At 39.6% G+C, this 144179-nt stretch overlaps 3 protein-coding genes and 1 pseudogene across 3 annotated transcripts; 3 read left to right on the plus strand and 1 right to left on the minus strand.

The window, feature by feature from the left end:
• Positions 1-2273: 2273 nt before the first annotated feature.
• LOC120881622 (fibronectin type III domain containing protein 3C1-like) lies at positions 2274-68801 on the plus strand. The gene is made up of 28 exons (XM_040265316.1): positions 2274-2448; positions 12831-12932; positions 13944-14026; positions 16011-16130; positions 16429-16504; positions 20331-20407; positions 26613-26904; positions 27484-28344; positions 28864-28916; positions 29254-29396; positions 30925-30984; positions 31333-31471; positions 32005-32058; positions 32164-32285; positions 32370-32544; positions 33286-33372; positions 33599-33737; positions 34322-34390; positions 34796-34914; positions 35039-35144; positions 38278-38384; positions 38589-38702; positions 39705-39854; positions 52736-53010; positions 53378-53590; positions 54024-54190; positions 67212-67333; positions 67801-68801. The coding sequence occupies exons 1-28, from the start codon at positions 2274-2276 to the stop codon at positions 68137-68139; spliced, it is 4539 nt and encodes a 1512-aa protein (XP_040121250.1). The 3' UTR covers positions 68140-68801.
• Positions 68802-78845: 10044 nt separating this feature from the next.
• Positions 78846-89034, plus strand: TAF9B (TATA-box binding protein associated factor 9b). Its single transcript, XM_040265659.1, has 7 exons — positions 78846-78978; positions 79802-79883; positions 80510-80646; positions 80721-80855; positions 82653-82728; positions 84828-84938; positions 86254-89034. The coding sequence occupies exons 1-7, from the start codon at positions 78928-78930 to the stop codon at positions 86415-86417; spliced, it is 756 nt and encodes a 251-aa protein (XP_040121593.1). The 5' UTR covers positions 78846-78927; the 3' UTR covers positions 86418-89034.
• Positions 89035-92047: 3013 nt separating this feature from the next.
• Positions 92048-115022, minus strand: PGK1 (phosphoglycerate kinase 1). Its single transcript, XM_040265651.1, has 11 exons — positions 114813-115022; positions 108352-108402; positions 105599-105754; positions 105344-105488; positions 101816-101919; positions 101054-101173; positions 95069-95183; positions 94641-94820; positions 93282-93459; positions 92911-93009; positions 92048-92534 (listed from the first exon to the last, which is right to left on the minus strand). The coding sequence occupies exons 1-11, from the start codon at positions 114875-114877 to the stop codon at positions 92494-92496; spliced, it is 1254 nt and encodes a 417-aa protein (XP_040121585.1). The 5' UTR covers positions 114878-115022; the 3' UTR covers positions 92048-92493.
• A 14165-nt stretch (positions 115023-129187) lies between these two features.
• On the plus strand, positions 129188-129538 carry LOC120881947 (annotated as a pseudogene).
• The last annotated feature ends 14641 nt before the right edge of the window (positions 129539-144179 follow it).

Raw genomic sequence — 144179 nt, forward strand, 5'->3', positions numbered from 1 at the left:
GGGAAATTCGGAAAGAGATGGGAATACCAGACCACCTGACCTGCCTCTTGAGAAACCTATATGCAGGTCAGGAAGCAACAGTTAGAACTGGACATGGAACAACAGACTGGTTCGAAATAGGAAAAGGAGTACATCAAGGCTGTATATTGTCACCCTGCTTATTTAACTTATATGCAGAGTACATCATGAGAAACGCTGGACTGGAAGAAACACAAGCTGGAATCAAGATTGCCAGGAGAAATATCAATAACCTCAGATATGCAGAGGACACACCCTTATGGCAGAAAGTGAAGAGGAACTAAAAAGCCTCTTGAAAGTGAAAGAGGAGAGTGAAAAAGTTGGCTTAAAGCCCAACATTCAGAAAACGAAGATCATGGCATCTGGTCCCATCACTTCATGGGAAATAGATGGGGAAACAGTGGAAACAGTGTCAGACTTTATTTTTGGGGGCTCCAAAATCACTGCAGATGGTGACTGCAGCCATGAAATTAAAAGACACTTACTCCTTGGAAGAAAAGTTATGACCAACCTAGATAGCATATTGAAAAGCAGAGACATTACTTTCTCAACAAAGGTCCGTCTAGTCAAGGCTATGGCTTTTCTAGTGGTCATGTGTGGATGTGAGAGTTGAACTGTGAAGAAGGCTGAGCGCCGAAGAATTGATGCTTTTGAACTGTGGTGTTGGAGAGACTCTTGAGAGTCCCTTGGACTGCAAGGAGATCCAACCAGTCCATTCTGAAGGAGATCAGTCCTGGGTGTTCTTTGGAAGAAATGATGCTAAAGCTGAAACTCCAGTACTTTGGCCACCTCGTGTGAAGAGTTGACTCATTGGAAAAGATCTAATGCTGGGAGAGATGGAGGGCAGGAAGAGAAGGGGACGACAGAGGATGAGATGGCTGGATGGCATCACCAACTCGATGGACATTAGTTTGTGTGAACTCTGGGAGTTGGTGATGGACAGGGAGGCCTGGCCTGCTGCGATTCATGGGGGCACAAAGAGTCAGAGACAACTGAGCTACTGAACTGAACTGAAAGGCTTAGCACGCACCTGCCTGAGTCCTTCAAGAATACATCTGACACAATGACTCTGATCTTATCTTCCTTTAGCTGTGTTGTTGTCCCAATCTGGTTCTGTAATTTGGACCGCCTGATTTCCAGTGGGAGGGTGGTTATCTCATCCTCCCTCTTTCTTCCTGATTCATTACTAAGCCATTTATCTCCGTAGGCAACCGCTTTTCCCAAAACTCGACTTTTTGTGTCAGGAGCCAGCGTTTGTGCCAATATATACATCACATCTTTCTAAGTAAGGTCATAAAGCAGAGTAACACCTTTAAAAGCTCTAATATATTTTGGGGGATCTTCTAAATAGTCTCCCAGATCTTCCTTGATTCTTTGTATTTTTTGATAAGAAAAATGTTTATTAACTCTCATAGACTGATTATTTCTCTTAGTGGGTGCTTCATGAAGAAGCAACAGCCTGTGTGGCTGTTCCTCAGTCTCTCTGGCTGCTCTGCACATATGATCTCGGGGATAGATTGGAGAAATCTGTTTGTTTGTTTGTTTGTTTGTTTATCTCTTTGTCTCCTGTCCTCCATCTCATCTCTTACTTTAATGGTCTGGGTCTCTATTGAAACCAGAGTAGTCTGAGGTCGTACTGAGACAGGAGTTGTTTGGACCCCTACTTGGGCAGTTTGAATCTCAGTTTGGGTTTCCACTGAGACCAAGGCAATCCTTTTTTTTTTTTTTTTTGGTGGGGGGGGTGGTTCTGGCTTTTAGTTTGTTCAGTTGGGAGCCCCGGGTACAAGGGCAAAGTAGGACAGGAGGGAGCTGAAGGTGTCACACCCAAATCTGTACCCTTAGAACATAAGTCTGGCATATTTCACAGAGAGAAAAAGAGCAACACATATGTTACTTTTACCCATTTCCTATGTTTTCTACACAACCGGTCCAATTGTAAAACAGTATTATACTTAAGAGACCCCCCAACTGGCCACCATTCGCCATCTTCCAGTGGCTACCACGGCCATGTAGTATTACATAGGAAAACCAGGTGAGTCTTCTTTAAGCCCTGGGGATCAAATTTATCCCAGCTTTTCAGGATACAGTTCAAAGGAGTGAGGCTGAAATTGTTAGCTACCATCTGTAAGAGAGAAAAAAAAGCGACAAGCGCCATTTGTTTACCAGAGGTGTCCCTCCCTGTTTTAGATAGGGGTGTAGACAGACTTTACACCAAAGCTTTTCTTTTCTGGTCAGACTTAGTCTGTCTCTTACCGATGCAGGCATCATACTCATCCCTCCTGGTTTTATCACCAAGACAGGGTGGGGATGCACCAGGGGTAGACCTGATGGCATCCCTGACTGACGTCCAGCTCCTTACCATTAAAACCTTGTTTGTCTCTGATGCCACCCGGGGTGCAATCAGAGTAACCTTCCAGAATGCCTCTCATGGTAAGACCACTGAGGGAAACATTTGTCACCTGAGCGCCTGTGCATGACCCTGAGTATATTCTTGACCACAATAATACTGATACAAACATAAATCTGAGATGTTTCTTTCAAGCATCATCACATCAGTATAAGAGCCTCCTGTGGTCCACTAAGAGCCAGTGTTACCAAAGGAAAAAAAGAAACATTGTAGTTCCAATCTGAGTAACCTTTAACCTCAGAGATGCTCTTGGAGCTAGAGCTCCATCTAGCTTCTGAACTTTTGATTCCTAGCAAAGCTAGGCACTTCCTAACTACCAATCTAAGTTTGGGACCTAAGTCACAGTACACAGTAACACATAGATCACAAGTCCCTTGAAAGTCTATGATCTGATAGATTAGGTTAGTACTTCTAATTCCCAAGGAGTTATGAAATGGTCAAAGAGACCAAAAAGTTTGACTGAGAAAGGAGAGTTCTGTCCACACGCTTTGTCCATTTCTGGTCTGTCCCTGAAGGAGACGTTGGGTGCCTCTTGGCATTGCCAGGTTGGTATAAACCCCCGACAAGTTTTTGCCATAAGCCGTATGAGATCACTGTGGAACCGCAGAGCAGGGCTCCTCACTTGCTTTGCGCAGAGCATGTCATTCATTCACACAACCACACCATAGAGTTGGTAAAGTACAGCAGAAAACGTGTTCGCTAGGAGAACAAAGAACTAGAGCTCCAAGCATCCTTACCTTGTCCTGAAGGATCCTGGATGAGCCCCCAAGATGAAAGGTTGTTGCTGAACCACGAAATGATGCTGGGATTCTTGGCCTCTGGAGGACAGGAATTCAATCTGGGGCCAGAGACGAGGCTTAATAACTCAGAGCTTTTGTGTAATAAAGTTTTATTAAAGTATAAAGGAGATAGAGAAAGCTTCTGACATAGGCATCAGAAGGGGGCAGAAAGAGTACCCCCCTGTTAGTCTTCAGCTGGATGTTATATAGTCACTAGCAGTTTGTTAATGAAAGAAAGGGATGTCTTATAACTCAGAATGGCACCAGGCCCCTCATCCATAAGATGTATTTGGGGATAATCTTGGCACCAGACGAGTCATCCTGGGCCATAAAATGATTGACTTGAATCTTGTAGAAAGGCAGATTACTATACAAATAGTTTCGTTTACATAGATTAGGGGAACAATGTCTGACATACTGGTTTGTCAAGTAATTTCTGAGCCATTAGGTGCAAGTGACTTGAAGACATCAGTAAATACATAGTACACTAACATAGCTTAAGACAAACATTTCCATAAGAAAAATTCATTGGTTAACTCAAGGTTTGAGAATAGTTAACTTCAGATAGAATCAGGTGTCATTATGGCAACACAGTATTTTAAGAGAAACCTCCTTTTAAATTTAAGAGAGAGAAAAATGTCTGACGCTTGCAGCCTATTTCCTCTGTTTGGAGACCCCTGACCTTCCTGCCTGTTACCCTCTTAATATCAGGTGGCCAAAGTATTGGAGCATCAGCTTCAGCATCAGTCTTTCCAGTTAATATTCAGGGTTGATTTCCTTTAGGATTGACTGGGTAGATCTTGCAGTCCAAGGGACTCTCAAGAGCTTCCCCCAGCACCACAGTTGGAAAGCATCAATTCTTTGGCTTTCAGACTTCTTTATGGTCCAACTCTCACATCTGTACATGACTACTGGAAAAACCGTATCTTTGAATATGAATCTTTGTCTGTAAAGTGATGTTTCTGCTTTTTAATATGCTGTCAAGCTTTCTCATAGCTTTTCTTCCAAGGAGCAAGTGTCTTTTAATTTCATGGCTGTAGTCAATCTGCAGTGATTTTGGAGCCCAAGAAAATAAAGTCTCTCACTGTTTGCATTGTTTCCCCAACCATTTGTGATGGAGTGATGGGACCAGATGTCATGATCTTAGTTTTTTGAATGTTGAGTTTTAAGCCAGCTTTTTCACTCTCCTCTTTCACCTTCATCAAGAGGCTCTTTAGTTCCTCTTCACTTTCTGCCATAAGGGTGGTGTTATCTGCATATCTGAGGTTATTGATATTTCTCCCAGCAATCTTGATTCCAGCTTGTGCTTCTTCCAGCCCAGCATTTTGCATGATGTACTCTGCATATAAGTTAAATAAGCAGGGTGACGATATACAGCCTTGATGTATTCCTTTCCCAATTTTGAACCAGTCCATTGTAACATGTAGGGTTCTAACTGTTGCTTTGTGACCTGCATATGGGTTTCACAGGAGGCAGGTAAGGCCATCTGATATTCTCATCTCTTTAAGAATCTTCCACCATTTGGCATGATCCACACAGTCAAAGGCTTTAGCATAGTCAATGAAGCAGAAGTAGATGTTTTTCTGGAATTCCCTTGTTTTGTCTATGATCCAATGGATGTTGGCAACTTGATCTCTGGCTCTTCGGCTTTTTCTAAATCCACCCTGTACATCTGGAAGCTCTTGGTTCATATACTGTTGAAGCCTGGCTTGAAGGATTTTGAGCATTACCTTGATAGTGTGTGATAAGAGCACAATTGTGTGGTACTTTTAACAATCTTTGGCATTGCCTTCTTTGGGATTAAAATGAAAACTGACCTTGTCTAGTCTTGTGGCACTGCTAAATTTTCCAAATTCGCTTGCATAATGAGTGCAGCATTTTCACAGTTTCATTTTTAAGGATTTGAAAGAGGTCAGCTGCAATTCCATCACCTCAACTAGCTTTGTCCATAGTAATGCTTCCTAAGGCCCACTTGACTTCACACTCCAGAGTGTCTGGCTCTAAGTGAGGGACCACAACATTGTGTTTTCCTCAGTCATTAAGATCTTTTTTGTACAGTTCTTCTGTGTATTCTTGACACCTCTTTTCAATATCTTCTGCTTCTGTTAGGTCTATACCATTTCTGCCCTTTATTGTGTCCATCTTTGCATGAAATGGTCCCTTGGTACCTCTAATCTTGAAGAGCTCTCTAGTCTTTCCCATTCTATTGCATTCCTCTATTTCTTTGCATTGTTCACTGAAGAAGGCTTTCTTATCTCTCCTTGCTAGTCTTTGGAACTCTGCATTCAGAAGAATATATCTTTCCTTTTCTCCTTTGCCTTTTCCTTCTCTTCTTTTCTCAGTAGGCCTTTTTGTAAGGCCTCCTCAGATAACCATTTTGCCTTTTTGCATTTCTTTTTCTTGGGGATTGTTTTGCTAACCACCTCCTGTACAATGTTTTGAACCTCCATCATAGTTCTCTAGCACTCTGTCTTCCAGATCTAATCCTTTTCATCTATTTATCACTTCCACTGTATAATCATATGGGATTTTGTTTAGGTCATATCTGAATGGCCTCTATTTTCTTCAATTTAAGTCTGAATTTTTCAGTAAGTAGCTCATGAACTGAGCCAGTCAGCTCTAGGTCTTATTTTTGCTGACTGTTAGAGCATCTCAGCTGCAAAGAATATAATCAGTCTGACTTCCATATTGACCATCTGGTGATGTCCATTGTAGAGTCATCTCTTGTGTTATTAGAAGAGAGTGTTTGGTATGACCAGTGTGTTCTCTTGGCAAAACTCTGTTAGCCTTCACCCTGCTTCATTTTGTACTCTAAGGCCAAACTTGCCTGTTTCTCCAGGTATCTCTTGATTTCCTTGAATTTGCCAAGGCTAGATTTATGGCCCAGGATGTGGTCTATCCTGGAGACGGTTCTGCGTGCACTTGAGAAAAAGGTAAAATTCATTGTTTTGGGGTAAAATTCATTGTTTTGGGGTGAAATGTCCTACAGATATCAATTAGATCTAGCTGGCCTATTGTATCATTTAAAGTTTGTGTTTCCTTCTTGATTTCCTGTTTAGTTGATCTATCCATAGGTGTGAGTGGGGTATTAAAGTCTCCCAGTATTATTGTGTTATTGTTAATTTCCCCTTTCATACTTGTTAGCATTTGTCTTACATATTGCAGTGCTCCTATGTTGGGTGCATATATATTTATAATTGTTATATCTTCTTCTTGGATTGATCCTTTGATCATTATGTAGTGTCCTTCTTTATCTCTTTTCACAGCCTTTGTTTTAAAGTCTATTTTATCTGGTATGAGTATTACTACTCCTGCTTTCTTTTGGCCTCTATTTGCATGGAATATGTTTTCCCAGCCCTTCACTTTCAGTCTATAAGTGTCCCTTGTTTCGAGGTGGGTCTCCTGTAGGTAACATATATAGAGGTAGAGGTCTTTTTTTTTTTTTTTTTATCCATTCAGCCAGTCTGTGTCTTTTGGTTGGGGCATTGGGTACAGTAATCTGGGCTGTAGGTTATTTTCTTTCATCACTTTAAGTATATCTTGCCATTCCCTCCTGGCCTGAAGAGTTTCTATTTAAAGATCAGCTCTTATCCTTATGGGAATCCGCTTGTGTGTTATTTGTTGCTTTTCCCTTGCAGCTTTTAATATTTGTTCTTTGTGTTGATCTTTGTTAATTTGATTAATATGTGTCTTGGGGTGTTTTGCCTTGAGTTGGGATCTGCCCTGGTGGCTCAGAGATTAAACCCTCTGCCTGCAATGTGGGAGACCTGGGTTCGATCCCTGGATCTGAAAGATCCCCTGGAGAAGGAAATGGCAGCCCACTCCAGTATCTTGCCTGGAGAAGCCCATGGACGGCGGAGCCTGGTGGGCTACAGTCCATGCAGTCACAAAGAGTCAGAAACGACTGAGTGACTTGATTTCCTTTCTTTCTTTCTTTATCTTGTTTGGGACTCTCTGGGTTTCTTGGATTTGGGTGATTATTTCCTTCCCCGTTTTAGGGAAGTTTTCAACTATTATCTCCTCAAGTATTTTCTCATGTTCTTTCTTTTTGTCTTCTTCTGGGATTCCTATGATTCGAATGTTGGGGTGTTTAATATTGTCAGAGGTCTCTGAGATTGTCTTCATTTCTTTTAATTTGTTTTTCTATTTTCTTCTCTGTTTCATTTATTTTTACCATTCTATCTTCTACCTCACTTATCCTATCTTCTACCTCCATTATTCTACTGTTGATTCCCTCAAGTGCTTTTTATCTCATTTATTGCATTATTCATTATATATTGACTCTTTTTTATTTCTTCTAGGTCCTTGTTAAACCTTTCTTGCATCTTCTCAATCCTTGTCTCCAGGCTCTTTATCTGTAACTCCAGTTTGTTTTCAAGATTTTGGATCATTTTCACTGTCTTTAGTCAGAATTCTTTATCAGGTAGATTCCCTATCTCTTCCTCTTTTGTTTGGTTTGGTGGGCATTTATCTTGTTCTTTTACCTGATGGGTATTTCTCTGCCTTTCATCGTGTTTATATTGGTGTGTTTGGGGGTGGCCTTTCTGTATTCTGGCAGTTTGTGGAGTTCTCTTTATTGTGGAGTTTCCTCGCTGTGGGTGGGGTTGGATGGGTGGCTTGTCAAGATTTTCTGGTTAGGGAAGCTTGTGTCTGTGTTCTGGTGAGTGGAGCTGGATTTCTTCTTTCTGGACTGTAATGAAGTGTCCAGTAATGAATTATGAGATGTCAGTGGGTTTGGTGTGACTTTGGGCAGCCTGAATATTGAAGTTCAAGGCTAAATTCCTGTGTTGCTGGAGAATTTGCATGGTATGTCTTGCTCTGAAACTTGTTGGCTCTTTGGTGGTGCTTGGTTTCAGTGTAGGTATGTAGGCGTTTGATTAGCTCCTGTCAATTAATATTCCCTGGAGTCAGGAGTTCTCTGGTGTTCTCAGGTTTTGGACGTAAGCCTCCTTACTCTGGTTTTCAGTCTTATTCTTACAGTAGCCTCAAGACTTCTCCATCTATACAGCACTGTTGATAAAACATCTAGGTTAAAGATGAAAAGTTTCTCCACAGTAAGGGACACCCAGAGAGGTACACAGAATTACATGGAGAAGAGAAGAGGGAGGAGGGAGATAAAGGTGACCAGGATGAGGTGAGGTGGAATCAAAAAAGGAGAGAGCAAGCTAGCCAGTAATCAATTCCCAATGTACTCTCTACAGTCAGGAACACTCAGAGAGGTTCACAGAGTTACATAGAGAAGAGAAGAGGGAGGAAGGAGACAAAGGTGGCCAGGAGGATAAAGGGGGGAATCAAAAGGAGAGAGATCCAGCCAGTAATCAGTTTCCTAAGTGTTCTCCACCATCCAGAACACACACAGAGATTCACAGAGTTGGGTAAAGAAGAGAAGGGGGAGGGAGGAGATAGAGGCAACCTGGTGGAGGAAAAGGAGAGTCCAAAGTGGGAGGGAGCAGTCAAGCCAGTAATCTCACTCTCAAGTTGAAATAGGTACTGAAGATTGGATTCTTAAAGGTACAAAATTGATAACAAATATGAGAAAACAAAGATTAAAAATCTAGAGTAGAGGTTATAAAATATATATATGAATTTTCTTTAAAAAAATAGTCTTTTTTGCACAGTAATAGTACGTAATAAAAATGAAAATCAAAGGAGTAATAGAGGACTTAAAAATAGGTTTTTTAATTTAAAAAATGATAATAGTAAAAATATATCTAGGACTTCCTCTGGTGTTGTTGTGGAGAGTGTGGGGTCAGTTCATTTTAAGATAGTTCCTTGATCCAGCTTATACTTCTCAAGATCTATAGGCCCCTTCCTATGCAGTTGGTGCTAACTACAGGGTTTTAGTCTATTGCACCTGTCACTTCCAAGGAGGTTTCCTCTGTTTGTTTTAGCTTCTTCTGTTTGCTGATCTCTTCAGTGTCTAATTTCTGCCCTGATACAAGAGGGCGGTGGTGGATATTTCTTTAGGCTCACTTGTTCAGTCGTGTTGTGGGGAGGGAGGAACACTGCAAATAAATAACACTGGTGTATGCACGCAGTGTCTTCAACACACTGGGTTTGCCCCCACTCACGGCATGTGTGCTTTCCCTGTCTACACTGCTTAGGCTCTAGGTTGCTTTGCCAGGAACTGTCTGAGGCCAGTTCTGGGTTGTATGCACTTCCCAGGTCTATGCTGCTCAGAGTCAGGTACTCAGGTACTCCACAAAGGTGCAGACTCGGTTGGGCCTGTGTTTTGTGTCCTTCCCAGGTCCAAGCAGCTCAGGTGACCAGGAGTTTGGCGAGTGCAGTCACTGCGACTTATCGCTTCCCCCGTCCCTGCTGCTCAGTTTTCTGGGTGTACAACTGGCGCGCCTTCTCAGGTGTGCTGTGTGTCTCTTCTGGGGAGCTGATCTCTGTCTGAGACCCTCCCGGCAGATGTCAACCATCCATAATCCCAAGTCTTGGTTAGCAACAAAGCCTGCTTGCAGTTTGGTAGATGATGCCTCTCTGTGGCAGTGATTGCTCCCTTCTGGCTCTGGCTGCCCTCGCCTGCCTGTCTCAGGCAGGGGATGGGCCAGTCCACAGCCAGCTAGCTCTGCTCAGTCCTTTGCTCTGTGAGCAGGCCTGGTGGTGTCTTAGGTTGGGGCTTTTCATGGGATAGCTATCCCACAGTCTGGTTTGCTATCTCAAGTTAGTTCCCTCAGATTGCCCTTGGGGCATTCAGGCCCAGTTCTTACCCTAAGCAAGGCAGCCTGAGCCTTCCTGCCCAGTCCCCACTTGCTAGTGGCAGATACTGGTGTCTGCACTGTTTCTCTGCTGGGAGTTATTGTTGGGCACGTAATCTGTGGGTTTTAATTATTTATTTATTTTTCTTCCCGGTTATGTTGGTTTTAGAAAAGGCAGAGGAACCAGAGATCAAATTGCCAACATCCGCTGGATCATGGAAAAAGCAAGAGAGTTCCAGAAACATCTATTTCTACTTTATTGATTATGCCAAAGCCTTTGACTGTGTGGATCACAATAAACTGTGGAAAATTCTGAAAGAGATGGGAATACCAGACCACCTGACCTGCCTCTTGAGAAACCTATATGCAGGTCAGGAAGCAACAGTTAGAACTGGACATGGAACAACAGACTGGTTCCAAATAGGAAAAGGAGTACGTCAAGGCTGTATATTGTCACCCTGCTTATTTAACTTATATGCAGAGTACATCATGAGAAACGCTGGACTGGAAGAAACACAAGCTGGAATCAAGATTGCCGGGAGAAATATCAATCACCTCAGATATGCAGATGACACCACTCTTATGGCACAAAGTGAAGAGGAACTAAAAAGCCTCTTGATGAAAGTGAAAGAGGAGAGTGAAAAAGTTGGCTTAAAGCTCAACATTCAGAAAACGAAGATCATGGCATCTGATCCCATCACTCCATGGGAAATAGATGGGGAAACAGTGGAAACAGTGTCAGACTTTATTTTTGGGGGCTCCAAAATCATTGCAGATGGTGACTGCAGCCATGAAATTAAAAGACGCTTAATCCTTGGAAGAAAAGTTATGACCAACCTAGATAGCATATTGAAAAGCAGAGACATTACTTTCTCAACAAAGGTCTGTCTAGTCAAGGCTATGGTTTTTCCAGTGATCATGTATGGATGTAAGAGTTGGACTGTGAAGAAAGCTGAACGCCGAAGAATTGATGCTTTTGAACTCTGGTGTTGGAGGAGACTCTTGAGAGTCCCTTGGACTGCAAGGAGATCCAACCAGTCCATTCTGAAGGAGACCAGCCCTGGGATTTCTTTGGAAGGAATGATGCTGAAGCTGAAACTCCAGTACTTTGGCCACCTCATGCGAAGAGTTGACTCATTGGAAAAGACTCTGATGCTGGGAGGGATTGGAGGCAGGAGAAGAAAGGGACGACAGAGGATGAGATGGCTGGATGGCATCACTGACTCAATGGACGTGAATCTGAGTGAACTCCGGGAGTTGGTGATGGACAGGCAGGCCCGGCATGCTGCGATTCATGGGATCGCAAAGAGTCAGACACAACTGAGCAACTGAACTGAACTGATGTTGCTCTTTGAGATTCCAAGGCTCGCCACAGACTCGCCAGTGAGAGTGTTTCCTGGTGTTTGGAAACTTCTCTCTTTTTTAAGACTCCCTTCCTGGGACAAATCTCCATCCCTATCTCCTTGTCTCTCTTTTAATCTTTTATATTTTTTCCTACCTCCTTTTGAAGACAATGCACTGATTTTTGGGTGCCTGATGTCCTCTGCCAGCATTCAGAAGTTGTTTTGTGGAATTTACTCAGCGTTCATATGTTCTTTTGATGAATTTATGGGGGAGAAAATGGTCTCCCCGTCCTATTCCTCTGCAATCTTAGGACCGCCCCCACATTTAACTTTAAAATGAAACGATAATGACCAAAACATGAGGGGAAAGAACAAGAAGTTCTCCAAATGCTAAAAGTAAATGGATTCTTTATATATTAGAAATCATTTAACCTGTAAAACTGAAATACTTGAAACAATCTATCTAAATGGGGCATTTAATCATCTGTAACATTGACTTATTAACAAATAAGAATATTTAAAACATTTATACTTTAGGGAATCTAATTCCAATTAATTTTAGTTTCAAAGCAATTAAAACTCCCTTCTCAATTTTTACTGAGAGATAGTTATCTGTCTGCTTAGAATCTGTTAATGTATGGATGTTACCCAAGATTGACTCAATGGTTAAATTAATCCTAGGTCTAAGTTGGTGCACAGCTATAGCAAAGATAAAGAAGTGAATAACAAACTCTATTAATTTGACATACCATGGGCACCAATAATTGTAAGCTCTAGTGGAAATGAACAGTAAGGAATGGGAGGATATATATATATATATATATATATGTATATGTATATATATACATACATACACACACACATACACACACACATACACACACAAACACACACATAAATAGTTTGTTGCCAGTCTCCATTTTGTAAATGTCATTGTAGGTTGTTTTAAATCTTGATCAATCCCATCATTAAAATGGCCTAAAAAACAATTACTAGTCATGAATGAAACAAATTTTTGGCTATACATGTTGATGTATGGCAGAAACCAACACAATATTGTAAAAAAAAAATACCCTTCAATTAAAAATAAATAAATTGTTTTAAAAAGTCAAACCGATCCAGATTTTGACATGTTACATGAATACAATGATATCATAGCTAACATGAAAAAAAAAAACCAATAAATTAGTCTAAGGTGCTTTTCACAGTTGAGTAGTATTTAAAACATTAAGTTTGTAACTATTTCTTATAATCCTAAGCTAAGAGAATATATGCATTTTCCTGCTAGATGCATTCCATACTTCTTTAAATCTTTCATTTTTGAAAAGCTATATTCACAAGTAAAAAGTCTCCAAAGACTGCATTAAAAAAAAAAAAAAACTTGGTAGGAAATGATGTAAGCAGTGACTAGAATTATGACATAGTGAAAATTCTTTTGCATCAGTAGTTGCCACGGAGATGTAGAACCACAACAACACACTTCATTTGGAGACCTGCCTAGCTCCAAGAGGTTTCTTCTTGAGTATCCTCTTTCTCCACCTTCAAAAACATCATATTTTTCTTTCTGATTTTTGTCCAGGTGTATATGGACCCAAGGATCTGGACTGTTACACCATATTTTATCACTTGGTTCCATCTACACATGCAGTATTAGAACCTGGAAAGTATTCTAAGTTTAAAGGTTTGGATTTAAAGCTTTGAGCTATGTTTAAGATACTTGATTTTAGTATCTCAAACAGTTAAGATAAATATCTGTGGTCCTATCATTTTAAAAGGGATCTAGTTAATTTTTAAAGCCTTCTAAGCAATATGAAGTCTTATTTGGCAGTTATCATAGATTGGAAATTAACTGAACTTGATCTGAGTGAATCAAATGACCAATAACTTGTTTAAATCATTCTTCACACTGTAAAATGAAGCTATCTTGATTTAATGAGTGAAGAGTTAACACTCAAAGCTCTACTCTTAACTTTCTATTTTTTCATTTATGAAAACAAATGATTATTTTGAAACGTAGCCATAAAACAATTTCAGTTAAGTAAACATTTCTAGAGAGAAAAATTATTTGATGGATTTTCCTAGGAATATTTCATCAGGTTTTGTCATTTAAAATCACTCAGCCATTAGAAAGAATACATTTGAATCAGTTCTAACGAGGTGGATGAAACTGGAGCCTATTATACAGAGTGAAGTAAGCCAGAAAGAAAAACACCAATACAGTATATTAAGGAATATATATGGAATTTAGAAAGATGGTAATGATAACCCTATATGCGAGACAGCACAAGAGACAGATGTATAGAACAATCTTTTGGACTCTGTGGGAGAGGGAGAGGGTGGGGTGAATTGGAAGAATGGCATTGAAACATGTATAATATCATATATGAAATGAATCACCAGTCCAGGTTCGATGCATGATACTGGATGCTTGGGGCTGGTGTACTGAGATAACCCAGAGGGATGGTACAGGGAGGAAGGAGGGAGGGAGGTTCAGGATGGGGAACACGTGTATACCTGTGGTGGATTCATGTTGATGTATGGCAAAACCAATACAATATTGTAAAGTAATTAACCTCCAATTAAAATAAATAAATTTATATTAAAAAATAAAATCACTGTGATTTAATTTGATTAATCTAAGTTTTCACTCCCTTTTTAGAAACATCATTTTTGTGAAAGCCAAACTTTTTAGACATGACTGAACATGGGCTTGCATCTACTCTTACTGAAATGCCTCTTTTAACTCCACTGATCAACAGAGATCCTATACATCAGGTAAGGGTAGTTTTGCTTTTTTTTTTTTTCATTAAAACTGTTCAAATTTTTATTGAATTCAGTATTAGCTTTTATTTAGAAAAACTGTGTCACTTTTAATGATTGGTCACTTACTTTGTAAGTTTTTAGTCTTTTTATCAACATCTACTTATCTTCTTCTTAAAACTGCTTGAGTGACATTTAACCTCCTTTTGGGTGGATTTAGATTCTTTTGTAGCCTCCACTGGCAGGCTCAGAAGTCCTGGCAGTGTGTCTCAAAATTATACGGCCCAGAGTTTATTCTGTTGAATGATTTTAAATGACTCTAAAGTAGATTCAACTTCCTTCATACTCATTCATAGCTGTAAGTTCAACTTGCTAATATTTAACAGTATCATTTTGAGCAACAATGACATCTACCCACAGACTTGGTCTCTAGAAAGAAAGAGGGTGTGATTTAGATTTAGCATTTACCCATTTAAGATAATCTATTGAAGAAAAGTGTTATCTACATATGTAATCTAATTTCAGACTTAAATTTAAGAAAGTAAGGAAAACCACTACACCATTCAGGTATGACCTAAATCAAATCCCTCATGATTATACAGTGGAAGTGAGAAATAGATTTAAGGGACTAGATCTGATAGACAGAGTGCCTGATGAACTATGGACAGAGGTTCGTGACATTGTACAGGAGACAAGGATCAAGACCATCCCCAAGAAGAAGAAATGCAAAAAAAGCAAAATGGCTGTCTGAGGAGGCCTTACAAGTAGCTGTGAAAAGCAGAGAAGTGAAAAGCAAAGGGGAAAAGGAAAGATATATCCATTCGAATGCAGAGTTCCAAAGAATAGCAAGGAGAGATAAGAAAGCCCTCCTCAGTGACCAGTGCAAAGAAATAAAGGAAAACAATAGAATGGGAAAGACTAGAGATCTCTTCAAGAAAATTAGAGATACCAAGGGAACATTTCATGCAAAGATGGGCTCAGTAAAAGAGAGAAATGGTAGGGACCTAACAGAAGCAGAAGATATTGAGAAGAGATGGCAAGAATATACAGAAGAACTGTACAAGAAAGATCTTCACGACCTAGATAATCACAATGGTGTGATCACTCACCTAGAACCAGGCATCCTGGAATGTGAAGTCAAGTGGGCCTTAGGAAGCATCACTATGAACAAAGCTAGTGGAGGTGATGGAATTCTAGTTGAGCTATTTCAAATCCTAAAAGATGATGCTGTGAAAGTGCTGACTCAATATGTCAGCAAATTTGGAAAACTCAGCCGTGGCCACAAGACTGGAAAAGGTCAGTTTTCATTCCAATGCCAAAGAAGGGCAATGCCAAAGAATGCTCAAACTACCGCACAAATTCACTCATCTCACACACTAGCAAAGTAATGCTCAAAATTCTCCAATCCAGGCTTCAGAAATATGTGAACTGTGAACTTTCAGATGTTCAAGCTGATTTTAGAAAAGCCAGAGGAACCAGAGATCAAATTGCCAACATGCACTGGATCAAAAAAGCAAGAGAGCTCCAGAAAATTTTCTATTTCTGCTTTATTGACTATGCCAAAGCCTTTGTGTGGATCACAATAAATAGTGGAAAATTCTTCAAGAGATGGGAATACCAGACCACCTGACTTTGGCCACGTGATGGGAAGAACTGACTCACTGGAAAAGACCCTGATGCAGGGAAAGATTAAAGGCGGGAGGAGGAGGGGACGACAGAGGATAAGATGGTTGGATCACTGACCCAATGAACATGAGTTTGAGTAAACTCTGGGAGTTGGTGATGGACAGGGCAGCCTGGCGTGCTGTAGTCCATGGTGTCACAGAGATTCAGACATGACTGAGCGACTGAACTGAATGTGAAAAGGTCTCTGTTTTTCTTCAGAGTTTAAAAAAAAATGAGCAAATATTGTACTTCTAGCTTATCATTTTGACATCACCATGTCAAAAGCAGCCAGTATAAAAATGACCTTATTAAAATTAAAATTACTTTTTACTAGATGGAGAGTTATCTGGATACCACTGTTGGAACACAGTGTACTACTAATTATTCACAAATGATGACTCATCCCAAGAGATATACCAGATGGCCTTCTTGTCCTCAATACTGGGTACAACAAGTATGTCTGAATTTTTCCTTCAGATAAGTTTAGTTTTCTGTTTTTTATTTTTTTGCAGATTTTTTTTGAGGGGTGGAATTTGGTTCCTCCATCTCAATATACCTATTTCCTATTATCCTATTATATTAAGTTTTACTTGGGTGAGGGAGGACTTGCTCTTACTTAGTGCCTAGTTGTACTCTACTCCTTGAGCATTTTCGACCCCAATTAGTGATTTTGAATGTTTTTTCAAAAAGATAATGATGAATTTTTCATAGATTAATAGAAAATATGCCATTAAAGAATGGTTTATTTCTAGATTATATTGGTGCATGTTAACCCTGGGGAGATCCTCACCATCAAGTCCAATGATGGGAGCATTCAAAATATTCAAGGTCAGTAAAAGTATGTATGTTGTTTGATATCAAATAGAGGTGAATTTAAATATTGGTGTGAGATGATTTTACTAGTAATCTAATTCCCTAATATCCTTTTTTGCTTGAGCCATATTGAGTGATCTTAAGTTTATATACTCCTCATCAGTTCAGTTCAGTTCAGTTCAGTCGCTCAGACGTGTCCGACTCTTTGCAACCCCATGAATCACAGCACAGCGGGCCTCCCTGTCCATCACCAACTCCCAGAGTTCACTAAGACTCACGTCCATTGAGTCAGTGATGCCATCCAGCCATCTCATCTTCTGTCATCCCCTTCTCCTCCTGCCCCCAATCCCTCCCAGCATCAGAGTCTTTTCCAATGAGTCAACTCTTCGCATGAGGTGGCCAAAGTACTGGAGTTTCAGCTTTAGCATCATTCCCTCCAAAGAAATCCCAGGGCTAATCTCCTTCAGAATGGACTGGTTGGATCTCCTCATAGGAGCATAATATCAACAGAACAACCAGGATTCATCTTGCTAGTGTTACTACAAACCTTCATGTAAAGTATTTATAAAAATTAACAATTAATTGAAGAATTCCATTTGAAAAAGTCCAGATTTTGGAACTATTCAAAGCCTTTGACTGTGTGAACCACAATAAACTGTAGAAAATTCTGAAAGAGATGGGAATACCTGACCCCCCTGACCTGCCTCTTGAGAAACCTGTATGCAGGTCAGGAAGCAACAGTTATAACTGGACATGGAACAACAGACTGGTTCCAAATAGGAAAAGGAGTACATCAAGGTTGTATATTGTTACAAGTTGGAATCAAGATTGCCGGGAGAAATATCAATAACCTCAGATATGCAGATGACACCACTCTTATGGCACAAAGTGAAGAGGAACTAAAAAGCCTCTTGATGAAAAAGTTGGCTAAAGCTCAACATTCAGAAAACTAAGATCATGGCATCTGGCCCCATCACTTCATGGGAAATAGATGGGGAAACTGTGGAAACAGTGTCAGACTTTATTTTGGGGGGCTCCAAAATCACTGAGATCAGCCCTGGGATTTCTTTGGAAGGAATGATGCTAAAGCTGAAACTCCAGTACTTTGGCCACCTCATGTGAAGAGTTGACTCATTGGAAAAGACTCTGATGCTGGGAGGGATTGGGGGCAGGAGAAGAAAGGGATGACAGAGGATGAGATGGATGGATGGCATCACTGACTCGATGGACGTGAGTCTGAGTGAACTCCGGGAGTTGGTGATGGACAGAGAGGCCTGGCGTGCTGTGATTCGTGGGGTCACAAAGAGTCGGACACAACTGAGCAACTGAACTGAACTGAAAATCACTGCAGATGGTGATTGCAGCCATGAAATTAAAAGACACTTACTCCTTGGAAGGAAAGTTATGACCAACCTAGATAGCATATTGAAAAGCAGAGATATTACTTTGCCAACAAAGGTCCGTCTAGTCAAGGCTATGGTTTTTCCAGTGGTCATGTATGGATGTGAGAGTTGGACTATGAAGAAAGCTGAGCACCAAAGAATTGATGCTTTTGAACTGTGGTGTTGGAGAAGACTCTTGAGAGTCCCTTGGACTGCAAGGAGATCCAACCAGTCCATCTTAAAGGAGATCAGTCCTGGGTGTTCATTGGGAGGACTGATGCTGAAGCTGAAACTGCAATACTTTGGCCACCTCATGTGAAGAGTTGACTCATTGGAAAAGACTCTGATGCTGGGAGGGATTGGGGACAGGAGGAGAAGCGGACGACAGAGGATGAGAATGCTGGATGGCATCACCGACTCGATGGACATGAGTTTGAGTGAACTCAGGGAGTTGGTGATGGACAGGGAGGCCTGGCGTGCTGTGATTCATGGGGTCGCAAAGAGTCGGACATGACTGAGTGACTGAACTGAATTGAACAACCACTGATAGTTTTAGACTATCCTCTGATAGGAGACTCGTGAGTGCTTCAGACAACTCATTCATTCATACATTCAACACGTATTTCATTAATGCCTAGCTTATTCCAGCACTAAGCTAAGTCACTTCAGTCATGTCCCACTCTTTGTGACCTTATGGATTGTAGCCCACCAGGCTCCTCTGTCCATGAGATTCTCCAGGCAAAAGTACTGGAGTGGGTTGCCATACCCTCTTCCAGGGGATCTTTCCTAACCAGGGATCGAACTTGTTTCTGCGACTCCTGCATTACAGGCAGATTGTTCACCACTGAGCCACCTAGGAAGCCCATTCCAGCACTACACTAAACATTTAAGATAGAAAAATGTATAAGAATGGGGAAATTATTTATATATAACTATTAAAAGTTTGATATCTATATACATGTGTATATAGCAAATGTGCAGCATACAGAATTATTTCAGTAGTAGTACAAAGTTAATAAATATTTACTTCATTTAAGATTTATTACTGGGGATTCCCTGGTGGCTCAGTGGTAATAAGTCTGCCTGCCAATGCTGGAGACAGGTTCGATCCCTGGCCCCAGAGGATCCCACATGCCACAGAGCAACTAAGCGCATGCACCACAACTACTGAACCTGTGCTCTAGAGCTCGTTGCTGCAACTACTGAAGTCTGCACACCCTAGACCTTGTGCTCAAGAGAAGCAACCACAATGAGAAGCCCACACACCTCAATTAGAGAGTAGTCCTTGCTTGCTACAACTAGAGAAAAGCCTGCACAGCAACAAAGACCCAGCACAGATAAAATAAATAAATAATAATAATAACTTTTTAAAAAGATTTACTATTAATTATTTCAAAGTGCAGTGATTGTTTCTGTTTTTATGCCAATTATTTTGCATCTGAAGGTGATTTAGATCTGTCTCAAAATGCTTTGAAACATCATTTAGCATTGGGTTCCATATGGCTGCTATATACAGTTTACCATAAACTCATCTTTATTATTTTCCCCCTTATTAACAGCAAATTACCATTCTAGGCCTTGAAAAAAGGCCACATATACTTTTACAACTAAGCACTAATTATAATAATTTCAGATAAACAAAAGAATGATGACATATAAATGCCTCTATTCTGTGTTGTATTTTTATTTCCTATGCAGTGTGTCTTTAAGATAGTAAGAATACCTAGTATAAATATAAGGCATCACATGAGTAGCATTGGGTCCTTTATGTTATGTTGTTCCTCCCAAATTATTTCACTTTGCTAATATTAGTTAAAAGCCTTCATGTTAAAATTGATTTAAGTTTTTTATATAATATCACTATAAAATATATTTTATGATACAGAGTAAAACTTCTATTATTCAAATACAACTATGATAGGTGAGTAAAATGGATAAGTAGAAGACAATTATGTCTATGTGCTAAGTCACTTCAGTCATGTCCGACTCTTTGCAACCTTATGGACTGTAACCCACCAGGCTCTTCTGTCCATGGGTTTCTCCAGGCAAGAATACTGGAATGGATTGCCATGCCCTCCTCCATGGGATCTTCCCAACCCAGGGATCAAACCCGTGTCTCCTATGTCTCCTACATTGGCAGGCAGATTCTTTACCACTGGAGCCACCTGAAAAGTGCAAAAACAATTATACTGGAAGTAAATACACTAGCTGTGTATTTGGCCAAAATTTTTATGATATAAATTTCACCCAATCCCCATTATGTGCCTTGGTTATTTTTCATCATTGTAATGAATTTGTATTGACTTATCTACATTCCTACCTAGTCTCCTATGTAAGTAAACAAAATACACTTTCAAAATGGCTGACTTGTTAACACTTGAAACTAGTTTTCACTGTGCAAAGTTAAATGGATTTTTTTTAATGTATTTAAAATTTTATTAATAATAATTCTCTTTTAGGACCTGCTGATGTACCTTTGATGTCACCAAGTGGTACTTTGCCACCAATATATCTTCCTGCTGGTTACATGTCTCAGGTATACTACTGTAGCTTTCTTTGGTATTTAGCACTAGGCCATCATTTAACAGTTCTTTGTACATTACTGTATGATAAGAGAAATTCTAGAATACCATTTATTTATTCAATTTATTGTTACCATGAATGCTAAAAAAGCAATTGCAGTGATGTTTAACCAAACCTCCCTAGCTCAGTTCACTTCAGTTGCTCAGTCATGTCTGACTCTTTGTGACCCCATGAACCGCAGCACTCCAGGCCTCCCTATCCATCACCAACTCCCGGAGTTTACCCAAACTCATGTCCTGTGAGCCAGAGATGCCATCCAAACATCTCATCCTCTTTCATCCCCTTCTACTTCAGCCCTCAATCTTTCCCAGCATCGGGGTCTTTTCAAGTGAGTCAGCTCTTCGCATCAGGTGGCCAAAGTATTGGAGTTTCAGCTTCAAAATCAGTCCTTCCAATGAACACCAGGGACTGATCTCCTTTAGGATGGACAGATTGGACCTACTTGCAGTCCAAGGGACTCTCAAGAGTCTTCTCCAACACCACAGTTCAAAAGTATCAATTATTCTGCACTAAGCTTTCTTTATAGTCCAACACTCACATCCATACATGACCACTGGAAAAACCATAGCCTTGATTAGACAGACCGTTCTTGGTAAAGAAATGTCTCTGCTTTTTAATATGTTGTTTAGGTTGATCATAACCTACCTTCCAAGGAGTAAGCATTTATGGATGCAACCACCATCTGCAGTGATTTTGGAGCCCCCCAAAATAAAGTCTGACACTGTTTCCATTGTTTCCCCATCTATTTCCCATGAAGTGATGGGACTAGATGCCATGATCTTCGTTTTCTGAATATTGAGCTTTAAGCCAACTTTTTCACTCTCCTCTTTCACTTTCATCAAGAGGCTCTTTAGTTCTTCTTCACTTTCTGCCATAAGGGTTGTGTCATCTGCATATCTAAGGTTATTGATATTTCTCCCAGCAATCTTGATTCCAGCTTGCGCTTCCTCCAGCCCAGCATTTCACATGATGTACTCTACATATAAGTTAAATAAGCAGGGTGACCATATACAGCCTTGACGTACTCCTTTTCCTATTTGGAACCAGTCTGTTGTTCCATATCCAGTTCTAACTGTTGCTTCCTGACCTGCATACAGGTTTCTCAGCAGGCAGGTCAGGGGGTCTGGTATTCCCATCTCTTCCAGAATTTTCCACAGTTTATTAGGATCCATACAATCAAAGGCTTTGGCATAGTCAATAAAGCAGAAATAGATGTTTTTCTGGAACTCTCTTGCTTTTTCCATGATCCAGCAGATGTTGGCAATTTGACCTCTGGTTCCTCTGCCTTTTCTAAAACCAACTTGAAAATCTGGAAGTTCACGGTTCATGTATTTCTGAAGCCTGGCTTGGAGAATTTTGAGCATTACTTTGCTAGCATGTGAGATGAATGCAATTGTGTGGTAGTTTGAGCATTCTTTGGCATTGCCCTTCTTTGGCATTAGAATGAAAACTGACCTTTTCCAGTCCTGTGGCCACTGCTGAGTTTTCCAAATTTGCTGACAGTTTGAGTGCAGAACTTTCATAGCATCATCTTTTAGGATTTGAAATAGCTCAACTGGAATTCCATCACCTCCACTAGCTTTGTTCGTAGTGATGCTTCCTAAGGCCCACTTGACTTCATATTCCAGGATGTCTGGCTCTAGGTGAGTGATCACACCATCGTGATTATCTGGGCCATGAAGATCTTTCTTGTACAGTTTTCTGTGTATTCTTGCCATCTCTTCTCAATATCTTCTGCTTCTGTTAGGTCCCTACCATTTCTGTCCTTTACTGAGCCCATTTTTGCATGAAATGTTCCCTTGGTATCTCTAATTTTCTTGAAGAGATCTCTAGCCTTTCCCATTCTATTTCTTTCCACTGGTCACTGAGGAGGGCTTTCTTATCTCTTCTTGCTATTCTTTGGAACTCTGGATTCAAATGGATATAGCTTTCCCTTTCTCCTTTGCTTTGCACTTTTCTTCTCACAGCTATTAGTAAGGCCTCCTCATACAGCCATTTTGCTTTTTTGCATTTCTTCTTCTTGGGGATGGTCTTGATCCCGGTCTCCTGTACAATGTCATGAACCTCTGTCCATAGTTCATCAGGCATTCTGTCTATCAGATCTAGTCCCTTAAATCTATTTCTCACTTCCACTGTATAATCAAAAGGCATTTGATTTAGGTCATACCTGAATGGTATAGTGGTTTTCCCAACTTTCTTCAATTTATGTCTGAATTTGGTAATAAGGAGTTCATGATCTGAGCCACTGGAGAAGGCAATGGCACCCCACTCCAGTACTCTTGCCTGGCAAATCCCATGGATGGAGGAGCCTGGTGGGCTGCTGTCCATGGGGTCGCTAAGAGTCGGACATGACTGAGCAACTTCCCTTTCACTTTTCACTTTCGTGCATTGGACAAGGAAATGGCAACCCACTCCAGTGTTCTTGCCTGGAGAATCCCAGGGACGGGGGAGCCTGCTGGGGTTGCCATCTATGGGGTCACACAGAGTCGGAAGTGACTTAGCAGCAGCAGCAGATCTGAGTCACAGTCAGTTCCCAGTCTTGTTTTTGCTGACTGTATAGAGCATCTCCATCTTTGGCTGCAAAGAATATAATCAATCTGATTTCGGTGTTGGCCATCTGGTGATGTCCATGTGTAGAGTCTTCTCTTGTGTTTTTGGAAGAGGGTGTTTGCTATGACCAGTGTGTTCTCTTGGCAGAACTCTATTAACCTTTGCCCTGCTTCATTCTGTACTCCAAGGCCAAATTTGCCTTTTACTCCAGGTGTTTCTTGACTTCCTACTTTTGCATTCCAGTCCCCTATAATGAAAAAGATATCTTTTTTGGGTGTTAGTTCTAAAAGGTCTTGTAGGTCTTCACAGAACCGTTCAACTTCAGCTTCTTCAGCGTTACTGGTCAGAGCATAGACTTGGATTACTGTGATATTGAATGGTTTGCCTTGGAAACGAACAGAGATCATTCTGTCGTTTTTGAGATTGCATCCAAGTACTGCATTTCAGACTCTTTTGTTGACTATGATGGCTACTTCATTTCTTCTAAGGGATTCTTGCACACTGTAGTAGATACAATGGTCATCTGAGTTAAATTCACCCATTCCAGTCCATCTTAGTTTGCTGATTCTTAGGATGCCGATGTTCATTCTTGCCATCTCCTGTTTGACCACTGCCAATTCGCCTTGATTCATGGACGTAACATTCAAGTTCCTATGCAATATTGCTCTTTACAGCATCGGACCTTGCTTCTATCACCAGTCACATCCACAGCTGGGTGTGGTTTTTGCTTTGGCTCCATCCCTGCATTCTTTCTAGAGTTATTTCTCCACTGGTCTGCAGTAGCATACTGTGCACCTACCGACCTGGGGAGTTCATCTTTCAGTGCCCTATCTTTTTGCCTTTTCATACTGTTTATGGGATTCTCAAGGCAAGAATACTGAAGTGGTTTGCCATTCCCTTCTCCAGTGGACCACATGCTGTCAGACCTCTCCACCATGACCCGTCTGTCTTGGGTGGCCCCACACAGCGTGGCTTAGTTTCATTGAGTTAGACAAGGCTGTGGTCCGTGTGATCAGATTGGCTAGTTGTCTGTGACTGTGGTTTCAGTCTATCTGCCCTCTGATGCCCTCTCTCAGAGCCTACAGTCTTACTTGGGTTTCTCTTACCTTGGACATGGGGACGTTGGATATCTCCTCACGGCTGCCGCTCCTGACCCTGGACGTGTGGTAGCTCCTCTCAGCCACCACTCCTGACCATGACCGCTCTCTAGACTGTCTTGTAAATAATGCCTTATTCATCTAATAAATTTGAATCTCTTCATATTCATTAATACTTCATTGTTTTTGTTTGTTTCTATATATTTTAACCAGTCTTAATTATCTATTACAATTGCTACTGTAAAGGCTTCTGACAGTTGTGGGCATTATTCCCTAAAATTACTTAGTATTTTTAGTTCAGTAATATTTCATTGTCAGTTGTCAGACTACAAGGGCACTTTTTTAAAAATTCATTTATTTATTTTATATGGAGGCTAATTACAATATTGTGGTGGGTTTTGCCATACATTGACATGAATCAACCATGGGTGTACATGTCATGTGTCCCACCATCCTGAACCACCCTCCCTCCTCCCTCCCCACCCCATTCCTCTGGGTTGTCCCAGAGCACCAGCTTTGTGTGCCCTGCTTCATGCATTGAACTTGCACTGGTCATCTATTTTACATATGGTAATATACCTTTCAATTCCATTCTCTCATATCATCCCACCCTTGCCTTTTCCCACAGAGTCCAAAAGTCTGTTCTTTACATCTATGTCTCTTTTGCTGTCTTGCATATAGGGTTGTCATTGCCATCTGTCTAAATTCCACATATATGCTTTAATATACTGTATTGGTGTTTTTCTTTCTGACTTATTTCACTCTGTATAATAGGCTCCAGTTTCATCCACCTTATTAGAACTGACTCAAATGCATTCTTTTTTATAACTGAGTAATAGTCCATTGTGTATATGTACCACAACTTGCTTATCCATTAGTCTGCCAATGAACATCTAAGTTGCTTCCATATCCTAGCTATTGTAAACAGTGCTTCAATGAACATTGGGGTACATGTGTCTCTTTCAGTTCTGGTTTCCTCGGTGTGTATGCCCAGCAGTGGGATTGCTGGGTCGTACGGCAGTTCTATTTCCAGTTTTGTTTTGTTTTTTAAGAAATCTCCACACTATTCTCCATAGTGGCTGTACTAGTTTTCATTCCCACCAACAGTGTAAGAGGGTTCCCTTTTCTCCACACCCTCTCCAGCAGTTATTGTTTGTAAACTTTTTGATGGCAGCCTACAATGGGCACTTTTTAAAACTTCCTCAAATGTTTATCAAGTACCTAAAATGGGCAGAGGGCTTTGGCTCCTATAGAGATTAATAAGATATTACATGGCCTCAGAAATTTTATAATTGAGAATATGTCTTTTTCTATTGCTTGGCTGTAGAGATCAAGAACATAGTAAAGTCAATATGTGTATGTGTGTTTAGTCACTCAGTCATGTCCGACTCTTTGCAACCCCATGGACTATAGCTCTGCAGGCTCCTCTGTCCATGGGGATTCTCCAGGCAGGAATACTGGAGTGGGTTGTCATGCCCTCCTCCAGGGGATCCTCCCAACCCAGGGATCGAACGCAGGTTTCCCACATTGCAGGTGGATTCTTTACCATCTGAGCCACCAGGGAAGCCCAAGAATACTGACTGGAGTGGTTAACCTATCCCTTCTCCAGGGGAACTTCCTTACCCAGGAATTGAACTGGGGGTCTCCTGCATTGCAGGCAGATTCTTTACCAGCTGAGCTAACAGGGAAGCCCAAAAGTCAATATAATATGGTTTAATTCTAAATGGAATTATCTATTTAGGCAATGTCTAACAAAAATATAAATGTATGTACCCTTTCATCCAGCAGTTCTACATTGTGGAATTTATCCAAAGATGTATTTTTATAAATGTGGAATAATAAATGTAACAAATAAAATGTAAAATGTAACAAATAAATAACTAATAAAAGAATTATTTGTTATAATACTGTTTGTAATCACAAAAGGCTGGAAACAACCCACAAGCCTGTCATTGGAGGACTGTTGAAGTATATCCATTTAACGAGATAATGGAGCACTAAGCAAATAAGCAGCAATGCAAAAAAAGGGGGGGGAGGGGGAAGCCCTATGTATGATATAGAAAGATCTTCAAGTTATATTTCTATGTGTAAAAAGCAAACTACAGAATGTGCAAATAATGCTACTTGTATGTAATTTAAGGAAGAAAAGCAAGAATCTGTATTCTTATTTGCTTGCAAGGCATAAAGAAATTCTGGAAGTTTTCATAAGAAACCAAGAACAGTAGTAATCTACTGGAGGGAAATAAGGTTTAGGAGGGAAACTTTTCATGTAGTTTTTATACATTATGGTTTTGAACCATGACAATATATTATCTATTGGCAAAAGTTACATTTTTAAAAAATGTACAGAAAAGGAAGAAATATCTTGCCTACCACTTGACATGGTTTTACTTCATTATTGGTGTTTGATCCTTTATGGTTTTAGAGCACAGAATAAAAATCTAAAACATAGTAGGAAAATTCTGATTTTTATGGATTCTAATATGTTTATGACTCTGTTTTCCATCTTAGGTGGTGGAAGAAAATGGGATTCGAAAAATTATCATTGTGCCTCAGACAATCGACTATGACACGACCATGTCTGCTCCTATAGAAGTATCACACCTCATAGCACCAACTTCTATGTATCCACAAGCCACTCAACTGATATATCCCACATCTCAAGGGGAATTTCTGCCACCTTACATTCAAGATCCTGTGCCACAGCAGCTGCCACCACCACCGCTGCTGCCACCACCACCATTGCCACCACCACCACCACTGCCACCACCACCAGCAGCATTTATATATCATGAGCAGCACGGTAGTATATAATATTCTTAAACAGGAGATTTTTTAGTTTGTTAAAATTAACAGCTGTGGGCAACTATTAAAATTTAAAAAGTGGAAGATATATTTCAATAAATTGCATTTCATGCATATATATTATGATGGATAATAAGAGGCATTGGTTTATGTCTTATGCAAAATGCCCATAAAAAGAATTTTCTATAAATTTTTTGTAGTTAGACATAGCATGTAATTTATGATATTTATTTTACTGACTGGATCTATAGAATCATATTGACAAATCATAAAGGAATGTTTTCATTATTAATGGCATACAGTGGTATTATAAAAGACACATTATAATCATCTTAAAACCTTAAAATTTGGAAGTAGAGTTACTCCCTAGGAAAATACTATCTGTATTTGCTCATGTTTTTCTTTCTGTATATTTCAGTACATAATAAATACACACATTAACATCTGTATTAAAGCAAAGTAGACTTTTTTAAGTAAAGCATGGTTTATGAGTGCTTTTGGTGGTTTGAAAAAGATTTAAAAGATTTTGAGATATGTAATTATTGTAATTATTAAGCAGTATTCATTATTCTTTTAGAAACCTATTCCCATGGGAGAGCAAATTATATCCAACTTGATGAAAGGGCTGGTGAAATGGAAGAACATATGAAGAAAGAAATGCAAGAAAGCCAGATTGATGGACACAAAAATAGCTGTATGATTACCAACACCTCACTGCTTTTGAACCAAGCTAATGATTTTTCCAATATTCCTGGTACTCTGAGCACTTACACTGTGGACTATGCTCCAAGCACCTTCACTGTTGACAATACTTCAAGCACCTACACTGTGGACAATAGTTCAAGCACCTGCACCTTCACTGTGGACAATACTTCCAGCACTTACACTGTACACAATGTTCCATGCACTTATACTACCAAAGACACCTTGAGTACCTGCACTGTGAACAATGCTCTGAACATTTACACTGCTGACAATACTCCCAGTACTGACACTGTTGACCACCCTCCAAGCACTTATATTACTGACAATACTCCCTTCAGTTCTTCCATTGACCATGCTTCTAATATTTCCACCACAGACACTGATCTGCACCCTTCCACCAGTGAAAATAGTGTTCAGAGCCCTTCCAGCACTAATTATGCCTCCAAGACTTCCACCTCTGACAGCACTCCCACACCACCACCTATTGACAGTACTCCAAGCTCTTCCATTCCTGACAGTGCTCCCAACCCTCCCATCTCTGAAAGTGCTCCAAGTACTTCTGCCACTGATGTTGCTCTCAATACAGCCAATGCGACCAGCACTTCCAACATTGGTAGTGCTCATGTTGAAATTAGTCATGGAAACAAATGCATCAACCCAGGAAGTGAAGACATCAAGCAGAAACCAGGTGGAAAACAAAGCAAGAGTCCATCATCAAATACTGCAGAAAAAGGTAAGGTGAGGATTTTGGTTTTGTCGCCAGTGAACAGACATCCTAATGTTAGGAGTCTCAGGGCATTTTAAATATCTAGGTGCCATTTTCTGCTTCCATTTCCGGCTGCCTTTTTTGTACCCTTACTTCCCAATTCTTAATAAAACCACAATTAGGCTGCCTTTTTAAATTATGGAGAAATGACCATCTTCATGCAAAACATGTCAGGTATCTTATATACATATCACATAATTGTTTCTAGTTATCTGCCAGTAAAACATTGAAAATTACTCTATCATCCTAAAAAGTTCACATGATTTTATTTAAATTGAGAACTTTAGTTCACCTTTTGTTAGAGTTTATTTAATGGCATACGTTTTAGACTGCTTTCTTTTTTTTTTAAACTTTTAATGTAGATTGCTAATAGGTGTTAGTAGATCTCTTGGTGATGATATATTTGTAGTTGGGTAATGGGCATCTACCTTTATCTTGTTTTTGCCAATGTAATATTTGGGGGGGGGGTTGCTTTTCTACTTTTAGAATGCAGAACAGAACATGGAAAGTCTTGCTGTTTCAGCATTGAGAAACCTGTAGTAAGTAACTAAAGAGAATATTTAAGTATTTATTTTCATTTGCTTTGTCACTGTAAAACATGAAAATTCACTGATATTCTTCCCTAGCACAATTTTAATTAGAAGCCTTTACCTGGATATAATTTCATAATCTTCTTTAGCTGTTAAGTACATAAAAATCCAGAGTGGCATTGTTAAAGATAATATTAATAGTTCATTGTTTAGTCACAGTATTTAAGCAACTAATATGAAAAGAATGATATACTTAGCATCAAACAAGGTTTATGGAAAGATTACACCATAAATTACAAATTATAATTTTTAAGTATCCTACTTGAATTCTTGTTATTTGTTTTAGGTTTCTGATATTCAGACAAGTTCTGCTGTTATTTCATGGAAGACACATGGTTCTGAGAAATGCAATCATACTAAATCTCCTGTAACATTTGAATTAGCAATATCTAACAGTGGTAAAAATGGAAAATATATAAATGTATATACGTAAGTCTCTTTTTAATCATCTCTCGTTTCTCATAATTCAATTCAAATATGCTCTCTAAACCTTAGCTTATACCTAAGCTAAGTACTAAAGATTTTTCTGCAGGTTTTTTTTTCAAGCTTTGGGTGTAATTTTCTACAGAAATAGTTTTATAAGTGGTGGTAGGCTGCCGGGTCAGTTCACAAAATTCATTGAATCATAGGTATTTTAGAGCTGAAGGGAACCTTAGATATCAACTGCTCCATTCTCTTCAGTTTACAGATGTCTTATATGACAAGTTTAGACTTGGGGAAGAAAAGATTTCCTCTAATTCTCCCTTCTCTTTTTTCACTTAAGGAAGCATGATGGTAGGCCTTTGTGTACACAAGGGAAGAATTTGCATTGCAATGGAAATATAAGACTCGAGCTTTCCAGGGAATTTCATTACAGGAGCTCATTATAATGCAGAACTATGGTAGCATAAGGAGAAGGAAATGGCAACCCACTCCAGTCTTCTCACCTGGAAAATCCCTTAGACAGAGGAGTCTGATGGGCTACAGTTCATGGGCTCGCAAAGAGTCAGATATGACTGAGCAACTGAGCACTCAGCACATGATAGCAGGAGAATGAGTTTAGGAAAGTGCTTAGAAGATAGAACCAGGACTAGAGAGAATACAATGGAGGACACAGTAAGAGCATTGCTAGAATTTGTCATCTTAATTCAGAGACTCAAAGTGAAAATTTAAATGTAATTATGTAAAGTTTTATTTCTTTTATAATTAACAACTAGAAATTTTAATTTAAAAATTATAATACACAATCTTCTATATTTAGTAGAGTGATGAAAAGATGTAAAATGTGATGAAAAGCTATGTATAAAATTAAGTTTTGCATGAATTTACATAAGAGTCTTTTTCTGATATTATGTATTCCACAAAAGTCATTGTTTTCTATAAAAATATACTTTGTCTATTCCTCTTATCACCCTACAACCTTGAGAGACCTTCACTTAGAAGCATAGGTCTTTGCTTAGAAGTAATAATCTTTTAGCTCTTTTCAGGGGCTATTTCAGGGTTTAGAAGCTCAGGAAGCTCCTTGAGGTGGTAGAGTACACCAAAGTACTTATGAGTATTTGCTTAGGAAGATGTAGCTATAGGAGCACAGCCACTCTATCCACTGTAGCAGATAGGTGGCCACCCCCAAAAGACTGCTCTGTGTGAACAAATAAATTGCATGATGCATGGTGTCTTTGAGGCTTTTCATATGAACATTATTTAAAATAAGCTAAAGACAAATCTGTATTATTACAGTGTGAAGAAGCTGTAGCAATAAAATAAAATTCCACTTCCTAAGGGTATATTAACTTGGCATGCAAATAAAGAATTTTGAATTATTAATATCACATATTTTGCATTCTTATGAAATCTGTTAAAATTATCTAAACTTCAAGGGGAATTGTGCTTCGTTATCAGTTGAATATATAAGATTAAGATTGTTACTTAGCTTTTAAATGTGTGTGAGATCTGTTATAATCAAAGGTTATCTCCACAGCGGTGATGAATTTACATTTACTCTACTTGATCTACAGCTATTCAAGGTGTATTTTGTAAGGTAAGTACTCCACCCTACACAATCTCCCTCCATCATATAGCCAGTCCCACTCCTGAGTCTGTATCAGTTCACTACCTATGATTCCTATAGTCAGCCTTGCTACTTGCTAACAGAGTGGTCTTTCGTTCAAGTTTCAAAACAAGCCCCTACAAATCCAGCATTAGTTCACAGTCTTTCATTTAAAACAGGTAAGAGGGTGGTTTATTTGCAAGGATACAGCTTTGTTCAATTGGAAATTTTTTTATAATTAGCTCCTAAGAAATGTATCTGGAAACTCAAGTATGCAATTTAGTACATATGTTAGGATAAATATTTGAATGCTTACAACAATTGTCATTACATTTTTAGAATTACAGCTGTAAGAGGCTCAGCACACAGAACTGTGTCTAAAGTGGTTAGCTTCATAACTCCAGGTTGCAAACCAGACCCTCCACTTGCACCCAAACTGATTAACCGATCCAAGAGCAGCCTGAATTTACAGTGGAAAGTAAGGATTTTATTGCCAAAAGTACCTCAAAATGTTTTTTAATTTAAAAACATTCTTTCTACTTTGTCTTGAATGTTAAATATGAAATTTTGCATGCTTCATCTGACCTATTTCCCTAGCACTTTTCCATCTCCATAATCATCTTTCTCTTTCTGTCTATATAGAGCATCAAGTAAATGATAAATGTCAATCAGAATTTCAATAACTAATGAAAGTTGAAATGTCAATTTCTATAACCTAAATACATTTGTAATTGTGGCTACCAATAAGTCTTCCTCTCAATTTACTTTGAGTACTAACTTTCTTCCTTGCATAAAATTTAGGAAGCACAACAAAACATAAAATTTGGCATGTCCTATAGACTGTAAAAAGTACATTTTAACTTTAATATCCGAATTACTTCAAAAATAAAATGCAAACAGATTACTTTTACAGTGATTTCTTTTACTTTAGTCGTGTATACGTGTGTGGGGGTGGGTGGGTATACTGTGTGAAAATAGCTCATCATAATTTTATCTTTCTGATATTTTTAGGGTTCCAATAGTAATGGTTCCAAAATAAACAGCTTCCTTTTGGAATGGGATGAGGTAAGCAGTTTTACTTTTTTAAAGCACTTATTTGTAAATTATTAATATTATGATTTTTATTTGAAATATTTTATAATGTTCTAATATTTTATGTATATTATTAAGGGCAAAGGTGAAGACTTCAAAAGTTGCTATATAGGTACCATGAAACAGCACAAGATCCTTAAACTGAATGCTTCTACAAAATATTCATTCAGATTAGCTGCAAAAAATAAGTTCGGCTTGAGGTACATTGAACTACTACAATATTTAAAAGTCTATACTTCAATAAAAGCTTGAAACTAATCTTTCCATCTTCATTTATTTTTCAGTGATTTCAGTGAAATAGCAGTCTTCCACACATCAGGAACTATGCCTCCAACACCTTCACCCCCTAAGCTGAAAGAAGCGGGAATCTGTAATTTGTCACTAGAATGGTGTGCCCCAACTAACACAAATCCAAATGACAGTCTTACTTATGTACTAGAAATGGAGGAAGCAAGATTGGTAAGTTTTTCTTTCATATCCTTTAATCTTCAACTTCAATCTTAGGTATATTTTATATGCATTTTACTCTGAAAAAAAATAAGATTTTATTAATTTAATTAACTTACTTTGAGCAAAGTACATGATTCCTGAGTCTCAGTGTTCTGGATGGGAGCAGTGTAGAGCCAAGGTTAAGCAAGCCTATACAGGAAGATCTTAAGGTACTCAAGTTCCTACAAATAAGTTAGAAGCAGCAACAGCCATAACAACAAAACAGCAACTCAGAGAAGTGTGTTAGTTCTTCAACTTTGCGCCTATCCTGGACAAACTTGCATGGTCACACAGCTCTGCTACATACTTCACCAGGGCAAGCCATTTCCTCATCTCCCTGAATCTTTGATGTGGGTGGAAGGCAAATTGTTTCATTCCGTTCGGAACTTTCAAGTCTATACTGAATAGACTAGTCAACTTAAAAAGCAACTGTAACTTTTATGTTATGTATATTTTACCACATTTTAAATAAAATAACTAATTAGATTTTTGTGTAAGTAATATGTTAAGTGCCTTCATATGCATTATCTCGTTACATCCTGAAAAAAGGAGCCCTTTAAAGTAGAAATTATCTCTATTTTTTTAATACAGAGAAACTGAATTTCAGAGTCTAAGGGGCTTTCTCAGGACCACCCAGATGGAAAATAAGTTGAAGTTGGAACTTGAACCCAGGCCTGTCTCATTCCTAAATCCATTGTCTTTCATTTCCAGGGGTTGGGTTTTAAACCTCAATACAATGGAGAAGATCTTTCATGCACTGTAAGAAACCTTCAGAGAAGTACTACATACAAGTTCAGGGTATGTGGATATAATTTATAACTTGTATCATATTTTAATATAAAAGTATACACTTCACTAAAGATAAAAAATGAGTGTCTTTGGGGGTTGAAATGAAACCTTTTTGTATTTAGTTCTCAGAAATTTTCAAGTAACTTGCTTTACAGTGTTATTTGCAAACTGCACATTTTCAAATCACACATTTATTTCCAATGGTCAACCAAAGTATTCTCTTTTACTCAAGCAGATCTTTGCGTGCAATACAGAAGGAATAAGCAACCCTAGTAGAGAAGTAAAATATGCTACCTGTCCAGATAAGCCTGGATCCCCTAAAAAACCATATATAAAGGGAAAGATCCATGCACACAGAGTAAAAATTGGATGGGGTAAGTAATGTTTTTCTATTTTAAATATTAACTATTGAGAAAAAAATCTTCCTCTAATTGCCCTCAACTTTACAAAGTAGTCTCTTAATCATTTGTATGTTAAATATTTTACCATATAAATGTTCCATTATAAACTATGTTCTTTTTTCTAGTTCTCTATTGCTATCTCATTCATTCATATATGAACAAATTACTGAACTTTATATGGGCCTTTAAAATTATGGTTATTACAAGTAAGATATATCTAATATAGACACTGTAATTAGGACACGCTGATGATAAATATCAACTTGACAGGATATTATACAAATTATTTTGCCTCTAAACTGGAAAAATCCACTTTAAGATACATAAGAGCATTTCAGTCTCTTCCAAAGAACTTTAAAATGTTACTAAAGTAACATTCTAACAATGTAATTTGATTATGTTCTTATGATCTTTATTAATATCTGAATATTAATATCCTGTTAAGTTTCATGTTTGTATTTTTCTTCCATGAAAAATCTTAATTTATGAGATAACATTACAATGAAAGACTTTTAAGTTTACTTAAGAATAATTTTAATTTTATTTCTCTTTTTCAGAACCACCCGAAGATAATGGTGGGACAAACATTTCAAGTTACAGTTTAGAAGTTAGGGAGAATTTGGATGGTAAGGCATCATGATTTTTTAACGTTTCATTCTGAAATAATTTTCGACTTTCCTAGAAGCTGCAAAAAATAGTATAGAGAATTCCCATGTGCAACCTTCACTTAGCTTCTTCTAATATTAATATCTTAGTGCAATATCATAGAGCAATTATCAAATCCAGAAAATTGCCACTGGTATAATACTATTAACTAAACCCCAGAACTTACTTGGATTTCTCCAGTTTTTGATAACAAATCATATTTACTAACTGATCTAGTATGATTTTATGGTTAATTCTATGGGGAATATAATTAATTACTGTAAATAGGTGATTGGATAGTAGTTAACTTCCAAAATGGTATATACATGAGATAAGATTTATAAGCTACCTATAATAATTGGACAAATTTACTTCTATCCCTTCAGTGAATTTCTGGAACATAATCTACAATGGAACCACAAGGGAATTTCTATACAATCACCTGCAACCTGGTACTACATATAATTTAAGAGTCTTTTGCACTTCACCTATAGGCCATAGCCAGGTGAGAAAAGAGAGAAAGAAAAGTTTTTAAATTGAGTATTGAAATGAATTGTATAATATTACTAAACGTTTTACAAAACTAAACTTGAATTCAGTAGCCATAAGGTGCTTTGTATTTTTCTTAGCCTTCAGATATATTGACTGTTCAGACACCTAATCTTTCTCCTGCATCTTGCCGTCCTCCACCCTTGAATGGTAAAGTGCAGTCCAAAGAAACCAACATCCAACGCAGTAAGGCTTCTTCTGTGATTTGAATTACTGACTTAAATTTCCTGTTTTGTAACTTCTGATTTTTATATTGATATATTCAGTTGGCCAAAAAGTTTCTTTGGTTTTAAGTAAAAATTAAAGACACATTTTTCATTTTTACCAATAACTTAATTGAACAAGAGGTTCACCGTTTTCTTCCACTGCCTTCTGCCATTTTTCAGGCCACTTCATAACTCCATCTTCCCAAAACTTTCTTTTTGAGCAAAAGACTGTTCCAGGTGCCTTTTACAGTATTCCAGGGAATTGAAAATTTTTTCCATTAAGAGAATTTTATAAACACTGAAATAAATGGAAATCTGAAGGTGAAATATCTGGTAAATATAGCAGATGAATTAGGACTTCCCAGACAAGCTGTAACTGTTTTTGCCTGGTCATCAAAAAACATGCAGTCTTGTGTCATACTGATGGAAGATTATATGTTTTCTGTTGATTAATTCCGGTGCTTTTCATCAAGTGTGGGTTTTAGTTGGTCTAATTGGGAGCAGTACTTATAGGAATTAATCGTTTGGCTTGCCAGAGGAGCTCATAATACAGGACTCCCTTCCAATCCCACCATGTACACAACATCACCTTCTTTGGATGAAGACGCCTTTGGTGTGGTTGATGGTGGTTCATTTCACTTACCTCATGATCTCTTCCATTCCACGTTATTGTACAGTATCCACTTTTCATCACCCATCACAATCTGTTTTTAAAACAGAGTGTTTTCATTATGTTTAAATACAGAATCACGTGAGGAATTATGATCAAGGTTTTTTTCACTTAACTTTTGTGGACCCCAAACATCAAAGTGATTAACATAACCAAGCTGGTGTGAATGATTTTCAAAACTTGATTTGGATATTTGGAGTATGTCAGCTATCTACCACAAAGTATAACATTGATTGTTCTCAATTAATATTTCAATTTGATCCTTATCAACTCCAGCTGATCTACCAACTATGGAGCATCATTGAGGAAGAAATCTCAAACAAGAAACTTCACAAACCACTTTTGATATGTTCAATCAGCCACAGCATCTTCTCCATATACTTCACAAATCTTTTTTGGTGTTTTTACCTTTTTTGAAATAATAAATCATAATGTGCTGAAATGTTGCTTTTTTCTTCCATCTTCACATTAAAATAGCTACAAAAACTCACCAATTTCATTAAGTCTTTTTAAATGCATGCTGATATGATAGCTGTTACAATACAAGCTTACAAAATTGTTTTCAATGAAGTTAAAAGCAACTAAGCTCTTGTTGAAGCTGGTTTTAGAAAAGGCAGAGGAACCAGAGATCAAATTGCCAACATCCGATGGATCATCGAAAAAGCAAGAGAGTTCCAGAAAACATCTATTTCTGCTTTATTGACTATGCCAAAGCCTTTGACTATGTGGATCACAATAAAATGTGCAAAATTCTGAAAGAAATGGGAATACCAGACCACCTGACCTGCCTGCTGAGAAACCTGTATGCAGGTCAGGAAGCAACAGTTAGAACTGGATATGGAACAACAGACTGGTTCCAAATAGGAAAAGGAGTACGTCAAGGCTGTATATTGTCACCCTGCTTATTTAACTTATATGCAGAGTACATCATGAGAAACGCTGGGCTGGAAGAAGCACAAGCTGGAATCAAGATTGCCAGGAGAAATATCAATCACCTCAGATATGCAGATGACACCACCCTTATGGCAGAAAGTGAAGAGGAACAAAAAAGCCTCTTGATGAAAGTGAAAGAGGAGAGTGATAAAGTTGGCTTAAAGCTCAACATTCAGAAAACGAAGATCATGGCATCTGGTCCCATCACTTCATGGGAAATAAATGGGGAAACAGTGGAAACAGTGTCAGACTTTATTTTGGGGGGCTCCAAAATCACTACAGATGGTGATTGCAGTGATGAAATTAAAAGACGCTTACTCTTTGGAAGGAAAGTTATGACCAACCTAGATAGCATATTCAAAAGCAGAGACATTACTTTGCCAACAAAGGTCCGTCTAGTCAAGGTTATGGTTTTTCCTGTGGTCATGTATGGATGTGAGAGTTGGACTGTGAAGAAAGCTGAGTGCCGAGGAATTTGCTTTTGAACTGTGGTGTTGGAGAAGACTCTTGAGAGTCCCTTGGACTGCAAGGAGATCCAACCAGTCCATCTTAAAGGAGATCAGTCCTGGGTGTTCTTTGGAAGGAATGATGCTAAAGCTGAAACTCCAGTACTTTGGTCACCTCATGCAAAGAGTTGACTCATTTGAAAAGATTCTGATGCTGGGAGGGATTGGGGGCAGGAGGAGAAGGGGACGACAGAGGATGAGATGGCTGGATGGAATCACCGACTCGATGGACATGAGTTTGAGTGAACTCCGGGAGTTGGTGATGGACAGGGAGGCCTGGCGTACTGCGATTCATGGGGTCACAAAGAGTCAGACACAACTGAGCGATTGAACTGAACTGAACTGAACTGAAGCCCTACTAGAGCCATCTTACAGAAAATAAATGAGCATTTTGGCCAACTCAATATTAAATCTATTAAAACAGAATAAATGGTTTTATATTGGTGTAAAATCAAATAATGTCTAGAAAGTTATTTCTTGGTAATTAAGATCAGAAAATATTTAAATGTCTGGGAATTTAAAAGTTAACTAACACAAATTGGTATAATTTGAACTTTTTGTTACTTTAGCATAAAGTATCTGTTATATGTTTAACATATCTTCTTAAATTATATTGTGTTTTTAAGTAACATCCTTAAAATTTGCAATTTTTAAGTTAATTTTGTATATTTTTCAGATAGTAGGAAGTTGCTAAATAACACAGGGAGCCTAGTCTGGCACTCTGTGATGACCCAGAGAGATGGAATGAGGGGAAAGGAGAGAGGGGAGAGAGCGGAAAGGCATACATATGGGTGTATATATATACATATATGTACATGCATAATTATGCTGAAGCCTGTCATGCTGCAGTCCATGGGGTCGTAAAGAGTTGGACATGACTTGGCAACTGAAAAACACATAATTATGACTGATTTGCATTGTTGTGTGGCAGAAATCAAGACAAAATTGTAGTTTTTCATCCATTAAAAAAGAAAAAATTTTTTTTAAATTGCATATTTTTACAGACAATTCTCCTACAAAAGGAAACTCTGAAGCACTTACAAATGTCAAAAAGGCAAATGGTAACCAAGATGATGCACAAGAGCACTCTGGCTCAGAAGTGAGAGGCACAGTGAGTAAATTCATTCCTAGAGAATTCAGTTTCTGGTTAAAAGCAACAAATAAATCTGGGGAAACTAAATTGTTCAGCTAACCATTTGTAGTTCATTTCACTTTGGATGAATACATGCTTCTGCTTCTTATCAAGGTGGGGAGTAAACATACCTGCACAATCATTTATATGTCTGCTTCTTTGTTTGTTTGTGTTTATTTGTAGTCTGGATCTCATTCGGTGACATGTGAAACTGCTCCAGTCCCAAGCCCTCCTACTCAATGTGGTATACCTGTGCTAACCTGCAAGAGTCCAACCTGTGTTGTTGTTAGTTGGGAAGTACGTTATCAGTTTATTAATTTTGGTGATATAAAAGCACAATAATTGGTTTAGAAATTGCTTTTAAAGTCTATAACTTCCTAAGGATTCAGAGTCTAGATTAGGGTTCCATAAATCTTGGACCATGGTTTTAGAACACACCTAAGACCTGTTGCTAGTGCTATTAGAAAGGCTAAGGCTATGGTAATCCTGCTTTCCAAATCTTATATTTTTGAAGGAAAATAAATTTAGAAAACCAAAGAGACGATCAATATGCAACCAATTGAATTTTTAAAACTAAAATAAGAGATAGTAAAATTAAATATATTTATAGTTTTTTTAAAGTTTCATTGGGAAACCTCTGGTAGTTTTTTTGCATATACCCACAGTATGACACATAAGAAATGTGACTGTGAAGTAATGAAGTTTTTTTTTTTAATGTACATCCATTTGAATATCTTCCCCTTCAAACTAATCAACCTCAAAAAGAATTGGCCTAGTTATCAAGCCCTCTAGGTATCTTTGATTTTTTTCTTCCCTTTTTCCCAAATTCTAGCAGAGAATTTTTAGCATTAACAAAAAATCTTTAGTCTGATAATAATAAATGATGACTTATAATGAAAGAGAATGTAAAAATATAAAGAGAGAGATATGAATCACTTTACTGTATACCTGAAATGACACATTATAAATCAACTATATTACAATAAATTTTTTTTTAAATAATAATAAGTGATTGATCTGTTCACACCCCTGTATAAAAGCCAGACAGTACTGGGCTTTGTGTTTGATCCCACTAGTATGTTGGATTATCCAATCATTTCTCTTAATTTTATTTGAGCCATTTAATGTTAATTATAGTGTTCAACATTATGTTTATTTATGTACTTGTCTATATTTCATTCCATTTAATAGATTATAGGCTTTGACACTGAAAGGATCATATTGTTACTTTCCATAGTATTGAGTATAGTGACTCTTTATAGAAAGAGCTAAATTTTTTGTTTTTGTTGCATTTTTCAGATTCCTGTATGTAATGTTGCTGAAATCACTGATTACAGACTAGAGTGGGGACAAACTGAAGATTCAATGCACTTGATTTACACTGGCCCTTGTTTGAGCTATGAAGTTAAAGGTCTCATTCCTGCCACTATGTATTTTTGCAGAGTTCAGGTAATCCTAACAGTTTTTCCAATGTAAGCAAAGTATTAAGCTATGCTATTCACATTCATAATATACCATTTCCAGTGTAAAGACCAGAAGGGTAGCACAGACTTCCAAATCTTAAATATTCATCATATCCAGCAACAACATTCTGGGTTCCTTTACCTTGCTTTTAAAGCCTCACATAATCTGGTACCTACTTTCTCTTTTTAAATTTATTTATTTTTTAATTGAAGGATAATTGCTTTACATAATTTTGTTGTTTTCTTTCAAACATTAACATGATGGCACCTACTTTCTATTCCAACTTGATCTGACATTATTTTCTCTTCAGTTCTATATTTCCCAAATTTCCCTGAACTCACTTGAAATGCTTTTATAAAACACTGAATTCTGAACCTCCACTCAGACCTACTGAATCAAATTTTTTAATCCAGAGATCTACTAATCTGTATGTTATAGTAGCACCCAAAGTGATAATTATCGTTAATTAGGAAAAACTGCACAAACCATACCAAACAAGTCTACTGCCACCCCAAGTATGTTTTGTACATTTGTTCATATTGGTTGTTTGCCTATCTTGTTCCATAAAGCCAAGCTTTTGCATGAATGCTTCCCTGAATATCTTAGGTAGAAGTGATCCCTTCATCTTCTACTAGAATTAGAAAATTTATAAGTTTGGGGAAACAGCCTACATTTAGAATTACCTGATATGTTGTCCATATAGTGTTAAGCCATCAAATCCTAGGAACCCTAATACTGGTACCTGAGCTGCATGTTCCAGATGGCCTTGCATAACTGGAAGTTGGGGGGGGGGGTTTAACTATTTTTTTAGAAAAGAATCCTTTGTAATATTTTTGGATACTCTTATTTTTGTATTATAAAAATGCTCTCACAATATATATTTATTAGACAGCCACCACAATAGTTCAAAGAATAGGGGAGTTTATGAACATTAAGGTTGCTGTAGTGGGTCAGACATTAATTGTGAGATGTTAATTAATTTAAAAGATATTAGAGAGGTAAAAATCAATGGACTAGCTTCTAGCTAAGACAGAGTACCCCCATAATTCCCAGGTCTTCCCTCTTACAACCAAAAAATCCTGAGCATAATACAACAAGCAGACATAGGAAAACTCTGAATGGTGGAAAGAAAGAAAAATGTGGAAGGAAAAAAATCCTGGGGAACTCACAACTTGAATAACACAGTGGTGAGCCCCTGGACTTCCTTATCATCTATCATATAGCCCAAAAAGGGTGTGAGAGAAGTCTCCAACTCAAAATTTCCAAAAGGGACAGACAGAACAAAAACTCCAAGAAAAGCCTGTTCCACCTCAGCCCCAGCATAATGACTGGCAATAGGGTGGCCTAACAAAAGAAAATATTGTTCATAATACCCACTTTACTCCACCCAAACATCAACAGAAAAATTACACATATCCTTATCCTTCCCCACCCCTGAAATTTCAACAGGCCAAGTAGGAAGCTGACTATCCAATTTACCCCAGAAGCAAGCAACATACTCTAATTTCCCTAGCCAGAGGTATCAGTTTTGGCAGGACCAAGCAGGTAATTAACTTCCATCCTCTGCCTGACAGAAGCAGGCAGTACTCTGCTTCCATTCCCCTGCTAACTGGTGTCAGTATGGCCAAGCAGGGAGTTTCCAGTCTTCCACACCTCTCTCATGGAAGCAGGCAGCAGCTCTCTAATTCCCCTGTAAGGGTAGTGTTGGCAAGTTCAGCCTCCACCCCCACCCAGCAGCAATGTACTGAACAAAGTGGTATGATTCAGGCTAGTTAGCTCTCTACTTTCCTCCTGCCCCTGTGTCAGTGAGACCCAGAGTGAAGCTCAACTTACATGTGCACCTACTGGCCCTGAGACTGAAAGACAATATGGGAAGCAGAGCTAGTCAGCACTCAGGCCCACCCGCCTTCACCTGCTGTCAGTAGGTTCCAGTGGAGAGCTCAGTCTCCATATCTTCTCAGCCATTAGAGAGGGATCTAGGTGTTGAGAAAGTTATGCTATTTGGTGCCTCATTCTCCCCATTCTCTTCCCTTGGTGTCATTAAGACCCAGCTTGTAGCCAAGTTTACACTTCCACCCTTAATAAATAGAGGTGTTAGTCCTGCACTTCCCTTCTCCATGGTATCGGCACAACCCGGTGAGGAGTTGAGTTTATACCCACACTCAGAGACAGTGATGCATTATAAATAGTTGCCCTATTTTTGCTGGAAAGAAATCAAAGGAGCCTAGACAAGAACTGAACTTCCACCCTACCCAACTTTTACACTATACCTCTGGAGGGAAAAAGTCTACTAAATTCAGTTCAATTCAGTTGCTCAGTCATGTCTGACTCTTTGCAACCCCATGGACTGCAACATGCCAGGCTTCCCTGTCCATCACCAACTCCCAGAGCCTACTCAAACTAATGTCCATTGGGTTGGTGATGTTATCCAACCATCTCATCCTTTGTTGTCCACTTCTCCTCCTGCCTTCAATCTTTCTGAGCATCAGGGTCTTTTCCAGTGAGTCAGTTCTTCGCATCAGGTGGCTAAAGTATTGGAGTTACAGCTTCAACATCAGTCCTTACAATGAATATTCAGGGCTGATTTCCTTTAGGATGGACTGATTGGATATCCTTGCAGTCCAAGGGACTCTCAAGAGTCTTCTTCAACACCACAATTCAAAAGCATCAATTGTTCAGCACTCAGCTTTCTTTCTAATCCAACTCTCACATTCATACTTGACACTGGAAAAACCATAGCTTTTGACTAGATGGACCTTTGTTGGTAATGTTTTTGCTTTTTAATATGCTATCTAGGTTGGTCATAGCTTTTCTTCTTTTAATTTCATGGCTGCAGTCACCATCTGTTTTTTGTTGTTGTTGTTGTTGTTTTAAAAAAAAAAGTCTAATAAAATATGATTAAATGAGATCCAGGTCTCAAAGTATAATATTCAAAATGTCCAGAATAAGTAATCATTTGTCATAACAAGAACCAGGAAAATCTCAACTTCAATGACAAAAAAAACAACAGACTCTGTGAAGTCAGAGGTTTGAGTTATCTGAAAAGGGCTTAAGCAGCCATCAGAAAAATATTCTGACCAGTAATTGTGAGTTATCCTGAAACAAATGAAAAAATATTAAAAATCTAAACAAAGAAATAGAAGTTGTAGAAGAAAACCAAATGGAAATTACAGAACTTAACAATACAATAACAAAATAAAAGCTTGACTGGATGGGCTTAATAGTAAACTTGAGATGACAAAAGATATAGTCAGTGAACTTGAGGACAGATAGTAGAATTTACCCATTCTGAACACCAGGAAGGATTTAGAAAAAAAAATGAATGATTTCAGAGATATATGAAATAGCAAAATACCTAATGTCCATATCATTAAACCCCAGCAGGAGAGAAGAGAAAGAGTAGGAATTTCAAAAAACAATAAAAAGCATTCCAATTTGGGGAAAAACATAATCCAAAAGTTTTTAAAAGCTGGATAAATCCAAAATAAACCTGAATAAACCCACACAACTAAGCCACATCTTAACTAAATTCTGGAAACAAAAAGAAAGAAAAATATCTTAAAAGTACCTAGAGAAAAATGGTACACTACTTATAGGTGAACATCAATCCAGATGACAAAGGATACCTCACCTGAAACCATGAAGACCAGCAAGAAATGGCACAACATTTTTCAAGTAGATAGGAATTGGCAACTGCAAGCTATATCCAGTCAAAAATATTCTTCAGGAATGCAAAGTAAATAAAGACATTCTCAGATGAAGGAAAACTAAGAATTTGTTGCCAGCAAAACTACCCTAAAAAATATCTACAGAAAGTACTCTAAATAAAAAGGAAAAGATGACAGAATAAGGTTTAGAACTTCAGGAAATAAATAACATTGGGATTTTGACTCAAGATGGTGACATATGAGTCCTGAGCTCACCTCCTCCCACAGGCACACCAAAACTATAGCTATACAATAACAACTCCCCCTGAAAGAAGTCCAGGAATATTTTACCCAGCAAAGTTATCCTTCAGAACTGAAAGCAAGATCAAGAGTTTTCCATGGGGAAAAAAAAAACAACAACAACAACTCACAGGATGGGAGAAAATATTTGTAAATCAAGGGACTGACAAGGGATTAATCTCAAAAATATACAAACAGCTCATGCAGCTCAGTATCAAAAAAGCAAACACAATCAAAAAAATGGGCAGAAGATCTCAATAGACATTTCTCCAAAGAATACATACAGATAACCAACAAGCCCTTGAAAAGGTGTTCAATGTGGCTCATTCTTAGAGACATGCAAATCAAAACCACAATGAGGTATTAGCTCACACCGGTTAGAATGGCCATCGTCAAAAAGTCTACAAACAATAAATGCTGGAGAGAGTGTGAAGAAGAGGGAATCCCCCTACACTGTTGGTGGGAATGCAAACTGATACAACCACTATGGAGAACAGTATGGAAGTTCCCTTAAAAACTAAAAACAGAGCTACCATATGATAGAGCAATCCCATTTCTGGACATATATCCAGAGAAAACCATAATTCAAAAGGATATATGGATACCAATGTTCACTGCAATAGCCAAGACATGGAAACAACCTAACTGTCTGTCAACAGATGAATAAGATAAACAAGATGTGGTAGATAGATAGATATAGATATAGATATAGATAAAATGGAGTATTATTAACACTGAGTCATCAAAACAAATGGAGGAATGACATTTGTACAACATGGATGGACCTAGAAGTTATCATACAGTAAAGTAAGTCAGACAAAGACAAATATCATATGATAACAGCTACATGTGCCATCTAAAAAAATGATACAAATGACCTTATTTACAAAACAGAAACAGACAGACTCACAAATTCTGAAAACAAACCTATGTGTACCAAAGGGGAAAGGAAGCAGAGAAGGATAAATTGGGAGGTTGGCATTAACATATACATACTACTATATATAAAATAGATAACCAACAAGTACCTACTATATAACATAGGGAACTCTACTCAATATTCTGTAATAACCTATATGGATAAAGAATCTGGAAAACAATGAATATAAGTATATGCATAATTGCATCACTCTGCTGTACACCTGAAACTAACACACAACATTGTAAATCAGTTATACTCCAATAATTTATTTTGTTTTTCTTTTATTTTTATTCGGAGAATAATTGCTATACAGTGTTATGTTGGTTTCTGCCACACAGCAACATGAATCAGTCATAAGTATACATATATCCTCACCCTCTTGAACTTCCCTCCAACCCCCTCATCCCACTCCTCTAGGTCATCAAAGATCACCTGGCTGAGCTTCCTGTGTTACACAGCAACTTCCCACTAGTTATCTATTTTATGCATCATAACATATATGTTTCAATGATACTCTCTCAATTCATCCCACTCTCCCCCTTCCCCACAGTGTCTATGTCCACTCTCTACATCTGTGTCTCTATTCCTGCCCTGCAAATATGTTCATCAGTAGCGCTTTCTGGATTCCATATACATGTGTTAATATACAATATTTGTTTTTCTCTTTCTGACTTACTTCACTCTGTATAACAGTCTCTAGGTTCAGAAGCCTCAGTTCAACTGACTCAAATTCATTCCTTTTATGGCTAATATTTCATTCTATATATGTACCACATCTTCTTTATCTGTTCATCTGTCAATAGACATATGGGTAGCTTCCATGTCCTGGCTATTGTAAATAGTGCTGCAGTGAACGTTGGTGTCCATATGTCTTTTTGAATTATCGTTTTCTCAGGGTATATGCTGAGGAGTGGGATTGCTGGGTCATATGATAGCTTTATTGCTAGTTATTTAAGGAATCTCTATACTGTTTTCCATAGTGACTATATCAATTTACATACCTACCAACAGTGCAAGAGGGTCCCCTTTTCTCCAAATCCTCTCCAGCATTTATTGTTTGTAGATTTTTTTATGATGGCCATTCTGACTGGTGTGACGTGACTGTAGTTTTAATTTGCATCTCTCTAAAGCTCAACATTCAGAAAACTAAGGTCATGGCATCCGGTCCCATCACTTCATGGCAAATAGATGGGGAAACAGTGGAAACAGTGGCTGACTTTATTTTGGGGGGCTCAAAAATCACTTCAGATGGTGACTGCAGCCATGAAATTAAAAGACGTTTACTCCTTGGAAGAAAAGTTATGACCAACCTAGACAGCATATTAAAAAGCAGAGACATTTCTTTACCAACAAAGGTCCATCTAGTCAAGATTATGGTTTTTCCAGTAGTCATGTATGGATGTGAGAGTTGGACTATAAAGAAAGCTGAGCACAGAAGAATTGATGCTTTTGAACTGTGATGTTGGAGAAAACCCTTGAGAGTCCAAGGGACTCTGCAAGGAGATCCAACCAGTCTATCCTAAAGAAAATCAGTCCTGGGTGTTCATTAGAAGGACTGATGTTGAAGCTGAAACTCCAATATTTTGGCCACCTGATACGAAGAGCTGACTCACTTGAAAAGACCCTGATGTTGGAAAAGATTGAAGGCAAGAGGAGAAGGGGACGACAGAGAATGAGATGGTTGGGTGGCATCACTGACTCAATGGACATGAGTTTGGGTAAACTCCAGGAGTTGGTGATGAACAGGGTAGCCTGGCATGCTGCAGTTCATGGGGTTGCAAGAGTCGGACATGACTGAGCGACTGAACTGATTCTGACTGAATTGAACTGAATGTAAATGAAATGACTATATTTGATAACACTATCATATAATTGAAATTTGCCAAAAGAGTGTAATTTAAATGTCTTTTCCAGAAAAGAATAAAAAAGTGTGAGGTGGCAGGTGTAGGAATCCTCACATAATGTATATTTATATCAAATCACCACAATGTACCATCTAAATACTGTAATAATTTTGTTTGTCATTTATATCTCAATAAACCTGAAAAGTAAAATTGTAATTGGTTAAAAACAGGGATAAATATAGTAGAATACCCTTCCTCTCACAGGTTCTTAAAATATATTTGATGTTTGAAGCAAAAATTATAACATCATCTATTGTGGTGCTCAATAAACAGGGAGGAAATACTTGAGAAAATCATATTTTTTAAATGAGGAAGGTAAAGGTACATAAGTTGAAGTAACGTTTCTGGGCCTCACTCAAAGTGGTAAAACATTAATACCCACAGACTTTAATAACTTACATATGTATATTTTAATACCTGGGAAACTCCTAAGAAAACTTCATAGAGTAACATACACAAAAATAGTGTAAATAAGTGAAATGAAATTAGTTTTCCAAAAAGTATTCAAGTTATCCCATAGAAAGGTAAGAAATTGGCCAAGGAACTTGTGACTTGAACTCCAGAAATGTTCAGGGAAGAGGGAAGTGGTCTGTTAACCAGGCTTCAGTTACACAAGTCCTTATCCCCACTCCTTGCCATTAAAAAATCTGCTGAGGCCAGAGACAGTGAGCTGAAATACCCCCAGTCTAGGGGGAGGTGTCCCTTTTGAGGAATTAGGTCACCACCTGCCAAGTAAGAAATAGAGGAAAGAGAAACAGAAGTAACAAACAGGAAAATTAAAGGCAGACTTAAGCTCTAGCATACTAATTATTAACTTCAATGTAAAACAGCCTAATTATACTTATTAAAAGCAGAAATGGCATAATGGCTCAAAAAAATCACAGACCAATATTCTGTCTATAAGAAACTTACTTCATAAGAAAGTTGGAAGTAAAAGGGAAAAAGATATATCATGTAAATATTAATAAAACAAAAAAAAGCAGGAGTGATTACATGTACATAGATAATGAAGACTTCAAAACAAAGGAATTACTGGAGACCAAAAGATACATTAGTAATGCTAAAAGGATCAATGCACCAAAACACATAAGCATCCTAAACTTGTATATATCAAGCAACAGAGCCTTAAAATATATGAAGTGATAACCAGAAAGGAGAAATTAGGCAAATACACACTTACAATAGGGAACTTCAACACCTCTCTCAGCAACTGATAAAACTACTAAGTAGAAAATGATCAAGGATAGTGAACAACTGAACAACAATCAACCAACAGGATCTAATAGACATATTTAGCACACCACTCAACATCAGATTACATACTCTTTTCAAGTATCCATAGCACATTCCCCAAAATAGGCCATATCCTGAGCCATAACAATGTAAAATAATTGAAATCACACAAAGTGTGTGTTCTGACCATAATCAAATCAAACTAGAACTCAGCAACAGAAAAATAACAGGAATGTCACCGAAAAGAGGCAGAAGTTAAACAATACACTTCTAAATAATCCATTTACCAAAGAGGAAATGTCAGAAGAAAAAAAATTAATACATAGAATTGAATGAAAGTGAAAATACAGCATACCAAAATAGATGGGATGTACCTAAAGCAGTGCCAACAGAGAAATTTATAGCATTATACACTTATCTTGCAAAAGAAAAAAAGAGACTCAAATCAATAATCTAAATTCCTACCTTAATTAGTAGACAGAAGAGTAAAATGAACCAAAAGCAAGCAGAAAGAAGGAAATGATCAGAAGTCAATGAAATAAAAAACAGGAGAACAATAGAGAAAAGTCAGTGAAACAAGAAGTTGGTTTCTGAAAAAAAAAATCAATAAAATTGATAAACCACTTGCAAGACAAAGATAAAAAGAGCAGATACAAATCACTAAAAAAAAACAAAACATCAGATGTCACTACAGATTTGTCAGTCATTAAAAGTGTAATTAGGGATGACTGAGCAACTTTACACTCATAAGTGCAACAATAAAAACCACAATCTGCTAAAACTGAGCCAAGATGAAATGGACCATGTGAATACCCCTATAGGTTTTCATCAAAGAAATATTCATAAATAAAGAAGCCCTGGAAAAAAAATCTCCATGCCCAGATGGTTCCACTGGAGAATTCCACAAAGCATTTAAAGAAAAAATTAACATTAATTTTAAATCTCTTACAGAAAGTGGAAAATGAGAGGGCTCCCACTTCATTTTATGAGGACAGTATTACCCCAAAACCAAAATCAAAGATAATATATAAAAAAAAAGAAATCTGCAGACAGATTATTAATAGATTGTTAATTTAGAAACACATTTTTTTAAGTCCTTTGACAAAATGTTGGCATTTCAAATCTGACATTGTATAAAAAGAATTATATACCTTGACCAAGTGGAATTTATTCCAGGTATGCAAGCCTGGTTCAAAATTGGTAAATCAACCAACATGATGTACTATACAAACAAGTTGAAGAAGAAAAAAATCGTATGATCACATCAATTGACCAAAAATATGTTTGACAAAATCCAACAATCATACCCAACATAAAACCAGAAATTTTCAGACACTGAAATAAGGTGAGTAAAGAAAATAAAAGGCATACATGCTATAAAGGAATAAATAAAACCATCACATTCTGCAAATAACATGTTTATCTACACAGATCATACCAAGGAAAGTACCAAAAAAACCTCGTAGAACCAATATGTGAAGTAAGCAAGATCTTCATGACGCAAGATCAACACCCCCAAATCAATCATATTTCTATATACTAACAACAAATATGTAAAAACAGAAATTTAAAGCACAATAATGTTTACAATAACTCTAGAGAAAATGAAACATGTAGGTATAATTCCAACAAAACATGTACTGTACATATGTGCTGAACTTTACAAAATGCTGATTAATCAAAGACCCAAATAACTAGAGAGACATACTGTGTTAAAAAATAGGAATACATGACATTGTAAAGATGTTTAATGTTTAATTTCCCCAAAATGATTTGTAGGTTTAATACAAATCTTATCAAAATCTAAGCAAAATTACTGATAGATACATACAATCTCATTCTAAAATTTATGTGGAAATTCACAGCATCTAAAATAGATCACTCAATCTTGAAAAACAAAACTAAGGTGGAAGAAACCACTCTATCTACTGTTAAAAACTTACTGTATGGATATAGTAATGAAGACAGTGTAGTATTAGTGAAGGGACACATAAGTCAATGGAACAGAATAGAGAACCAAGAAATCAACCTACACAAATATGCCCAACTGATTTTTGGCAAGATGCAAATAAATTAAGGATTCCCTTTTCAAAAAATTATGCTGGAAAAATTGAATATATAGCCAAAAAAACATAAATCTCTCACCTTATATTTATAAAAACTAACTCAAAATGGACCATAGAAAACTGAAAATTAAAACACAAAACTTTTAGAAAAAAATCACAGGAGGAAACCTTCAGGATTTCCTGAAGCTAGGAAAAGAGTTCTCAAACTTGATATCAAAAGCACAAGCAATAAAATGAAAATTTGATAAATTTGAGCTCCTTAAACTTAAAAATTTACTCTGCATAATCCCCTGTGGAGAAGATAATAAAGCTATGCTACAGGCTGGGAGAGAATCTTTACAAAACACATATCCGGCAAAGGAGTAATATCTAGAATATATAAAGAACTCTCAAACCTCAACAGTTTTAAACCCAAACAACCTAGTTAGAAAATACAATTCACAGAAAAGAATATTCAGATGGTAAATAAGCACATGAAAAGATTTTCTACATCGTTAGCCATTAGGGAAATGCATGATGAGATATCATGACCCACCTATCAGAATGGCTAAAATAAAAAATAGTAAAATAAATAAATAAATAAATATAGTGATAACACTACATGCTGGCAAAGACATGGAGAAACTGGATTACTCATGTATTTCTGATGGGAATTACATCCACTCTGTAAAAGAGTAAGGCAGTTTCTTACAAAACTAAACATACACTTAACTATATTCCAACATTCTTGGGCATTTAGACAAATAAAAATATATATCCATAATAAAAACCTGTATGTGGATGTTCATAGCACTTTTATTTGTAAGGACAAACAATTAGAAACAGATCAGATGTCCTTCAACAGGTAAATGATTAAAGTAACTGTACTACATCCATACCATGGCTAACTATTTGAAAATAAAAGGAATCAAACCATTGAGGCACACAACAGCTTTAATGGATCACAGAATTATGCTGACTAAAAAGTACCTATCTGAAAAATTCACATACTGCTTTATTCTATTTACATTTTTCTAAATAATGTTTTTGAAAAAAACATAATTATAGTTATGAAGAACAAATTACTGGTTGTCAGGGCTTAGAAAAAGGGGGGAGGGAGAAAAGATCACTGAGGCTATAAAAGGGTAAATTGTGATGGAGCTTCTGTCTTAACTGGGTTGATGATTACATGAAGCTACACATGTGATAAAATGTCACAGAACTAAATATACACACAAATGAGCACATGTAAAATTGGTGAAATCTGAGTATCATCGATAGAATGTATTAATGTTAATTTCCTGATTATAATATTGTACTATAGTTATGCAAAATATTACCTTTGGGGAAAGTGGGGAAAGGATACAATACAATCTACAATGATCTCAAAATAAAAAATTTTACAAAGTCAGTGAAACTTGAATAGATGTAGACTTGGGGCTACCACCAACAGAGGTAGAAACTACAAGCTGAAGAATAGGAAGAAAGTTTGATGACACCACCCTTATGGCAGAAAGTGAAGAGGAACTAAAAAGCCTCTTGATGAAAGTGAAAGAGGAGAGTGAAAAAGTTGGCTTAAAGCTCAACATTCAGAAAACAAAGATCATGGCATCTGGTCTCATCACTTCATGGGAAACAGATGGAGAAACAGTGGAAACAGTGTCAGACTTTATTTTGGGGGTCTCCAAAATCAGTGAAGATGGTGATTGGTAGCATATTCAAAAGCAGAGACATTACTTTGCCAACAAAGGTCCGTCTAGTCAAGGTTATGGTTTTTCCTGTGGTCATGTATGGATGTGAGAGTTGGACTGTGAAGAAAGCTGGGAGCGCCGAAGAATTGATGCTGTTGAACTGTGGTGTTGGAGAAGACTCCTGAGAGTCCCTTGGACTGCAAGGAGATCCAGCCAGTCCATTCTAAAGGAGATCAGCCCTGGGTGTTCTTTGGAAGGAATGATGTTAAAGCTGAAACTCCAGTACTTTGGCCACCTCATGCGAAGAGTTGACTCATTGGAAAAGACTCTGATGCTGGGAGGGATTGGGGGCAGGAGGAGAAGGGGACGACAGAGGATGAGATAGCTGGATGGCATCACTGACTCAATGGACGTGAGTTTGAGTGAACTCCGGAAGTTGGTGATGGACAGGGAGGCCTGGTGTGCTGCAGGCCATGGGGTCGCAAAGAGTTGGACACAACTGAGCGACTGAACTGAACTGAACTTGATGGGATAAACGAGTTTGGTTTTGGTATATTTTTCCTGAACTGTCCATATTAGCACTCTTCATTTACCTTCCCAGTTTTAGACTCTTCACCTTCTTAAATATGCAACCTACAGATTTCCATGTATATGTCAGCATTTTAGAACCATATTGTTTCATATTGCAATATATAAATGTATCAAATCAATGCTATACACCTTAAACTTACACAATGTTATGTGTCAATTATATCTAGAATTTTTATTCCATATTGTTAGAACTGGAGTTTAAGAAAGTTTATTTTGTGAATTTGTATATACAAAGAAATGAGAAAACTAATCACCTGTTACTCCCATTCCCAATGTTCTCTCTGCTTCCTCTTAAGAGAGATCCATGAAAATTGTAAAGAAGACAAGATGGCATGCATTCTTGCAAATGTGATGTCACTTAGGCAAGGCCTGGTTTCTTGGGTATGAGAAGATCTCACATGTGAAAATAAAGCCACAAGCAAAATCCAAACCACATACACATGCAAAAAAAGAAAATTTGTTTCTATGCAACAAAATGGTTTATGTACAAAAACAAAGTAATAATGAATCTCTAACAGAATATACTTTTTCAGGCTGTAAATATAGTTGGAGTTGGAATGTTTGGAGAAACTGGCATAGTAACCACACCAGCAACTGTACCAGCAGTAGTAACAGTGTTACAAGAATTTGAAAACAAAGTTCCTGCCAAATTGGCATCATCTTGCATCGCTATTCAATGGGAGGAACCAGATTGCCATGGTTCTGCAATCACTGGCTATAACATTGAATATGGAGACAGAAAAATTTTGACTGTTAGTAGAGTAACAGAATGTCTTCTGAAAAATCTACAGCCTGATACCACATACAGGTAAGTCACTTATATCCTACTTAGGTAGATGGAAAGCTTTTAGAGACTTTTGAGCAGTTCTACATTTGTAGGTTTATACAATCTACATAGCATTTTCTTTGAAACAGATTTCTATTGTTTTAGAAAAATTGGGCATTACTAAGAGTCAGTTTCTCCTCCTCATTAATAATTGTCAATAGTGACTATGCAAATTCAAGATTTTTGTTTCAGAAATTTGTCTCTAATAATTAGTATAATAGAACTGAACTGAACTGAACTGAATAGTTAATATCCTACATAGAGTTACTAGGGGGTTAACTTAAATGTAGAAATGTATTTTCTTTTCTAAATCTAAATTAATACAGTTTATTTTTTTTCTCACCACTAGAATCAGAATTCAAGCTATCAATCATTATGGACTAAGCCCTTTTAGCCAATCAATAAGAACCAAAACCAAGCCACTGCCACCTGAGCCTCCACGACTTGACTGTGTGGTCTATGGGCACCAGAGCCTCAAACTGAAATGGGGTAACTCTTCAAGCAAAAGATTACTTTCTAACCTTACAAGCTATAATTTATTAATGGGAGATCGATCTGACAGGTAAACTATTTTTTACTATTTAGCATGTATTATAATAAAGATATTTAAATTTTTCCTATTTTAATTCATAATCCAAAGTGGTTTCAATGAACTAATAAAGCAGCCCATTAACATGCTAGCAATACTTTCTTACTTTCTTAAATTCTTACTGATAATTCAGCTCTCTATTTTTGTCTCTTTCAAAACATTTCTTCCCTTATACAACAGGAATATAGAGTTACCAAAGAAATATGAAAGCCTGCACTTTCACATTGTGATATTTACAATTTGATTTTTTTTTCTTTTGTGTTTTACCTTTATGGCTTCAAGTTTATTTATTTAAGGCTTATTGTAGTTTTAAAAACAGTTTTAAGTCAGTCATATAGAGTTATTTGTACCTGTAGGCCAGTTGATTAATAATATTGCTTCCTTCCATCTTGATTCCCACTTCCAGATTTTCTATTATTTATCATGGACCTCGTCAAAGTCACAAAGTACAAAGATTGAGTGAACATACGCAATATAAATTTAAAATCCAAGCATGTAATGAAGCTGGTGAAGGGCCACTGTCTGGTATCTATACTTTCACTACAACCAAAACCCCACCAGCCACACTTAAAGGTAAGCATTATAAGCCGTGATAATGAAGACTATGTTAATTTGAGTTCCAGTAACTCATATATAAAATTTCACAGTAGGGTTTATTTTAAATATTCAAAAATAGAACACCAAAATTACTTAATTACAGATTAAAAGGGCAAGATAAAATTTAATGATGTCCCAGAATCATGATTTTTTATATGTTAATTTTATTGGCATATAGTTGATTTTTAAAATGTTGTGTTAGTTTCAGGTGTAAAGCAAAGTGATTCAGCTATACATATACATATATCCACTCTTTTTTTAGATTCTTTTCTCATATAGGTTATCCCAGAAAACTGAGTAGAGTTCCCTGTGCTATTCAGCAGATCCTTGTTGGGTATCTATCTTATAATTAGTAGTGTCTGTGTATTCATCTCAAGTTCCTGATTTATCCCTTCCCCCCATGTTTTCCCTTTGGTAGCCATAAGCCTGCTTTCCATATCTGTAAGTCTGTTTCTGTTTTTGAAATAAATTCATTTGTGTCTTTTATAGATTAAATGCACATATGAGTGATATTATAAAATATTTGTCTTTCTGACTTCACTTAGCATGACAGTCTCTAGGTCCATCCATGTTGCTGCAAATGGCATTATTTTATTCTTTTTATGACTGAATGAGCTTCCTTGGTGGCTCAGTGTCAAAAAACACACCCACCAGTGCAGGAGATTCAGGTTCAATCCCTGGGTCAGGAAGATCCCCTGGAGAAGGAAGAGAAGGAAATGGCAACCCACTCCAGTATTCTTGCCTGGGAAATTCCATGGACAGAGAAGCCTGGCAGGCCACACTCCATGGGGTCACAAAAGAGTTGGACACAACTCTTAGTGACTAAACAACAACAAACAATACTCCATCGTATATGTACTACATCTTTATCCATTCCTCTGTTGATGGGCTTTTACGTTGTTTCCATGCCCTGGCCACTGTAAATAGCACTGATATGAACATTGGGGTGCATGTATCTTTTCAAATTATGGTTTCCTCCAGATATACGCCCAGGAGTGAGATTGCTGGCACATATGGTAGCTGTATTTTTAGTTTTTAAAGGAATCTCCATACTGTTCTCCATAGTGGATGTACCGATTTACATCCCCACCAACAGTGTAGGAGGGTTCCCTCTTCTCCACACTCTCTCCAACATTTGTTTGTACACTTTTTGATGATGGCCATTCTGACTGGTGTGACATGATACCTCATTGTAATTTTGATTTGCATTTCTCTAACAAATAGTGATGTTGAGCATCTTTTCATGTGCTTTTTGATCATCTGTATGCCTTCTTTAGAGAAATGTGTATTTAGATATTGTGCCCATTTTTTTATTGGGTTGTTTGTTTTTTTGGAAATTGAGCTGCATGAGCTGCTTGTATATTTTGGATATTAGTTCCTTGTTGGATGCTGTTTGCAAATATTTTCTCCCATTCTGTGGGTAGTCTTTTCATATTGTTTATGGTTTCCTTTTCTATGCAAAATCTTTTAAGTTTAGTGAGGTCCCATTTGCTTATTTTTTTTATTTTCATTATTATAGGAGATGGATTGAAAAAGATATTGCTACCATTTGCATCCAAGAGGTTCTGCCTATATTTTCTTCTAAGAGTTTTATAATATCTAGTCTTACATTTAGATCTTTAATCCATTTTGAGTTTATTTTTGTGTATAGTATTAGAGAATTTCTAATTTCATTCTTTTACATGCAACTGTTCAGTTTTCCCAACACCACCTATTGAAGAGACTGTCTTTTCTCCATTATATATTCTTGTCTCCTTTGTCATAGATTAGGTGACCACAGGAGTATGGGTTTATCTTTAGATTTTCTATCCTGTTCCATTGATCTATATTTGTTTTTGTGCCTGTACCATACTATTTTGATTACTGTTGCTTTGTAGCATAATCTGAAGTCAGGGACCCTGATTCTTCCAGCTCTATTTTTCTCTCTCAAGCTTGCTTTGGCTATTCGGGGTCTTTAGTATTTCCATACAAATTGTAAATTTTTTTCTTCTAATTCTGTGGAAAATGCTATTTTAATTTGATCGAGGCTGCATTGAATTTGTAAATTACTTTGGGTAGTATAGTCATTTTCATAATATTGATTCTTCAAATCCAAGAATGTAGTATATTTCTCCATCTGTCTGTGTAATCTTTGATTTTTTTCAAATCAAAATTTGATTTTTTGATTTTACAGTTTTCAGAGTACAGGTTTTTTGTCTCCTTAAGTGGATATTTTATTCTTTTTGTTACAAGAGTGAATGGGATTGCTTCCTTAATTTCTCTTTCTGATTTTTCATTGTTAGTGTATAGAAATACAAGAGATTTCTGTGTATTAAGTTTGGAGTGTTTTTTTTTTTTTCAGTCTTTGGGAATTTTTTTACTCAGCATAATTCTTTGGAAATTCATTCAGCTGGGTGTGTATATAGCAGTAGTTCGTTTCTTTTTGCAGCTGAGCAGTATTCCATGATATAGAATAGCCACAATTTTTTTAAACACTCAACCAAAGAAAGATACCTGGTTGTTTCCAGTTATTAGCTATTATGAATAAACCTTCTATAAGTATTCATTTATAGGTTTTTGTCTGAGCACAAGTTTTCATTTCTCTGGGATAAATGCCTAGGAATGCAATTGCTGGAAGTTGCATATGTAATTTTTTAAGAAACTGCCAAATTGTTTTCAAGGAGGCTGGGCCAATTTATTATACATTCCCACCAGTGATGTATGAGCAAGCCAGTCTCTACACTTTCTCGTCAGCATTTGGGAATGTCGTTATTTTTTATTTGGTCATCCTGATAAGTGTGTATTGGTATTCAATTTTGATTTTAATTTGCCATTCCCTCATGGCTAATGATGTTGAACATCTTTTCATGTGCCTCTTTACCATCTGGGTATCTTCTTGGGTGATATGTCTTCATAATTTCTCCCATTTTCCAATTGGATTTTTTGTTTACTATTGAGTTTTGAGAGCACTTACATTCTAGATATTAGTCCTTTTTGGATATGTGGCTTGATAATATCTTCTCTCACTTTGTAGTTTTTCATTTTCTTCACAGGGTCTTTTGCTGAGCAAAAGACTTTAATTTTGATGAAGTTATTTTTCTTTATTGTGTTTTTGGTGTCAAGTCTAAATTCTTTGCCAAACTCTAAATCCTGAAGAATTTTTCCCACAGTGTTTTGTTTTGTTTTGTTTTTTTCTCCCAAAGGTTTCATAGGTTTAGGTTATACATTTAAATCCATGAGCTGTTTTGAGTTAATTTTCTTTTTTTTTTCAATTTTTTTAAAATTTATTTATTTTAATTGGAGACTAATTACTTTACAATATTGTAGTGGTTTTTGCCATACATTGACATGAATCAGCCATGGGTGTACATGTGTTCCCCATCCTGAACCCCCTTCCCACCTCCCTCCCCATCCCATCCCTCTGGGTCATCCCAGTGCACCAGCCCTGAGCACCCTGTCTCATGCATCAAACCTGGACTAGCGAACTGTTTCACATATGATATGTATGTTTCTTTTTTTTAATTGTTTTTTTTTTTTTTTACTTTATTTTACTTTACAATACTGTATTGGTTTTGCCATACATCAACATGAATCCACCATGGGTGTACACATGTTCCCAACCCTGAACCCCCCTCCCACCTCCCTCCCCATACCATCCCTCTGGGTCATCAGTGCACCAGCCCCAAGCATCCTGTATCCTGCATCGAACCTAGACTGGCGATTCATTTCTTGTATGATATTATACATGTTTCAATGCCATTCTCCCAAATCATCCCACCCTCTCCCTCTCCCACAGAGTCCAAAAGACTGTTCTATACATCTCTGTCTCTTTTGCTGTCTCGCATACAGGGTTATTGTTACTATCTTACTAAATTCCATATATATGCATTAGTATACTGTATTGGTGTTTTTCTTTCTGGCTTACTTCACTCTGTATAATCGGCTCCAGTTTCATCCACCTCATTAGAACTGATTCAAATGTATTCTTTTTAATGGCTGAGTAATACTCCATTGTGTATATGTACCACAGCTTTCTTATCCATTCATCTGCTGATGGACATCTAGGTTGCTTCCATGTCCTGGCTATTATAAACAGTGCTGCGATGAACATTGGGGTACACGTGTCTCTTTCAATTCTGGTTTCCTCGGTGTTTATGCCCAGCAGGGGGATTGCTGGGTCATATGGCAGTTCTATTTCGTTTTTTTAAGGAATCTCCACACTGTTCTCCATAGTGGCTGTACTAGTTTGCATTCCCACCAACAGTGTGAGAGGGTCCCCTTTTGTCCACACTTTCTCCAGCATTTATTGTTTGTAGATTTTTGGATAGTAGCCCTTATGACCAGCGTGAGATGGTACCTCATTGTGGTTTTGATTGGCATTTTTCTGATAATGATGTGATGTTGAGCATCTTTTCATGTATTTGTTAGCCATCCGTATGTCTTCTTTGTAGAAATGTCTGTTTAGTTCTTTGGCCCATTTTTTTATTGAGTCGTTTATATTTCTGGAGTTGAGCTGCAAGAGTTGCTTGTATATTTTTGAGATTAATCCTTTGTCAGTTGCTTTGTTTGCTATTATTTTCTCCCATTCTGAACGCTGTCTTTTCACTTAGCTTAGAGTTTCCTTTGTTGTGCAGAAGCTTTTAAGTTTAATTAGGTCCCATGTGTTTATTTTTGCTTTTATTTCCATCACTCTGGGAGGTGGGGCATAGAGGATCCTGCTGTGATTTATGTCTGAGAGTGTTTTGCCTATGTTCTCCTATAGGAGTTTTATAGTTTCTGGTCTTTTGTTTAGATCTTTAATCCATTTTGAGTTATTTTTGTGTATGGTGTTAGAAAGTGTTCTAGTTTCATTCTTTTACAAGTGGTTGACCAGTTTTCCCAGCACCACTTGTTAAAGAGATTGTCTTTTCTCCATTGTATATTTTTGCCTCCTTTGTCAAAGATAAGGTGACAATGGGTGCATGGATTTATCTCTGGGCTTTCTATTTTGTTCCATTGATCTATATTTCTGTCTTTGTGCCAATACCATACTGTCTTGATGACTGTGGCTTTGTAGTATAGCCTGAAGTCAGGCAACTTGATTCCTCCAGTTCCATTCTTCTTTCTCAAGATTGTTTTGGCTATTCGAGGTTTTTTATACTTCCATGAAATTGCAAAATTATTTGTTCTAGTTCTGTGAAAACTACCATTGGTAGCTTGATAGGGATTGCATTGAATCTATAGATTGCTTTTCACTATATTCATTCTTCCAATTCATGAACATGGTATATTTCTCCATCTATTTGTGTCATCTTTGTCTCTATTGTGTCATCAGTGTTTTACAGTTTTCTATATATAGGTCTTTTATTTCTTAAGGTAGATTTATTCCTAAGTATTTTATTCTTTTCATTGCAATTGTGAATGGAATTGTTTCCTTAATTTCTATTTCTGTTTCCTCATTGTTAGTGTATAGGAATGCAAGGGATTTCTGTGTGTTGATTTTATATCCTGCAACTTTACTGTATTCATTGATTAGCTCTAGTAATTTTCTGGTGGAGTCTTCAGGGTTTTCTATGTAGAGGATCATGTCATCTGCAAACAGTGAGAGTTTTACTTCTTCTTTTCCAATCTGGATCCCTTTAATTTCTTTTTCTGCTCTGATTTCTGTGGCTAAAACCTTCAAAACTATGTTGAATAATAGTGGTGAGAGTGGGCACCCTTGTCTTGTTCCTGACTTTAGGAGAAATGCTTTCAATTTTTCACTATTGTGAATAATGTTTGCTGTGGGTTTGTAATCTGTAGCTTTTATTATGTTGAGGTATGTTCCTTCTATTCCTGCTTTCTGGAGGGTTTTTGTCATAAATGGATTTTGAATTTTGTCAAAGGCTTTCTCTGCACCTATTGAGATAATTATACTGTTTTTATCTTTCAATTTGTTAATGTGGTGTATTACATTGATTGTTTTGCAAATATTAAAGAATCCTTGGCAGAAGGCAATGGCACCCCACTCCAGTACTCTTGCCTGGAAAATCCCATGGATGGAGGAGCCTGGTAGGCTGCAGTCCATGGGGTCGCTAAGAGTCAGACACGACTGAGCGACTTCACTTTCACTTTTCACTTTCATGCATTGGAGAAGGAAATGGCAACCCACTCCAGTGTTCTTGCCTGGAGAATCCCAGGGATGGGGGAGCCTGGTAGGCTGCCGTCTATGGGGTTGCACAGAGTCGGACACGACTGAAGCAACTTAGCAGCAGCAGCAAAAAATCCTTCCATTCCTGGGATAAAGCCCACTTGGTCATGATGTATGATCTTTTTAATGTGTTGTTGGATTCTGTTTGCTAGAATTTTGTTAACGATTTTTGCGTCTATGTCCATCAGTGATATTCGCCTGTAGTTTTCTTTTTTTGTGGCATCTTTGACTGGTTTTGGTATTAGGGTAATGATGGCCTCATAGAAGTTTTGGAAAGTTGTACTTTTCTATTAATTTGTCCATTTCTTCCAAGTTGTCCATTTTATTGGCATACAATTGCTGATAATAGTCTCTTATGATCCTTTGTATTTCCATGTTGTCTGTTGTGATTTCTCCATTTTCATTTCTAATTTTACTGATTTGATTCTTCTCCCTTTGTTCCTTGATGAGTTTGGCTAATGGTTTGTCAATTTTATTTATCCTCTCAGAGAACCAGCTTTTGGCTTTGTTGGTTTTTGCTATGGTCTCTTTTGTTTCTTTTGCATTTATTTCTGCCCTAATTTTTAAGAGTTCTTTCCTTCTACTAACTCTGGGGTTCTTTAATTCTTCCTTTTCTATTTGCTTTAGATGTAGAGTTAGGTTATTTATATTTTGTTGTTGTTGTTTCTTGAGGTAAGCCTGTATTGCTATGAACCTTCCCCTTAGCACTGCTTTTACAATGTCCCATAGGTTTGGGGTTGTTGTGTTTTCATTTTCATTCGTTTCTATGCATATTTTGATTTCTTTTTTTAATTCTTCCATGACTTGTTTGTTATTCAGAAGCGTGTTGTTTAGCCTCCATAGTTGGAAGTTTTAATAGTTTTTTTTTCCTGTTCAGTTCAGTTCAGTTCAGTCGCTCAGTTGTGTCCGACTCTTCGTGACCCCATGAATCACAGCACACCAGGCCTCCCTGTCCATCACCAACTCCCGGAGTTCACTCAGACTCACATCCATCAAGTCAGTGATGCCATCCAGCTTGCACTTCCCAGGTCTAAGCCACTCCCAGGTTCAGGTTATCGAGTACTCCACAAAGGTGCAGACTCTGTTGGGCCTGCGTTTTGTGCCCTTCCCTGGTCCGAGCAGCTCAGGCAACCAGGTGCTTGGCAAACGCAGGCAATGAGTGCGTCTTATTATCTTATTATCTCCCTAGTCCCAGTCGCTCGGATTCCTGGGTTGCAGCAGGCGCACCCATCTCTGGTGTGCTGTGTGTGTCTCTTCCTGGAAACTGATCTCTGACTGTGACCCTCCCAGCGGATGTCAACCATCCAGAATCCCAGGAAGTCTTGGTTAGAAACTGCAAGCCCATTCGGTTTGGTAGGGGATGCCGTCTCTGGGGCTGAATTTTTCCCTTTCCGGCTCTGGCTGGCACCCCCTGCCCCCTGCCTCTGGCAGGGGATGGGCCGGTTGCAGCCTTCTAGCTCTCCTTTGGTATTTGCTCAGTCCTTTGTTCTGTGAGCTGGCCAACAGTACCTTAGGTTAGGGCTTTTCGCAGGATAGTTCTCCCTTTCTCTCTCTCTCTCTCTCTCTCTCTGGCTATCCACAGTTTAGGTTGCTATCTCATGTTAGCTCCTTCAGATTGCCCTCAGGGAATTCAGGTCTGGTCCTTACCCTAAGCAGCGCAGCCCACTCCTCCCCATTCAGCCTCCGCTTGCTGGTGGCAGATGCGAGCCTCTGGGGTACTTCTCTGCTGGGAGTTGCCGTTAGGCATGTAATCTGTGAGTTTTATTTTATTTTTTCCTCTCTGTTATGTTGCCCTCCAAGATTCCAAAACTCCCCACAGACCTGCCGGTGAGAGGGTTTCCTGGTGTTTGTAAACCTCCTCTTTGAAGATTCCCTTCCCAGGATGGATCTCCGACCTTAACTCTTTTGTCTCTCTTTTTATCTTTTATATTTTTCTTACCTCCTTTCAAAGACAATGGGCTGATTTTATGGGTGCCTGATGTACTCTGCCAGCATTAAAAAATTGTTTTGTGGATTTTGCTCAGCGTTCAAATGTTCTTTCGATGAATTTGTGGGGGAGAAAGTCGTCTCCCAGTCCTATTCCTCTGCCATCTTAGGACCGCACCCTGTGTATTAATTTTGTATCCTACAACTTTACTGAGTACATTGATGAGCTCTAGTAGTTTTCTAGCAGCATTTTTTATGTATAGTATCATGTCATCTGTGAACAGTGACAGTTTTACTTCTTCAGAATCACATTTTTTTTTAATATTTTGAGATAAACTAATCCAGCCAATCACACTATAACTAGTGCCATTTTGAGAGGAAGAAGCTGAGTCCCCAAAATGGTAACTTAGCTAAAGAACACTATGAACCAGTGGCAGAGGCAAGATTAGTACTGTAGGCTACTGATTCCCATCATAGTTTCCTTTCCATTTTATCTATATTTTCTCAAATGGATTAGTACACAAAGTTCATCAACTAATAGGCATGGTTATACTGATTACAGCTGAGAAAAGCCCACATAAATTTAGTATTAGGTACATATTTGTACATATTTATTACAAAGTTTTTAGCTTCATATTTGGTAATTAGTACATATTTGATAGGGCTTCCTTGGTGGATCAGTGGCAAAGAATCTGCCCTCCACTGTAGGAGACCTGGGTTTGATCCCTGGATCAGGAGGATCCCCTGGAGAAAGAAATGGCAACCCACTCTAGTATTCTGGCCTGGAGAATCCCATGGACAGAGAAGTCTGGTGTTCTATGATCCTCGAGGTTGCAAAAGAGTCAGACACAACTTAATGACTAAACAAACACAACAACATGTTTGATAATTTCTCAAACTCTGAATTTAGTTCTCCTTATAGGAGTAAAATAAAGTGTTGTCAGTAATACATAACGAGGCTGAGTAGTCATGAAAGCTCAAGCTTTGAGGATTTTTTCCTTTCCAGTTGTGAAGTTCAGTTGCTTTAATCCATCCACACATGAGTCCAAGCACTGTTATGAAATGGTTTTCACTGTAAAACTAACTGGAACATATTGCAATTAAACATGATTTAGATAACAATACCTTGCTGTCTTTCTATATATTTAAGCCCCATTTTCCTCAAATATAGAAAGATTAAGAACATGGAATAAAGATGCTACATTCCTACTAAGTTTCTGTTTTTCTTTCCTAAGTCAGTTTCCATCCTACTTTCCTCACACACTTTCTGTGATCTTAAAATTATTAATGACTGTGAGGATTCTTCCAAATGTATGATACATCATATAAATACAGTGCAAGAGATTATATCAGTAGGGATTCAACCAGAGTAATAAAAGTTGTAAACTTCAGTTCAGTTGCTCAGTCATGTCCAACTCTTTCTGACCCCATGGACTGCAGCACGCCAGGGTTCCCTTTCCATCACCAACTCACAGAGCTTATTCAAACTCATGAGTCAGTGAAGCCATCCAACCATTTCATCCTCTGTTGCCCCCTTCTCTTGCCTTCAATCTTTCCCAGCATCAAGGTCTTTTCCAAGAGTCAGTTCTTCACATCAGGTGGTGAAACTATTGGAGCTTCAGCTTCAGAATCAGTCCTTCTAATGAATACTCAGGATTGACTTCCTTTAGGATTGACAGGCTGGATCTCCTTGCAGTCCAAGGGACTCTCAAGAGTCTTTGCCAACACCACAGTTCAAAAGCATCAATTCTTCTATTTTCAGCTTTCTTCATAGTTCAACTCTCACATCCATACATGACTACTGGAAAAACCATAGCTTTGACTAGATGGACTTCTGTTGGTAATGTCTCTGCTTTTTAATATGCTGTTTAGGTTGGTCATTGCTTTTCTTCCAAGGAGCAAGTGTCTTTTAATTAATGGCTACAGTCACCATCTGCAGTGATTTTGGAGCCCAAGAAAATAAAATCTGTCACTATTTCCATTGTTTCCCCATCTATTTGACTGAAGTGATGGAACTGGATACCATGATCTTCGTTTTCTGAATGTTGAGCTTTAAGCCAACTTTTACACTCTCCTCTTTCACTTTCATCAAGAGGCTCTTTAGTTCTTTGCTTTCTGTCATAAAGGTGGTATCATCTGCATATCTGAAGCTATTGATATTTCTCCCGGCAATCTTGATTCCAGCTTGTGCTTCTTCCAGCCCAGCATTTCACATGATGTACTCTGCATATAAGTTAAATAAGCAGGGTGACAATATACAGCCTTGACGTACTCCTTTCCTGATTTGGAACCAGTCTGTTGTTCCATGTCCACTTCTAACTGTTGCTTCTTGACCTGCATGGATTTCTCAGGAGACAGGTCAAGTGGTCTGGTATTCCCATCTCTTTAAGAATTTTCCACAGTTTGTTGTGATCCACACAGTCAAAGACTTTGGCATAGTCAATAAAGCATAAGTAGATGTTTTTCTGGAGTTCTCTTGCTTTTTTGGTGATCCAATGGATGTTGCCAATTCGATCTCTGGTTCCTCTGCCTTCTCTAAATCTGGCTTGAACATTTGGAAGCTCATGGTTCACATACTGTTGAAGCCTGGCTTGGGGAATTTTGAGAATTACTCTGCTAGCATGTGAGATGCATGCTCTTATGTGGTAGTTTGAAATTTTCTTTGGCATTGCCTTTCTTTGGGATTGCAATGAAAACTGTTCTTTTTCCAGCCCTGTGGCCACTGCTGAGTTTCCAAATTTGCTGGCATATTGAGTGCAGCACTTTCACAGCATCATCTGTCAGGATTTGAAATAGCTCTACTGGAATTCCATCACCTCCACTAACTTTGTTTGTAGTGATGCTTTCCAAGGTCCACTTGACTTCACATTCCAGGATGTCTGGCTCTAGATGAGTGATCACACCATCATGATTATCTTGGTCATGAAGATCTTTTTTGTACAGTTCTTCTGTGTATTCTTGCCACCTCTTCTTAATATCTTCTGCTTCTGTTAGGTCCAGACCATTTCTGTCCTTTATCGAGCCCATCTTTGCATTAAATATTCCCTTGGTATCTCTCATTTTCTTGAAGAGATCTCTAGTCTTTCCCATTCTGTTCTTTTCCTCTATTTCTTTGCATTGATCACTGAGGGAGGCTTTCTTATCTCTTCTTGCTGTTCTTTGGAACTCTGCATTCAGATGCTTATATCTTTCCTTTTCTCCTTTGCTTTTCACTTCTCTTCTTTTCACAGTTATTTGTAAGGCCTCCCCAGACAGCCATTTTGCTTTTTTGCATTTCTTTTCCATGGGGATGGTCTTGATCTCTGTCTCCTGTACAATGTCATGAACCTCCATCCATAGTTCATCAGGCACTCTATCTATCAGATCTAGTCCCTTAAATCTATTTCTCATTTCCACTGTATAATCATAAGGAATTTGATTTAGGTCATATCTGAATGGTCTAGCAGTTTTCTCTACTTTCTTCAATTTAAGTCTGAATTTGGCAATGAGAAGTTCATGATCTGAGCCACAGTCATCTCCTGGTCTTGTTCTTATTGACTGTATAGAGCTTCTCCATCTTTGGCTGCATAGAATATAATCAATCTGATTTTGGTGTTGACCATCTGGTGATGTCCATGCGTAGAGTCTTCTCTTGTGTTGTTGGAAGAGGGTGTTTGGTATGACAAGTGCATTTTTTTGGCAAAACTCTATTAGTCTTTGCCCTGCTTCATTCCATATTCCAAGGCCAAATTTGCCTGTTACTCCAGGTGTTTCTTGACTTCCTACTTTTGCATTCCAGTCCCCTATAATGAAAAGGACCTCTTTTTTGGGTGTTAGTTCTAAAAGGTCTTGTAGGTCTTCATAGAACCATTCAACTTCAGCTTCTTCAGCATTACTCGTTGGGGCATAGACTTGGATTACCGTGATAAGGAATGGTTTGCCTTGGAAACAAACAGAGATCATTCTGTCGTTCTTGAGATTGCAACCAAGTACTGCATTTCGGACTCTTTTGTTGACCATGATGGCTACTCCATTTCTTCTGAGGGATTCCTGCCCACAGTAGTAGATATAATGGTCATCTGAGTTAAATTCACCCATTCCAGTCCATTTTAGTTCTCTGATTCCTAGAATGTCGACGTTCACCCTTGCCATCTCTTGTTTGACCACTTCCAATTTGCCTTGATTCATGGACCTGACATTCCAGGTTCCTATGCAATATTGCTCTTTATAGCATTGGACCTTGCTTCTATCACCAGTCACATCCACAGCTGGATATTGTTTTTGCTTTGGCTCCATCCCTTTATTCTTTCTAGAGTTATTTCTCCACTGATCTCCAGTAGCATATTGGGCACCTACTGACCTCGGGAGTTCTTCTTTCAGTATCCTATCATTTTGCCTTTTCATACTGTTCATGGGGTTCTCAAGGCAAGAATACTGAAGTGGTTTGCCATTCCCTTCTCCAGTGGACCACATTTTGTCAGACCTCTCCACCATGACCCTCCTGTCTTGGGTGGCCTCATGGGCATGGCTTAGTTTCAGTGAGTTAGACAAGGCCGTGGTCCTAGTGTGATTAGATTGACTATTTTTCTGTGAGTGTGGTTTCAGTGTGTCTGCCCTCTGATGCCCTCTTGCAACACCTACCATCTTACTTGGGTTTCTCTTACCCTGGATATGGGGTATCTCTTCACAGCTGCTCCAGCAAAGCGCAGCCACTGCTCCTTAACTTGGATGAGGGGTATCTCCTCACCGCTACCCCTCCTGACCTTTAACGTGGAATAGCTCCTCTAGGCCCTCCTGCGCCCGTGCAGCCACCGCTCCTTGGACGTGGGGTTGCTCCTCCCAGACGCTGCCCCTGGTGACCATATAAAACTGTATGAGAGATTTCAATGTTTTCAAGACCACCTGGGGAAAGTGGAACCATCTAAGCTGAAATTCTTTTTCTAGCACCTAAACTGCACCAGTTGAATAACAATACTTGTGAGGTCAAATGGGAATCTTTGGAGCCAATAAATGGAGATTCCATAGTTTACAGTCTTCAGCTCATCAGTGGAAGAGGAACTGACCTGGTAAATTCTTATAAATTTTGTCTTTGTAATTTATAGTTTTACATCCTGCTGGGGACTAAGCTTTTGTCAAAGAGTACAATATTCTTTTCTGATGTTGAAAGTAACTAAATCTTATCCAAAAATCCTATCTGGTCCTAAATATTTATGTACATTCTACTTACTTGGGGACAATTTGTTTATGTATTTAACTTAATATTATTGGATGTAGTTATTTTTAGATTCCACTGACCATAAGCCCAAGCCATTTCAAACCAAATGCAATTTAAAGTTTAACAGTTACAAGTCTTTGTTATTTGTTACATTGAAGAAAATTACACCTAAATAGTACTGGATTCTCAAGATATTAGAGACTGTAACAGTAAACTTTTATTTTGTTGTGAACATATTCATGCAATGTTTCCTGTTGTCAAAAACTTTTTGTTTTTGGTAAGAAAATATAATTTTAATTTTGACTCTTTTTCATTTAGATTTACAAAGGACCGGACACGTCGTTCTGCTTTTCCAACTTTCTCACAAATTCACATTACCGCTTCAAAGTCTGCGCTGGACGTCAATATCAGAATTCTGCTGGGATACAAGAGCTCTGGGGACAATGTAGCCCGAGTACTCTTTTCTCAACCTATAAGCAACAGCCAGGGCCTGGTAAAGATGTTAGAGGAAGGCAGAGAAGCAGCCCTAGGGAAGGGAAACATGAAAAGCCTAAGATAGAGATGAGTGATGATACGTTTGTTCTGATCCTTGTGATAGGATTTGCACTAATTGCCATTCAATGTGCTACTATGATTCAGTACCTACTTATCAACTAATCTATTTTTACACATTTTCAACTTTTTAGGAAGTTACATCAAATATAGAAATTGCTAGATGCATCTCAGTTCTTAAAAGTAAATCTTATTGGGTAGAAATCCTTATGAACTTTTATCTAACATCAAAAGAACTGCCTTCAAGAAATTCATTTTTAATTAAAAAAAAAAAGAAATTCATTGTGACAGTAGAAGAGATGTATTTTAGAAAACAAGTATATTTTAAATTTGAGAATTTTAGCAACACTCCACTATTATGTAAAATGACCTAAAACCTCTCTTGAAAACTATTCCCTGTCTTAATTTTTCAAATGAATATTTTGCAAAGTTTTAAGAGTTATGAGAGGATAAAAGCATTTCAGAATTTTATACAGAACCAAGTTGTAAAAATCAATTCTACATGTCAACTTACATTCATATGAAATAATAAAAAGTATCTACCAACTTTATGTACTGTACTGTAATTTTTTCAAGGCAACATACTCAGCTGTTTGGCTTGTGCTCTGATAATTACTTTGATATTAGGAAAGTAGTAATTTACAGCACTTTGGGAGTAGAAGTAGGGAAGTAGGAAGCCATTTTATACCATTCTAAGATCTTTCAAATATACCCAGTGCTGATTATTCTGTAACTGGAATAATTAAATATGATACATATGATTATTCATATTTTACATGGAATATTTACATGATTTATTCTCAAAATTGATGCATTCATATTTATTTCTAGTTATAAATGAAGCATCTCTCTCTATTCTCACAATCTTTCAGGAGCTGTTTTGGCCATCTTGCAAAGGAGATGTCACCCTCTCCAAAGAATATTTCTTACCTTTATTGAAAATGTTTAAACATTATCTCTATTTCAGTTTGCTCTTTGTATTTCAAACATGAAAATCATAAGCTGGCCCATTTTCACATAGGCTAATTTTGGCATACCCATTGCACTGATATGTGGTATGTTACAGAAAATTTATTTAGATGGTTGCTGTTCAATTTAGAGCTTGATGTATTGTTTAAATATGAAAAACATAAAACAGTTTTCTTTAAAAGTAAATTGTGATACAATATTAATCCACATTCTAAAAGAATATTACGTTTATATTTTAACTTTAAAGAATCCTAAAATGAAAATTTTAACGTAATAACTTGTTATATATACCACAGAAATAATATTTAAAGCCTATTTTAAAAACATATCTTATCAGTCTTTCTTTGCCTACAAGCAAACATTTCCTTAAAATTTTACCTAGTGGAAAATATTTTAAAGGTGTATTTAAAATCTTACCTATATAGTAATTTGCTTTTAATGGAAAATGGAAAATTCTCTCAATTTAGAATACCTTGTGAGATTGATTTCTTGAGAAATCTGTATGCAGGTCAGGAAGCAACAGTTAGAACTGGACATGGAACAACAGACTGGTTCCAAATAGGAAAAGGAGTACATCAAGGCTGTATATTGTCACCCTGCTTATTTAACTTATATGCAGAGTACATCATGAGAAACCCTGGACTGGAGGAAACACAAGCTGGAATCAAGATTGCCGGGACAAATATCAATAACTTCAGATATGCAGATGACACCACCCTTATGGCAGAAAGTGAAGAGGAACTTAAAAGCCTCTTGAGGAAAGTGAAAGAGGAGAGTGAAAAAGTTGGCTTAAAGCTCAACATTCAGAAAACAAAGATCATGGCATCCGGTCCCATCACTTCATGGGAAATAGATGGGAAAACAGTGGAAACCGTATCAGACTTTATTTGGGGGGGGCTCCAAAATCACTGCAGATGGTGACTGCAGCCATGAAATTAAAAGACGCTTACTCCTTGGAAGGCAAGCTATGACCAACCTAGATAGCATATTGAAAAGCAGAGACATTACTTTGCTGACTAAGGTCCGTCTAGTCAAGGTTATGGTTTTTCCAGTAGTCATGTATGGATGTGAGAGTTGGACTGTGAAGAAGGCTGAGCGCCGAAGAACTGATGCTTTTGAACTGTGGTGTTGGAGAAGACTCTTGAGAGTCCCTTGGACTGCAAAGAGATCCAACCAGTCCATTCTGAAGATCAGCCCTGGGATTTCTTTGGAAGGAATGATGTTAAAGCTGAAACTCCAGTACTTTGGCCACCTCATGCGAAGAGTTGACTCATTGGAAAAGACTTTGATGTTGAAAGGGATTGGGGGCAGGAGGAGAAGGGGACGACAGAGGATGAGATGGCTGGATGGCGTCACTGACTCGATGGACGTGAATCTGAGTGAACTTCGGGAGTTGGTGATGGACAGGGAGGCCTGGCGTGCTGCAATTCATGGGGTCGCAGAGTCAGACACGACTGAGTGACTGAACTGAACTGAACTGAACTGTGAGATTGATAATTAAACTGAATACACTTTAATTAAACTGAATACACTTTTTACTGCTAAAAGTAAATGTTTTGCAGCTTGTATATTTCATATACCTACATTCATCAAACTAATGTAAAACCTATGATTTACACTTATGAAAGTATTACTGTCATAGGAAAAATTTTAAATACCAATAAAAAATAACAAAATTATTCCCCTGCTATTTTTGAAATGGGACTTGTACAAGTTTATTTATTTGGAACAATTATCCCGTTGATATTACATATTTATCTCCTCCCAAAGAAACTAGAAAAATTAAAACCAATTCAAGATGTCTTTTTTAAAATTTATTTATTTTTATTGAAGGATAATTGCTTTACAATATTCTGTTGGTTTCTGCTATATATCAACATCAATCAGCCATAGGTATACATATGTCCCCTCCCTCTTGAACCTCCTCCCACCTCCCACCCACCTGACCCCTCAAGGTTGTCACAGAGCACTGAACTTGGGCTCCCTGCATCATACCGCAAAATCCCACTGGATATCTAATTTTACATGTGGTAATGTATATTGTTCAATGCTACTCTCTCAAGTCTTCCCACCCTCTCCTTCCCACCTTGCGTCCACAACTCTGTTCTCTTTGTCTGCATCTCCATTGCTGCCCTTCAGATAGGTTGATCAGTACCATCTTTCTAGATTCCATATATATCTAGATGTCTTTAACTGGCTGTTACAACATTGTTTTATAAATCTTGTTTCTGACTTCTTTATAATTCTAGGGCATTGTATATTCTGAATATCAGAAGAATAAGGTTCTAGTCTCATCTCTGCTACTAACAAATTGTATGACCTCAAGAAAACCCACAAAATAAACTCAAATGGATTAAAGACTTAAATGTAAGGCCAGAAACTATAAAACTCTTAGAGGAAAACATAGGCAGAACACTCTTTAACATAAATTGCAGCAAGATCCTCTTTAACCTACCTCCTAGAGTAATGGAAAACAAAAACAAATGAGAACTAATTAAATTTAAAAGTTTTTGCATAGCAAAGGAAACTATAAACAGGGTGAAAAGACAATAATCAAAATAGGATAAAATATTTGGAAATAAAGCAACTGACAATGGATTAATCTGCAAAATACACAAGCAGCTCATGCAGCTTAATATAAAAAAAGAACAACTCAATAAAAAAGAGGGCAGAAGACCTAAACAGACATTTCTCCAAAGAAGACATGCTGATGGCTAATAAACACATGAAAAGGTGCTCAGCATCACTCATTATTAGAGAAACACAAATAAAAACTACAATGAGGTATCACCTAACACAGGTCAGAATGACCATCATCAAAATATCTACAAACCATAAATGCTGGAGAGGATGTGGAGAAAAGGGAACCCTCTTACATTGTTGGTGGGAATGTAAAGTGATAAAACCACTATGGAGATTCCTTTAAAAACTAGGATATTGGCAGAAAACAACACAATATTGTAAAGCAACTCTCCTCCAATTAAAAAAAAAATTTTAATAGGAATAAAGCTACCATATGACCAGCAATCCCACTCCTTGGCATACACCCTGAGAAAACCATAATTCAAAAAGACACATACACCCCAATGTGTCTATTTGACACACTCTAATACTTTGGCCCTGATGCAAACAACTGACTCCTTGGAAAAGACCCTGATGCTGGGAAAGATTGAAGGCAGGAGGAGAAGGGGACAATAGAGGATGAGATGGCTGGATGGCATCACCAAGTAGATGGACATGAGTTTAAGCAAGCTCCGGGAGTTGGTGGTGGACAGAGAAGCATGGTGTGCTGCAGTCCATGGGGTCACAAAGAGTTGCACACGACTAAGTGACTGAACTGAGCTGATCCCAATGTTCACTGCATCACTATTTACAGTAGCCAGGACATGGAAGCAACCTAGATGTCCATCGTCAGATGAATGGATAAAGACGTTATGGTACATATATACAATGGAATATTACTCAGCCATAAAAAGGAATGAATTTCAATCAGTTGAACTGAGGTGGATGAACCTAGAGCCTGTTATAGAGTGAAGTAAGTCAGAAAGAGAAAAACAAATATTGTATATTAATGCATATATATGGACTCTAGAATAATGGTACTGATTAACTTATTTGCATGGCAGGAATAGAATCGCAGACATAGAGAATGGACTTGTGGATACAGTAAGGGAAAGAGAGGGTGGGATAAATTGAGAGAGTAACACTGACATATATACACTACCATGTGTAAAATAGATAACTAGTAAGAAGATTCTGTATAAAATGGGGAGCTCAGCTTGGTACTCTGTGATGACCTAGAGGGGTGGAATGAGGAGTTGGGAGGAAGGCTTAAGAGGGAGGGGATATATGTATACTTATACCTGATTTGCACTGTTGTATAGCAGAAACCAACATAACATTGTAAAGCAATTATCCTCCAATTAAATTTTTTTAAAGAGTGGAATAACAAGATCCTACTCTATAGCACAGGGAACTATATTCAATATCCTCTGATAAACCATAATGGAAAAGAATATGAAAAAGTATGTATATGTATGTGTATAACTAAGTCACTTTGCTGTACAGCGGTAAATAACACAACAATGTAATTCAACTATGTATGCATGCTAAGTCACTTCAGTCATGTCTGACTCTTTGTGATCCAGTGGAACTATAATCAAAAATTTTTTTAAGTTTTTTGATGTGAGCCATTTTTAAAGTCTTTATTGAATTTGTTACAACACTGCTTCTGTTTTGTGTTTTGGTGTTTTGGCCACAAGGCATGTGGTATCTTAGTTCCTTAACCAAGGGTCGAACCTGCACCCCCTGCATTGGAAGGCAAAGTCTTAACCACTGGACCACCAGGAAAATCCCTATAATTGAATTTTTAAAAGGGAAAAAAGAAAACCCTTTCCCCTCTATAAGCATCAATTGTATAAAATATTAATAAATAAAACTTACAGGTAGATGATCGTTAAAGTTCTTTTCACATCTAAGAGTCTATCCTGATACATCAACTATAATGTTGGTATACTAAACTCAAACAGATTAAGTCAGTAATTCCACATAGAGGTAGACAAATAGCAATTGGGCAGAGTCATGAAGAACAGTAGACACCTAATAGGTATCATCTTGGGTCCAATTCACTTGAGTCCCTATTCTTTAGGGGACCCCAGATTTGCCTTGCCTATTTTTATCTTCTTTCTTCTATACCACTGAAAAACCAAAAATCTCCATAACATTTCAGCTACTTTCTTACCCATGCAGCAAAACTATAACTGCTTCTTGATTGTCTAAGAACTGTTTACTGCTCACTACCTGAGAAAATAGAAGTGTGAAGAGATCCCATCAGTGAATGTCTTTCTTCTTAAAGCACATAATTGCCCAAGATGTGAGCAAAGAAAAGCTCATGAAAAGTAGTTCTTGGTAGAAATCAGATGATGTCAACAACCAACTCAAGCATATGTTCATGCCCCTTGGGGGTTCTCACATTTGTCCCACACATATGCACTGCTTCCCCTTTAATACATGTACCAGATTTAGATTAAAAACCACTTTCTGGGTTAACTATAAACAGGCACAACAGATCTTACTAGGGTGATGGAACTGTTCCAAAATTGTATTAAGGTGATAACTGCATAACTTGGTAAGTTTATTAAAAATTACTGAATTGGATGGGGTAGGGATGGATTGAGAGTTTGAGATTAGCTGATGCAAAGTCTTATATACAGAATGGATAAGCAACAAGGTCTTACTGTATAGCACAGGGAACTAGATTCAATATCCTATGAAAAACCATAATGGAAAAGAATATGAAAAAGAATATATATATATGTTTAACTAAATCACTTTGATGTACATCAGAAACTAACACAACATCGTAAATCAGCTATACTTCAATAAAATAAACCTTAAAAAACATTGAACTGTATGCTTAAAATGAGTTAATTTTATGTTATGTAAATTACACATCAAAATTATATTTACAAACAACCTTACTATATGACCGGGCTTCCCTGGTGGCTCAGACAGTAAAGAATCTGTCTGCATTGCAGATGACATAATCCTCTACATAGAAAACTCTAAAGATACCACCAGAAAATTACTAGAGCTAATCAATAGCTATAGTAAACTTGCAGGACATAAAATTAGTACACAGAAATTTCTTGCATTTCTATATGGCAAAACCACTACCATGTTGTAATTAGCCTCCACTTAAAATAAATAAATTTAAAATTTTTTTAAAAGCTTTTGCACAACGAAGGAAACTATAAGCAAAGTGAAAAGACAGCCTTCAGAATGGGAGAAAATAATAGCAAAGGAAGCAACTGACAAAGAACTAATCTCAAAAATATGCAAGCAGCTCCTGCAGCTCATTTCCAGAAAAATAAATGACCCAATCAAAAAATGGGCCAAAGGACTAAATGGACATTTCTCCAAAGAAGATATACAGATGGCTAACAAACACATGAAAAGATGCTCAACATCACTCATTATCAGAGAAATGCAAATCAAAACCACAATGAGGTACCATCACACGCTGGTCAGAATGGCTGCTATCAAAAAGTCTACAAACATTGAACCTGGACTGGCGATTCATTTCATATATGATATTATACATGTTTTGAGGGAGGGGGGTTCAGGATGGGGAACACGTGTATACCTGTGGCAGATTCATGTTGATGTATGGCAAAAACCAGTACAAGATTGTAAAGTAATTAACCTCCAATTAAAATAAATAAATTTATATTAAAAATGTCTACAAACAATAAATGCTGGAGAGGATGTGGACAAAAGGGAACCCTCTTACACTGTTGGTGGGAATGCGAACTAGTACAGCCACTATGGAGAACAGTGTGGAGATTCCTTAAAAAACTGGAAATAGAACTGTCATATGACCCAGCAATCCCACTGCTGGGCATACACACCGAGGAAACCAGAACTGAAAGAGACACATGTACCCCAATGTTCATTGCAGTACTGTATACAATAGCCAGGACATGGAAGCAACCTAGATGTCCATAGGCAGACGAATGGATACGAAAGTTGTGGTACATATTCACAATATAGAATATTATTCAGCTATTAAAAAGAATGCATTTGAATCAGTTCTAATGAGGTAGATGAAACTGTAGCCTATTACACAGTGTGAAGTAAGTCAGGAAAAAAACACACCAATACAGTATATTAATGCATATATGTGGAATTTAGAAAGATAGCAATGACGACCCTATATGTGAGACAGCAAAAGAGATATAGATGTAAATTAAGAACAGACTTTTGGACTCTGTGGGAAAAGGCGAGGGTGGGATGATTTCAAAGAATACCATTGAAACATGTATATTATCATATGTAGAATAAATGACCAGTGCAAGTTCAATGCATGAAGCAGGGCACTCAAAACCAGTGCTCTGGGACAACCCAGAGAGATGAGGTGGAGAGGGAGGCAGGTTCAGGATGGGGTACATGTGCACCCATGGCTGATTCATGTCGATGTATGGCAAAAACCACCACAAAGTTGTAATTAGCCTCCAATTAAAATAAATTAAATTTTAAAATAAAAAAAATAATAAATGACAGGGCTTTGAGTGTAAGAACAACTGACCAAATGCCTGCTGGGTAGAGAGCAGGCTATAGGTTAGAGTTGCCAGATTTAGCAAATAAAAATAAGGAACACTAGAAATATGAACTCCCAGATGTTCAAGCTGGTTTTAGAAATGGCAGAGGAACCAGAGATCAAATTGCCAACATCTGATGGATCATCGAAAAAGCAAGAGAGCTCCAGAAAAACATCTATTTCTACTTTATTGACTATGCCAAAGCCTTTGACTGTGTGGATCACAATAAACTGTGGAAAATTCTGAAAGAGATGGGAAAACCAGACCACCTGACCTGCCTCTTGAGAAACCTATATGCAGGTTAGGAGGCAACAGTTAGAACTGGACATGGAACAACAGACTGGTTTCAAATAGGAAAAGGAGTACGTCAAGGCTGTATATTGTCACCCTGCTTATTTAACCTATATGCAAAGTACATCATGAGAAATGCTGGGCTGGAGGAAGCATAAGCTGGAATCAAGATTGCCAGGAGAAATATCAATAACCTCAGATATGCAGATGACACCACCCTTATGGCAGAAAGTGAAGAGGAACTAAAAAGCCTCTTCAGTCAGTTCAGTTCAGTCGCTCAGTCATGTCCGACTCTTTGCGACCCCATGAATCACAGCACGCCAGGCCTCCCTGTCCATCACCATCTCCGGGAGTTCATTCAGACTCACGTCCATCGAGTCAGTGATGCCATCCAGCCATCTCATCCTGGGTCGTCCCTTTCTCTTCCTGCCCCCAATCTCTCCCAGCATCAGAGTCTTTTCCAATGAGTCAACTCTTCGCATGAGGTGGCCAAAGTACTGGAGCTTCAGCTTTAGCATTATTCCTTCCAAAGAAATCCCAGGGTTGATCTCCTTCAGAATGGACTGGTTGGATCTCCTTGCAGTCCAAGGGACCCTCAAGAGTCTTCTCCAACACCACAGTTCAAAAGCATCAATTCTTCAGCGCTCAGCCTTCTTCACAGTCCAACTCTCACATCCATACATGACCACAGGAAAAACCATAGCCTTGACTGGACGGACCTTAGTCGGCAAAGTAATGTCTCTGCTTTTGAATATACTATCTAGGTTGGTCATAACTTTTCTTCCAAGGAGTAAGCATCTTTTAATTTCATGGCTGCAGTCACCATCTGCAGTGATTTTGGAGCCCTCCTCCCCCAAAATAAAGTCTGACACTGTTTCTACTGTTTCCCTATCTATTTCCCATGAAGTGATGGGACCAGATGCCATGATCTTGGTTTTCTGAATATTGAGCTTTAAGCCAACTTTTTCACTCTCCTCTTTCACTTTCATCAAGAGGCTTTTTAGCTCCTCTTCACTTTCTGCCATAAGGGTGGTGTCATCTGCATATCTGAGAATATTGATATTTATCCCGGCAATCTTGATTCCAGCTTGTGTTTCTTCAAGTCCAGCGTTTCTCATGATGTACTCTGCATATAAGTTAAATAAGCAAGGTGACAATATACAGCCTTGACGTACTCCTTTTCCTATTTGGAACCAGTCTGTTGTTCCATGTCCAGTTCTAACTGTTGCGTTCTGACTTGCATACAGATTTCTCAAGAGGCAGGTTAGGTGGTTTGGTATTCCCATCTCTTTCAGAATTTTCCACAGTTTATTGTGATCCACACAGTCAAAGCCTCTTGATGAAAGTGAAAGAGGAGAGTGAAAAAGTTGGCTTAAAGCTCAGCATTCAGAAAAGGAAGATCACGGCATCTGGTCCCATCACTTCATGGGAAATAGATAGGGAAACAGTAGAAACAGTGTCAGACTTTATTTTGGGGGAGGAGGGCTCCAAAATCACTGCAGATGGTGACTGCAGCCATGAAATTAAAAGACTCTTACTCCTTGGAAGGCAAGTTATGACCAACCTATATAGCATATTGAAAAGCAGAGACATTACTTTGCCAACAAAGGTCCGTCTGGTCAAGGCTATGGTTTTTCCTGTGGTCATGTATGGATGTGAGAGTTGGACTGTGAAGAAGGCTGAGTGCTGAAGAATTGATGCTTTTGAACTGTGGTGTTGGAGAAGACTCTTGAGAGTCCCTTGGACTGCAAGGAGATCCAACCAGTCCATTCTGAAGCAGATCAGCCCTGGGATTTCTTTGGAGGGAATGATGCTGAAGTTGAAACTCCAGTACTTTGGCCACCTCATGCGAAGAGTTGATTCATTGGAAAAGACTCTGATGCTGGGAGGGATTGGGGGCAGGAGGAGAAGGGGACGACAGAGGATGAGATGGCTGGATGGCATCACTGACTCGATGGACGTGAGTCTGAGTGAACTCCCGGAGATGGTGATGGACAGGGAGGCCTGGCGTGCTGCGATTCATGGGGTCGCAAAGAGTCGGACACGACTGAGCGACTGAACTAACTAAAAATGTGTTCGTCGTTGATTCAAATTTAACTGGGTTTTCTGCATTTGACCAGGCAGCCCTACCAGAGGCAGGTGGAGGCGGGGCGTCTGCAGTCATTTCAGGGAGACTTAAAGGGCCAGGGTGGCGGCAGCGGAGGTGACGAGGGGCCCCAGAAAAGTCAAGGGTGGCCATATTGTGCACTTTTCCGGGGAACAGCTCTGGGAAGGCGAAGTTATCGGCTCGTCCAAGCGTTGGGCAAGGACTCTTCAGGGGAGGCTTCCCCGTCTCTTCAAGCCTCCTGTGCCATGGACTCCCCGCAAGCCCGGCCGCTCTCAGCCTCCGCGGGAGGGGAGGAGGCGAGGGAACGGCCACCCGCGGAGCAAGGGCCCGCGCGGTAACTCCGCCTTCCGCGCCCGCAGGGGAGGGGCCTGAGCGAGGAACCCGAGAGCAGCCTTCTCTCCCCCGGATGACGAGCTGCAGGATAACATGGAGTCGGGGAAGATGGCGCCTCCCAAGAACGCTCCGAGAGATGCCTTGGTGAGTGCGAAGGATGCGCGGCGGGGTGCGAGGCTCCGCGAGGCCATAACCGGGGCCCGAGAGGTGGGCCGGTGCGGAAAACCTGGTGATGGGTTGCAGGCCGAGTTCAGTCCTGCCAGGGACGCCAGGAGTAGTAGACTGGCGTGCCCTGGACCCTGGGGCTCTCTCCCGCCACCCTGGCGGCCCGGCTGGAGGGAGGCTGGAGCCCTCCAAATGCGCGGGCCGGCCGCCCAGCTTTATCTCCTGGACCTTGGGCCCCGGCCGCCTAGCCGTCCCTCCCCGTCTGCGAATCCTGACTCGTACGTCCAGGGTTTTGATGCGAAGTTTCCCCGGTAGCCACATCTGAAAGTGACAACCAGCTGTAGGCACCCCTATCTAGGGAGGGAAAGCCAACTCGGGACTTTTTCTTCTCTTTGCCCCCGTCCCCACCCCCACTCCCACCCCCACCCCCCCCCAAAAAAAAAAGTTTAGAGAAAAGGGGTCCGAGGGCATTTGGTGTGGTCTTTGTGCCCCCTTGCCAATGCATGAGACTTAAGAGACAGGAGTTAAGAGATCACTGGAGGAGGGTATGGCAAACCACTCACGTATTGTTGCCGGAAGAATCCCACAGACCGAGGAGCCTGGCGGGCTACAGTCCATGGGGTCGCAAAGACAGAAGCCACTTAACTTGCATACATGACACTTACTTGAGAGGAAAAGGATGAGTACAAGTTTGGAACCCAGAGAAGGGGGACCTTGTATCACAAATATAATTATTACCTTCGGTCCAGTCTTGATTTCTATACCTCAGTTAAGCATCTGACATTTTTATTTGACTTCACAGGTGATGGCACAGATTCTGAAGGATATGGGAATTACGGAGTACGAACCAAGGGTTATAAATCAAATGTTGGAATTTGCTTTCCGTAAGTTAACATCAAAAATTTGCCTAAATTTTGAATTTGAAAAATCGTTCATTGTAAGAACATTTTCAACAAAATTACTTTTAACAGTTAACGTCATAACATGTCATTATATACACTTCTCCAAACCCACAGAATGTCGAGTTCCAAGAGAGAACCATAATATAAACTACCGATTAAGAGTCGGACATGACTTGGCTACTAAACCACAGACAAGTGATTATGATAGGTCAGGGTAGGCCTATCAGTTGTAACAGACGTGCCACTCTGCAAGGAACATTGATAACAGGGGATGCTATGCTGCATGTATGGCTGCAGGGAATATATGGGAAATCTCTGTATTATCCTAAATTTTGCTGTGAACCTAAAACTACTCAACAAAAATTAAGTTTTAAAGTATGTGAAAAAAATGTCATAAAATTCAGAAAGCAATAAAAAGGAGCTCAGGCTAAGGAACAGTATTTATATTGTGATATCTGTTTAAAGTTGATTGTATAGATAGGACAATTAGACATTAAAACCAAAATTCATAAACTTTCTGGAAATTAGTGAAACTTTTTATTAAGAAAAGTGGCCATAAATATGAAGCTATTTTCATATGTTTAAAAAATAATGTTTTGTTGTTAAAGGATACGTGACTTCAATTCTGGATGATGCAAAAATTTATTCAAGCCATGCTAAGAAACCTAATGTTGATGCAGATGATGTGAGACTGGCAATCCAGTGTCGGGCTGACCAATCTTTTACCTCCCCTCCCCCAAGAGATGTGAGCAAACTTTTATTTGAAGTTCATTTTACTTACAGTTTTTAATTGTTGTTATAATAAGCATTTTTTTTTAGTTCTTACTGGATATTGCAAGGCAGAAAAATCAAACCCCTTTACCGCTGATTAAGCCATATGCAGGACCCAGACTGCCACCCGACAGATACTGCTTGACAGCTCCGAACTATAGGCTAAAGTCCTTAATTAAAAAGGTAAGAATTTTTAGTCTTTTTAGTTTTTTAAAAGGGTAAGATATGTTAGGGGAATTTGTAGAGATCAAATTCCTGTAAATAGTGCAGGAAATTAAAGGCTAATATAAGTTAAATACTAAATTTATAATCTAGAGTGAGGGAGCTGCGGAAAACCATTATTAAAGATGGAAGTTTTAAAATTTTTTTAAAAAGTAAAATGAGTTTTCTAAAGTGTAAGACCTAAGCATATACTCTGTTCAGTTTTAAAGTCTAAACTTCATGCTTACTTAAATGTTAACAATTTCCTTATGTTTCTGGACAAGGAAACATTCACTTGCTGTGAATTTTCCTGACAAAATGAAATATTGCTTCATTATCCATCACCAAAGTCTTTGTGCCACTCCTCAATACATGGGAAAACTTGCCTAGAGATGGAGGTATGTTAGGCTTTTGTTAGATGCATGTTGATTTAGCTTCATGGGCATAATAGACACCTTCTTATACCCAACAAATGACAGAGATTAAAGTGTCATATATGGCACTTTATAAGGTATATAAGAGAAAATATTATAGAAAATAATATAATAGAAAATAAAATACTATATAAGGTAATTAATAGAAAACTTGGGTCATCACTGGGATGACCCAGAGGGATGGGATGGAGAGGGAGGTGGGAGGGGGGTTCAGGATGGGGAGCACATGTATACCCATGGCTGATTCATGTGAGTGTATGCTAAAAACCACTACAATATTGTAAGGTAATTAGCCTCCAATTAAAATAAATAAATTTATATTTAAAAAAATAATAAAAAATAAAAACCTGTATTATATAAATTTCATAACTCTTAAGTTTTAAAAGACAGGAAAATTAAATGTTTGGTACATAATAAATAAATAAATAAATAATTTTTTAAAAAGAAAACTTGGGCCTTTAATTCTGCAATTTATTTAAATGCTCAACTTCACAAATTCTTGTAGCTAAAATTCAGTGCCAAATGCTGTGTGAAGAGTTTTACATGGATTATTCAATTCTCACAAGAATCCTATGAAATAAGTATTGTTATCCCCATTTGACAGATAAGAAAACTGAGGCACAAACAGATTAAATAACTTGCCCAGGGTCACTCAGTGATAAAGCCTGGATTCAAACTCAAGCAGGTAGGCTCCAGAGCCTACATTCTTTACCACTATACTATCCTGAATTTTTAGCATCTAAACTACTGAACTTGTAAACATTTTTGAAGTTACTTTGTGCTTATTCCCAGGTCTCATAACTCCCAATCTTTACACCGTAATAGAGTAAATGATAAACCATCAGGCATTGGACTTGCTTTCTAAAATATGACCTAAGGCTTTCCCACCACTGAGAAAGTTCTCCCCACATTGGGCTACATTTGTACCTCTGAAATTCTACCATAAGGAGTTTCTTTCTTTTTGGATTAAGATATTAACTAGTTAAGATTCAAAAATCATAAGGAAGTTAGCTGTTATACCCAAATAGACTCTACTTCAAACTTTAAAACTATATAGCATTATATATTTTATATATATATATATTCATATCCATGTTGATATAGATATGTATTGTTTCTATTACTTGTGTTTATATGTGAGTGTGTGGGTGTGTATGTGTGTGTGTGTATATGTATTTATGAAACCCCTAGTTTAAATGTTGCATTAGAACACTGAACAAAAAGGCATTCTTGCCATCAGTTATCCATTGATAATTCACATCAAAAATCCTAATTTCATTTCCTGGTAAGTTTAGGTGTCAAGTCTGAACAACGTTAAAACTAATTTGTGTTCTAAATCCCCTAGGGACCTAACCAAGGACGACTAGTTCCACGGTTAAGTGTTGGAGCTGTTAGTAGCAGACCTACCACTCCTAGCATAGGTAAGTGAGACAGAAAAAAATGGCTTTTCTGGCTGGTAAAGAAGTGCCCCAGCACTTGATTTTGAACTATAATCCAAGTCAAAAATAGAGTCAGAAATTCCCATATGTGTTGCCATTAATACATTTACTCATCCTCTAGTATAGCTGTAAACATATATTTTATCAGATTTCAAAATGAGACAGCCACAAGGAATATCTGATCCCAAATGAGAATAGAATTGGATGTTATTCAACATTATTGTATGTACTAACTGCAGTACCAAAAACAAAAGTTTAAGCTGTGTTCTTTCTGGCTTTTATACAAATGAAGTTGCCAAACTCACTCATGGTAGTAGCCTACCTATGATTAGAAATTAAATTTCTGAATAAATTGGGAAGAGATGCAATCAAAAGAAGTTTAAAATACACAAAGCTCAGTCATGTCTGACTCTTTGCAACCCCATGGACTATAAAGTCCATAGAATTCTCCAGGCCAGAATACTGGAGTGGGTAGCCTTTCCCTTCTCCAAGGGATCTTCCCAACCTAGGGATCAAACCCAGGTCTCCCACATTACAGTCTGATTCTTTACCAGCTGAGCCACAAGGGAAGCCCTAAGAATATCAAAGAAAATCATTTTTAGTGTAACCTTTTCAAAAGTAGTACTATTATCCTGTATTGGTCAGTGAGCACCCCTTCAAACTGTCTCCTATGTCAGTTTTAACAGGTCTCCATCATTCTTTGAGCATTTCTTGCTTTCTGACACAAGATGTTCCAAGCTCATCTTATATTTTCTTTACGCCAGCCCCAGAATTATCCTTTCTCCAAAGAACCCTCATTCCTTTTAGTATAGAATGGTATTTAGAAACCATAATGTCATTGTTATTTAGATAATAACACATAAATAATGGATCTAGATTTCCTGGATTTTTTGTTCTATGTTCCTGCTGGATTTCTTTCATAGTCAGTCTTTTCAGAAAAAAAATCCCCTTCTCTTTGACCAGTAGTGATTTCTTGGTTTTTATTGCTTATAACTTGAATCCTATAGATGTTGTATAGCTGTAGGGTAAGCAGCATTTGATTTTTGAGATGTGTAGACAGTCTTTCATATTTTCAAGGTGTGATTTCACATTTTTGCATTTAAAACCAGCCTGGTACAGTATTAATTGTACACTTGTAATTATATGCATGTCCTTTATAGGCAGGAGCTTGCATATATAATTTCTGTAACTTTTTGATCATATACTGTTTATCTGTTGGTTCATATTACTAAAGTGAATATGAACTTTTTAAAAACTCTGGGCTGTGGTAATCAGTTACATGTGTTGGCAAGTTAACCACTTTCAGTTATCAGTTGTGATTTTTATTCCTAGACATTTATTGTACATATTTTAGAGATTTTGTAATCTATAACAGACAAAGAAACATTCACCTGCTGTGAATTTTCCTGACAAAATGAAATATTGCTTCATTATCCATCACCAAAGTCTTTGTGCCACTCCTCAATACATGGGAAAACTTGCCTAGAGATGGAGGTATGTTAGGCTTTTGTTAGATGCATGTTGATTTAGCTTCATGAGCATAATAGACACCTTCTTATACCCAACAAATGACAGAGATTAAAGTGCCATATAAGGTAATTAATAGAAAACTTGGGCCTTTAATTCTGCAGTTTATTTAAATGCTCAACTTCACAAATTCTTGTAGCTAAAATTCAGTGCCAAATGCTGTGTGAAGAGTTTTACATGGATTATTCAATTCTCACAAGAATCCTATGAAATAAGTATTGTTATCGCCATTTGACAGATAAGAAAACTGAAGCACAAACAGATTAAATAACTTGCCCAGGGTCACTCAGTGATAAACCCTGGATTCAAACTCAAGCAGGTAGGCTCCAGAGCCTACATTCTTTACCACTATACTATCCTGAATTTTTAGCATCTAAACTACTGAACTTGTAAACATTTCTGAAGTTAATTTTTGCTTATTTCCAATGATTTTTTTTCACTTTTCATTAACTCCATGTGTTTTGAAGGTAATTTCTAGTAAGTTAAAGGAAAGCAGAAATTGAACCTATATAATAAGTCATCTAACTAACATGGTCTGTTAATTATAACTATAGCAACCCCACAAACAGCATCTGTCCCAAATAAAGTTGTACCTCCAGTGTCAGTGACAAGCCAGAGATTGACGGTGCAGATTCCACCTTCTCAGTCCACACCTGTTAAACCAGGTAACATGATGGGTGGGGCATGGGGGGTTGAAAGTTGTTCTTTTAAGTTTTCCTGAATTTTAAAATTTGTGAGTGATTGTCATTACTGAACAGTTTGTATCCCCATAGCAAAAATTGAATTGTTTTACTATCATAACAGGTAAATCAGGGTTCATCAGAGGAGGTCTATAACCCCATTAAAATTGAAATTTTACATATATAACATTTTGGGGGGGAAAGGGAGAGATTTCAACATGATCCTCAGATTCTCAAACAACATAGTGTTTAATCTCAAGAAAATAATACAACTTAGTGTATATCAAATGAAAACTGTATGTTTATTCAATTCATGGAAGTATAGATAGGAAGTTCGAATATAAGTAGAATTCTAACATAGTTTATTCTTGAATAAGTTTAGATTTCACATCTTCTGAAACTAACCATGTACCATAAACTACTTATATAAAATATTGGTTTGTAAGGGAAGGATGATTCCTGACCTTGAACATATGCCTTTAGTATGTTGCATGATGAATCCAGTCTACTGCTTCCCATGACTAAGTACTAATTGAAATTTTAGGTAATTTAAAAAAAAAACCCTAACAGAACTTCTTTAACCTTATACTAGATATTAAGTACTTTGAAACATTAAAATGTGTAGTTTAACTCTTAATGCAGTATATCACCTCAGTTTCTTCTATGATAGTTTTACTTCATGCTTTTAAAATTATTATTAGAATTACATTCAGCTTTGTGGAATACTTGTTACTCTTTAAAGCATTATACTTAATGTACTCTGTTGCTCTGTGTTTCATTTTTTAATTGAACATTAAGGGAATGTAGTATTTTAATCATAACTCTGCCAATATCTTTATCTAGAGGCCTGTTGCCATTTTTATCTTTTATGAAATTTTTGTCACCAAGAAAAGCAGGATTACATTTTTTCCTTCCAGATTGAGTTGATATAGTATATTCCTGGTTATCAAAATACTCATAGCTTTTGGATGCTGAAATAGTAAATATTCATGATATATGAAGAAACATATACATAATTTTAGTATCTTAATTATATAAAAGTGGATGCTTAATTTTGTAGATACACCAAAGAGACCTAGGACACAAACAGTAAACTGCTTGTGATTATGGATGACTTTGGTTTTTTGTGTCTTGTGTTTTTTTATTTTCTTTTATGCACGTTAACTTTTAAGAAATGTTATTCTTAAAACCTTTTTTAAAAAAGAAATCATTATGAGAATTACATTCAGCTTTGTTGAATACTTTTTACCATATGTTTCTATGTAGTTCATAGTTTGGGTGTGTTTTCTCCTGTTTACAGTTCCTGCAACAACTGCTGTTCAAAATGTTCTGCTTAATACTTCAATGATTGGGCCCAAAAATATTCTTATTACCACCAACATGGTTTCATCACAGAACACGGCGAATGAATCAAACCCACTGAAGAGAAAACATGAAGATGATGATGACAATGATACTATGTAAGAAATACAATGTAGTCTCTGTGCATTTCAAACTTGTAGTTGGTTCTGAATCCATATACCAAACTAGAACATTCTTGATCTCAAGTTTTATCTTAGAGAACTTAAATGTAGCTGCAGTATTTTTCACGTTAGTTTAAACTGTTAGATTTCTTAAGGGTACCAATGTTTTTTCACTAGGCTTAAAGTATAAAAAGCTAAGTACTTGTTTTTTAATGGTTTCATTAATGTCGACTCCTGCCACAGTAATTCTATTTTTGGAAACAGCTTCCTGCAATGTATCTGATGTAGCACTTAAATGTCAGTTTCTAAGCCTCATAATGGACTAATCTTTAACAGCCTAATTTCTAATTATATTTAAATACTTCTTTTGAAGATAAAATAGTCGCTTCTGTCATCACCAGCTTTTTTGACCAAATCTCTTAATTTAGCAAACATTTTTTGGAGGGGATGGATTTAGAGGGATTCTGAATTCATTTTGAATATATTTAAACTGTAACCTCTCACCTCCTCAACCCCATTTCTACATCCTATTCGTTTTCTGCACTACCTCCTCTCCACAGGCTTAGGTTTCTCCCTATTGCTCTTAAATTTAAAAGGCTAAAACTGGACTGTTAGGAATACAATTCCTGATAATATAGTTGTGTCATTTTTAAAACCTGCTTCACATGCCTAATGGTCTGTGGTTTACTTTAACTGGAAGGTTTACATTTGCTGTTTTTCTCTCCGTATCAGAGCAGTTGTTTTATCCCTTGCCTTTTATGCCTGTTGAGCATTCCTCTGCTTTTTTTTTTTTTTCATTCCTCTGCTTTTGACAGGTAGTTTCTGGGTCAGTTATATTCAGTTTCAACCATATATTCCAAGTTGATAACTCCACCGTATTTCACATTTCAAAATTTAACACAGAAGATGGTATATATATTTTTTTAATATAAAATCTGCCTTGATAAGTATATTTACACTGGACCTAGGCAAAACCACTGAAGAGCAAGTGTTTTCTTCCTTTTTACCACTCGCATATATGTTTTTGTTTTTTTTTTTACTTTACAATACTGTACTGTTTTTGATCACTACTGCTTGAACCCTACTATTGGTATCAGTTCAGTTCAGTTCAGTCGCTCAGTTGTGTCCGACTCTTTGCGACCCCATGAATCGCAGCACGCCAGGCCTCCCTGTCCATCACCAACTCCAGGAGTTCACTCACACTCACGTCCATCGAGTCAGTGATGCCATCCAGCCATCTCATCCTCTGTTGTCCCCTTCTCCTCCTGCCCCCAATCCCTCCCAGCATCGGGATCTTTTCCAATGAGTCAACTCTTCACATGAGGTGGCCAAAGTACTGGAGTTTCAGCTTTAGCATCATTCCTTCCAAAGAACACCCAGGACCCATCTCCTTTAGAATGGACTGGTTGGATCTCCTTACAGTCCAAAGGACTCTCAAGAGTCTTCTCCAACACCACAGTTCAACAGCTTCGATTCTTTGGCGCTCAGCTTTCTTCACAGTCCAACTCTCACATCCATACATGACCACTGGAAAAACCATAGCCTTGACTAGACAGAACTTTGTTGGCAAAGTAGTGTTTCTGCTTTTGAATATGCTGTCTAGGTTGGTCATAACTTTCCTTCCAAGGAGTAAGCGTCTTTTAATTCCATGGCTGTAATCACCATCTGCAGTGATTTTGGAGCCCCCCCAAATAAAATCTGACACTGTTTCCACTGTTTCCCCATCTATTTCCCATGAAGTGATGGGACCAGATGCCATGATCTTAATTTTCTGAATGTTGTGTATAATGCAGATCAATTTTCAGCTTGTTGCTGAGAATGTCACACATAAGATGGGATCACACCTGAAAGTTTTCTAATGGTTTTCCTTCCTATAGAAGGCCAAAGCAAACAAATTAGTGTGATATGACTTGCATTCAGGTGTACTCTGTATAGGCTTCCCAATAATATTGCTAAACACCTTTCCCTACTTTCCATTTGTACACATCTAAACACTTTATTGGGAAAAACTACAAAGCTTTCAAAAACATAAACGGGTTTGTGTTGTTTTTTGTTAAGTAAGTTGACATATTCAACATAGGAATACTTTTGTAAAACTTCTACAGTAAGTTTTCATATCACAATTTAGAACTTATAGCCAAAGATCCTCAAAACTTAAGACGCAGGTGAAGTTTCATCTTAGGATGGTGCTTGATACATCAAAGAAAAATAGTCCAATAACACAGAAGATATGTCTCATCAAAACTGTGATTCAGTATTTTTGGATAATAGGAAAAGGTGATATCAAACTTATAAAATTAGATCTGATTATCATAGGAGAAATGTTCATTATGTAGCATAGGATGTCATTACTTGAATGTTCTCAGGGAGGCAGCATGTCAAAGGCCTAGGTTCTAGTCCCGGCTCCATCACTAACCAACTGTGTGACCTTATTTCACCCATGAGCCTTGTTCTCACTAGTAATAGGAAACTGACACCAACCCTGCCTACCTCACAGGGATGTTGTGAAGGTTTAATTGGTATATGTTAAAGTTCTTTCAAAATTGTAAAAATGCTATATAACTCTGAGGAATTGTTAACATATTTGTTCTAAGATTATTAATAAAAAATTGAACTTATTTCTCATATTTTATTTAAGGGATTCAAAGAGGTGAACAAGGCCCATTAATTCTGAAATCCAAAAGACAAGATTTACTTAATGATGAGTTAATTATAAATCAAGGAATAGCTTGCTTTTATTTGGAATCAGCATGTGACTCATCATAATGAAAGCAAAATAAATGTGAAAGAAAATATGGGTTTAAATCTGTTAATAACATAACATGCTCTTTTTAAATTACTTTTATTGAAATATAGTTGCTTTACAATGTTGTGTTTCTGCTGCACAGCAATGAATCAGCTATATATATATATATATCTCCCTTTTTAATCCTTCCCATTTACACATGCTGTCTTTAATGGGAATTTATACATTTAACTGAGCCAGCCAGTGGGTGGTTTGCTCTTTCAGATAAAGACTGCTTTATCTTGCAGATCTCCCTTTCCTAATTATATCCACCCATTCCAGCATCAAGAATGACATCAGACAAGCACTTCTAGGTGGAATTTTTTTAAAGATGAAGATGTACTATAGTAAATTAGGTAACTGTCATCCTAAGTTCTTCCTTCTACAAGTAGGAAACAAGTGTCTTTAACTGGAATAAGAATATAGGGATACAGTCAGAATTCAGGGAATGGAAGATGTAGCCTAAGGGGTCCAGAGTGAAGAGAAGTACTCAAGAGGTAAGGAAAAAAAAACTAGTCAGGAGAGGTGCAAAGCAGTGTGTAACATACCACCATACATAACCCACACACACACATACCTGTTGTATATGCATTAAGTAGCTCTAGATTGAAGGAAACCAGTCTTAATAGTGATTGATTGTTTCTAAGAAGGGAAACTGGCAGCTAGGGTAGGAAGGGGTCTTCTCATTGTGTGCCCCTTTTTGACTTTTGTATCATGTACTAGAAGGAAGTTTTACACATAAAATGGAAAATAAGGGAAGCTGGAAACACTGAACTAAGACTGAACTCATTTATGACATAATTTTTCTATATACCAGCATACATGTTTTCTGGAGGTTAAAAGTGAATTTGCTACACTTAAGCCTAAACCTTTGCAGTGTTTTATCAATAATTCCTAACTCTATATTAAACCAGGAAGCACATCTTTGTTCAGTTCTACCTTATGTACTCATAAGTTATGTACTGCCTTCCTTAACTCAGTTGTAAATTCCTTTAGGACGTAAGTGTTATATTGCCTCCATTATGTCCTAAGTATATAGCAGGTACTCAAATATTTGGCTGTTGGCATTTCCCCATTTTCTGGATTAATGACTGAAATAAATGGGGAAAGATCCTGGAAACAGAGTCTAGTAGAAAGTACTCATACAATTGGGTTGATGGATGGATGAATTGGCAGTTGTAGTCTTAGGTTTATGGGCATTTACAATTCTTTCAGTTCCTCTGTACATTTGAAATAAAATGTTGGGGGAAAGGTAATCAGTAGGGGAAAAAAGTCATCAGTAGGCTGAAGTTCTGGCCCTGTTATGACATTAATTCACTGGATCAATGGGTAGTATCACTAGGCCTCACCAACAAAAAGATTGTACTAGAATTCCTGCTTTTCAAATAAGGTTATAGCATACTATTAGAGGTATATAGAAACATGGTGTTTTTTAAGATTAACTACAGCTATGAGAACAGTATTAATTAAAATACAAATGAACTTTTAGAAGAAAATTCAAGCCTTCAAAATTTGTTTAAAAGCAGCCACCAAAATGTTCTTTTTCAGTTTTCTCCAGAGTTAAGCAAAAGGTAGAATAAATAATATTTATTAATATTAATAAAATAGTCTACAGTAATCATCTCAGAGAGGCACAATGAAAAATCACCAGCCTTTGGAGTCAGACAAACCTGGATTTTAATCCCTGCTGTTACTTACTGGCTCTGTGATTGTGGCCAATATTTTAACTATCTCTTTATCCATAAAGGTGAAATATATACTCTACTATGTAAAACACCCAGTAGAAAAATTCTGGTTAAACACGACCTTCTGAAAATACATGTTTACCTCTGCTCATTCCTGAAACTCCATTAAAATGACAGGAACAAGAAAGGAAGGACAATTACAAGGACAGTAAAAGAATCATGTCATTGGAATTACTTTGATCTTTTCATACAGTGTCATTAGATTTTCAGCAATGACAATGAATCAAAGCCTCTAATTCTGAGAAACTGCTCTGTAGGCTGAAATTCTACATATAACCAAATAGGCAAATATAAGAGTTAAAGATATCTTCAGAGATATAAAAATTTTACCTCCTAGGCACTCAATTTCTCATAAAGCTAGTGGAGTCTTGTGTTTCACAAAAGGAAGAGCAAAAGAAAGGGTGGGGAGGGGAAGAGATCCAGGAAAGGGAAGGCCCAACACAGGAGTTTAAAGGAATCCCCAAGAGTTACCCCAGAGAGATTTCCTCTGGAAAGAAGAAACCCCAGGGCAACAGCTATACAGCCAATCTAGGAGGCATCCAGGACAAACTAGAACAGGAACACAAAGGACTCCAGAAGGGACATCTCTAATAAAAATGAACCAACTGGAACTTTTCTGGCTGCAGGGGGCCCAGGTTTGATCCCTGCTTAGGAAGTTCACATGCCACACAGTGCAGCCAAAAGAAAAAAGAACCAACTGGTACATTTGAGTATGTTGGGAATGAATCAGTGATACACAGAAAAAAAGACACCAATTTTTAAAACTATTTTTTAACTCCAAAGAAAAAAGCTTTATAAGGAAATATAATCATGGCATAGTTCAGCTGTGAATTGTAGTTATAATCACAATGTAGGCTCTTAATTAAATCTCAAATTATGACAAAACTATACTGGGAGAATCAAATAGGGGAAGTTTATATGGAACAGAGGTTATTAGGGAGCTAAATCTCCCCATGTATGAAATTAACAGATACCTTGTTTAGGAAATTGAGATGTTAACAGCTTAAGCATGTTACTTAGAAACATGGACACAGATGACCTGATCCCTTCCTCAAGATGCTGTTCTCATCCTAAATAACAAAATATGACAGGAAAAAAAAATCCAGTTTCAATGGATCTTTTTATTTATTTAATATATCACCAACTTCATCTCCCTCCATACCAGTAATTGGAATTTAATCTTGTTTCCATGCTGAGTGGTGAAACAATGACAAAGCGAATCAGAATAAGCTACTTCAAAAAGAGAACTAAGCTAACACAGCCCACTTTGTTTTAACAGGCATAATATAAATATATGTACTCAAGAATGCATAACGGTTTAGTCTCTAAGAAATTCAAATGGGATCTTGAAGAATGTAGGCAATTTCCAGGTACAGCAAAGATGAGCTGAGATGTTCTGCAACTGTTTGAGGGTTCCTGGCGCTACATCCCTTGGCTACTAGCAGATTCTTGACAAAGGGGAAGACATTAGCTAATGCCAAGCAGAGATGCAGACAGTGCTATGTTGACTTAGGGGCTATGCACAGGAACCAAAAGGCAGAAAAGTACTAAACACTGCTGAGAGCATCCACTCCAGGAAGGACTTTACCTGTTTTTGAGAGAACACACACACACACACATGGTCAGCATTACTATAAAATCCACTAAGCCAGATCTGTTCCCTCCTGTCTTCCTAATAACATAGCAGTTCTTCTCTAGGATATATGGCCAGGAGTTGAGTAACTTCTACATTCTGGGCCCCAGATATACTAGTGTGTAACCTCTTTGAGAACAAAGGTCTTCCCATCTGGCCCTCCCCACATCAAATGGAACCCAGGAGCTTTACTTGACGTTCCTCCATTTGTACTGCCCATGACTTTTAATGACAGCACTACCACCTACTGTCTCCACTCCATTCTACTTAACTCTTACTGCATAAACCCTGTCATTCCTCCAAATGAGCCAAAAACATTAAAGATCCTCACCTTCCAGGAGCTCTAAACTGGCACCACCCCCAGTGCTCACATGACTGACTTTATCCTCCGTGTTCCATTTGGCACAGCAAGTAGCAGTGTCTCCACCACCTGTTGAACGAAAGCCAAATAAAAAGGGGAAAGGAGAGAAGAGAAAAAAGACTGGCACCAAAATTATAAGGCACTGTGCTCTCAAGCCCAAAAGGTAGCTAGCTGATAACCCCCCAACTCCATCTCATTTAGAGGTTTCTCCATGAATCATATACCCACTTAGCTCTCAAGATCCACCCAGCACCAAGGAACCTAGGAAAAGTTAAGTATTTCTCCTCTACTTTCCTCTGATCTTCTGCCAGCTCACAGGGCATTAGCTTTGTACCCTTTACCTATGATGGTGATGCAGCCCCTGGAAGTGGCTTTCACCACCTCATCCATAAGGGCTTTGGTTCCTCGAGCAAAAGCTTCCCATTCAAATACACCCACAGGTCCATTCCACACGATCTGCTTAGCCCGAGCAACAGCCTCAGCATACTTCTTACTGCTCTCAGGACCACAGTCCAACCCCTAAAAGGCATATTTAAAAAGAGAGGATGAGCTACCAAGAAAAGCTACTTAGAGGAACAAATACCACACCTCCACCAAGACCAGAACTCAAGGCTGAATACCAGAGTGTCTTCTAGAACTAAAAGATACAAGATACATTTCATTCTTTAAAATTACAAACTTCTTCATATCCTTTATGGAAGATCAATTCTAAGGGAAAACCTCAAAAGTTATTTGATAAAAACATTTTTAGCCACATTACTTTATGATTTTAACTAGTTCAGTGGTTTTCAACTAGGGTCAATTCCACCTCTCCCTAGGGAACATATGGTAATATCTCAACATTTTTGGCTGTCATGATTTAGAGGAGGTAGGGAGTTGCTACTTGGTATCTAGTGGGCAAACAGCCCTTAAACATTCTACAGTGCAACAATAGCCCTCCATAACTAAAACTACCTGAGATGTCAATAATTCCAAGGTTGAAAAACACTAAACTAGATCAGTGGTTCTCAAACCTTGTGGTGCATCAGAATCACCAGGATGGCTTGTTAAAGCACAAATTTCTGGGCCCTACTCCCAGAGTTTCTGCTTCAGCAGGTTGGGAGAGGGGGCAGGAATTTTCAGTTTTTAACAAGCTTCAAAATGATGCTGCGGTTCTTGGAAGCACACTTAAAGCCACATGCCTAACAAAAGGACAATGACTAAGCAAAGTAGTATGTCAACATTAACAATTTTCTACAAATATTAGAACGATAACAAATGGAGAGTACTACAATCAGCTATTTAAATAAGTCCTTAATATACACATAGATTTTTCCCTGCTTATAATAATTGTACTACCTTAATGTTTTCATATACAAAAAATTTCTTATACAAGTTTCTAGACAGAAATAATAATATTTAATCCAACATAATCCAACAGAACAGCCCAAACTATGAAAGTACATAGCATCATTCACAGCAATCAGTTAAGTACTTAATAAACATTAAATAGATGAAGAAACAAAAAGCAGTTTTGCCCTCACTTTTCAAATGAAAAGTCTTAGCAGCAATCTGATACCACTGCTTTTGCCCCATGGACTCTCCCTGAAGGAAGGGCTCACTGCCATATTTGGAGCACTTCCTTTAATTTTTTATTGGTTGAATCAATGATACCAAAATGTATTTGTTCACTCATACTACCAACCACCCAAGTGACACACCATCCAGCCAGCAGGTATGCCAGATGCCACAGTGGCTTGGCCAGTCTTGGCATTCTCATCAAACTTATCAGCAGTGACAAAGTCAACAGGCAAAGTAATCTTCACGCCATTCTTGTCAGCTTTGGACATCAGGTCTTTGACAATCTTGGATCCCTCTTCATCAAACAGAGAAGTGCCAATCTATATAGGGAAGTCAAGATGATGAAGATCAGCCTATATACTAAGAATATGGTTACCTCACAAAGCAGACAGTATGAAATACAGCACAATATAAAGGAATAATTCTAAGACAAAAGAAAAACAACTTGCAAAATAAATAAAAATGGGAGTTTTTAGGGCTCATGCCATAAGCTAATTTCCTTTTTAAATTTACATAACCTATTTCTCATGGAGAGCTATTTCACATCTATTTGGCATCGGTTTCCTACCTCCATGTTGTTGAGCACCTTAAGGAAGGTAAAGGCCATTCCACCACCAATAATCATTTCATTGACTTTGTCCAGCATATTACTGATCAGCTGGATCTTGTCTGCAACTTTAGCTCTGGAAGGGAAAGCAAGAATCATCACCAAAAGAACAAAGGACTAAAGAACTGGTATTACACAAAGCCTGAGGTTTTATATCAAGGGACAGGAACAGAGAAATGTCCCACAAAGTGACAAAAGTACTGGCTCTCAGCCTGGTGCTCTATGAAGACCTATAGGGGTGGGATGGGGGAGGTGGGAGGAAGTCTCAAGAGGGAGGGGATATATGTATACTTATAGCTGATTCAGGAGAAGGAAATGGCAACACACTCCAGCATTCTTGCCTGGAGAATCCCAGGGACAGAGGAGCCTGGTTGGCTGCCATCTATGGGGTCGCACAGAGTTGGACACGACTGAAGCGACTTAGCAGCAGCAATAGCTGATTCATGTTGTTGTACAACAGAAACCAACACTGTTATGCAATTATCCTCCAATTTTTTTTAAAATATATTTTTTAAAAAGTACTGGCTAGCTTTGCCCTATGTTTCTCCAACACCAAAAAGCCAATCCATTACTAAGGAATATTTTTAAGGTGTGGCTTTTGGCCAGGAAGGGCTTAGAAGACTTGGAATCATCTAAAGAAATCACAAGTTCCAAACAGATCTGTTTTGTCCCTCTTATTTCCCCAAAATCAAAGGTCAAGACTAGTAATTATACTTGAGAAAGGCTGCTAATTGTGGGATCCCTAAGCTCACTGAGAACTGTCCTAACCCTAAAGCAGGTATCAAATTACATACCAAACAAATATATACTGAGCAAAAATAGACAAGATATTCACACTCTTAGGTCCATGTTTAGTTGCTGGAACATTTGCTTTATGGCATTCATTATTCTATTGGACCACTTGATTCAACATATTGGTTGTGGGACTTCCCTGGTAGTCCAGTGCCTAAGACTTTGCCTTCCAATGCAGGGGGTGTGGGTTTGATCCCTGGTCAGGGATCTAATATCCCATATGCCTCATTACCAAAAAAACAGAATGTAAAACAGAAGTAATGGTGTAATAAATTCAATAAAAACTTTAAAAATGGTTCACATCAAAAAAAATCTTAAAAAACACTGAGTACTTATTCTGCGCCAAGCACTGTTCTAGGTCTTCAAGAAACATAAACATCACTGGGCAAAAGCAAAGATCCCTACCCCCTTGGAGCTTATATTCTACAAAAGGGAAATAAGATAATAAACACAGATATACCTCTCACCTCCCTGTGAGAAATATACATATCTAAACAGAAGAATAACAAACTCACTTGAAGCACAACCTTTAAAATCCTTCACATAAGTAATGGCTTGCCTTCCACAAATATTCCTACATATCTAAATCCCACTTAAATAAGCATATCACGTTGGACTTATTTGCCTCTTCATTCAATAAACAAGATGATACCTACTCTGTAAGAGGCCTTATGCTAGGATTTGTGAAATGTAGGTTCAAAACAATATTGATGTGGGAGAATGGTTGGCAAGAGACTACTGATCTCTCACTTGTAAAGACTGATCACCACCAAGAGTAAAAATGGCTTAACTGCTTTATACAAAAACATACACATACACACACACAGAGTGAGAGGGAAAGAGAAAGGATGAAGAGATTCAACATCTAAAGAACATGGGATGTTCTATACATCAAATACCCTGTTTCTTCAACAAATCAATAGAATGAAAATAATAAGAGGGAACTATTATAAAATAAAATATACCAAACAACCAAATACAATGCATAGACTTCATCTGGATCCTTATTCAAACAGACTATAAAAGGCATTTCTGAAATGATGGAGAATTTCTGAATACAGACTGGGTATTAGATGACAGTATTAATAATAAGATTATTAAGTTTTGTTAGGTCTAACAGGTGGTTATTTAAAAGAAATCTCAAGTTATGAGATGTATACAGAAGTATCAGAAATGAAATTATATGATATCTAAGGCCTGCTTTCAAATACTGCTGACAAAAAAAGGATTAGAGGACAGATGAAACTGGATTGGCAAAAATGCCAGTAATTATTAGAACAGGGTAATAGGTACCTGTGAGTTTATTATACTATTCTTTCAACTTCTATAATGTTTGAATGTTTCTACAACAATGTTTTGGGTTTTTTTCTTTTTTTGGCCACATTGCATGGCTTGTGGAATCTTAGTGCCCTTACCAGGGGTAGAATCTGGGCAGTGAAAGCGAGGAGTCCTAACCACTGGATCACCAGGGAATTCCCAACAGAATAATTTTTTTTAATGAAATGTAAATTCTTCCCCTATATTGTTAATGTTCTCAGGGACACTACATTGCAAGAAAGGTGGCCAAAAAAACCCCTCCGTGTAAACTTCTCCCAAATAGCAATTTTAGGCAGAGTCCAAAACCTAATCATAAGCACTAGATAGCACTCACTCCCATATTCCAGGTCTAGGGAAGGACTGAGAACAACACTCAAGTCCTAGTCTCAAGAGAAGCAAAGATCAGAGGCTGACCTTTATAATCCAGTGCACAAGAGTGACAATGCTTCCAGGACACAGATACAAGTACCTACCTTAACTATTTTTAGGACCCTCAAACTGGGCTCATGAAGCCTAGAGAGCAACTGTGCTACTTGAAATTGACACCCAACTCCAGAGTCAGCTTTCATAGGGAAATGCTGAGTGTGTTCAGTCCCATGGGAAAAAAATACCCTGCTCATAAAAGGGTCAGCAGTTCATAAAGAGGCTGCTATCTAGATAGTCATGCCAAGTGACAAGATCTTATCCAAGAAGTCCCAGGTCTCTGTCCCTAATTTATCACCTAAAATGTATCCTCCTAGTCTCTTGACCTTCACTTCTGAAATTTCTACTTTTAACTAAGCCAGTAGCATATCACTATTCAGAGTACTTTTCCCCATAGGAAAAAATATAAAAAGGTATGGGATCTGAAAAAATGAGTTCCAAATAATATATTCAACACATATAAGGAGGTTTTCATATCTGAAAGGCTCAAGTGCTTCAAAAAAATTGTTAGATGAGCAATAGTGGATCTTTCCAATTCTTCCCCCCAGAACCATTTTCTATCCTTTCTGGCCCTGTTCTCCGTCCCAGGAGGCTGACCTGCATAGACTGCATCAAGGAGGTCCTTTGCCCTCTGACGTCCAGCTGGGGTGCAGCCCATTGTGGGTAAGAGGGGATATATCAATAGGACATTAAAATGAGATCAGAGTATCTATTTCCCTGGCTCCTTCCCTGCTAGATGACTATCCTCCATCCTTGACCAAAGGCTATACAGTTCTTATCAGAGGTCCATCACCACACAACTACCCTCTCTGGATTCTGGTAACCATCACTTCCCTTTTGCCCTTCAGGTCTAAGGATGGTGATGATGGTTTCCTCAGATGACTGTACTATCCCTTTTGTGTTTCCCTAAACCCCAACCACACCTTTGCAGATACTCCCTTTATTAAATTTTCCTCAGTCACCCAGTTTGATTGTGCTAATGACAATAAACCACCCAATTTATGGCCTCATGCTTGTGCTCAGTCACTTCAGTTGTGTCTGACACTTTGGACTATAGCCCTCCAGGCTCCTCTGTCCATGGGATTTCCCAAGAAAGAATCCTGGAGTGGTTAAGCCATTCTGTACACCAGGGGATCTTCCTCACCCAGGGATTGAACCCACATCTCCTGCAGCTCCTGCATTGCAGGCAGATTCTTTACCACTGAGCCATCAAGGAAGCCCAAGTTATGGCCTTACTAGCAGGTAGGCTCAGATATTGAAGAAAGTGGGGAAAATGACTAGACCATTCAGGTATGACCTGATTCAAATCCCTTATGATTAAACAGTGGAACTGAGGAATAGATTTAAGGGACTAGATCTGATAGACAGAGTGCCTGATGAACTATGGGTGGAGGTTCGTGTCATTGTTCAGGAGACAGAGAGCAAGACCATTCCCAAGAAAAAGAAATGCAAAAGAGTAAAATGGCTGTCTGAGGAGGCCTTACAAATAGCTGTGAAAAGAAGAGAAGTGAAAAGCGAAGGAGAAAAGGAAAGATATACCCATTTGAATGCAGAGTTCCAAAGAATAGCAAGGAGAGATAAGAAAGCCTTCCTCAGGGATCAGTGCAAAGAAATAGAGGAAAATAATAGAATGGGAAAGACTAGAGATCTCCTCAAGAAAATTAGCGCTACCAAGGGAACATTTCATGCAAAGATGGGCTCAATAAAGGACAGAAATGGTAGGGACCTAACAGAAGCAGAAGATATTAAGAAGAGGTAGCAAGAATACACAGAAGAACTATACAAAAAAGATCTTCACAACCCAGATAATCACAATGGTGTGATCACTCACCTAGAGCTAGACATCCTGGAATATGAAGTCAAGTAGGGCTTAGTAAGCATCACTACAAAAAAAGCTAGTGGAAGTGACGGAATTCCAGTGGAGCTATTTCAAATCCTAAAAGATGATGCTGTGAAACTGCTACACTCAATATGCCAGCAAATTTGGAAAACTCAGCAGTGGCCACAGGACTGGAAAAGGTCAGTTTTCATTCCAATCCCAAAGAACGGCAATGCCAAAGAATGCTCAAACTACCGCAGAATTGCACTCATCTCACAAGCTAGCAAAGTAATGTTCAAAATTCTCCAAGCCAGGCTTCAACAGTACATGAACCATGAACTTCCAGATGTTCAAGCTGGCTTTAGAAAAGGCAGAGGAACCAGAGATCAAATTGCCAACATCCGCTGGATCATCAAAAAAGCAAAAGAGTTCCAGAAAAACATCTATTTCTGCTTTATTGACTATGCCAAAGCCTTTGACTGTGTGGATCACAATAAACTGTGGGAAATTCTGAAAGAGATGGGAATACCAGACCACCTGACCTGCCTCTTGAGAAACCTGTATGCAGGTCAGGAAGCAACAGTTAGAACTGGACATGGAACAACAGACTGGTTCCAAATAGGGAAAGGAGTACATCAAGGCTGTATATTGTCACCTTGCTTATTTAACCTATATGCAGAGTACATCATGAGAAATGCTGGGCTGGAGGAAGCACAAGCTGGAATCAAGATTGCTGAGAGAAACATCAATAACATCAGATATGCAGATGACACCACCCTTATGGCAGAAAGTGAAGAGGAACTAAAAAGCCTCTTGATGAAAGTGAAAGAGGAGAGTGAAAAAGTTGGCTTAAAGCTCAACATTCAGAAAACAAAGATCATGGCATCCAGTCCCATCACTTCATAGCAAATAGATGAGGAAACAGTGGAAACAATGGCTAACTTTATTTTGGGGGGCTCCAAAATCACTGCAGATGGTGACTGCAGCCATGAAATTAAAAGACACTTGCTCTTTGGAAGGCAAGTTATGACCAACCTAGATAGCATTATTAAAAAACTGAGACGTTACTCTACCAACAAAGCTCTGTCTAGTCAAGGCTATGGTCTTTCCAGTAGTCATGTATGGTTTTGAGTGTTGGACTGTAAAGAAAGCTGAGCACTGAAGAATTGATGCTTTTGAACTGTGATGTTGGAGAAGACTCCTGAGAGTCCCTTGGAATGTGAGGAGATCCAACCAGTCCATCCTAAAGGAGATCAGTCCTGGGTGTTCATTGGACGGACTGATATTGAAGCTGAAACTCCAATACTTTGGCCACCTGATGCAAAAAGCTGACTCATTTGAAAAGACCCTGATGCTGGGAAAGACTGAGGGCAGGTGGAGAAGGGGACGACAAAGGATGAGGTGGTTGGTTTCACCACCAACTCAACGGACATGAGTTTGGGTATACTCCGGGAGTTGGTGATGGACAGGGAGGCCTGGCGTGCTGCATTCCATGGGGTTGCAAAGAGTCAGACAAAACTGAGTGACTAAACTGAACTGAATTGAACCAGGTATAAAACACTACTTAAAGCATGATCTTGAAGAGTTCTCTGTACCCGCCCAGGATGGCCAGGAAGGGTCGCTCAGGGCTCTCCAAGGCCTTGGCAAAGTAGTTCAGCTCCTTCTTCATCAAAAAACCTCCAGCCTTCTTTGGCAGATTTACTCCTACCATGGAGCTAGAAAGGAACAGAGACATTCAAATTTTAGTCAATCCTTAGCAATTCTCCCAATTCTAGAGGCCTTCTCCTTATCACTAAAATACTTTCACTTTTGAGACTCCAGGACACCATGGTTTTCATCCCCAAACTAAAACAAAACACTTAAGTACAAGATAAAGTTTTTGGCTAATAATGCAGGATAAAGGAGAACAAGTGAAAAGCAACTACGTTAAGTAGAATTTAAGATACCCAATTAATAGTCTTCAGGCCAAGGTTTTAACGACAATAAATTATCAGCTGGGCAATGACAACAGGGAAGGATTCCTCAGTTTGCTTCCTACTGATAGCCTAAGACTCTGCTCCCACAGCAATCACAAAGGGAGAGCTCTCCATGAAATATCCGAAGTAAGACAGAACAACATCTTCCTAAAGCTTGACAAAAGGTTCCACAATCCTAAACATTTTTTACTTTTATTTCATCTTTAGATCAGGGATACCCAACAAGAACCACGGTTTTATTTGTAGCTCCAATTAGAGATAGAATCGAAAAAGATCACAATACAACACAGAAATTTCCAAAACCATTCCAGAGCTTTGGCTGTTTCAGTAAACAGAGAAATAACGCTCTCAGTTTGACAATGAACAAAAAACTTTTAGTACCTGTGGGCTCGGTGAGCAGTGCCAAAAGCATCGTTGACATAAACATCCCCTAGCTTAGAAAGTGAAGCTCGGAAGGCTTCTATTTTGGTTGGCTCAGCTTTAACCTGAAGAGAAAAACAAAACAGGGAGACACTGATGATTCCAAAGAAACTGTAAAAGCATTTCATACTAAGAGTCCTCTTCAACATATCTAAAGACCCTGAGTTGCCAGGATAGCAATTTTCAAAACTAGCAACAGGATCTGTTCCTTCTTCCAAATATTCCAGATCTTTTGCTCATTTCTGTATGTTTCTGCTCTCCTTTGCCTTCCCTCAAATTGCAAGCCTAAGATTCCTGAATCACAGCTTAACCTCTAATCACATCCCACTGGTCTCTCTCCAGCTCCTAGGACAAAATACAAATTATCCTTCTCTCTCTTTGACTCACTGCTTCATTTTAACACATTCTCCTTGTAAAATTTAGGATTATACTTGAGTCAAGCTGCTAGCTGCCAAGACCTTTCTGCAAACGGAAAAAAGCTCTCATACATATTTCTCATGAAAGCAACAAGGACAAGCTGGGACAGAGAAGGCAGATGGAAACCTGACAACAGAAAAGCACCTCAGAAAAAGGAGGTAATTCATATAGCTTTCCCTGGAAGTTAGGCATCTGAGAAAACAATACACTTCTACAAAAAAGATAGAGGGATAGAAAGTTGATGTCAAACATATGGCTTTGAATGTCAGCTTACTAGCCAGGGACACCACCCTTTTCATAGGGGAAAGAAAGCAGGACAGCAGAATAAACAATGAGTCTCCAGCAGGAAACAAAGCAAAGATGCATAGAAAGCCAGATGAGGGGGATTATGGCAGAGAAGTGTCAAAGCAGATGTTTAGTCACTGTCCACTCTCATTCTCCTATACATTGATGTGAAGGAGGCTGTCACAAAGAATGGGCTTTCCTCTAGTGGCCCAAAGAATACAGGGGCACTAATGCTAAAACTAAAGTGTAGAGCCCCCATAATCTCTTTAGAATGGAATATTATCTGCCAACGGTGACTGCAAGATGTGTAGTCATGAAAACACTGCCCAAATGGCAGGAGACCTGGGTTCTAGGCCCACGTCTGACACTAATTTACTGTGTAACCTTTGTCAAGTTTTTCTCTATCCTTTCCCATCTATTAAAAAAGGAAGATAACTTCTCTATTTAAGAACTGTTCATGGGAAAATGACACAAATTAAAAGCTATCTATGAAAAAGGTATTATAAAAATTAATAATAATCAGAACCTATTTCTCATTTTTATCTGCCAGGAACCAGAAGGAAGAGAATACTCCTAAAAGATAATGCAGGTATCCTGCATAAAGGAAAAATTTCATGCCTCACTTCATTTTTTATTCACTTTGAACTTATGGCTGGTTCCAAAAATTTCAAGCACGAAAAGCCACTGAACACTAAATGTAAAGTAAACTACCCACAAAGACAAAGACTAGCACAGTTGGTTCATCACTTACTGTATATAATGTTTTGCCTCAACTTGCTTCCTGCCATTTCTAAGCCCAAGAGTTGAACAGCTTGAGTTTCAGTCTAAAAGGGCACCAAATTTTAGGTCAGCATTTAACTCCTACTACTGTAGCAAGACCATGCCAAAGGCAAGATATGGCAAGACCTGAGCCTGCAGTGCTAAGAAAAGAAACTGCTTGAAAGCAGGCACTCTGATGACCTTAAGAAATGTCAGAAGCATAACAGGAGATTGAGATGCTTGCCTCAGAGCATCTTGTTCCCCAAGATACTAAAGACATTAAGAGTAGAAAGTATAAAGGGTGATTTCTGATCCCCTTCTTATTTCTTAAGATAAGGAATGACAGGGACCTTCATATTTTAAAAAAAAACCTAGGTCTCAGAATAAGAAATGTCAGAAGCATAACAGGAGATTGAGATGCTTACCTCAGAGCATCTTGTTCCCCAAGATACTAAAGACATTAAGGGTAGAAAGTATAAAGGGTGATTTCTGATCCCCTTCTTATTTCTTAAGATAAGGGATGACAGGTACCTTCATATTTTAAAAAAAGAAAAAAAAACCTAGGTCTCAGAAAGGCAGTTATTTCTAGAGTTATTTCTCCACTGATCTCCAGTAGCATGCATGCCCAGTTGTATCCAATTCTTTGTGACCCTATGGACTGTAGCCCACCAGGCACCTCTGTTCACGGGATTTCCCAGGCAAGAATACTGGAGTAGGTTGCCATGCCCTCCTCCAGGGGGTCTTCCCCACACAGGGATCAAACCCAAGGCTCCTGCATTGGCAGGTGGGTTCTTTACCACTGAGCCATGTGAGAAGCCCAGCTTCCTTTCTATGAATAGGCAAATTCGAAATCATCCTCAAAAGAGCCAGCTCTATCATTTAATATTTAAATCCTGGTTGTCAGGTCACGGTAATCTATTTTGTAGGTATCTATGGTTGCCTTTTAAAATTTTTTTGTTTTTTTCCCCTATGGCTGCTTTTGTACAACAATGGCAAAATTGAATAGTTCCAACAGAGACCATATAAGGTTGTGACTGACCGTCTGACCCACAAAGCCTAAAATATTTGTTGTCTGACCCTTTACATAAAGTTTGCTTATTGATGGACTGAGCTATATATAAAGCCCAGCAACAGTACTACTACTTCTAACTTTAGTCAAGGAACTGCCTTTCTGAGACCTAGGTTTTTTTAAAAAAAATATGAAGGTACCTGTCATTCCTTATCTTAAGAAATTCAAAGAAAGATCCTTTACACTTAAGAAAAGTGCCTTAAACCCAAGGTAATATCATCATGACCATCATCTACCTAACTCAATCAAATGTTCCAAAGAGTCCGTTTCCACTTGACTTACAAAAAGTACTTTGTCTGGTCACATGATTCTTTTATAAGAAAACCCCAATGATATCAAATTTAATTTACTGTCTTAAAAGTACCAAGCTCAAGCTTTAAGTTAATTCCCCTTCTAAAAAGAATACAGATTATTCTTCCATAATACACTAGGGCCTGCTGCTTATAAAAACTGTTCTAGCCTTGACAAAAAAAAATCTAGAACTGGCTCTGCTGGAAGAACACCTGGTGTATCATGGATACTCACTACCCACAACCCCCTGTGAATGTCTGCTCTCAGCACCTGGGAACGACAGCCTACACTCTGATAGAATATTATCATATACTATTAGAAAAATACATCATATATCAAAGGCCAGGTGTGTAACAAAGGGACAATTAGAAGCAGCATGTTCACCAAATACTCTTACACCCAAATGGTGTTCACATCTTTCCAAGGTATTTCAAAAACCACTTGAGCATGATGAGGAGGGCTTCCAGGGCTGGCAATATCTTATTCTCTGACCTTGGTAGTGGTTACACAGGTGTGCTTACTTTGTGATAATTCATCAAGCTGTGCATTTCTATATGTATTTCAATAAAAAGGTGTCAAAATAAACATAAGCTTCTTCTATTCTTCAATTGCAGTCTCATATACTCAGCCCTCCTCACCCCTACTAATGTCAAAATCACAGGTCCTACCTTGTTCCCAGAAGCATCTTTTCCCTTCCCTTCTTCCTCCACATGAAAACGAAGGTTCTCCAGCAGGATGACAGACCCAGCAGCTGGGTCAGCACAAGCCTTCTCCACTTCTGGGCCCACACAGTCCTTCAAGAACAAAACATCCCTGGAGAGATTATAACACAGAAACACTTGAACAGTCTGAAAGTTAAGAATCAGCAACAACATACTTGACAACATCTCCTGTCACAGAGTTGACAAGAGCCTGAAACATACTTGCCCAGCAGAGATTTGAGTTCTACAGCAACTGGCTGCAAGGAGTACTTATCAGGCATGGGGACACCATCAGGCCGGCCCAGGTGGCTCATAAGAACAACTGACTTGGCTCCACTGTCCAAGCAGTATTTGATGCTTGGAACAGCAGCCTTGATCCTGCAACCAAGAAGAGACAGCAAGTAGAACAAGGCTACTCCTAAGAATTAGTGAGAACTATTTTATTCATGGCCTCATAAAATATAAAGCCTTTCTTCTCCAAATTCCTTCAAATCTGTCAGCAACTCAGTGATGGTCCTCAGGTTCATATGTAAGGGAAGGAGTTAAGAGGATGTCAACCCTCTACCTAGGGTTATACAATCTCATCATGTTTTGCACCTTGTGCAGAAAAAAATTAATATAGCAGGACTGAAACTGCTGTCTTCAGAAGGACCTGCTTGCAAGGTTGGCCCTTGGATGGTGTCTGGGAACTTGGCTTTTGAGCTGGTCCTTCAGTTCTCTGACAAAGGCTGTTCACAGTTCCTAGATCGTCTATACAAATAGGTTTATATTCAACACCTGCTTCCCTCTAGGAGTAAGGAATTTTGGTAGGTGCTGGGCAGAGGGTACCTATGTGATCAGCTCCCAGTAAAAATCTTGGGAGTTGAGTCTCTGAAGGGCTTTTCTGGGCAGAGATATCACACACAATTACTGCATTTTCACTGCTGGAGAAAGGAGCACACTTGGTGTCATGAGAGGGAGAGAACATGGAAACCTAAGCATGGATTTCTCCAGATTCTGCCTGTGTCTCTTCCACTTGCTAATCCTGTCATGCATCCTTTCACTTGAATAAACTTTAGCAGTGAATCCTTTCACTTTAATAAACTTTAGCAGTGAATCCTAGTGAATCAAACATGTGGGTGCTTTTAGGGACCCCTGAAACATCCTAAGTGTTTGACCTTGGAAGAAATATAAAATTCTCAAATCTTGAAACCATTAAAAGAAATTTTGGGAAAACTGAAAAAACATAACTTTTCAGTACCCATTACAAAATCCTAAGTCACTTTTTATGCAGGAGAAAATAAATAAATTATATAAAATGTGGTTTACATAATGCATTGTGTTTACTAAATTGTAGTTTAACCAAAAATTTATTTAACTTTTTTAAACACTTCAATTTTTGTTACAAACCCAATACTAACTTTCCATTCTTGGCAGTATTTAAGAAATTAAACCTGATAACAAAGAAAATATTTATTTATTCAACAAATATTTATTGAATGCTACTTTTGTAGCAGCTACTATATCAGATTCTGAGACTACAACAGTATATAAAATAATTTCTGCTCTCACAGAAGTGATAAGAACTATGGAGAAAATAAAGCAAGGTAAAGTGACAAGAACGACTGGAGAATAGTGGTGGAGGGGATTTTAGAGAGGGTAGCCAGGGAAGGTCTCTCTAATAAGATGACATTTCAACAAAAAATGGAATAATAAAAGCCAAGTTATATTTCTAACTATCTTATGCTATTTGGCAGATATAAAAACTCAATTATACCAAATAAACAAGAAACCTTCATCAGGTACATTTGCCCAATGAAACCAAATTAATCTTCAGCGCTTTCCCTTAACAGCCAAGTTCTATTATTTCTAATGCTTCATTTTATTTACCAACTCCATAGATTTCTGAAAATGAAGATCTACTCAGACTTGTTTCTCTGCTTTCTACTCATAAAATACCTTGATAGGCATATTTCTAATCTTTTATGTATGCTGCAGAAAATAACAAAAAAGCCAAGAAGGGTCAGAGATGGCTTATACCTTCCACTATGGTGCAGGAGGGATGTGCTTGACAGAATGCCAGGCTCTATTCTGGGGCCATTATCTAAAAATGTTCTCGGTCTATACCTGCACTGTCCAACATGGTAGCCATTAGCCACAGGGACCTCCTGAATGCTGGATATGTGGTTAGCCAGATTGGTATGTTGTCTAAGAGTAAAATACGTATTGGATCTCAAATACTTAATACCAAAAAAGTTAAATGTTCCTTTCATCAATTTTTAATTGATTGTATATTAAAATGATTATTTGGGACTTACTGGATTAAATATGTTAAAATTAAGTTAATCTGTTTGTTTACTTTTTAATGGGGCAACTAGAAAATCTTAAATTACATGTGGCTTTTATTATATTTTTATTAGACAGCACAGGCCTAGATCATTAGAACATACCTTTCCAGCTCAAACCCTTCATTTAAAAGAAAAATCTTTTAGAATCTAATCAAAAGCAAGAACAATACTATCACTTAAAATTTCTGCTTCTGAATCTAGGAGCCAAGACATGTGGAGAGCCTAAACAAGACATGTGGAGAGCCTAAACTGACTGAAAGTATTACTTCTGAAGTCTTTTCCCTTAAATCAAAATTCTCAAAAACTGATTTTATGGGGGCCAGCTAGAATAGGGGCCTGTAAAACTACATGCACAGTTCTTCATTTTTCAGGAAAGCTAAGTAACCTTAAACCTTGATAATCTTTTAAAATGTACAACCCCAAATTCTTCAAATTAAAGAGGAGGAAAAAAATCACCTTCTTAAAATGAATTTTTTTCAATTTCTAAATTGTCATAAGAAAGCAAACCAGATGGTGGGTTGGTTGAAAGCCAAGATCATGCAGCTTAAGGTGCCATAATTCTACAATAAGAATGGAAAACCATTTCATTACATATACCCAGATCCATGTACATCTTAAAGCTAGCTCAGGCTATAGCAGGGACATTACCTCTGGTTGTTTGTTATCTGGTTGTTCTTCATAGGAACATTGAAGTCTACTCTGAAAAAGAAACAAAGCATCAAGTTCAGAGAGCCACGATCAAATTATCATTCCCTCAAAGATTATGAGAAGTACTTTTAGTGAACCAGTTAAATAACTGAAAGTTCAAAAGTCACCTTAAAAATAATCAGCAGTATTAGAAGATAGTGATTAGCCATGCGGAAGAGAGCGGGAGTAGTGACTTAGACAGGACACCAGAGGGAGCTTCAGGGGTTCTGATATTGTTCTCTTTCTTGATGTTGGTGACAAATGTGCTCTTTCTGTGATAATTCTTTGAGCTTTTGATTTGTGCCCTTTTAGGTATGTATCTCACACTTTTTAAGACAGAAATTTTAAAAAATAAAAAATCACAGGAACAAGCCCTGAAGACCTGGGAAGCTGAAACTAGTTCCATCTAAAAAGATTTCTATGTGGGCCCAGCATGCTACTATCTAATTATGGTGGCAGCCTGAAGGGTAAGGTTATAAAGAACACATCTGGATTCTGATTTCCCTGGTATTATTTCTGGGTCCAAATGAAGCAAACATTTCTCAAAAGAAAAAAAAAACTGGAAAATAAAACACACCAAGGGGGTATCATTCTTTTTGGAGAAAGTCTGGGACCTCAGGACCAGAAAGAAACCCAGTGTCCAAGACCAAGTTCACACAGTATCCTTCAAGCAAAACACAGTCAATAACCATAAGATAACTTCTTTCTAAAAGCCTGATAAGACATTTTGCTGTACACCTGAAGCTAACACAATATTGTAAATCAACTATACTTCAATTTTAAAAAAAAAACTTAATTAAAAAAAAAAAACCTGAGAGGAGAGGATGGAATATGTGACCCTGCCCACCTAACAAACAGGCAATCAGAAGAGAAGTGATCAAGACAGCACAGGCAGGGAATTCTCTGGCAGTCCAGTGGTTAAGACTCAGCACTTCCACTGCCAAGGGTTCAGGTTCAATCCCTGGTTGGGGATCTAAGATCCCAAAAGCCACAGGGCACGGCCAGGGCAGGGGAAAAGATAGCAATTTACTGCAGTTTCCTTTCTTATGCAACTTCTTGCTGCTTTATCATTTTTAAGAACTTGTCATTCCTTCCCCCTTCTTCCGGACAGACTGGAACCTCAATCCCCTAGAAAGCAATGATGTGTGGTGGCTAGCTATCTGTAAGGTTTCACCTGCCAAGATCCTTTTTAAGTTGATTTCTTTCTCATCTATAGAATGGAGATGATAGTATCTACTTCAGTTATTGTGAGAATTAAATGAGTTAGCGATCTGCAAAGTGCTTAGGAGAATAACTGATAAACAGTGCCATAAAAGTGGTAACTATTATTATTCATGTGAGGACTTCTCCAAAACATGATTCTGTGATCTAAAAGGCACATCAACCATTACTAAAAACAGCTAGCAGCATGCACCAAAGGAAAACAGTGAAGGATGACTGATTCAAAAAGACTTGTTGCTGTGTCTGACCATAAAGCTCTATCACTAGTCCTTCCTCTCTTAGGCTGAGGCTTGGCAGACAATTACAAAATCCTAAACCAACTAAGAAGACCACCAATTTCCTTCTGTCCCCTAGGCCTGTACTCTACTTCACTGAAGAATAACCTTTCCAAAGATGAGTTGAAGGATTAATTCTATATTCAAATATTTTATTTAAAATCTTAAAAAATAAAAGTAGTATGCCTCTGAAAAAAGAAACAGTCTACTTAATTTCAGGCTACTTGATTCTGATTCTAAGCATCTTCTTTAAATATCCTGAGCAAGGCTCAGAGCATTCCAAAGAGGATAGAGTATCTCATTACCATGGATCATTTTCCCCCACCCTCTGCAGCCTCCAAGAAGGCCCACATTCAAAAGGGTTAACAGCAAGTGGCAGAGCACAAGCCACCCCTTCACTGCTGTTCCCTATCCCAGAGCCATGACACAGAAGAAATTCTCTAGAAACACTCAAGAATCTATCTCATCTATCCATGCTGCCATGGCATAGCTTACTGATGAGAAAAGGACTTATACTTTCTTCTCATTGCTTGTGGATTACCTTCCCCCATCATCTCCTAGACTGTTAACAACAACTCTGCTTTTAACATCTCCTCTCTGAGGACTCCACCACAGAAACTGCTCTGGCCTACACATTTCACTTATCCTGTGTAAAATCTGCACCCTTTCCTTTTCTATTTCTCTTAATCCTGAGCTCAGCCTCAGGAACAAAGTCAAATATCACCTCACACCACTCATATAATGGATGAAATAAAAAATGACATCAAACATTAGTGAGGATGCAGGGAAATTGATCACTCATATTGCCCGTAGGAATGTAAAATGATGCAGCCGCTTTGGAAAACAGTCTGGAAATTCCTCAAAAGGTTAAGCATGTGTGCTAAGTCTCTTCAGTCATGTCCAACTCTTTGCGACCCACTGGACTGCAGCCTGCCAGGCTCCTCTGTTCATGGGATTCTCCAGGCAAGAACACTGGAATGGGTTGCCATGCCCTCCTCTAGGGGATCTTCCCAATCCAGGGACTGAACCCAGGTCCCTGGCATTGCAGGCGGATTCTTTACTGTCTGAGCTACCAGGGAAGCCCAAGAATACTGGAGTAGGTAGCCTATCCCTTCTCCAGGGGACCTTCCCAGGAATCGACCTGGGGTCTCTTGCATTGCAGGTGGATTCTTTACCAGCTCAGCTACGCAGAAAGCTCATACCATAGACTACTATTCTGCCATCCAAGGAATGAACAACTGATACATACAACAATATGGATAAACTCAAGGGTATTATGCTGGGTGAAAAAATGCCATGTGTGATCCCACTTATATAACATACTGAAATAAAATTATAGAAATGCAGGACAGATTTGTAGTTACCAGGAGTTTAGGAATGGAGGGAGAGGGGCCAAGATGCTAAAGGATGACACATAGGGAGATCTTGGTGCTGCTCAAAGAAAATTAGTTTTGTATCTTGGATAGTGGTGGGAGTTACACAAATCTACACATGTTATAAAACAGCAAAGAACTATATGCTTTATTCTAATGTCAACTTCCTTCCTACTCTTGATATTGTACTGTAATTATGTAAGATGTATCCAATGAAGGAAAATGGGTGAACACAGGGCCTCTCTATATTATCTTTGCAATGTTCTATGAACATATAACTATTTCAGAATGAATCTTAAAAATATTAATTTAGTTGTAATAAGGATATCAAATCTCTATCACCTGAAATCTCAGAAGTCCAGGCCCAGTTCCATTAAAAGCTCTCCAAGAAACCATTCCCACCCTTACTTCACTGTCCCTGATCAGGAAATAGGGGTATTATGGCTCTCTTAGAGGGCTTCCCTGGTGGTTCAGACAGTAAAGAATCTGCCTGCAATGCAGGAGACCCAGGTTCAATCCCTGGGTCAGGAAGATCCCCAGGAGCAGGAAATGGCAACCCACTCCAGTATTCCTGTCTGGAGAATTCCATGGACAGAGAAGCCTCGTGGGAGACCACATGGTCACAAAGAGTCAGACCTGACTGAGCAACTAATAACTAACTGACTCTCTCAGAGACTTTTTTTCTTCTCTGCTGTTTTCCCTCCCTGTTTCTTCTTCCACTAGACCAACTTGTAGCTGTTGCTTAACATGTTACAACAGGTTAGAGAAAAACTGTGAGGTTTTTAAAAAATGGAGGAGGGAGAGCAAGCAAAAGGGAAGTGCTTCACCAGTCGGCAAAGGAGTATGACTGGCAACCTATGAGAGGAAGAAAGGAAATGACACAGCAAAATTAAACAGGAAATTTACTCAAGGTCTATAAAGTCAAATGGAATCCTAAAAAACTGAGGCACAACCTGGTAATTATCTAGTCAGAGATTTCTGGCTATCAGGAAGTTCCCTCAAGAAATCAGTCAATTTCCCTTGGCAGTTCAAAGCAGGGGCCCTAAACATCACAGCTCCCTTTTTCAAGACAAAGAAAGGAGGCTAGTGAAGCAGCCACTACTCTGGAGGCCCCACTTCCGGAACACTGCCAGCAACCACTACATAAAGGCATTAAAACAAAAAGAAATTTGAGCTGACATGCAAGGCTACCTAGACTCTTGCAAAAAGCAATCCTACAATGTTCAAGAGCTACATTAATAATCTGGGAAAAAAGCAACTTCCTGTCCTCAAATCAGATAAGTAGAATTTATCCAGATTACAGGAGGAAATTATTGACTGCAACCTTCAGCCAACAAAAGGTCTATTTTAACCTGTCCTTGTTCACTACATCCAAGAATTTAGAGGATCTGGTTGGAAGCCAAGGAGACCCAAATTCTAGTTCTGGTTCTGCCACCAACTTGCTAGTTCAGTGACCCTGATTAGGTCATTTTCCACCAGCAAAACAGGACTAGCCAATCATTTCAAGGCTTACAGTTAATCTGCGTTAAATGAAACTTTGAGCCCTGGGGCAGAAACATATTTCAGACTAGGTCCAGAGGGAGAAAAGATAAGCACCTCCTCCAGTCTCACTCTCAGACAGCTCAGATAATTCCTCAAACCTGGGAAAAGAGGAGATAAAGCCCCAGACTGCAATTGTAGGAAGGTTCTCTTAAGATATCGGAGAAGGCAATGGTACCCCACTCCAGTAGTCTTGCCTGGTAAATCCCATGGACGGAGGAGCCTGGTAGGCTGCAGTCCATGGGGTCACAGAGTCGGATTTGACTGAGCAACTTCACTTTCACTTTTCACTTTCATGCATTGGAGAAGGGAATAGCAACCCACTCCAGTGTTCTTGCCTGGAGAATCCCAGGGACGGGGGAGCCTAATGGGCTGCCGTCTATGGGGTCGCACAGAGTCGGACACGACTGAAGCGACTTAGCAGCAGCAGCAGCCAGTGTTCTTGCCTGGAGAATCCCAGGGACAGGGGAGCCTGGTGGGCTGCCGTCTATGGGGTCGCACAGAGTCAGACACGATTGAAGTGACTTAGCAGCGAAGATCTAGCTGCACGCCACTGTCCACTTGTCCTGTTTTTCATAAGGTCTATCCATCTTTCTTAAAAGCATCTGAGGGACAGACAGGGCCACTACCTAATACTAGGATGGCTGTGATTCCTACTCTGTTCAGATTGCAAAGGATTAGGTGATTTAGCAAAAGGGGACACCAGGTGTTTTTCATGGCCATAAGCCATTGGGTTCTTCTGATCATTGCCATAGCAGGGCGGAGGCCACTTGTAAACTAATAGTGGCCATAATGAAATTAGAGGGAAGGGGAGAGCTACATTAACTTTTTAGGGCATCCACAAAGTACACCAATTCACAGCACCTACCTAGTTTAAGCCTTAAGCAAAGGGAGATCCCCCACTGCTTTCTGAATCCGTTAATATAGAAAAGTTGCCTCTCTTGAACCAGCCCAAATTGGGAAAGGATCACATCATTCGCATGCCTGCCCATCAATCAACCACTTCCCTAAAAGGACAAGACTACCCAATGCTGTCAAGCCCTTATGCTGGCAAAAGCACCACCCTTGGATCCTATCAAGGTCAAGTCAGTTACATACCTAACTGAATTCCTGCAATTAGCTCCTGGCATACATGAATGTACACGTTACAAAAAGGAGAAATGTAAATACTCCATGCATCATACTAGTAATTTTGGCAAACAAGGGAGAAGCCATGTGGCCAGGGATCCACATGTTTGGCGTAAGAGACCCCAAGGCAGGTGGCTAGCCTTCCCCACTTCTAATAGTCTAATATCCTGCTTCTCTAGCCACCTCTGGGAGTGAGGTTAGAGAACATCAAGAATGAGCAGCCACACCCTGCTCCACCATTACCCAGTATGTGTCACAATCCTGATGCAAAACCCAAGGCCTGTAGTCTAAAGACACTACAGGGCGGCAGAGGCCTGTTACATAAGCTCTGCAGGCCCTCCTTCGGTGCGCCCCACCCTACCTCACCCTCCTACCCTCAACGCTTTAGTGGATTCTACTCCTGAACAACGAAATCAACATCCTCTGGGAAAGATGTCCCTTTGGGCAGGGACCTTAGAAATGTGGGCCGTTTCTCATTTGTCTGGGTGGTCTAGGGTGGTGGAGGAAGGAAAATTATCCAAAGGACCTTTCAAGGTCCCTTCACTGGAGGCCTAGGGATCTGCAGGCATCAGGTCCCACCTCACCAACTGAGAACTGGAGGCGACGGAACTGCCCTTCAGAAATAAGAGGGCAAAATGGATCCCCGCAATCTGACCCTCCCATGGAGGACCACCCCTGCAAAGAGCAAATTCGGCTCAGTTTCTGGGCTGGGGAAATGAGGTCAGAAACCGTTAAACCCGGGTAAAACCCCAGCCACGATGGTGGCCAGCCTCGCCCTGCTGGACTAGAGCCCTTGGGGCCGAGAGTAGGGCTAAAGGTCACTTGAGGCAGGAGGAAAAGAAGTCGGCCCCGGCCGGAGAGACTGCGGGAGAACCCCAAGGATTACCTCATGACGACCCGCTTCCCCTTCACATCCAGCTTGTCCAGAGTCAGCTTGTTAGAAAGCGACATCTTGGCAATTCAGCTGCAGCGAGAGGCCAGGGGATGAGACAGCGGCAGAGAATGAGACCGACTCAGCGTCCGAACGCGTGGAAAACGCCTAGCACCTCGCGGACCCGGTCGCCACTCCTCCCGCCCCGCCCCTTTCCGGCCGCTGCGCCCGGCTCTCAGCGCCCAGTGGCCGCTCTAGAACCCGGCCCGAAAGCGCCCGCTGGCTGCCATTGCACCGAGGCGCTGTCAGTCAGCGAGCGCGATTGTGGGACGTGCAACTGCCGCCAGTCACGTCCAGCACGCAGCGAGCGGCTGGAAACTTTCGTGACGAGAGGCAAGAGGCGGTGCCGCCGGGCCAGCCAGCGACGGGATCGGAAGCCGGTTGGCGCCGAGGGGCGGACATGGCTCGGGTTCCTGCGGCCCCACCGAGGGCAGCTGCAGAGCCCCGCAAACCCACGGCAGCCTGGGGGAAAACGTCACCCCACACCTCATGGAATTCTCGGCAACCCTATTCAGGATAGATGCAAATGACACCTCCTTGTGGAAAATTTCTGTTTTCCTGGCTCCCCCAAAAGGAATTCTCCATAAGACTGCTAAGTGCCTTTAAGAATTGAGACCTTTCAGAAGTTGGGAAAGGCCCTGCTTCTCCCTTTCTCCCCTGCTTACCTTTTTTTGTAATAAGTGCAATGATCTGATTACAACGCAAAGCTAATGGCAAACACATAGAACATTTTTCACATATTAACTCACATTGCTCACAAACTCTCAATCCTCATTTTACAGATGAATGAACTAATGCACAAAGAGGTTGCTTAGGGTTTCAGGTCTTGTAAATGGTGGATTCAAACCTCGACAGTTAAGACGTAGAGTTCATACACCTAACTATAGTATAGTACAGATACCACTGCTCAGGACCAGGCACTCAGGTCCAACATACTTACTGAGTTGGCTGGAATGAAATACTCTGAGTCAGAAACATAAAAATTTTCCACGTGGCACTCAAGATCTGGGTAAGATGTAGGAAATATTAATTCATAGTGCACTGGTACTGAGACACAAGTTCAAAGTTATATGCATTCATTTCTTTCAATCCTGTCAATGCATATTTGGGAAATCTCCATGGAGTTATTTCTAACTGAGTCTGAAGTTGAGACCCAGATGGGCCTGCTGGCCTCCTGGTTATCAGCTCTGCATACGTTTAGCACTCCACCTGGGTTGCTGTAGTTGCTGTAGTAGTCGGAAGCAATTCCTTTTGCATAAGATAGAATAGCAACCAAGGGTATCAGCAAAGGAACTAAAACAAGCTTATAATCTGACAGGCTGAATTTAATAACAGTTCCCAATTATTGAGTGCTTGCTCTATGCCAGACACTGTACTAAGGATTGAACATACCTGACCCATTTACTCCTCACAATAGCTTTCTGAAGTAGGTACTGTTATTATCTCTGTTTTACAGATAAGAACACAGAAGCTCAAAAAAGATAAGGAAGCTTTTTCCACTACAGATTTGAAGGAGCATCAGATATGCTAAGATCCTAAAATGGGAAAGAGCATGAGACAACATAAAAAGTCCAACGTTGCTGGAAAATAGAGTTGAAGGAAGAGAGGTCTAAAATTATATTCATGAGGCAAGGCAAGGGGAGACCAGATCCTGTGGACTTAACAAACATGATAAAGATGTGATTTTTATCCTAAAGAGCTATGAGAAGCTATTTGTTGCGACCACTGTTACCTTGAATTCGTGGTATATAAAGAACTCTCAAAACTCAATGTTAAGAAAACAAACAATTTTTTTTAACGGTCAAAGGATTTAGTGTGTGCATGCTCAGTTGCTCAGTCTGTCCAACTCTTTGTAGCCCCAGGAACTGTAGCCCACCAGGCTCCTGTGTTCACGGACACTTCCCTAAATACAATATACAGATAACAAATTAGCACATAAGAAAATGTTTAATATCATTTGCTATTAGGGAAATGCAAATTAAAACCACAATGAGATGCAACTTTGTATCTATTAAGGTGGCTATATTAAAAATAATAATACCAAGTATTGACAAGGATGGAGGGCCACTGGAACTCTCCTACATTGCTGGTAGAAATGCAAAAGAGACACAGATGTATAGAACAGTCTTTTGAACTCTGTGGGAGAGGGAGAGGGTGGGATGATTGGGAGAATGGCATTGAAACATGTATAATATCATATAAGAAATGAATCGCCAGTCCAGGTTCGATGCAGGATACAGGATGCTCGGGGCTGGTGCACTGGGATGACCCAGAGGGATGGTACGGGGAGGGAGGTGGGAGGGGGGTTCAGGATGGGGAACACGTGTATACCTGTGGTGGATTCATGTTGATGTATGGCAAAACCAATACGATATTGTAAAATAATAATAATAATAATAAAATGGTACAGCCACTCTAGAAAAGAGTGTGGCAGTTTCTTATCGAATTAAACCTATACTTAGCATATGACCCAGCAATCCCACTCCCAGGGATTCACCCTAGATGTAAGGTATAGTTCGGGCCGAGGCAGAAAGAGGAAAGACAACCTTGTCACGGGAGTGTATGTTCCTCAATTTTTTGTCTCATAACAACAAAGATTTGGAGTGATGGACATTAAAGCCCCCTCAGTGTGCCACAGCTCTCAGGTCTTGGATAGACCGTGTTATAGCTCTCAGGTCTCAAATGGACCATGTTATAGCTCTTAGACAAATCAGTGTTACAGCTCAGTGTTACAGCTCTATTTTATTTAGAAGATAGCAGGAAAATCCATCTTTGAGGCATGAGGGCACGTCGATCTAAAGACACGAGGAGAAGAGCACCCCAGCGCGAGGGAGAGAGAGAGAGCTGGCTCTGGCTCCTCTATATGTTTATGTCTCCCTGGGCCTGTCCTATGTAAATTGGGCCAGCCAGGAGTGTTGTTTGTTTTACCTGAGGTCCTCACTCCGGTCCTCGGACCTTCTTTTGTTTCATTTTCACGGGCTTTTCCCTTCCTTGTCTGTAGCCACCGCCCTGACAACCTCAACAGAAGTATGTTACCTTTATTCAGGCAAGGAGGGGCGACAGTCAGCCTAACGACAAGGCTGAGCACGGAGAGGGATAAGGAAGGCTCCATATTTATAAGGAGGTTTGTGGAAGCGATAAGGGAAATGTTAATCAGGCAGGATGTTTTGGGTATTCTTTAGTTGAGATGGCATTTGTAGTTGGGCAGGGGGTGGATGGGTTCTGGACAGGGGTGATAAGTCTTCTGGGCAGGTGTAGGGGGTGGAAGATTTCTGGACAGGGGGTGATAAGTCCCAGATAGATGCAACCGGCCTGGAGCATCAGGGCGGGACCTATTTGTTTTCTCCGAAGTTAGATGATTCAGCAAGGGCCTTTGAAACTGTTGTTTTCTTTCCTAGGCCCCAAAGACTCCTTTATTCCAGACCCTGAAATCATACAAAAAAATGAGGAGAAGGGCGCCATATCTCTCTGGCTACTTCCTACTAGATAAGGGCAACAATTTTGGATCTGGAATGGAAGATCGTCCTAGGGCCCAGGGTCTCCTTTTCCTGAGACTGGGGTGAGGCTCTCAAGAAGAATGGTCTTGACCTGATCTCGAGAGATGGCCCGAATCCATTCTTGGAGAAACCTTTGAAATTGAAGAGAGAGGGTCCAAATAAGAGGAATAGAATGATAAGTACCAGTGGTCCCAGGAAAGGGAGCAACCAAGGGAGGACCTGTTGGAACAGGTTTTGAGGACTGTAAAGGTTTTCTAACTCTTTTCGGCAGCATTCAGTTCTGTCTCTAAGTTCTTTGACTCTGCCCTGGACTATGCCCATTTCATTAACAAAATAGCAGCAGTCTTCTAGGAAAAGGCAAGTCCCTCCCTTTTCTGAGGTGAAAAGGTCCAGGGCTCACCTATTTTGAAGGGCCACAGAAGCTAATGAGTTAATTTGTCTTTGAATTGAAACAAAGGACTCCACTACCTGCTCCATGTCTTCATTAAGTTCTTGGGACAGCTTGTAGTAGAAATGGGCAGGGGTCAAGGTGCCTCCAATCCCAGTGCCTAGGGCTGCTGTTATGCCAGTCCCAATCAGGAGGGGGGCTATGACAGCTCATCTTTTCCTGTGGGAAATTTCCCCTTAGGGGTACAGTATTTGTTCTACCTCTTCTTCTTTGAGGAATGTTAGGCCTGGGGTCAGGAAGACCAAGGTGCAAGGTCCAGGGGTGTCCAACGGGAGACATGAATATGCATAGGTCCCACAAAGAATAAAGATTCCCGGATTGGTGCAATTATTTGTCCTGTTCCAGAAAACCCAAGTGGAACAGAAGGATGGAGCAGAGTTTGTAAGACCAGTGTAGTTGGGACTAGGGTAGTTAATACAGGTTAGGTTTGAAGAGGCTGAGAGTAGGACATTGTCAGAGACTGGCCCAATGAGTTGTGTAGTTTTTTGTTGGGAAAGGGGGGTATTGTTGCCCTGTAACAGCCAGGTTGAAGGTAAAGGAATTGCTATGTGCAGTAAAGGAGACAGTGACATGCATATCCAACACTGGGATGTGTGTTGTGTGTACTGGAAGAATTAGAAGGAAGAGTTGAGAAGGCGGGTAAGGTGTTGGTTGCCAGAGGGAGGTTTTAGGAGAGCCCGTAATTGGGGAAGAAGGTCTAGGAGTTTATAAAGCTCAGGGGTCGCCTGTAACCAGGAAATTATGTTCTTTATAATTGTTTCTTTTTTCTAGGGCTGCTGTTATGCCAGTCCCAATCAGGAGGGGGGCTATGACAGCTCATCTTTTCTTGTTTCTTGTTCTTGTTTCTTTTCCCGATTTTGATCTAGTACCCCGCCCCCATCTGAGTACCCCCAGTGGTTAATGGATAGAAACATATGTTTCTTCCATTTGGCTTATGGCAGGTACTCTGGAAACTCCCTCTCTTTTGTACTTTAACAGTGATAGGGATTTGGACTTCCCACCCCCGAGGTTCATGGTGCATGGTTTTGGAGCTGTATTATAACATGAGGAATGTACATAGGAATAAATGTCAGAGCAGGGGCAGGGAGTAGCCAGAAGGCTGGGGAGTGCAGCAAAGATAAAGAACAGAGGAGTCATGGGGCTGTTAGTTAGGCAGTGCAGAAGAAATAGCACCCTAGGAATGGAACCCAGCTAGCAACGTAGGCAATACCCATGGAAAGATAAAGGATAGGTGGCCAGTCCTGAGGGGATACAGTTACTAGGCCTATAGCAAGGATTAAGATTAAGAGTGCTATTATAGTTAGAGAGACAGGGAGAGGCCAATTAGGGCAAGGGGGAAAAGGCCCCAAGTTGGTGGTTGTTTGAATCTGAGGAGGAACAGTGTTCGTTAGGATGTAGAATGATGTAGAGAATGAGAGTAAAGAAATCAGTTTCGTCTGGAGTCAGGTTGTAGAAGATTCCCTGGAGCCACAGTTGAGACACCAGTGTGGTCAGGTCTTTGAAGGAGGTTCCTGTCGGGGCGCTGGTCCAGAGGTCTTGTAGTAGTTGGGTCAGGAACAGTCGTAGGTTGAAGAGAGTCCAGGTCATTCAGTGTCTTCTTGGATGGTTGACAGAGGTTGTCGCCAGGTGAATTTTAAGGAGGTGAGCCCTGTGAGGGAGACCTGGTAGGTGTCAGTTAAGGAGAGCAGCGCAGGATCAGAGGTGACCCGTTTTAGGTGAGAGAGGTGTACCCAGGAGGTGACCTTCTCAAGTTTAGCTGCAGTTGGGGTAAAGAGGATGATTTTGAATGGTCCCTCCCACTTTGGGGTTAGGTCACCCTGGAGATTATCAGACAGATAGACCATGTCCCCAATTTGTAAAGGGGGCAGGGAGGCTTGGGGGTCAGGGGCAGGCAAGTTGTGGTTGACATATTTCCAGAGGGCATTACGGAGTTCTGCCAGCAGAGGGGAGTATAAGAAGCTTGGTATGGGAGGAGGTTCAAGGGGGAGTCCAGGAGGGAGCATAGGCCTTCCATACATCACCTCAAAGGAGCTTAGCCCCAGAGACTTTCTGGGCAAAGCCCGTATTCTGAGGAGAACAATTAGCAAAAGTTTAGTCCAATCCAGATGTACTTTGAGGGTTAGTTTGGTAAGGGTTTCTTTGATTTTTCTCTTCATCCTTTCTACCTTTCCTGAGGACTGGGGATGGTATGGAATGTGAATTTTCCAGGGTATCTGTAAGAATTGGACAAGTTGTTGGGTGACCTTGGATGTAAATTCTGGGCCATTATCAGATTGTAAGGATGAAGGCAGGCCAAACCTGGGGATAATTTCTGTGAGGAGGATTTGGGCCATGGTGTGGGCTCTTTTGTTTGTAGTGGGAAATGCTTCTACCCATCTCGAAAAGGTGTCCACAAGGACCAGGAGGTATCTGACTCTCCGGACCGGGACCATAGTCTATCTGCCAATCCTGTGCTAGGAGGCTGCCTCGTGTTTGATGGGTTGGAAAGGATGTCGGTTTAAGGTTGGAACTGGGGTTAGTACGTTGACATGTTTGACAGGAGCGGGTAAGGTTATCTAAATATTGTTGGTCAGCATTGGATATGGGGAAGTGGTTATGGAGGGACTGTTGGAGTGTCTTGGATGAGGGATGAAAAAGTGAGTGTAGAAAAGAGAGGATTTCTCTGGTGGTGGAAGGGTCAGGTGGAGTCAGAGCTAAGACGACAGGGGACTGGAGGGAAGGATGGAACAGTGCTATCTCCTTTGCCTCCTGGTCTGCAGCATTGTTGTAGGCTGATATGAGACTTCCCTTTTGATGTCCCCTATAGTGGAGGATGGCAGCTTTGTTTGGTAAGAGTGCTGCCTCTAGAAGTTTGTGGATCAGGTCTGAATTAATAATGGAGGATCCCTTTTGGGTTAGGAAACCTCTTTCTCTCCATATTAGGATGTTTGAGTGAAGTATGTTATAGGCATATTTGCAGTCTGTGTGGATGTTAACCCTTAGATTTTTAGCCAGAGTTAAAGCTCTGGTGAGAGCTATCAGTTCTGCCTGTTGGGAGGTGGTGTGAGGTGGCAGAGGTGAAGCTTCAATTGTCTGGGTTTCATGATTGTGACAAAGGTCCCCTGGATGATGGCATATCCTGTGGCAAAGGGTGGGGATTTTTGAGAGCTGCCATCAACGAACCAGTGTGGGGTGTCTGGGTCTAGGATGGGCTGATCTGTTAAATGTTGGAAGGGGTTTTGGGTAAGATATACTGTTAGGCTGCAGCTATGTAGGAGGGAGTCTGTTGTAGAGGACATGGGTAATAAGCTGGCGGGGTTAAGGGGAGAGCAGGGGGAGAATGAGAACTGAGGGTCGAGGAGAAAGGCATGTAGGACCTGTACTCTGGAAGGGGGAAGGGAGAGGAAAGCCCGATGTGATACTAAGTCTCGGAAGGTGTGTGAACAGACTGTTAAAGGAGCATGTCTAGAGAGTTTATTTGCTTTGGGTACAAGGGCTGCGATAGCACCCATGGCCTGTATACAGGGAGGCCACCCCTTGGTCACCATGTCAAGCTATTTTGATAGATAGGATATGGGAGCCCAGGTGTCTCTGGCCCGCTGACACAGAAGTCCCAGGGCCTGTCCTTGGTTGGAATGTGCAAAGAGAAAGAATGGTCTGGTGTGATCTGGCAGGTGGAGAGTTGGCACTTAGAGGAGGCTCTGGGTGAGCTGGCGAAGAGGATTGGCCAGGGAGGAGGGATTAGAGAGGGGCTCATCCAGACATCCTTTAGTTGCCTCATAGGGCAGCTTTGCAATGAAGAAGTTAGGAATCCAGATATGGAAAAAGTTTAGGAGGCCAAGGATAGACAGGAGTTCCCTTTTCATTTTTGGAAGTGGACAGTTAATTAAGGCTTGGATTCTATCTGGGGGAATAGTTCTTTGTTGATGGGAAATGGAGAGCCCCAGGTAGGTGACGTTTGTCTGGGCTATTTGGGCCTTAGATTGGGATACCCGATAACCCCAGGATCCCAGGGCCCCAAGGAGTTTGGCAGTATGTTGGAGGCAGAGTTTTCAGGTTGGGCTACAAAGGAGGAGGTCATCTACATATTGGAGGAGATGACTCAGGGCTAGGTCAAGTGTCTGTAGGTCCTTTTGTAAAGCCTGTCCAAAAAAGTGAGGACTGTCTCTGAACCCCTGGGGGAGAACTGTCCATGTTAGTTGTTGGGAAACTTGAGTCACGGGATCTTGCCAGGTGAAGGCGAAAAGGGGTTGGGAGAGGGGGTGGAGAGGGATGGCGAAAAAGACATCTTTGAGATCTAATACTGTGAAGTGGGTTGCAGTCGGGCGTATGGTAGACAGAAGGGTGTAAGGGTTAGGGACTACTGGGAATGTTGATGTGATGGCCTCATTGACTTTTCACAGATCCTGGACCAGTCTCCAAGAGTTTGGTCCCTTCCTTACTGCCAGAATAGGGGTGTTTGTGGTGAATGGGTAGGAATTAGGGTAGAGGCTTGAAGAAGACGGTCTATGATAGGCTTAAGTCCCTTGTGGGCCTCCAGGGTGAGAGAGTATTGTTGTTGGGTGATTATAGTCGAAGGGTCTTTTAGGGTAATGTGGACTGGGGGATGATGTTTGGCTATGGATGAGTGATCAGTGTCCCAGACTTGGGGGTCTAAGGCGGGTAGATCCAAGGGAAGATCAGGGGTGAGGGATAGGAACCATCCAGGTGCCATCTACATGCAAAATATAGAGACTGTATTGTGGGGGGGTATGATAATAAAGACCCCCAATTTGGATAACAAATCTCTCCTTAGAAGTGCCATCAGGCTGACAGAGAGTAATGGAGGGCTGATTTTTGGCCTTAGGGGAACTCCAGAGACCCCCTTGATTGTGAGTTCTGAATCTTGAGTTGGGCCAGAGTAGGAAGTTAAGAGAGAGAAAGTGGCTCCAGTGTCTACTATAAAAGAGGTCTTTTTTTCCAGCCACTACCCCGTGTACCCTAAGTTCCGAGCTCGTGTTTGGGACACGGGCCAGGGGCCTGGAACCCGGGCCCCGGAACCCGGGCCCCGTCATTGGAACAACTTTTGTAGGGTTGGGCTGGGGTTCTGGGGAGAAGTGGGGATTTCCCCAGAGGCGCCAGGGCATCCCTGTGGACATTCCACTCTCCAGGTCTGGGAAGTGGGGACCTCCCCAGGGGTGCCAGGGTGTCCCTTGGGACAGTCCATCTTCCAGTGGCCACAGGTTGGGCATGCTTTTGTGGGAGCCACGAGTTTGGGCATGCCTTTGCCCAGTGTCCTGACTGGTTGCATTGGAAGCAGGGTCCGGGGAGGGGGGTGTCCTAAGCCCCGTTCTGGGATGACTTGGGCCAGGCTGATCTCTTCCCTTAATTGCTGCCACCAAAAAGGCATATTTAGCTTTTCTCTCACGTTCTTTTTCTCTCCTAGCCTCCTCCTCCCTATTATTGAACACCTTGAAGGCTATTTCTAGAAGGTCTCTTTGAGGGGTCTCAGGGTCCTTTTCTAGTTGTCAAAGCTTGCATCTGATGTCAGGGGCAGAATGGCTGATGAACGTGAAGGTAGAGTAATCCAGCAAGGGTGTTGATATCTAGGTTGGTATACTTCTGGACTGCCTCTGTGAGGCGTGCCAAGAATAAAGCTGGATTTTCATCTGCCCCTTGGGTGATTTCTCTGACTTTATCATAATTGACATGGATATGAGTATTTTTTTCTGCATTCCTTCTAGAATGCAGGTAATCATATGATTGAGTCTCCTGATACCTGGGTCACCAGGCTGGTAAGTCCAGTGGGGATCTAACAGGCACCGCCTCTTCAGCAACTGGGCTATCCCGGTCTTGGTTATGTAAATGATCAGCATGGGCTTTTGCCGCTTGCCAGATATGGTCTTTTTCGTTAGGGGTGAGAGTGGCATTTAGGATATAATATAAGGCACTCCATGTGAGGTTATAGGCCTGGGAGAGTCTCAGGAATTCTTTTCTGTATCTGGTAGGATTTTCAGAAAATGATCCTAACTTTTCTTCTATCTGGCTCATATCTGACTATGAAAATGGCACATGGACTCGGGTGAGGCCCTCTGGTCTTGCCACCTCTCTCAGGGGAAACATGTGTTGGGTAGTGACCATGTGGCAGGGGGGGAGGTAGGGGGAGGGGGAGTCAGGGAGATGGGGTAGCGGGGTCGAGGGGGAGTCAGGAGAGGTAGAGCCAGTAGGTGAGTTGGATAAAGGGAAAGGAGAGGGTTGGCAGGGTGGCGGGTAGGGAGAGGGCTCGTACACGGAGTCAAACTCTGGGGGTGCGGAAGGTCGCGGTCAGCAGTTAGTTGAGGAAGAAGAGCCCTTTTGTTTGGGAGGCAAGGTGCATAGAAGGACCTTGTGGGTGGAGCAGGCCTTGCATAGGGAGGGCCTGCTCCGAAGGGCCCAAAAGGCTTGTGCATATAGGACCTCCGACCACTTGCCATTCCGTTTAAGGAAGTCAGTGCGATTTTGAAGAATGTTAAAGTCAAATGTGCCGGCTTCAGGCCAGCGGTCTTGATTGTCTAATTGGTATTGAGGCTAAATCTGTGTACAGAGTTGTTTTAAATGGTTAGCTTTGAGTTCAGTGAGTGAGAGTTGTTTGAAATTTTTGAGAACACAGGTCAGAGGGGAATCTTTTGGGACGGATTGGCCAGACCCCATAATTGAAAGGCAAGCATAGGCTCCTACTGAGAGTTCGAGTCATCATCACCCATAGTCGCAACAGGAGTTATGAGAAGAGAGATCTGTGTCGAGGTGGAGCGTCCCCCACCGTTGCCTACAGAGTGGCCCTGGGCCAGGGGTCCCCGGGACCTGGAGAGGACTGAGTTCTAGGGCGCCTCTAGAACACCGTCCGGATCTTACCTTAATCTAGGGGCCGGCTTGAGTGGAGTGCTGCATGGAGAGCAGTCGAATAGCAAGAGTTCTCCATTCCAGAGGTCGTCAGAGAGAGAGAGAGGGAGAGGGGGTAGAGCCGAGGCCTGGGGGGCCGCAAAGCATCAATAAAGCCTTACCCCAAGGCTTGCACCGCTCACGAAGGCACTAGGCGTCCCCAAGGGGAACTTGAGCCCTGGCAGAAAAGTGAGCTCGGCTGGTGTTCACACTCCCAGACTCCAGGAAAAGGGGAAACAATGAGAGGGAGGGAGAGTGAGAGAGAGTGAGACGAATGCCTCGCCCCTTCCCGGGTTTCAGCACCAAGAATGTAAGGCATAGTTTGGGCCGAGGCAGAAAGAGGAAAGACGACCTCAACAGAAGTAGGTTACCTTTATTCAGGCAAGGAGGGGCGACAGTCGGCCTAACGACCAGGCTGAGCGCAGAGAGGGATTAGGGAGGCTCCATATTTATAGGGAGGTTTGTGGAAGCGATAAAGGGAAGATTAATCAGGCGGGATGTTTTGGGTATTCTTTAGTTGAGATGGCATTTGTAGTTGGGCAGGGGGTGATAAGTCTTCTGGGCAGGTGTAGGGGGTGGAAGGTTTCTGGACAGGGGGTGATAAGTCCCAGATAGATGCAACCGGCCTGGAGCATCAGGGCGGGACCTAAATTTCTGTTTTGTTTTCTCCGAAGTTAGATGATTCAGCAAGGGCCTTTGAAACTGTTGTTTTATTTCCTAGGCCCCAAAGACTCCTTCACTAGAGAAATGAAGATTCACGTTCACACACACACACACACACAGAAAAAAACCTGTACACACATGTTTATAGTTGCTTTAGTCATAATTGCTCAGAATTGAAAACAACTCAGAAGTCCTTGGATGGATAAGCAAACAGAAGTATGTGTATACAATGAAATACTGCCCAGCAATACAAAAGAATGAACTACTGATACAAGTAACAACTTGCAAGAACCTCAAGGGTATTATGCTGAATGAAATAAGGCACATTCACCAGTTACCTGGTATGTAAGATTCCAAATGTATGACAGTCAGGAAAAGGCAAAACTAGAGAGATCAGATCATTGGTTGCCAAGGACTAAGAGCCAGTGGAATACGTGGTTACAAAGGAGATGCATGAGGAAGATTTTTGTGATAATTGAACACACTGTATACTGAGTGTGGTAGGGGTTGCATGAATCTATACTTGTATTAAAACTCTTAGCACTGTCCCTCAAATAAAGTACGTGGAGGAAAAGAAAAAGCCAGTATTGCATAACTCAAACAGAACGTCTACCAGCTGGATTCAGCCCATGAGCTATGAGGTTTTAACCTCTGCTCTTTAGTTTGGAGTGCTCATACTAAAATAGAGGACCTCAAAATAATCTATGGTGTTAGAAGTCAGGATAGTTATTTCCTTTGGGGAAAAGGGGTGGGTAGTGACTGACAATCCATATGAGGGCTTCTAGGGTGCTGATAATGTTCTGTTTTTTAATCTGAGTGAACCAACCACCTAATTTGTTCGGAACAGAGGGGTTTCTCAAAATACAAATCTTTCAGTGCTGAAACCAGGACACTTTTAGAGAAATTGGGACATTTGGTCATCCAGTGGGCATGTCCACTTTGTGAAAATTCATTGAGCTGTATTGAGCTGTGATTCATGCATTTTTCTATATGTGTGCTATAAAATACTTTGAACTGAGCACAGATGAGATCTGGTTAACACAAGATACACTAGAACTGTCATTTACAGTAGCATAGACTTAATTCAGCTTAAAGGTTACATTATCATTTTTCTCAGTCATGTCATAGAGATAAAACTGTGGTAAATTAAACTTAGATATTTTTTCACATGAACTGCTTTTTACACATAGCAACATTTTTCTTCATATATACAAGTAATTTCTAAACTTAGACAGGACTTTAGATTTTTCCCCCCTGTTAAACTTCATCCTGCTTCTGCTCTTATTCTATTCTATTTTACTGAAATGTATCTTTGGATTTGGAAATTTAATATCTTAGCCTGGACCTGCATGATATTTTGCATGCTATTAAAAGGTATGAGGACTTCCCTGGTGGTCCAGTAGTAAAGAAACTGCCTGCCAATGCAGGGGACATGGGTTCCATCCCCAGCCTGGGAAGATTCCACACGTTGAGAGGCAACTAAGCCAGTGCACCACACCTACTGAGCCTTCCAGTCACAACCACTGAAGCCCATATGCCCTAGAACCCATGCTCCACAACAAAGAGTAGCCCTCAAAATAAGCCCAGGCACTGCACAGGGGAGTAGCTCCTGCTTGCCCCAACTAGAGAAACCCCACTCACAGCCAAAAATAAATAAATACACCCCAGGTTTAAAAATGGATGTGAGAGTTGGACCATAAAGAAACCTGAACGTGAAGTCGCTCAGTCATGTGTGACTCTTTGCAAACCCGTGGACTGTAGCCTACCAGGCTCCTTCCTCCATGGGATTCTCCAGGCAAGAATACTGGAGTGGGTTGCCATTTCCTTCTCCAGGGGATCTTCCCAACCCAGAGATCGAACCAGGGTCTCCCGCATTGCGGGCAGACGCTTTAACCTCTGAGCCACCAGGGAAGCCCTAAAGAAACCTGAGCACCAAAGAATTGATGCTTTTGAACTGTGATGTTGAGGAAGACTCTTGAGAGTCCCTTGGACTGCAAGGAAATCACATCAGTCAATCCTAAAGGAAATCAGTCCTGCAAATCCACTGGAACGACTGATGCTAAAGCTGAAGCTCCAATACTTTGGCCACCTGATGGGAAGAACTGACTTATTGGAAAAGACCCTGATGCTGGGAAAGATTGAAGGCAGGAGGAGGAAGGGGTGACAGAGGATGAGATGGTTGGATGGCATCACCAACTCGATGGACATGAGGTTGAGCAAATTCCGGGAGTTGGTGATGGACAGGGAAGCCTGCCATGCTGCAGTCCATGGGGTTGCAAAGAGTTGGACACGACTGAGTGACTGAACTGAACTGAGATTTAAAAAATAAAAGGTATGAAAGGGCTTTCATCCACCAAACTCCATCCCCTTCACCCACCCTTGACATCATATATCAAAACCACCACTTTTTTCTGAGTAGCACTTCCCTTGTTGACCCACCTACCAATAGAGTTCTGAAGCCTTAGAATACTTCTGTTGTTATAAATTCAATTAAATCTTATTAAAAGTACTTGGGAAATATATGTACCAATTAAGGAGATTTTATGGTTAAACAAGTGTAACGGCCATGTGACATGCCACTTAGAACTACCACCACCCCCATCCCTCACCTCTTCATCCCCCAATTTAGAAATGAGACACTTATTCCTAGCTGCTGGAAATATTGGTTGCTGACCACTCATGACTGAGTACTTCCTCAGAAATTGTCCTGTGTTGCCCTTTCCTCTGCTGCTGCTTAGGTGCTTGGTCCTTCTGAGGAAGCTAAGGCCATTTTGTGGTGAGAGCCTCACTTCATCTGGGTGACTAGCGCCGCTCCAAGCAGCCCCCATCTAGCACTTGCCTGCACTATGGCCTCCACCTTGGAGCTCACTTGCATCTATTCGGTCCTCATCCTGTGCGGTGATGAGGTGAGGGTCAAGGTCACTGAGGATAAGATCAATGCCCTCATTAAAGCAGCCAATGTAAATGTTGAGCATTTCTGACCATGCTTGTTTGCAAAGGCTTTGGCCAATGTCAACACTGGGAGCCTCATCTGCAACGTGGGGGCTGGTGGACTTGATGCCAGCAGCTGGTGCTGCACCCATAGGAGGTCCTGCCCAATCCACACTGCTGCCCCAGCTGAGGACAAGAAAGTAGAAGCAAAGAAAGAAAAATTTTAAGAGTCTGATGATGACATGAGCTTCGGTCTTTTTGACTAAACTTCTTTAGTAACACATTCAATAAAATCCTGAGCTCTTTGCTGCTAAAAAAGAAAGAAAGAAAGAAATTGTCCTGTGTTGAACCTGCCTTGCTTAAGGTTATGCTCCCTTCTCAGGGGCAGCCCACACGCAGTGGTTGCTCAGTGAAAGTCACAAAGGCCTAGTTCCTTTGCTTCATTTCAGAGCACTTATGAAGGACTATCTTACTCTGTGAGATTGCAACCTCAAATTGCACCTTTTTCCTCTCTATCCAATCTTTTTTTATATATAAAAATTTAAAAAATTTTAGTTGCATATTGTTGATTTACAATGTCAAGTTTCAGTAGTACAGTAAAGTAAGTCAGTTACACATATATACACGTCCACTCTATTTTAGATTCTTTTTCCATATAGGTCATTACTCCTCACTCCTTTACAGTTGTTGTTGCCAAAAGCAGTCCCCAGTAATCCACCTATCCACAAATCTCAAACTCAGAGTGTTTCCCAGGGAAACTTGGGAGGAATTCTAAGATGGCGCTCATGATCTTCACCCTCTGGAATTCACGTCTCTGTATAATCCTATCCCTTTGAGTGAGTAGTGCCTGCAACTTGTTTCTCACCAATGGAATATGCCAAAGTTGATGGAATGTCACTCCTATAATTAGATTACAAGGTAGATATGAGTGCTTCTTGCAGACATACACTAGAGAGATTCTTTTGCTGGCTTTGAAGTAACTGCCATGTTGTGAAAGGGACTATGGAAAGAGCCATATAGCAAGGATCTACAAGTGGCCTCTAGGAGCTGAGAGAAGCTCTTGGTAAATAGCTAGCAAGAAAACAAGAACCTCAGTACTACAATTGTAAGGAAATGAAGTCTGCCACCATTCTGAGAAAAGTGAATCTTTTCCTAGCCGAACCTTTGGTGAGACTGGCCAACACCTAGATGGTAGACTAATGAGACTTTGAGCAGATTATCCAACCAAGATGAGCCCATTCTCCTAACTCACAGAAACTATAAGATAATAAATGGGTGTTGCTTTAAACAGTTAAATTTGTTACACAGCAATAGAAAACTAATACATACACGTTGTAAAAAGGAAGGTATGGAGACTGAAAATCAGTCAAGAAAGACTGGAGACTGACAATCCTTCATGGTGTACAACATTTGATTTTGAAACTGTGTAACTTTTCTTATAGATATCTCAACTTGTAGGGAAGATCTTTTGTTGATGATTCTTTTTTTTTGTAGGAGTGAGTACATATAGACCTCAAATTCCCTAACTATCCCTTCCCCCTACCCTCCCCCCAATAACTATAAGTTTGCTTTCTAAGTCTGTGTCTGTTTCTGTTTTGTAAATAAGTTCATTCGTATAATTTCTTTTTAGATTTTGCACAAAAAGGAGGATTATATTTTTAATTAGGTAAATGGATATCTGCTCCAGAATGAAATGAAATTGAGACATTCTAAAATTTTTCAATATCTAAATTTGTCAAAACAGTCAAAGGAATTAAAAGTAGAAATAACTTATTGGACAAGATTTTATCTTATAAAAACATTAGTCAAGGAAATGTACTCTGAATGGAAGAAAAAGACAGAACCTACGAATATATTTGAGTTAAAATATATATCCATTTCTAATAAAAAATATTAGTATTGAGAATGTCTTCCATTTAGTAAAAATTTTTTTTTCTTCTGTGGAGAGTGTTTTCTCATATAAAAACATTGTGATGAGAAGAGTCAATTGAAGATGTTTGCCATTTCAAATTTATAAAAATTTGCAACTATGAGACAAACTGCAGGCAATTTTATGAAAAATGCAACTGTGAAACAAATTGCAGACAATTTTATAAAATAATTAAATATCACAACCATATGGAAAAATACATTTTCAGAGAAATATTGACAGTGTGATGTTAGAGACAGGTGTGGCTAAGAAACCAATTAAAGTATGTGGATATATACCAAAAATTCTTCTGCTTGTATTACTTTTTAATGTTCAAATAATCAATACAAATAAGTGTTTTTGCTTTAATGTGAAGTGACATATGTTTTTACTTTTAGAAAGAATTTTATTTTTGAAATTAGTTTTTAACAGTACTGTTTTACAGTCTACCAATATAATAAAGCCAATTTGTTGATAAATAGGTAAATATTTCATATATATTGAATTACTTTAGTGCCTCCTTTCACTCTCTAAAGTATCCCAGTCTAGTTAATATGGTCTCTAAGGCTTTAGGATCTTTCCTTTTTGTTTTCATCCCTATCCTTTAGTATAGCAGTTTCTATAACCCAGATCTCATGTCATATGTGAATTTCACCTTCTGCAAATATAAAAGTGTCACTTATTTGGGTCACTTAAGCTACCCATTCTTTTTCACATTCAAGTGATGTGGAAAGTTTAGAGATATAAACAGGTTCTTGTTTTTGTTTTCTGGGAGGCCACTTTATGCCAATTAATTCATTAACAAGTCCCATGAGTTGCCCCAGAAAACAATTGTTGTCTCCAAGTACATGTGAGTAAAGCAATAAGAAAATAACAAGAAAAGAAAAAAGCCTACACACATATGAGAACACACACACACACACACACAGATAGCAGCCCTAGCAAATAGTAAATGATTCTGATGGGGAAAAAAGCACCAATGTTGTGAGGGCAGGAAAGTAAAGCCTATAGGAACCCTAGACACCTTTGCACTGGTCCCTGCTAGGGAAGAATTTATGCCATTCTTCAGGTTACAGTGCCTCAATACCTTCAATGTCAGTCCTTAGCATTAGGTCACTATTGTAGAAGAAACCATTTCCCCCTATTTACTAATAGAACTCCTAAATTTTAGCCAGCTAGATGGCTATCCAGCAAGAGACTACACTTCCTCATCTCCCTTGCCACTTGGAGTGGCCAAGTGACCAAGTTCTGAAAAATCAGTATGAGCCATTCCACATATGACACTAAAATGGAAAGTTCATGTTCTCTCTTGGCCCTTTCCCCTATCCTGCTGGCTAGAAGATAACAAAAGATGAAGCAGCCACCTTGGACTCAGACATGGCAGAGCTTCTTTACCAGCCCTGGACCACTTACCTCTACACTGTTAACATGAGAAAAACCAACTTCTATCTTGTTAAACTACCTGTGTTCAGTTTTGGGTCTCTTTGTTACAGTACCTGCACCCTCCTTAATAAAACCATGCTGAGCTGAACTTGCAAAATTTAAAAAGTACACACTGAGTAACTACAATATGAGGAGACAGACCACTGGGACAAAAAGGAAAGTCCAGCATAGAACCAAACACATGGAGAAAATTAGTACAAAATCAAATCAGTGCAGTAAGCATGGACTTTATTTTTTGAATGAATGGTGTTGATACAAGCAGGTAGCTGTTACTACAGAAAAAGATAAAGTTCAATCTCTTCCTTACACTATAAGGTGGGTTAAAACTCTAAGTGGAACAAAGAGTTAATGGATTTACCCTTTGAGCCAACAGCTTTATTTATGCAAATTTATTCACAATAAAGGCACTTCTGTACTTTATGGATAATGTATGTACATTTTCTCATTGTTTATAATAGCAAAAAACAGGAAAAAACTTAACTATCAATAGGGGATTAAATTTTAAAAACTATAGTGTACAATAGAATGCTATACTATATATGAAGTTGTAAGAAAGAATGGGAAAGCTCTGTAAGCACTGATATATCTTCAGGATGTACTTAGGTGAAGAAAGCAAGATGCAGAATAGTATATAGTAATAAGGTACCTTTTGTATAAGTTAGGGGAGAAATTAAAAAATATATTTATTTTTGCTTATATCTGTATGAGAGTGAAAGTGAAAGGAAATGTCACTCAGTTGTGTCCAACTCTTTGCGACCCCATGGACTGTAGCCTGACAGGCTCCTCTGTCCATGGAATTCTCCAGGCCAGAATACTGGAGTGGGTAGTCATTCCCTTCTCCAGGGGATCTTCCTAACCCAGGGATCGAAACCAGGTCTTATGTATTGCAGGTGGATTCTTTACCCTCTGAGCCACTAAAAAACACTAAAAGGACATATCAGAAACTAATAAAATGGTTAGTTGTGAGAGTGGAAAGAGTGGGGTAGATGGGAACAGAAATGGTTATGTGAGTTCTAAATTTGAGTATTATGTAAGTAATAATTCAGCTCACACACTAGCAAAGTGATGCTCAAAATTCTCCAAGCCAGGTTTCAACAGTATGTCAACTGTGAACTTCCAGATGTTCAAGCTGGATTTAGAAAAGGCAGAGGAACCAGAAATCAAATTGCCAGCATCTGCTGGATCATCAAAAAAGCAAGAGAGTTTCACAAAAGCATCTACTTCTGCTTTATTGACTATGCCAAAGCCTTTGACTGTGTGGATCACAATAAACTGTGGAAAATTCTTAAAGAGATGAGAATATCAGACCACTTCCCTGCCTCCTGAGAAATCTGTATGCAGGTCAAGAGGCAACAGAACCAGGCACTGGAACAACAGACTGTTTCCAAATAGGGGAAGGAGTACGTCAAGGCTGTATATTGTCACTCTGCTTATTTAACTTATATGCAGAGTACATCATGAGAAACGCTGGGCTGGATGAAGCACAAACTGCAAACAAGATTGCCAGGAGAAATATCAATAACATCAGATATGCAGATGACACCACCTTTATGGCAGAAACGAAGAAGAACTAAAGAGCCTATTGATGAAAGTGAAAGAGAAGACTGAAAAGGTTGGCTTAAAACTCAGCATTCAGAAAATGAAGATCATGGCATCTGGTCCCATCACTTCATGGGAAATAGATGGAGAAACAGTGGAAACAGTGACAGACTTTATTTTGGGGGGGCTACAAAATCACTGCAGATGGTGACTGCAGCCATGAAATTAAAAGATGCTTGCTCCTTGGAAGAAAAGCTATGACCAACCTAGATAGCATATTGAAAAGCAGAGACGTTACTTTGCCAACTAAGGTCCATCTAGTCAAGGCTATGGTTTTCCCAGTGGTCATGTATGGATGTGAGAGTTGGACTGTGAAGAAAGCTGTGTGCCAAAGAATGGATGCTTTTGAACTGTGGTGGAGAAGACTCTTGAGAGTCCCTTGGACTGCAAGGAGATCCAACCAGTCCATCCTAAAGGAAATCTGTTCTAAATATTCATTGGAAGGACTGATGCTGAAGCTGAAACTCCAATACTTTGGCCACCTGATGGAAAGAACTGACTCATTTGAAAAGACCCTGATGCTGGGAAAGATTGAAGGCAGGAGGAGAAGAGGATGACAGAGGATGAGATGGTTGGATGGCATCACCGACTCAATGACCATGAGTTGGAGTAAACTCCGGAAGTCGGTGATGGACAGGGAGGCCTAGCATGCTGCAGTCCATTGAGTCGCAAAGAGTTGGACATGACTTAGCAACTGAACTGAACTGAACTGAAGTAATAATTATTACTATTATCAAGTATTAATAAGTATTATTATATAAGTAAATGTATTATTTGCATTTTGAACTATGCTGATATATTACCTATTTTAAACAAACAAATATAAATTTCAAAGAAAAAAAATAAGGGTGAGGAAAACAAAATCATCCATCAACTGCATCATGAAATCCCAGGGTTTTCATTTACTCAGATGCCAAAGCCATCACTAAATCCTGCTACATACACATTCAGTGAACACCAGCATGCTACTAGTATACCTATAGAAGACAAAATCAAGAAAACTGGTGTGTCTTTGGGCTGCAAATTGGCTCGAGAATCCAAATACCATGAAACTACAGTAGAAGTCACAGAAAAGGTGATGTGTGCAGAATTCTCTATAGCAGTTAGACTTCTTCCTGTCCTTCTTCTAGTCATCACATATGGTTTCGAGAGCAGTCCCTTTAGGCCACATAGGAAAATGGCAGAGAGGATCAGCAACAATGAGATCACAGCATGCAAGGAATTTTTATTGAATCATTTAGCCATTTGGTCATGTACAAAAATAGCTGTATGAACAGAGAGAATTGATAAGGATCTTCAAATGGCTTCAAGTGGCCACCTTGCTTAGATTTCCGGGTACATTGAAACTAACAAGTACTTAAATCATTTAAGGCAGTGTTGGGTAAAATTTGGAAAACCTTGGCTAACTAGGGAGTTAGAGAGTTGTATTAGGTGATTAACTAATATCTTGCAGAGGAGAAAGAACCATCAGAGAGGGAAGGGGCAAAGATTAAAAGTAAGAGTAGTGATTGTTGGAAAGAGATTTCTAAGAGAATAGGAAGGGAAGAGAGATAAAGCTGGCCAGGAATTCTTGGAAAGATTGAGGTATAGCACTGAGAACTTTATTGAAGCAGGAGACTATAAACTTTTGGGGTGTTATCAGATCAAAATGAGGTGAGTCAAGAATATGGAAAATAGTGGTTGAAGTAATGGATTGTAGGGCCCAGGCCAGTTAGGAAAGAAAATTAGTCTGGAAGAGACTGATAAATTGGGAGGATACAGGAGACCAAAGATTAGAAGTAGTAAGAATAAGGAAATATAATCCCTTAAATGGGAAAAAAAGTAGCCAGAGTTGCAAATACAAATTTAAGATATTAGGAGTGGAACAGTAATGAGTGATTTAAAAGACTCATGTGGCCATGAGTGTGGACAACTGAAGTGCAGGGGAAGTCTCTGAAGTTGAGCCAAGTGGTGCTCTGTATGATTTATCTTCATGGATGTTAAAGTCTCTCCATGATAGTACAAAGACTTGCATCAAATATTCAATTTACATTTGGGAGAAACCAGGAAGTAGGCAGATGCCAGTGATGAGACTCACTGGTAGGAGAAAGCTAGTGTCTCAATTTTCATTTACCTACCCTTTAACTATACCTTTGTCCATATAGTCAAAGCTATGGTTTTTCCAGTAGTCATGTGTGGATGTGAGAGTTGGACTTTTGAACTGTGGTGTTAGAGGAGACTCTTGAGAGTCCCTTGGACTGCAAGGAGATACAACCAGTCCATCCTAAAGGAAATCAGTCCTGAATATTCATTGGAAGGACGGATGCTGAAGCTGAACCTCCAATACTTTTACCACCTGATGTGAAGAACTGACTTATTGGAAAATATCCTGATGCTGGGAAACTGAAGGCAGGAGGAGAAGGGGATGACAGAGGATGAGATGGTTGGATGGCATCACCGACTCAATGGACATGAGTGTGAGCAAGCTCCAGGAATTGGTGATGGACAGGGAAGCCTGGTGTGCTGCAATCTATGAGGTCGCAAAGAGTCGGACACGACTGAGCAACTAAACTGAACCTAGTTATATTTTATTAAGAATTAAACTAGAGTTATGAAAAATGCGAATAAGAAATTATTGTTTTCATTCTGAAAAGAAAGCTAAAAGGAATGATGCAATGAACCCAGAAGAAGGCAGGCTTGGGTGAGTCACAATAATAGGGATTGCGAGGAAAAGATGAAACATGAGAGCTTAGAAAATGGAGTTAGACAGGGAAATGGATGGGCCAGGACAAAAATCAGTCTAGTTCCACACAAATGTCTGAGTTCCACCAAGGTTTACTAGATTATATGGTAGATGAAACTCCATACAATACAAATTGAAAGAGCTATAAAATTTTATCAAGTACCCCAGGTGAATCTAATGCACAATGAAATTTGAGAATTTCAGTTTTCTGGAATCTATTCACTATGGTAGTTGTATCTGTCATTGTGAATAACTAAATTTGGTTTTGGGGGAGGGTTAGACAATTCTACAAGAATTCAACCCTAGGACATGCCTAAGGCCTCAGTGACTTTAGGGGACTCTAATAGTTCATGATCAAAGACTGGAATTAAAGCAAGTGAAAAAAAGAGAGGGAAAAGAAACACTTTAAGAAAAGTTTGAACCAAGGCAAACTTGAGAAGACACTGGCCTTATCGTAAGATGAAGCAACAAACCCACAAATGCCAACAGATTCTATGAAGGAGAAAACAGAAAAGGCTCTATCTTGAAAGCAGGACTCCATCTTGGGCCGGACTGTGGACTTTTAGCTATATCCCTAGTATCTATGGAAATGACATACCAACTGGAAAACCAGGCCCCCGGAAGGAAGAATCCCAGGGCTCTCCATCGCCTAAAAGAATACCTTAATTATCTGTGTAACCGAATAGAATTCTATTCTATTCTATTCATTCTATTATCCTTATTGGGGTATGACCACAGGCCTGTGGATAACTGTCCACTGTTAACTACCTAGGTTTAAGGCACATGAATCACCGGTTAACTTTAATTGTCAGGGGATTTGGGGAGGTGGGTTTGTCCACATACACTGAGGGTATATAAGGTTTTCACAAAAACTGGTCAGGGTCCTTGGCTAAGAGGAGACTCTTCCTTGGGCCTGCCAGTGTAATAAACTGCACTCAACTATCTGCATTGTCCTTCTGAGTGAGTTTGTTTCCCAGAACGTGTGGCTACAACACTACTATTATAGTTACAAACTGAAGGATACTGTTCACACATGCATAGGACTAAAATAATGATTGGTCACACAATGAATCATCCACCACATTTCTCTATTAGCCATACTATCATGAAATATAAAGAACAATACATTATATATATTTAGAGATAATTCAAGCTTTCACATAATTAAAGCTCACCACTCTGTGCCTCAAACAGTGAAGAGTCTGCCTGCAATGCAGAAGACCTTGGTTCGTTCCCTGGGTTGGTAAGATCCCTCTGGAGAAGGAAATGGCAACCCACTCCAGTTTTATTGCCTGGGAAATTCCATGGATAGAGGAGCCTGGAAGGCTACAATCCATGGAGTCACATTGTTGGACACAACTGAAAGATTAACACACACCAGTTTGGCTGTAGAATATATTTTTAAAATGTGCTCAAAAGCAAATATGTATCAAAATTCAGATGATAATGTCACGCGAGTGTATGTTCCTCGATTCTTTGTCTCGTCACAACAAAGATTTGGAGTGACGGACATTAAAGACCCCTCGGTGTGTCACAGCTCTCAGGTCTTGGATAGACCGTGTTATAGCTCTCAGGTCTCAAATGGACCATGTTATAGCTCTTAGACAAATTAACTCTTAGACAGCTCAGTGTTACAGCTCTATTTTATTTAGAAGATAGCAGGAAAATCCATCTTTGAGGCATGAGGGCACGTCGATCTAGACACAAGGAGAAGAGCGCCCCAGCGCACGGGGGAGAGAGAGAGAGAGAGCTGGCTTTGGCTCTTTTATTTATATGTTTATGTCTCCCTGGGCCTGTCCTATGTAAATTGGGCCAGCCAGGAGTGTTGTTTTACCTGAGGTCCTCACTCCGGTCCTCAGACCTTCTTTTGTTTCATTTTTGCGGGGCGTTTCCCTTCCTTGTCTTGTAGCCACCACCATTTGGGACTCCTTTTCCCTGTTCTACCTACCTAACATTCCCCCCTCAAGAGATGGGAGGCCCAGTTCTTTGGGAATAGGGGCGTCGAGGTCTTTTTGGCTACTTCTTGCTGAACTGGGGCAGCGAGGGGTATTGGGCCTCCCCCTCTTGCTAGTCTCAAGCCTCAGAGTCCTTATAGCGGTGTCCATCTAAGGGTGTGTGATATTTTCGTGGTCGGCTGTAGTTTTATGTCTTTGTTGAACTGGCACTGTATGTTGTAGCTTGTTGACCTGGGCAGAGACAAAACAGGTTAGACAATTGCCAGTACATGGAATAATCATAAGAGTCATCAATATAGCATAACAAGGACTAGTAGGGGCATTAGTCAATTTTATTTTTTATTTTTTTTTAATTAATTTTATTTATTTTTTTAATTTATTTATTTTTTATTTTACTTTACAATTCTGTATTGGTTTTGCCATACATTTACATTGCCAGGATGGCTCAAGTCCCTCCTTGTTCAGGGATCAGAAGATCTATCTCCTGTCTGTTTTGGACTATAATCTCTGTCAAGCTGTGCTGGCTCTTTAGAGCTATCTTGAGAAATCTTATCCCCAGAAACTAGATTTTGAGGGTGTTTATTAGAATGGCACTCACTGGTAGTCCTGAATAGGTATCTGAGATCTCCCAGGGGCTCACAGGTGTATTGAGTGTCCTCTTCTGTTTTCTTCCATGGCTTGACTCGTGAGTAGTGGATCCAGGTGTCATGTCCTTGAACCTTGACTGCTGTGGGGGTAGAAAGTATTACAGGGTAGGGGCCCTTCCATGTGGGCTGGAGTTGAACTTTTGGGGACCCATCTTTCCAGACTTTAATTAGGACTTGAGTCCCTGGAGCATATAGTGGTGACTCCTTAGAATCTTTTGGGTCCTGGTTTATACCCCACAAGCATATATCCTGTTGGAATTGCCCAATGGCCATGGTATAAGACTGGAGGGTCTGAACCTCTGGATCTAGGAAGAGGTCATTGACATAAACAAAAGGTCTCCCATATAGCATCTCATAAGGACTAAGACCAAGCTGTTCTTTAGGGGCAATGTGGGTGCGGAGAAGAGCTATCGGTAAAGCCTCCTTCCATCCCAGGGAGGTCTCTTAGGTTATCTTTTCTATTGCTGATTTTAAGAATTGATTGGCTCTTTCTACTTTTCCCAAAGATTGAGGCCTCCAGGCACAATGGAGATAATAAGTAATGCCCAATGCTTTTGAGACCCCTTGGGTGACCTTAGAAGTAAATGATGTCCCATTGTCACTTTGTAATGATATGGGCAGACCAAATCTTGGAATGATTTTGGAGCAGTTTCTTTACCACCTCCTCAGCCTTTTCAGTCCAGGTGGGAAAGCCTTCAATCCATCCTGTGAATGTATCTATCATGACTAATAGGTATTTATACCCTTGAGAAACTGGCATCTGGGTGAAGTCCATCTGCCAGTCCTCTCCTGGGTAAGTCCCACGTCATTGGATGGGCTGGGCCAGCTGGGGTCTTCGAGCTCCTTGGGGGTTGTTTAATTGGCAAGTGGGACAAGAGGAGACCACCTGTCTTATAGTTGTTTGGAAACCTGTTCCTCTGAAGGACCTTTCTAGTAATCTTTGGAGGGCCTTTTCTCCTAAATGAGTAGTGGCATGTAAGGAGTTAACCAACTTCCATTGGAGGTTCCCAGGCAGAAAAAGGAGTCCCTCCTTTTGGAACCACTCCATATGATCTTGAAAGCCCTCGCTCTTAGCTTTAAGAATCTCACCTTCAGTATATGAAGGAATTTCTGGCAAATTAGTCTGTGGAACTAAGGTGGCAATCCCTATTAGGTCATGGTTCTGTAATGCTGCTCTCCTAGCTGCCTGATCAGCTGCTTGGTTCCCTCGTGCCACTTCTGTGCTCCCTTTTTGGTGTCCTTTACAGTGGGAGACTGAAACCTCAGTGGGCAGATGGACTGCCTCCAAGAGTCGAAGAATTTGATCACCATATTTGATTGGGGGCCCTTGGGTGGTCAAGTGGCCCCTTTTTTTCCAAATAGCAGCATGTGCATGTAGCACCAGAAAGGCATACTTGGAATCAGTGTAAATGGCTATTTTTTTTTCCTTTTCCCAGCTCTAAAGCTTGAGTCAGGGCTATGAGCTCAGCTAATTGGGCTGAAGTACCTGGTGGCAGAGGCTTAGCCTCTATGGTCTCAAAATTGGAGACTACTGCATACCCAGCTCTTCTTTTTCTATCCAAGACAAAGCTGTTTCCATCAGTGTACCAGATTTCCTCAGGATTGGTCACAGGATCTTCTGACAATCCTTCTCAGGGTTTTGTCCAGTGGTCTAAGGTTTCTAGACAAGAGTGAAAGGGGAGAGAGCCCTCAGGGGTAGGCAGGAGGGTGGCTGGTTTAAGAACCTCACAAGGGGATATAGTGAGGCCTGGATTTTCCATCAGCATTACTTGATATCTGAGGATTCTTTGATCAGACAGCCATAAATGGCCTCTCCCATTTAGGAGTTGTTTTACTTGATGGCTGGTAAAAATAGTTTGCCCCCAAAGGAGAGTTTTAAAGCATCTTCTATCATGACTGCAATAGCTGCAAGATTTCGAAGGCAGGGGGGCCAGCCTCGGGTAGTTGGATCGAGCTTTTTGGATAAGTAAGCTACAGCTGGGGCTCAGATCCCAACATTTGAGTTAACACTCCCAAGGCTATTCCCTCTCTTTCATGGACATAAAGTTGGAATGCTTTTTCTGGGTCTGGCAACCTCAAAGCAGGTGCCTGAGTTAAGACCTGTTTTACTGTGGCCTCTGCCTTCTTTTGAGGAGTTCCCTATATCAGTGGGATTGAATCATCTCATTCCTTTAAGCTTTCATGTAAGGGCTGGGCAATTAGACCATAGTTGGGTATCCAGATTCTACAATATCCAGTTAGCCCCAGGAAAGCTCGCAATTGTTTTTGAGTCGTGGGGGAGGGCAACTGGAGGATTCCTTGTACCCGATCAGAGGACAGCCTCCTGGACCCATGTGTAATCTGAACTCCCAGGTAAGTGACCTTTGTCTTGACCATCTGTGCCTTAGCACGGGAGACCTTATATCCTCTTTCTGCCAAGAAGTTTAGAACCTGAATTGCATGTTGTTGGGCACTTTTCTCATCTGGAGAGCAGATTAGTAGGTCATCTACGTATTGTAGTATTTTCCCATTAGGTCTCAGGTCCAGATCTAGGAGATCTTGGCTAAGGGCCTGTCCAAACAGGTGGGGGCTATCTCTGAACCCCTGAGGTAATACTGTCCAAGTCATCTGTTGGTGTTTTTCTCCTGGGGCCTCCCACTCCAAAGCAAAAAGATATTGGGATTCTTTAGCCAGCGGTATGCAAAAAAATGCATCTTTGAGATCCAAGACTATAAACCACTTGGCACTTGGTGGGATTTCTCCCAAGATTACATAGGGATTGGGTACTGTGGGATGGAGGGGGACTACAGCTTCATTTATGATCCAGAGATCTTGAACCATTCGCCAGGTCCCGTCTTTTTTCTTTACTGAGAAGATTGGGGTGTTTCGTGGTGAACTGATGGGGACCAATAGCCCACAAGCAAGGAATTTATTTATTAAAGGCTGTAGTTCTTTCCGAGCTTCTCTTTTGAGAGGGTATTGTTTCCAGTTAGGAAACCGAGTGGGATCTCGGAGGACAGCGATGACTGGTTCAGCTTGGTGGGCTCGTCCAGGAATCCCCTGGTCCCACACCTGGGGGTTAATTTTGTCCTCCCATAGTTTTTGGTCCCTCTCTATTGAAGGTGCAATGGGTTTTTCAGTAGTAACCAGGAGCTGCAGGGCTCTAGGAGCTGAAAAACTTCCCATCACAAGGGTGGTCCCCAGTTTAGTGAGTATATCTCTTCCCAATAAGGGAGTAGGGCACTCAGGGACCACCAGAAACTGGTGGGAAAATATTTGTCCATCCCAGCAACAAAGAAGTGCTAGGGTGAATCTTTTAGTAGTTGCTTTTCCTGTAGCACCCAAAATGGTACAGGTTTGGGAGAAGGATCCAGAGTAGGAGATCAAGACAGAGTAGGTAGCCCCTGTGTCAACCAAGAAATTCTCAGACCTACCTGCCACATCCAGTTGCACCCTTGGCTCCAGCCCTGTGATGGTTATCTGTGACAGGTGGGCTGGCTGGAGCAGACCGCTTCAGTCCTCTTGAACCATCGTGAGGGTAGGCTTAGTGCTTGACCTTGAGGCTCTTGGGTCCCCAGGACAGAGTGCTGCCCAATGTCCCAGTTGATGGCATTTGTGGCAAGCCGTTTTAGAAGACTTGTCATGGTTTGGACACTCTTTGGCCCAATGCCCCACCTGTCTACAGATCAGGCATTTGTCTCTTGCCTTGTCCTTCAAGGACTCGGGGTTTGCCATAGGGCTTTTCTGGAGGGCGGCCAGCATCTGGGCATGCCTTGTCTCTCTTTCTCTCCTTCTCCTGGGCCTTGGACTCTTTTCTGTTTTCTGTTATAAAAGGTATTGGTGGCTGTCTGGACCATCTCATCTAAAGAGGCAGCAGAGTCCTGCTGTTGTAACTTGATTCTGATATCTGATGCACATTGGGACAGGAATTTGTCTTTTAAAATCACCTGTCCCTCGTAAGAGTCTAAGTCCAGATTGGTAAACTTTTGGAGTGCCTCTTTTAACCTTTTCAAAAGGCAATGGGTTTCTCATTGGGCTCCTGAGTTATTGCTGAGACTGGGCACAGTCCCACAAGTAATAGGCTTCCTTCTGTTTCCATGGGTGGACTTCCTAAGGGGTGAGTCTTTCTGAAGCTTATCTTACCCAGAACTGTTGCAACCTGAGAACCAGGCATCCCCAGGTCAGGGTGCAGATCCCCAGGCAGGCTCAGGCGTGATAGCCTCCTAGAGATTGAATCCCCGGGAAGGCCGAGACATGATGGCCTCCTGAGAATTGGGTCCCTTGGCAGGTCGAGGCGTGATGAGACCCCTGGGACTGGCGGATCCCCGAGCAGGTTGAGGCGTGACAACCTTTCGAGGACAAGATCCCTAGGCAGGTCAAGGCGTGATGACCTCCTGGGACCCCCGGACTGGAGTTTGGGCATCCCCAAGGTCTCCAGCATGACCAGTGCTGGCTAGAATTAAGTGGTTTGTAACTCATTGCTAGTTTGCCCACTGTGGACGTTAATAGCTATGATGTAAGCTCATCCTACCTAGTACTGTTGCAACCTGAGAGCCAGGCGTCCCCGGGTCAGGGTGCAGATTCCCAGGCAGGCTGAGGCATGACGGCCTCCCAAGAATTGGGTCCCTGGGCAGGTCGAGGTGTGACAACCTC

Source organism: Oryx dammah, unplaced genomic scaffold (genome assembly GCF_014754425.2).
Source record: "Oryx dammah isolate SB20612 unplaced genomic scaffold, SCBI_Odam_1.1 HiC_scaffold_23, whole genome shotgun sequence".
Taxonomy (NCBI): domain Eukaryota; kingdom Metazoa; phylum Chordata; class Mammalia; order Artiodactyla; family Bovidae; genus Oryx; species Oryx dammah.

What these genes read in the sequence shown, in the direction of transcription:
- LOC120881622 (XM_040265316.1), top strand. Translation starts at nt 2,274, where the DNA reads ATGCAGGCATCATACTCATCCCTCCTGGTTTTATCACCAAGACAGGGT. An exon ending in AAATATATAAATGTATATAC is followed by an intron (nt 29,397 to 30,924) that starts GTAAGTCTCTTT and finishes TTATCTCCACAG; the next exon opens with CGGTGATGAATTTACATTTA. An exon ending in CCCACCAGCCACACTTAAAG is followed by an intron (nt 54,191 to 67,211) that starts GTAAGCATTATA and finishes TTCTTTTTCTAG; the next exon opens with CACCTAAACTGCACCAGTTG.
- TAF9B (XM_040265659.1), top strand. Translation starts at nt 78,928, where the DNA reads ATGGAGTCGGGGAAGATGGCGCCTCCCAAGAACGCTCCGAGAGATGCC. An exon ending in AATGTTGGAATTTGCTTTCC is followed by an intron (nt 79,884 to 80,509) that starts GTAAGTTAACAT and finishes TTGTTGTTAAAG; the next exon opens with GATACGTGACTTCAATTCTG. An exon ending in ACCTACCACTCCTAGCATAG is followed by an intron (nt 82,729 to 84,827) that starts GTAAGTGAGACA and finishes TTATAACTATAG; the next exon opens with CAACCCCACAAACAGCATCT.
- PGK1 (XM_040265651.1), bottom strand. Translation starts at nt 114,877, where the DNA reads ATGTCGCTTTCTAACAAGCTGACTCTGGACAAGCTGGATGTGAAGGGG. An exon ending in AGGTGCTCAACAACATGGAG is followed by an intron (nt 94,821 to 95,068) that starts GTAGGAAACCGA and finishes TTCCCTATATAG; the next exon opens with ATTGGCACTTCTCTGTTTGA. An exon ending in CAGTTTAGAGCTCCTGGAAG is followed by an intron (nt 92,535 to 92,910) that starts GTGAGGATCTTT and finishes TCTCAAAAACAG; the next exon opens with GTAAAGTCCTTCCTGGAGTG.